Source organism: Bubalus kerabau, chromosome 5 (assembly GCF_029407905.1).
Source record: "Bubalus kerabau isolate K-KA32 ecotype Philippines breed swamp buffalo chromosome 5, PCC_UOA_SB_1v2, whole genome shotgun sequence".
NCBI classification, from domain to species: Eukaryota; Metazoa; Chordata; class Mammalia; order Artiodactyla; family Bovidae; genus Bubalus; species Bubalus kerabau.
The window spans coordinates 14318467-14459815 of NC_073628.1; the positions used below are offsets into that span (position 1 = coordinate 14318467).

At 47.6% G+C, this 141349-nt stretch overlaps 5 protein-coding genes, 1 long non-coding RNA gene and 1 pseudogene across 6 annotated transcripts in view; 2 read left to right on the forward strand and 5 right to left on the reverse strand.

Annotated features, from left to right (window-relative positions):
- Positions 1 to 1558, forward strand: part of LOC129653659 (pregnancy-associated glycoprotein 2) — an 8815-nt gene extending 7257 nt beyond the window's left edge. The window contains exon 9 of the mRNA XM_055583391.1: positions 1410 to 1558. Within this exon, the coding sequence (XP_055439366.1) occupies positions 1410 to 1556 (147 nt within the window). The 3' untranslated portion in view covers positions 1557 to 1558. The remainder of the gene's footprint in view (positions 1 to 1409) is intronic.
- Positions 1559 to 11487: 9929 nt separating this feature from the next.
- LOC129653660 (pregnancy-associated glycoprotein 2-like) lies at positions 11488 to 20215 on the reverse strand. Its single transcript, XM_055583393.1, has 9 exons — positions 20163 to 20215; positions 18935 to 19088; positions 17851 to 17968; positions 17629 to 17747; positions 16222 to 16415; positions 14985 to 15101; positions 13262 to 13403; positions 13082 to 13177; positions 11488 to 11640 (listed from the first exon to the last, which is right to left on the reverse strand). Exons 1-9 carry the CDS (start codon positions 20213 to 20215, stop codon positions 11488 to 11490), a joined length of 1146 nt encoding a protein of 381 aa, XP_055439368.1.
- Positions 20216 to 37353: 17138 nt separating this feature from the next.
- Positions 37354 to 45333, reverse strand: LOC129654164 (pregnancy-associated glycoprotein 2-like; annotated as a pseudogene).
- A 9148-nt stretch (positions 45334 to 54481) lies between these two features.
- Positions 54482 to 63498, reverse strand: LOC129653661 (pregnancy-associated glycoprotein 2-like). Its single transcript, XM_055583394.1, has 9 exons — positions 63413 to 63498; positions 62178 to 62328; positions 61227 to 61344; positions 61010 to 61128; positions 59216 to 59415; positions 58321 to 58437; positions 56669 to 56813; positions 56486 to 56584; positions 54482 to 55037 (listed from the first exon to the last, which is right to left on the reverse strand). Exons 1-9 carry the CDS (start codon positions 63463 to 63465, stop codon positions 54885 to 54887), a joined length of 1155 nt encoding a protein of 384 aa, XP_055439369.1. The 5' UTR covers positions 63466 to 63498; the 3' UTR covers positions 54482 to 54884.
- A 21723-nt stretch (positions 63499 to 85221) lies between these two features.
- On the reverse strand, positions 85222 to 86534 carry LOC129652477 (uncharacterized). The gene is made up of 2 exons (XR_008714556.1): positions 86405 to 86534; positions 85222 to 86084 (listed from the first exon to the last, which is right to left on the reverse strand). It is a non-coding gene; the product is annotated as an uncharacterized LOC129652477 (long non-coding RNA).
- VPS37C (VPS37C subunit of ESCRT-I) lies at positions 86422 to 116806 on the forward strand. The gene is made up of 5 exons (XM_055581138.1): positions 86422 to 86533; positions 109098 to 109195; positions 112570 to 112741; positions 113441 to 113523; positions 114485 to 116806. The coding sequence occupies exons 2-5, from the start codon at positions 109103 to 109105 to the stop codon at positions 115187 to 115189; spliced, it is 1053 nt and encodes a 350-aa protein (XP_055437113.1). The 5' UTR covers positions 86422 to 86533; positions 109098 to 109102; the 3' UTR covers positions 115190 to 116806.
- Positions 116807 to 123252: 6446 nt separating this feature from the next.
- CD5 (CD5 molecule) overlaps positions 123253 to 141349 on the reverse strand; it is a 21454-nt gene continuing 3357 nt past the window's right edge. Inside the window, exons 2-11 of the mRNA XM_055581136.1 lie at positions 133314 to 133352; positions 131536 to 131844; positions 131028 to 131090; positions 130442 to 130774; positions 127899 to 128198; positions 127118 to 127243; positions 126363 to 126416; positions 125190 to 125309; positions 124567 to 124658; positions 123253 to 123702 (exon numbers count right to left, since the gene is read on the reverse strand). Coding sequence (XP_055437111.1) covers positions 124570 to 124658; positions 125190 to 125309; positions 126363 to 126416; positions 127118 to 127243; positions 127899 to 128198; positions 130442 to 130774; positions 131028 to 131090; positions 131536 to 131844; positions 133314 to 133352 — 1433 coding nt within the window. The 3' untranslated portion in view covers positions 123253 to 123702; positions 124567 to 124569. The remainder of the gene's footprint in view (positions 123703 to 124566; positions 124659 to 125189; positions 125310 to 126362; positions 126417 to 127117; positions 127244 to 127898; positions 128199 to 130441; positions 130775 to 131027; positions 131091 to 131535; positions 131845 to 133313; positions 133353 to 141349) is intronic.

The following is a 141349-nucleotide window of genomic DNA, read 5'->3' on the forward strand; positions in this document are numbered from 1 at the left end:
CAGATGCAGAAATACAGAAAGTCAGCTCTAGGGATCCCTAAAATAGGACATGTGACAAGGGGGGTTGGCTGGTGGCAGTCCCTGTGTGTGCTCCCACCATAATGATTAACAGTCTCCCTTTCCTTCTTGAAATTGTCCCAGTTACAATAAATTACATGGCTACATTAGACCTCGGCTGCAACTTCCCCTTGCTAAGTCCCAGTTCCCTCTCTGTGAGTCGGGCTACTCGACCCCTCTATGGGGAGGTTGGATGCTAAGGTGAATCAAGGATGTACAGTGACTGCTCAGCCCTGACACAGAGTGGAGGCTTCACTTCAGCTCCCTGTGGGAGTTCAGAGCAGGCTGTTGGGCTCAAAGAAGGCTTTAAGGAAGAGAGGGAATTGCAGTAATCCTAAAACCCCTGACTCATGGCACCATAGGGAGGCCTGCTTGGGTCTAGGCAAATCCGCCCTGGGTTCCATGCAAATGGCACCCCGCGGTGCTCTGCAAAGAGACCCTGAGGACTTACTAGGGGTGATGAGGGCTATGGACCAACTGGCGGGGATGGAGACCAGAATAACTCACCCAGCCAAGCCTGGAGTGGCCAAAGGCTGAGTGTGGGTCCAAACAGGCTTCTCAGAGGGCCTGAGCAAAGGCTTAAAGGATGTGTTGTGAGCACTGCTTTGAATGTATTTAACATGCATAACCAACAGTGAGCTACTGTATAGCACAGGCAACACTGCTCAACATAAGGTGGCAGCCTGGATGGGAGGGGTGTCTTTGGGACAAGGATACATGTATATGTATGACTGAGTCCTTTACTGTCCACCTGAAACTCAGAATATTGTTAATCAGCTATACTCCAAAAAAATTAAAAGTTAAAAAGAACCAGTTTTGGGGATGCAGGAGAAGAACAGACATTCTCTGCAGAGAAAATAATGAGCAGGGGTCAGAAGGAAAGAAACAGAGTGTGAGGAGAACTAGGAGACACTCTCTTGTTCTTTTCTAAAAATCTGTATTGCAGTATAGCTGATCTTCAGCATTGCCTTAAGTTCTGCTGCAGAGCTAAGTGATTTAGCTGTACATATACAAATATATATATTCTTTTTCATTAGTTAGTCAATAAATATTGAATACAGTACCTTGCTCTAGAAGTAGGACTTTGTTGCTTATCATTCCTCTGTATATTACTTTACATCTGATCATTCCAAACTCCCAATCCTCCCCTCCCCACACTCCTGCCATATTACAACCACATGCCTTGGCCCTTTTTGGTTTGGATGAACCCTCATATCCCCAGCTGCTGAGAAAATCACCTGATACTTACCAAAAGAGGGAAATAAAACCAAGAAGTATGCCAGGTCTGGATATTGAGGAGGGAGTAGCAGTAAGTGCACAGGCTGACTGGTTTGTGTCTCTAACTCCTCCAGATTCAAAACAGCTGCCGCAGCGTCTTTCAAGGAGGCACAGAAAATAGCTCTCTAGACACCTGGATCCTTGGTGATATCTTCCTGAGGCAGTACTTCTCGGTTTTTGATCGAAAAAATAAAAGGATTGGCCTGGCTCCGGCAGTGTAAATGCTTGGACTAGTTCAGGAATCAATCAGGCTGCTCCTAACACAGACTCACTCACACTAGGGCGCTCCTGCCCAGCGATGCTGGTGAATTGTGTTTGGTGCTCTGCAAGCCCTATTCTCAATAAAGAATAAAAAGTTTCACTCTTAATGGTGCTAAAACAAATCGGTGCTTCTTTTTGGGTCTGGGAGGTGCATAATAATCAGGGAGGATCTAGAAGCAAGTCTGAACCACAAGTGAGAGGAGCTCAACTCCAGCTGGTTTCAAGGAAAGGGGAGACTTTTCAGAAGAACACTGGAGATCCTGTACATAGGAACCAGAAAAGATAGAGAGATCTCAGTGACTGGACCCAAGAAATCAGAAGTCATCAGTTCTCTCTTTCTGACCTTCACTCTTTCCCCTCTCTCTTCTTTGATGGTCTTAGCCTAATAACCTTCTTCCTTAAGGCTTCTACACCTAGTGAGGGAGTCCAAAGCTACCTGCCCCAGGGTTTTTATATTCCCAAGGCATCTAACTCATAAGGAAAGAAGCTCAGAGACATCAGGTTCAAGGGAGTGCTCTGAATGGCCCACCTAAGATCACATGTCCAACCCTGGATCAACCATCATGGCAGGGTCATAGGGTCCTATGAGTGGCTTTACATGGTCATCTGGCCCTGACCCAGCAGCAAACATGATTGACAGTTTCCTCCAGAACTTAATAACTGGAGCTGGCAGGAGGCAGCCCTGAGGATAGTGGCTGGGGGATGGTCTAGATCAGGGAAGAGTTTATGATGATGCCAACTCCACTGCCTCCTCATTCAGAGGGATTATGAGGGGTAATGAAAATATTCTATTCATCACATCTTAGATGAACATTGGCAGTGGGGTTCTGCTCTAGGGGGTTCTGGGTGAGGCCCCTCACACTGAGATGGCTCTCCTTTGTTCCCCCACCTCAGTTACCAGCTCTCTGCCACCCATACCTGCTGTGACCTTTCCAGTCCCATTTCCCATGTGACAGCCCCTGTGGATCCCTGAGCCATCCCCCTCCTCCAGGGTCCAGCACATCCCTTCCTTGGCCTCCAGTGCTGTAGGGGGAAGGTGTCACTCATGTAACGGTGGACCAGGGTGCACAGAGTGTTCAGCCTCTCTGAACTTCCTCCAGGGCCAGAGTTACAAACCATTTGGTTGTGAGCTGCCGTGAACTGGCACCTTGAGAGTAGAAGTATCACTTCTTTCTACCTGGAGACCCTAGGTAGAGACCTAAGCTCAGGACAGTAGGGGTGAGATATGCAGGGAGACTCAGGTAATGGAAGAAAATGAAAAGAAGAGATAAAGTAGAAAACATACCCCAAGACAATGCATAGTAGGGGCCTTTACTCAGGCAAGAGAAACATCAGTGAAAGAAGTGTCCCCCTGCCTTTCTTCATTTTTTTATTCAGTACCAATACTTACAGAGGAGCTACTATGGGCTTTCCTGAGGGCTCAGTGGGTAAAGAATCTGCCTGCAATGCAGGAGACATAGGAGATGCAGGTTAGATCCCTGGGTCGGAAAGATCCACTGGAGAAGGAAATGGAAACCTGTGCCAGTATTCTTGCCTAGAAAACCCCATGGACAGAGGAACCTGGTGGCCATAGTCCAAGGGTCAGAAAGTCAGACACAACTAGGCACGCAGGCACGCATTTTGCACCAGGTGCTGTAGTTGACCCCAGGGATAGAGGCATGGGTGATAAAGGCACCAAAAAGTCGTGGAGACAGATAAAGAGACAACCTGCAATGGGGAGGCCCAGACGGAGGAAACAGCAGAGGCATGGCTGGGGGGCCAAGAGGAGTGAGGGGCTTCCTCTTCAGGGAGGCAGAGAAAGGCTGGCATAGGACGAGGTGAAACGCATTGACTTCAAGCTTTTCACCCCACCCTGAATCATACCCCTCAACCTTGCAGTTTCCATCTGTGTGCAGAACGGCCACATGTCCATGGTTACCTGTGCCTGGCCCCTTTGGGATGGCACTGGATTATGATCACCTTGAGGGGAGTGAAAGAGGACCAACAGCAGAGCTGATAAAGGGGAGAAATGTGAGAACAGAATCAGTTATTTTTCTTTAACAGTAAATATCAGCAACTGGGCTCAAAGGTGATGCAAGCGAACAGCTTGTGAAACTCATTGTCCAAGTGTTCTCCAGAGAACCATAAGGAATGATTCTCTAGATGAGAAATCAACAATAAAAGTAGGAATAACAGCTCGAGTTCATTACATATGCTATCTCACTGTCTCCCCAAGGTCCCTTGCAAGGTGTGACTCCCACCCCCTGCACTGTACAAGTGAAAGAAGTCTCCTCGGATCTTCTGGCTCTAGCACTGGTGTCAGATGTCTAGTAGGCCCTCAAGAAATATATGTTGACTTAAAAATAAATAAGTTAGTAGATGCCATGATCTTGGTTTTTTGAATGTTGAGTTTTAAGTCAGCTTTTTCACTCTCCTGTTTCACTTTCATCAAGAGGCTCTTTAGTTCCTCTTCACTTTCTGCCATAAAGGTGATGTCATTTGCATATCTGAGGTTATTGATATTTCTCCTGGCAATCTTGATTCCAGCTTGTGCTTCATCAAGCCTGGCATTTTTCATGATGTACTCTGCATATAAGTTAAATAAGCAGGGTGACATCATACAGCCTTGATGTACTCCTTTCCCAATTTTGAACCAGTCAGTTGTTTGATGTAAGTTTTTTCTTCTTGACCTGCATAGAGGTTTCTCAGGAGTCAGATAAGGTGGTCTGCTATTCCCAAGTCAGATAAGGTGGTCTGTTATTCCCATCTCTTGAAGAATTTTCCACAGTTTATGATAATCCACACAGTCAAAGAATTTAGCGTAGTCAATGTAGCAGATGTCTTTCAGGAATTCCCTTGCTTTTTTCCTATTTGTAGTTGAGTTTGACAGTCCCAGGATAGATCCTCATTGAGCAGGAGCCATCAATACCTTGTTCCTCACCCCCGCCCCCCACTGACCTCAAATCTGAATGACTGTCCTGAGCCATCACCAGTATCCCTTCCCACCAGGACATTTTGCAGGCTCCTGCTTGGGGTGGTGACCAAGGGCGCCACTCTGACCTCCATCCACTGAGGGTAGTTTAATTGCCTCTGGGCCTCACTATCTTCCACTAAATGGAGCTCCCTGTGTTTGAGGTATGTGAGCTGGATTTCATCTAGACAGAAAGAAGTGGAAAGATGTTGAGGGTAAGAATGCAAGCAGCAGGTGCCAGTGCCCAGAGACTCTGCATCCCCGCCCCATGGTGTGGGCCTTAGCAAGGCCCAGGATCAGAACCAGGAAACTGTCTCCTTGGTTCTGGCTGGTGCTTCTCCAGTTTTGTCAGCCCCCACACAGGGCTCTGTGACCAAAAAGTGGGCTTCAGGACACCTGGGAAATGTTGGTCACCCCACCCCCTCCCCCCTCACCCCTTCCTCCCATAGACTCTGCCCTCCCCGCACATGTCTCTCATGGAGCATCAGTTGTTGATGTCAGGTGACAAACCACAGCTCATCCCATGGTTGCTACAACTTTGAACTGGTTACTGAAATTTAAAAATGGGGAGATGTCACACTGATGTGGGTTTCTAGCCTCCCTTGGAGACCAGGCAGGTCTGGTCACACTGGGCCTGCCCTCCTACCTGTAGGAGGTGCCTGAGTTGGGATGGAGCTTTCAGAGGACAGGGTCTCTGACACGTCTGCTTGGCCTGTGTTGGCATCTGGGTTTGAGAGTTCTGTGAGTGTGAAAGATCAGAGAAGACATCAAAAAAGTGGAAGGAAGGAAAGAATGAGTGAAAGAGAAAAGAAAGAAGGAAAGAAAAGAAGAAGTTTCTTCTAATCCAATTCTGAGAATATAAAGAAATATTATGCTGTTAAAAAAAAGGGCAGGAAATTAATGTGATGCAGTATTATTAACTAAAGTTTGGATTTTGTTCAAATCTCAGAAAATTTTATGCTAGCGTCCATTATTTGTTCTCATCCCTTATTCAAGATTCCACATTGTATTTAATTGCATTGAGCAGCTTCAGGTGCATGCAACAAGTTCTGCTAAATTCTCTTTTCATTTTTATTCTATTACAGATATTTTCTAATTTTCCTTGTTATGGCTCTCATTTAAAATTGGATGTTTAATTTCCAAATACAAGGGATTTTTAAAGTATTTTTTATATTAATTTCTCATTTAAATGTTTTCTTCTCTGCAATCACCCTCTGGGTTTTTTCAATCTTCTAACTTCATTGAGGCTTTCAGTGGCTAAGTCAAAGATCTCTCTTGGTAAATGTCACAGTGCACTTGAGAATATGTGGGTTATTCTCAAATATTTTTTGATATTGATCTTTAACATAATTCCACAGTAATAAGAGAATAGACTATATGTTTTCAGTACCTTTAGACCATTAAATTTCTGCAGCTGGTCTTATGTCTCTGGATATGTTCCAGTGTCTGCTAGTTAATACTCTATGGGAACTTGAATAGAATTTGTGTCCTACCATTTTGTGAAAATTGTATAAATCTTAATTATGTCAAATTGGTTCATGATGCTTTTCAGGCCTACTATATTCTTCTACTTCTTTGTATATTCATGCAATAAATTTCTGAGAGTTTGATATTGAAACTTCAACTAAAAATCTTAATCTAGCTACTTCAGTTCAGTTCAGTCACTCAGCTGTATCTAAATCTTTGCAACCCCGTAGACTGCAGCACACCAGTCCTCTCTGTCCATCACAAACTCCTGGAGTTTACTCAAACTCATTTCCATTGAGTCAGTGGTTAGTGATGCCATCCAACCATCTCATTCTCTTTCATCCCATTCTCCTACCCTCAATCTTTCCCAGCCTCAGGGTCTTTTCAAATGAGTCAGTTCTTTGCATCAGGTGGCCGAAGTGTTGGAGCTTCAGCTTCAACATCAGTCCTTCCAATGAATATTCAGGACTGATTTCCTTTAGGATTGACTGGTTGGATCTCCATGCAGTCCAATGGACTCTCAAGAGTCTTCTCCAACACCACAGCTCAAAAGAATCAATTCTTTGGTGCTCAGCTTTCTTTATAGCCTAACTCTCACATTCATACATGACCACTGGAAAAACCAAAGCCTTGACTAAATGAATCTTTGTTGGCAAAGTAATGTCTCTGCTTTTTAATATGCTGTGTATGTTGGTCATAATTTGTCTTCTAAGGAGCAAGCGTCTTTTAATTTCATGGCTGCATTCACCATCTGCAGTGATTTTGGAGCCCAAAAAATAAAGTCTGCCACTGTTTTCCCATCTATTTGCCATGAAGTAATGGGACTGGATGCCATGATCTTAGTTTTCTGAATGTTGAGCTTTAAACCAACTGTTTCACTCTCCTCTTTCACTTTCATCAAGAGGCTCTTTAGTTCCTCTTCACTTTCTGCCATAAGGGTGGCGTCATCTGCATATCTGAGATTATTGAGATTTCTCCCGGCAATCTTGATTCCAGCTTGTGCTTCTTCCAGCCCAGCATTTCTCATGATGTACTCTGCGTGTAAATTAAATAAGCAGGGTGACAATATACAGCCTTTCCGTACTCCTTTTCCTATTTGGAACCAGTCTGTTGTTCCATATCCAGTTCTAACTGTTGCTTCCTGACCTGCATACAGGTTTCTCAAGAGGTAGGTCAGGTGGTCTGCTATTCCCATCTCTTTCAGAATTTTCCACAGTTTGTGGTGATTCCACAGTCAAAGGCTTTGGCATAATCAATAAAGTAGAAATATATGTTTTTCTGGAACTCTCTTGCTTTTTTGATGATTCAATGGATGTTAGCAATTTGATCTCTGGTTCCTCTGCCTTTTCTAAAACCAGCTTGAACATCTGAAAGTTCATGGTTCACATATTGTTGAAGCCTGGCTTGGAGAATTTTGAGCATTACTCTGCTAGTGTGTGAGATGAATGCATTTGTGCAGGAGTTTGAGCATTCTTTGGCATTGTCTGTCTTTGGGATTGGAATGAAAACTGACCTTTTCCAGTCCTATGGCCACTGCTGAGTTTTCCAAACTTGCTGGCATATTGAGTGCAACACTTTCACAGCATCATCTTTTAGAGTTTGAAATAGCTCAACTGAAATTCCATCACCTCCTCTAGCTTTGTTCATAGTGATGCTTCCTAAGGCCCACTTGACTTTGCATTCCAGGATGTCTCTGGGTGAGTGATCATACCATCTTGATTATCTGGGTGGTGAAGATCTTTTTTGTATATTTCTTCTGTGTATTCTTGCCACCTCTTTTTAATATCTTCTGTTTCTGTTAGGTCCATATCATTTCTGTCCTTTATCGAGCCCATCTTTGCATGAAATGTTCCCTTGGTATCTCTAATTTTCCTGAAGAGATCTCTAATCTTTCCCATTCTATTGTTGTCCTCTATTTCTTTGCATTGATCACTCAGGGAGGCTTTCTTATCTCTCCTTGCTGTTCTTTGGAACTCTGCATTCAAATGGGTATATATTTCTTTTTCTTCTTTGCTTTTGCTTCTCTTCTTTTCACAGCTATTTGTAAGGCCTATCTACTTAAAAGAAAAAATTGTGGTGTATAATGGAATGGTCTGTTTTTGCTCTGCATTTTTCAAATCTCTTATGAATGTGTTATCATATTTTCATAACTTAAAAGTTGCATTGAATAGATAAATAAATCTCCATTAAGTCCAGTTCATGATATTTTCCATTAAAAGGATAAACAATGAGTTCTATTCTCTATTTTCCTCCCTTTATCAGCTCTTCAATCAGTCCCCTTTCACTCCCCTCAAGCCAATTATAGTCCAGTGCCATCCCAATGGAGACAGGCACATGAAAGGGTGGACACATGGCTGAACTGCACACAGATGGTAACTGCAGGGTTTAAGGGTGTGTTTCAGGATGGGATGGCAAGATTGACATCCATGACTCCCTTACTACTATTATCCAGCCTTTTCCTGTCTCTCTGCAGAGGAAAACCCTCACTCCTCTGGCCTCCTACCCACACATCTGTTGTTTTCTCCATCTGCCCTCCCCTTATAGAACTGTTTATTTGTCTCCATGACTTGGTGCTGGATTTCTAACCCAGCTCTCTATCCCTGGGGTCCACTACAGCATCTGGTCATAGCATGTACTTAGTAAATTTGTACTGAAGGAAATGATGAGGAAGGGATGGAGACATTCCTTTCACTGATGCTTCTCTTGCCCATACTAAACATTGTGTTTTCCACCTTATTTCTTCCTTCCATTTTCTTCTCTCATCTGGGTCTCTCTCCAGCTCTGACCCCTGCTGTCCCCAGCCTGGATCTCTGCCTAAAGTCTCCAGATGGAAAGAACTGATGCTTCACTCCCAAAGTGCCAAACCATGCAGCTCCAACCAAAGGATTTGTGGCTCTGCCCCTAGAGGAAGCTCAGAAAGAATGAAGGTTTTGTATACCCTAGGTCCCCCATTACATGCTTAACATCCTCTCCAACAGTACTAGAGGTCAAGGGAAGAGGCAATGCTGAGCCCTGGAGGAGGCGGGTGGCTCTCAGGAATCCAAATGGGCCTGTCACCTGGGAAGTGGGACTGGAAAGGACACAGCAGTGGGGGTGCCAGTGAGTTGGTGACTAGGGTGGGGGGGACAGAAGGGAAATATGTCATCCTGAGGAGCCTCACCCAGATCCCCCCTGGAGAAGAAGGCCACTGCCAAAGGTCTTCTGAGAAGGGAAGAATAGAATCTATTTTTGTCACCCCTTACCATCCTTCTGTGCCCACAGGACTGGAAGAGGTCAGTTTTCATCCCAATTCCAAAGAACGGCAGTGCTAGAGAATGTTCAAACTACCTGATAATTGCACTTCTCATGCTAGTAAAGTTATGCTCAAAATCCTTCAAGCTAGGCTTCAGCAGTACTTGGATTGAGAACTTCCAGATGAACAAACTGGGTTTAGAAAAGTCAGAGGAACCAGAGATCAAATTGCCAACTTCCGTTGGATCATAGATAAAGCAAGGGAATTCCAGGAAAACATCTAGTTCTGTTACACTGACCACATGAAAGCCTTTGACTGTGTGGATCATAACAAACTGTGGAAAATTCTTAAAAGAGATAGAAATACCAGATCATCATACCTGTCTCCTGAGAAACCTTTAAGCAGGTCAAGAAGCAACAGTTAGAACCTTACACGAACAACTGACTGGTTTAAAACTGGGAAAGGCATATGACAAGGCTTTATATTGTCTCCTTGCTTATTTAACTTATATGCAGAGCACATTATGTGAAATGCCAGGCTGGATGAGTTACAAGCTGGAATCAAGGTTGCTGGGAGAAATATCAACAACCTTAGATATGCAGATGATACCACTCTAATGGCAGAAAGCAAAGAGGAACCAAAGAGCTCTTGATGAGGAGGAAGGAAGAACATGAAAAAGCTGGTTTAAAACTCAACATTAAAAAAACTAAGATCATTGCTTCTCAGCCTTTTGGTTAAGATCAAGTGAAAAAAACTAAGATCAACGCATCCAGTTCCATCACTTCATGGCAAACAGAAGGGGAAAAAGTAGAAGCAGTATCAGACTTTATTTTCTTGGGCTCCAAAATCACTGTGACAGTGAGTACAGCCATGAAATTGAAAGACACTTGCTCCTTGGAAGGGAGGCTATGAGAAACCTAGACAGCATATTAAAAGGTAAAGACATCACTTTGCCAACAAAAGTCCATATAGTCAAAGCTGTGGTCTTTCCAGTAGTCATGTATAGACCTGAGAGTTGGATCATAAAGAAGGCTGAGTGCTGAAGAATTGATGCTTTTGAATTGCGGTACTGGAAAGACTCTTGAGAGTTCTTTGGATAGCAAGGAAATCAAGCCAGTCAATTCTAAGAGAAATCAGCAATGAATATTCATTGGAAGAATGGATACTGAATCTTAAGCTCCCATACTTTGGCCACCTGATGTGAGGAGCCAACTCGTTGGAAAAGACCCTGACACTGGGAAAGATTGAAAGCCAAAGGAGAAGAGGGCAGCAGAAGATGAGATGGTAGGAGGGCATCATCGATTCAATGGACATTAACTTGGGCAAACTTGAGGAGACAAAGAGGGACAGGGAAGGCCTGGCATGCTATAGTCCATGAGGTCGCAAAGAGTCAGACACTACTTAGCAACTGAACAATAATAACAGACATTCTTCTAAATGAGGAGGGGATGGAGCTGTTGGGGCAGTCATAAACACTTTCATGGTCTAGAACATCCCCCTGACACTTCTTTGATGGTGCCTCACCATGACTCCAGTCACCTGGTTCTGGAGGAAGCTGTCAATCATGTTTGCTGGGGAGCAGGGTCACTTGCTTAAGTAAAGCTAATCATAGTACCACCTGCCCCCATTAGGATGGTTGGTCCAGGGCTAAACTTATGATCTGAGGTAGACCAGTCCTTTATATCTCTTACTGGTAAAGTGATGTTTTCTGAGCTTCTTTCCTTCTGAGCTATATACTTGAGGGATATAAAACCTTGAGACAGGCAACTTCAGAGTCCTTCACTAAATGTAGAAGCCTGAGGGAAGAAGGCTTTCAGGCTTTAAGAGTCAAAGATGCATAAAGGGAAGGAGCAGGGGAGACAAAGAGTGAGACAATGGCTTCTGATTTCTCATAAGAGAAATCAGTGCAGTCACAGAGATCTTTGGCTCTGCTCTGGTTCGTGTGTCCAGATCCCCAGTATCTTTCCAATAAGTCTCCCCTTTTCTTCAAGCCAGCTGGAGTTCTCTCACTTGTGCTTCAGACTTGATTCTAGATCCTTCCCAAATGTGATGCACCTCCCTGACCCAAAGAGAGGCACCTATTCATATGAGCACCATTGAGATGAAATCCTTTATTTCTACAGAGAATAGGGCTTTGCAGGGCAACAAACACAGTTCACCAGCATCCCTGGCCCCACCCAGGGTGCCCTCACATGAGTATGTGTTTGGAGTGGGCCTGATTGATTCCTGAAGAGGCCAGAATTTACACTGCAGGAGCCAGGCCAATCCTGTTGTTTCCTCGATCGAAAACCGAGAAATACAGCCTCAGGAAGACCTCACCCAGGATCCAGGTCTCCGACTCGTTCACACGCTGTGGGCGCACGAGAAAGTTGCTGAAGCAGTAGCCCGACAAACTCTGGGGAAACAAAAATACATAGTAGTCAGCCTGAGCCCTTACCTGCCTCCCTCATCAATATCTTGACAAGTTTCCTGGTTTTACTTCCTTCCTTTGGTAAGAATCAAGTGACTCTCTCAGCAGTGGTGGAAGTAGGGGCTCTTCCAACAACTAGAAGGGCCAAGACATGAGGTTGCCATTAGGGAGGAAAAGGGGCAGACAGGCAGGGATTATAAGATGCAAACATGTAGAGAGGATGGATAAACAACAAAGTCATACTGTATAATACAGGGAACCATATTCAACATCCCATGATTAATAGTAGTGGAAAATAACATGAAAAAAATATATATATACACATTTATAATTGAGTCTCTTTGCTTTATGGCAGGAAAAAACAGATCATTGTAAATCAACTTACTTCAATAAAATTTTTAAAAAGAGAACAAGAATGGCCCGTAATTCCCTGCTGTTCTTTGCTCCCTCTTTTCTCTACAGAAAATGCTGTTTCTTCTCCTTCCCCACAACCCTTTTCCTTAAAACTGTGCTCAAGCCCTCTACAAAGCCTTCCTTGACCCACACTCACCCTCCCTGGTCACTCCAGGCTGGGTTAGTGATTTTCCCTGGTGCCCCCAAGTCTGTAGCCCTCATCACCCTTAATCTGCCCCCAGAACCCCTTTGCCCAGCCCCCAGGGGTGCCATTTGCATGGAATCCAGTTTAGATTTGCATTGACCAAGAAGCGTTCCTCAGGTCTCCGTGAGTCTGGGGTTTTAGAATTAATGAAATTCCCTGTCTTCCTCAAAAGCTTCTTTGAGCACATTAGCCTGCTCTGAACTCCCATAGAGAACTGACATTAAACCTCAAACGTGTGCAAGAGTTGTGCAGTCTCTGTGCACCCTTTACTCATATTAGCACCCACCTGAGGAGTCAGGTATCCCAACTCACAGATGGGGCACTGGAGCTTAGCATGGGGAAGTTGCAGCCAAGGACTAGGGTAACCACATAATTTATGATCCCAACCTGGACACTTTCAAGAAGGGAAGGGAGACTGTTAATCACTAGAGTGGGAGAGAACACTGGGTCTGTCCCCAGCCAACCCTCCTTGTCACTTGGCTATTTCACAGATTGCTAGAGCTGACTTTCCATGTTCGTGCATCTGAGGGCTCTGTTTGAATTAAAGCTGTTTAAGGCAAAGGCCCTTAGTGTTCCCCTCTCCTTGTGACTCCCACCACGCCAGCATGGGGTAGTGACTCCACACTTATTTCAGGAGGATGGATGTCCCAGACTGTCCTTTACTCTCAAGTGGTTGATTTTGTGGGAGGCACTGGCCCAGCCCCGTGGGCTCAGCCACATCTGCAATGATGTGGCTGAGCCTGCAGAGGGCGCCCTCCTCCCAGCAGCAGTTTAAGGGTTCCTGCAAGTCCCAGATTTGAAAACCAGCCCCCAGGGTTATCCCCTCACTTGGATGTAAGCTTGGGCGGGTACTGGATAGTCTATCCCATTGATAGTGAAGACAGCAGGAGGCAGTGTCCTGATGGCTTGGCAGGAAACCACGTGCTGAAACAGAAAGAGGGAGAGAGGTTGGCTCTGCTGATCTTTGTGTGGAGAGCCTGGGAGTGACCCCGTGGAGTGACCCTTCACCTCACGACCGATGGGCCTGGCATGGATGAGTTTCTGGATTTTGCTGACCGGTCCTCTTGGGCCACGCAGAAAGGCGGTCCCCGTATCCAAGAGGGCCTGGCAGCCACGTTTACAAGCAACCACTGTCCCGTTGATGGAGATGCTTAGAGAAAATGGGATAAAACAGGCACCAACATCACTCTGAAATCTCCCCCATGACTGCCCCCTGAACATGACTGCTTGACTGTCTCCTGAACAGCCTTTCAACCCTTGCCCTGACTCTGTTTTCCTTTGCTATGGCCATTTCATCCTCTTCGACTTCCCTTCAGTTATTGAATGCACCAGCTCTTTCATATCTGAGGGCCTTGGCATGTGCTGATCACCCTCCTAGAAGACCATCTATCTCCTTGGTCTAGATGATTTCTTCTGATCTTTTAGTTTCCAGGTTAAACGTCACTTTATCAATGAAGTCTTCCCCCTAACCCAGATCAGGCTTCTGTCTTGCTCAGTCTCGGTAGACTCTTCCCCAAGTTTAGCAGGTGCCGAGGTGGTAATTCACTGTGTGTGAGTCATTTTGGGTGCGTCTGCCTCACTAGATGTGAGGGCAAGTTGTGTCCTCGGTGCCTCCCCCAAGTGCCCAGCACACAAGGGATGCAAGTGTATGCTTGTGAATGAATGAATGAATCCATGAAAAAATGAATGAGGAACATCCAGATACCTATATCTGGTGTCTGACCAATAATAAGAGTGAATATGGAGGTTCCCTGAGGCAACAGGTGCTCAGAGTGTTAGTGGGAGGGAGACCCAGGCTGCCCTGGGAAAGGTTGTCTTCCTGCACCCCCCGTTCATCTGGCTCAGACACTGAGGCCCTCAGCCAGGCAATGCCTGAGCTAGCCCAGAGGGCCACTGAAACATAGCAAAGCATTTATCTGAGGGTATCACACAGATTCCCATCAATTATTGCCCCTTGTTTTCAGGCCACTCCTGAATCCCAGCTTCCTGATTGCTTCTGTCATAGCCCCTGCCCCACTGTGTGCCTTGGAAGAAAAACAGGTAGCTATGGCTAGGAAGGTATCTCTCTGTTTGATTAGCTTTCAAATCTCAAGATTGCAGCCAACCTCTCTCCACTGCTGGGTAGCTTCTCCTTAAGAAGACCAATTTTACCGGTTTATTAAGGCCTTGCCCTGTTTTTAAACAGGCAGTACTTTGTACTGAGAACTTTCTCAGTCCCAGGTAGCCCTGGACAGTTGGTCATCTTATCACAACCATGTTCAGGCTGGTGAAATTCTCCCTGACCCTCTTTTCACTACACTTTAGGTCCTCAAACATGTTCCTCACCTCACAGTGTGGTGAGTGCAGCCCTCCCCCAGCTGCACAGGCCTCTCTGGACCCCATTCTCCTGATTAGAGCCCTGATCAGGCGGCCTGGGGTGATTATCAATCCATGGGTGGTGTGTCTATCTGTGTGCTTCTATGTCTGCATGTGTCTCTTTGTGTCTTGGGTGTGTGTGTGTCTATGTCTGCATATCACTGTTTCTCTATGTGTCCGTGTTTGTGTCAGTATTTGTGTGCCTTTGTGTGTTTATAAGTCTGATGCTGTGTGTGTTTCTATGTGGGTCTTTTTGGATGGAGTCTGTGTCTGTGTGTGTGACTGTGTAGCTGGGGTGCATTCGTGTGTGTCTGCATGTGTCCACGTGCACATGTGGGAGGCTCACTTGGGGTGGCTCTCAGAGGGAGAGGCTTACCTGTCTATGTTTATATGCCAGTTGCCCACTTGGGACACTGGTACCCAGTTGAGTTCTCCCTTATAGTAGGCACGGTTCACCCCTCCAAACATCACCACGCTGCCGTTCTCCTTCTGACTGTGGAGAGAAGGAAGAGAGGATCTTGTTGGAGGAGAGTAACGCCACACGCTATCTGAGGGTTGTGCTTATCCACCCATCAGAGGCACTACTACAGAATCCATTTTACAGATGCAGAAATCGAGGCTCAGAGGGATTAAGTAGTGGACCCAGGTTGGTCACAGCTAATGAGTATCACAGAAGAAGTTCAAAGGTAGGCAGCCAGGCTGGGTTTTGACCACCCAACTTTCTAAGGAGGACCTGGTCCTGTATGGCTACTTAAATGCTCAGAAATACCCTCAGAGGATACCGTACTGGAGGAGCCTGGCTTCCTCCTTGTCTAGCCTGTCATTTTTCAAAAACAGCCGAGGCTCAAGGACAATGAGGGTGAGGGTTCAGTCTCACCCAGGGTTGGCTTCACGAGCCTGTGACCTGTGCTGTTCATGGGGCTCTCCCTGTCTTGAAATCCAAATACTTGTTAAACAAAGGGCCCCACATTTTTATTTTGCACTGGCTCCCACAGACTGTGTAGCTGGTCCTGGGCTCCTGGGGAAGTGTTAGTGCAGAAGGAAACATTCATGCCACCCCTCTCCTTCTTTCCATATCAAGTGTGTTTGTGTGTGTGTGTGTTAGTCACTCAGTCGTGTCTGACTCTTTGCAACCCCGTGGACAATAGCCCACCAGGCTCCTCTGTCCTTGGAATTCTCCAAGCAAAAATCCTGGAGTAGATAGCCATTCCCTTCCCCAGGGAAGCTTCCTGATCTAGGGATCAAACCTGAGTCCCCTGCATTGTAGACACATTCTTTAATATCTGAGTCACCAGGGAAGCCCTTCCATATCAAATCCATCAGCAAATCCTATTGCTTTTTCCTCCAACCTGTTTCCTGACACCTTCCATTGTTCTCCCTCTTCCCCCACCTGCTGGACCAAGTCCCTGCCCCTGAGCCCATGATCATGGTTTTGATCAATAAAACTTTATTTACAAATACCAGTGGTGGGGCCAGGCAAGGCCCTGGGGCCATAGTTACCCTGGGCTAGACTATCTCTCAGAAAACTTCCAGATCATGTGGTCTGTAATTTTTCATGCAACTGGGAGCATCTTACCACTGAATTAGAGAGGTCTGGCCCACCTCAGACTTACCTGCTCAAGTAGAAGGCAAAGACAGGCTCAGAAATGACTCCTTGTTTCCACAGGTTGTCGAAGATTGGGGTGGCCCCTGTGACAGTGCGGCGTGGGTAACCTAGTCCCAGGATGCCATCAAAGGGTACATCTTCAAACCCAAACTCCTTCAGGCTTAGGCCAAATGGCTGGGCCACACTAACAAGGTTCCCGATCTGTAGAGAGGAGAGTGTTCCCACATAAAGGATTGGGAAATGGAGCCGGGACTGGGCTGGGGTGTAGATGTCATTAGCACTGCAGAGAAGAACTGAAGCCTGACTGTACTCTGGACTGATCTCAGATGGTTAGACCAAGCTGGGACAGGAATTCGTGTTCCATTTTTGTGGGGCTGTGGTTTTTAACAACACCTGCTCCTCCTGCAAACACCATCTGAGTGAGTCAAATTGGCCGTCATGCCTTCTGTACAGGTGGGGCAACCAAGAGTCAGGACAGGACCCAATGGTGCCCCCTGAGGACAAAATGAGTAGAGAGCAGAATAGCCTTCTCTTCAGCATCACTATGATGTGATGACAGAAATGAACTGAATTCAAGGCAATGCTTATGAATTCTATATCTGCCCAAAGAGACAGAAGCTCCATGGTATAATATCACTTGCAAGGACCTCCAGAAAATTCTGCCTGGGAAACATGCATTTGGGGATGTGTTTGTGTGTGCATGTGTTTGTTCAGGAAAGACAGAGGAAAAAAGAGAGAGAGGAAAGAGACAGGGTGGGGTGGGTGCAGAAATATTCAAGCACTTTGGGGAAGTCAGGCCATAGTTTTTATTATACTGTCAAAATTCCCCTTGAGTGAGAATCCATTTATCAGTCCCCTCCCACGTGTTTGGCCCCCTGCTTTCCCTGTCTGGATACCTGAAGCTCTGTGCTGACCCAGGGACCCTGGATCAGTTTTATCCTCTTCCCAAATTCCCACACCTGCTTGAGTCCTGATTGGCCAGCCACCACTTAATAGATGTGTGACCCTGGCAAGGCCCTTGCTCTCTGCACCTCAGTTCCTTCACCTGTGTCATGAAGCTAATCATAGTACCTGCTGTGTGTGATTGCTGCAGGGTCACATGAGTTATTACCTTGAAAGTGCCAGCATAGTCTGAGAATATAAATGTGGAGTTTTCTCCCCCCTCTCCCTGCTCCCAGTGAAATGAATCTTGAGCTGCTCACGGGCAAAGGAGCTGTAAGTCCACACCCCAAGCCACTGTCTGGATTAGCTATTCTGAGAGTTTGTGTGTCAGCTGAGGCGCTATCTATCCAGGGACAGGGTCCTGAGGGGCAGACATCCAGTCACTAGGGGACTGCCAGCTGGTCCGGCATCTGTTTTGTAAGCAGTGGTTGCTCCCTGGGCAGTCCCAGCTTAGCTTCTGTTTCCACATTACCCGAACAGTGTCATAGACAAGATATCCCTTTATCGACGTAGAGCTGTAGTTGGTATTGAAGATCTTGTTCGTGGCCTTGAAGGTGGAGGAGTTACAAGGGACGAAGCTATTGTGTTTATCTGCAGACACAAGAGATGAGTGTCCCCCAGGTGCCAAGGATGGAGAAGGGAGTTGGAGGAGAAACACAAGATGGGAGAGGTGGGGAGGGGAGCAGGTACTCACAGCAGCTGGAACTCTGGCAGTATATGGAGGGTACCCACAAGCTAGATGAGCCGGTGTCAAAGAGGACCTGGAACTTCTGAGGGGGTGTTCCAATGTGGATGTTGCCGATGTAGGAAAACTACAGAGGCCAAGGTGGGGTGATTAGGGAACACTTGGCTGCACTGGCCACCCTTGATTCGCAGACTGCTGCCACCCTTGAGGTGTCCTGTGTCCCCTGAAATCACTCTCCAACCACGTCACACAGCCTCTGCTCAGATCACTGCCTGATGTGATTTCTTTTCTTTCTGTTAGGGCTGCATGGCATACTGAATCTTACTGTCTTGACTAAGGATGGAACCTGCCCCTCCTTCAACGGAAGCACAGATACTTAACCACTGGACCAAGAGGGAAGTCATGGCGCCTTCATTTGAGAAGCTCTCCAGTCTCCTCTTCCAAACTGAGCCCCTTCCCTTACAGATGGCCCTCCTCGATCACACCAGGCCACTTCTTCTAAACTCGGACCATGACCTCTCAACAACAGGCAGGTGGCCATTTTATTTGACAGCTATTTACTCCCTGCCTGTCTCTCAGGATGGCCTGTGCATTCATGAAAAAGAGGTCAGACTTTTCTTCAAATCAATAGCAACACTATAGTGTTAGATTCATATGGGCTCACATGCCATAGGGGCTTATTAACTTTTTTACTGGTATCCATGCATCTGTGGATGCTGAAATACGTCTGTCCGGGATTTCACAACTGATTTGCAGTTGCCTTTATCTTTTGATTGGCATGGCTCACCCTTCATCTGTAACTGAGTGGCTCACTTAGTTCAGAAAGAACAATCTCCCTCAAACTAATGATACACCTTTGGCACAGAAATGGATGTTTATCTGCCCCCTAGTCATTGCTGGGCCCAGTCACCACAGACCAAGAGGTGAGGATGAGACTGCCTTCTCCTCTGGGAATGGGTCCCTGTCCCCTCGTGTTTCTGCCTCCTGCAGGAGCTCTAGCCCCAACATCCCCACTGGCATCTCCACTTAAACCCCAGTGCAAAGCCAGAGCACCAGGGGGCGCTGTGGAGCACCATCCTCCCAACACACTCACATCCTTATAGCTCCTCAAGGGATGATGATAAATTATGTTTTGATCATTAGCAGCTTTCTGGGACAGGTTGTAAGGGTGTTCCTCAGAGAAATTTGTCAGCAAATTTCTTTCCCTTAGGGTTTCTCGCGTGGTCTTCATTTGCGTAATAGGGATTCTTTCACCGGCCATGAGGAAAAGAAAACAAAGGAGTAGCAATCAGCTGTCTGTGTTATAAAGACTGTCATACCTGACGTTGGAACGGCACTATGTATCTTCCAAGCATTTTTATGAGTGTCACCTTATTATCAGGATGCCATGCAATGACCATGGCAAAGACCTAGGTCTGAACATAGGTTCTTTGTGTAATCTTGGGTAAGGCATATGACCACTGAAGTCTCAATTTCCCCGTTGGTAAAAAGGTGGAAGAAAAAAAATCCCCACCAACACCATCCCCTACATAGAATAGCTTGGATATTAAAAGAGATGATGGATATAATGCACCTGATATACAGGAAGCCTCAGCAATGGCAGCCATTATCATTGCTGTGGTCATCCCACTGTATCCTTCTCAAGGAAGCTCAGGGAGGGAGGTAGAAGGGATTCATCATCCTCTTTAAACAGGGGAGGAATTTGAAATGCAGGGAGTTGGAGACTTGGCTGAGGTCACACTGCTTGTTAGAGCTAAAAGAGCACAGAAATAGTACTACTGATCTTTCTTCTGGGCTCAAGCAGAAGAGAGGAGGCCAGGAGATGGGGAATAAATTAAGGAGTTTAAGAGAACCCAAGAAGAATGTTTTTAAAAAGGAAAAAATCTAAGAGAGTTTTGCATGCACGGAGACATCCAAAGAGACAGATTAAATAGGGAGATAGAGTTGAAGACAGACACATTCACACAGAAATGAAGAGAGACCAGAGAGGAGACCTAGAACCACATACAGGAGAAACGTTGTTTCTGCAGACCACACCTACCGTTGCACAGGTTGTGCACTGAACAACTTCAAGGAATACAATTTTACATAGGACATGATGTGGCTGGACCCCAAGAGTTGTGTGATCCTACAGGTTTGCCTGGAGAGCCTAGAGCCTCACAGAGTCTGTGGCAAAGTACTTATCAACAAGTGAGAGTTGACTTTAGACTGTCAGGAAGTGATTACGTTCCCTTCTAACCCTGACAGGTGGAAGAATAAGAGGATGAGAATAAAAAAAAAAAAAGAAAAGGGACGACGTCACTTATAGTCCCCTCACTTACATGACCATGCACTCTGAGAGAGCTACCAGCCCGAAGAGTCCAAGCCACTTCATGATTTTGTCCTCCATTGAAGTGCTCAAGACAGATTGAGTTCTGAGCATGCACTGGCGGTGAAGATTACCTAGCTATATATGCTCTAACCTGCTCTAATGTTCTCCTTTAAGCCACCATGAGTCTGATGAGAAATATGAACCTCTAGATAAAATCTTTGCCTCCATTGGTGACTGTGAGGAGTGGACTTGGAAAACTCTCATAATACAGAAAATTCCACTGTAATCTCTTCCTTCGTTCTTGGGTGAAAAACCAAACTGAACTGCACAATCTAAGAGTGGGGAGACTCGTCCCAACTTGTAGGTAAAACACTGCTAATAAAGTGATAAAGGTAAATGTTAAGGGCCATGTTAGACATTTGTGATCTCGTGGGGTCTTCCTAGCCACTTCATGAGATGTGCATTGCTGTCCTCAGTTGGAGAGGAGACTGCTAGGAGGAAAAGAGGTCAAATGGCAGAGTCGGACATGACTGAAATGACTTGCACAACACAACACGGTGTAGTGACATATGAGTGGCTTTAGGTAGTGCGACAGATGACACAGACCAGAGACACCATTGACACCGAACTGCATCGAAGTTCTATAGTTCAGTTCAGTCACTCATTCGTGTCTGACTCTTTGCGGCCCTATGAATTGCAGCACGCCAGTCCTCCCTGTCCATCACCAACTCCCAACTCCCAGAGTTCACTCAAACCCATGTCCATCAAGTCGGTGATGCCATCCAGCCATCTCATCCTCTACCGTCCCCTTCTCCTCCTGTCCCCTATCCCTCCCAGGATCAGGGTCTTTTCCAATGAGTCAACTCTTCACATGAGATGGCCAAAGTATTGGAGTTTCAGCTTTAGCATCAGTCCTTCCAATGAACACCCAGGACTGATCTCCTTTAGGATGGACTGGTTGGATCTCCTTGCAGTCCAAGGAGTCTCAAGAGTCTTCTCCAACACCACAGTTCAAAAGCATCAATTCTTCAGCGCTCAGCTTTCTTCACAGTCCAACTCTCACATCCATACATTACCACTGGAAAAACCATAGCCTTGACTAGATGGACCTTTGCTGGCAAAGTAATATCTCTGCTTTTCAATATGCTATCTAGGTTGGACATAACGTTCCTTCCAAGGAGTAAGAGTCTTTTAATTTCATGGCTGCAATCACCATCTGCAGTGATTTTTGAGCCCAGAAAAATAAAGTCTGACACTGTTCCCACTGTTTCCCCATCTATCTGCCATGAAGTGATGGGACCAGATGCCATAATGTTAGTTTTCTGAATGTTGAGCTTTAAGCCAACTATTTCACTCTCCTCTTTCACTTTCATCAAGAGGCTCTTTAGTTCCTCTTCACTTTCTGCCTTAAGGGTGGTGTCATCTGCATATCTGAGGTTATTGACATTTCTCTCAGCAATCTTGATTCCAGCTTGTGCTTCTTTCAGCCCAGCATTTCTCATGATGTACTCTGCATAGAAGTTAAATAAGCAGGGTGACAATATACAGCCTTGACATACTCCTTTTCCTATTTGGAACCAGTCTATTGTTCCATGTCCAGTTCTAACTGTTGCTTCCTGACCTGCATACAGGTTTCTCAAGAGGCAGGTCAGGTGGTCTGGTATTCCCATCTCTTCCAGAATTTTCAACAGTTTATTGTGGTCCACACAGTCAAAGGCTTTGGCATAGTCAATAAAGCAGAAATAGATGTTTTTCTGGAACTCTCTTGCTTTTTCAATGATCCAGTGGATGTTGGAAGTTCTATAGCAGTATTACAAAAGAGCAGTTTCAATATTGGAAGAAATGTGATGCTCTTTGTGTCTGACTCTTTGCGATCCCATGGACCATAGCCTGCCAGACTCCTCCATCCATGGGATTCTCCAGGCAAGAACACTGGAGTGGGTTGCCATTATCTACTCCAGAGGACCTTCCCAACCCAGGGATCAAACCTGTGGCTCCTGCATTGGCAGGAGTTCTTTACCACTAGCACCACTTGGGAAGCTGTGATGCTGTTAGGGAAATGAAAATTGAGACAGTCTTCTTCAGGCTTCAGAAGTAGGAGAGCGGGCCTCTGATCAAGTCCTGACTTTTCCTGGACTCGGCCTGGACTACATGCCTGCTGCAAGCACACCAACTGTTATCAGTGATGTCAACTAGCACCTTAGATAAGAAGAGGGAGTGAGTCTTGGAATTTCCTGAGCCCCTTGAGGCCTGGCTAGCCCCCAGGGTCTGGAAAATCTTGTAATTCACAAGGTGAAAGAAAAAGCACTGTAAAAATTAAAGCCAAACTAGAGCTGCACTTTTACAGGGAAATTGATGGTGATATCAGTTTGCAGCCTGCGATTATAAGCAGAGGGCCCCAAAACTGCAACCTGTAGTCCTACCCATGATGTCCAAGGACCACCTAGGACTCTTTCCCAATTGGGATTTCAGATTGCCTTCTTCTGGAACTTTCCAGGGCTCTTCAATTCTGGACAAGTTGTCAGCCCAAGTTGGTGATGTACAAGCTGTTCCTTCTCTCTGTTGTTTCTATTTCTTTTCTTTAAGGACTGTTTATTGAAATTAAGTCAAATAATTATTTTTAGAAATTGAAATTCTTTGTAAGGAGTTGTTTATTGTGTTATCAGATTCTTTGAACCTAAAATGAAATAAAACTTTCAGCAAAACATCATTTGCCCCTGTGAGCCAATTCATGAAAAATGCCACTTTTTAATCAAGCTTTTATCTGGTTGGGAAGATTTGCCTTACTTCTTATTAGCTACTGAATGGGGCATATCCACTGGAGTGTGTGAGAATTGGGACTCTAAATTAAAGCTGGCCAAAACTTTAGAAGTTACTGAGCTTTTGTAGGTCATTCCAATTGAGAAAGGACGAGAATAAGCAGTGCTGGTCCCATAAGGTTCATGAAGCCAAATTAAGATTCATTGAAGAGAAATCAAAATTGGAGAAAGAATCAAGCAATTGGCAAGAATTATTGTCCGTGTTACAATGTCAAAAATTTTGATATTTGGCAAATCTAATACAGTTATGTAAAGTTTAAAAATAAAATAAAATTAAAAAAAAAAAAAAAAAAAAAAATTATATTTTAGCTGGCCAAGTCTCCACTTTCCAATTCATACCTGAAATAGCCTGGCCAAGTCTCCACTTTCCAATTTGTAGCTGAAATAGCCATAGTAAAGTTTGCACAAGCTAAATATGTAAAGTGACTCTGTAAGGTAAAGTTCACCTGTCACTAGCTACAGCAGAGGTACACTGCGACCATAATAATCCCTCCAAAATTCAGAGACCTGCCTAGAGTTTAAATTTTGGGACTATAGTGGGCCAAAGGACATAGAGAGATTTAACCTAAGGCTACACAAAAGATAATGGAACTTAAAACTCCTCAACGAAAAGGGAGGATCAAAAATTTATAGGGCTATTTGGTTTCTGGTGACAGCATAATTCACATTTGAACCAAATATTGAGTTCCAATCTACAAAGTAACTAGGAAACAAACTATAAAGTTCAATGGGCTGATGAGCGGTAACAGGATTCTGATGCCACTAAATGTACAATACAGCATGCTTTAGACTTATGGCCAGTACCACCCAATGACACTGAATTGCATTTATCTATAAGTGAACTGTATACTAATCGGAGCTAACAGCAAAAACAGAAAGGCAAAAGAATGGCTGCGGGCTTCAAGAGTAGATTTCTAGAGGCCAGGAGAAACTGCACTATATTTTGAAAAACAGTTATCGACTTGTCACTGGGGCTTTGATTGATATGGAAACAAAGGACTGTAGATATTACTGTAATATTGAGACTCCAAGTGCCAATCATGCAGTAGGTACAAAGTTCACTGAAAACCCACAGGATTAAATATGTTGAGGAGTCCAGCCTAAGAAAATGAAAATGATATATTAAGGACTGTTCCAAACCTGGGAAACATGGGCTTGCAGAATTAGGTGAAAAAAATTGAAATTCCCATTAAAGACCTCCAGCAAGAGGATAATTGGTCCTTAGATAACTGAGTCACCTGTAATTTGGGAAATCTCTTTGCCTCTTGGTTGTTGTTCAGTCGCTAAGTGATGTCCAACTCTTTTTTGACCCCACAGTCTGCAGAACTCCAGGCTCTCCTGTCCTTCACTATCTCCCTTTGTTTGCTCAAACTCACGTCCCGTGAGTCAGTGATGCCATCCAACCATCTCATGCCCTGTAGTCCCTTCTCCTCCTGCCTTCAATCTTTCCCAGAATCAGGGTCTTTTCCAATGAGTTGGCTCTTTGCATCAGGTGGCCAAAGTATTGGAGCTTCAGCTTCAGCGTCAGTCCTTCCAATGAATATTCAGCTTTGATTTCCTTTAGGATTCACTGGATTGATCTCCTTGGCAGTCCAAGGGATTCCCAAGAGCTTTCTCTAGCACCACCAAAAGTAAACATCAATTCTTGGCGCTCAGCCTTCTTTATGGTCCAACTCTCACATCTGTACACAACTACTAGAAAAATCATAGCTTTGACTATACAGACCTTTGTTGGCAAAATGATGTCTCTGCTTTTTAATACATCGCCTATGTTTATCATAGCTTTTCTTCCAAGAAGCAAGCACCTTTTAATTTTGTGGCTGCACTCATTGTCCACAGTCATTTTGGAGCCCAAGAAAATAAAACCTGTCACTGCTTCCACTTCATGGGTCACAGCATTGTCATGGGGACAGGGCTTGCATAACTCAAAGACACTATGAGTCACGCTGGCCAAGGTCACCTATATGGGTCACAGTGAAGAGTTCTGACAAATTGTGGTCCACTGAAGGAAGAAATTGCAAAAACCATTCCAGTATTCTTTCTGCAAGAATCCAATGAACAGTATGAAAAGGCAAAATGATATGACACCATAAGATGAGCCCTCCAAGTCAGAAAGTACCCAGTATGCTCCTGGGGAAGAGTGGAGAGCTCTGACTGGTCCACCTCAGATCAGAGGAGTCTGGCAGGCTACAGTCCATGGAGATACCAAGAGTTGGACACAACTGAGCTACTAACACTTTTATTTTCAAAGAGTTAACAAAATTTCATTGATAAATGTAATCATATCTTGATAGAACATTCTACGGTTACTACTATTACTGCCAATAAGTTAATGGACATATTTGATGTACAGAATCATAATTCTCATTCATGATGGGACTTTTTCTTTACTTAATCCTGTATGCTCAAAAATTATTTTTTCCATTGCTTAACCATTACTTGTTTCTTTGATCACTTTATTTCTATTGACTATCTGGAATTGTTATTTGACTTATAGAATTCATAAGGCTGTTTGTGTTCTTTGTCCTTATTCTTACGCTCTTCAGTCTAAGCAAACCTAAAGTCAATTGTTAGGGAAAATAAAATGAAGGTAGTCTTGCTCAGATTTCAGAAGCATGGGAGCAGGCCTGTGACCACCTTCTGACCTTGCTTAGACCTTGCCTGGAGAACATACCTGCCAAGGTTTATATGTAGCCAACTTGCTGTACAGGTGTTCAGCGTATGTGCGTGGAATGAATGTACATGTAAAGAGAGTGAGGAACTCTCTTCTCTTTCTCTCTCCATGCATGTATCAGGGCCACTCTGAATAGGAATGATGTTGGGTATAATTGAGGACTGTATTTCTGGGAACATAGGTGCAAGTGATATTCAAAAGAGTAGAACTGGAGCCAGGGAAAGCTGAAGAGTCAGTAGTGGAAAATATTAAGAAAAAAAGTCTTATTGGTTTATGTTAAAGACTTAGCACTTAAAATGGACATTTAGCACTTACATGGTGGGGTGCCATCTATGGGGTCATGCAGAGTCTGACACAGCGACTTAGCAGCAGCAGCACTTACACTCTTGTTTGGAGTGATTTATCTGGGACTGATAAATGCAGACCCTTTGGCTAAGGATGGCCAGATAGGAGAAGTAAGAGGGTGCTGAACCATGAAAATCAAACAAATAACCCAGGTCGGGTATGTCTAGCAATGAAGACACATAAGTACTGCTATTTTATCTGCTCCCTCTTAAGCAGAATTACAGGTAGTAAAAGACCAAAAATCAGCATTATGCTACTACTTTATTCTTTTCTGTCCAGTAAACATTGAATTGCAATTTAATTTCATTCTAAATAGAGAATGCACTTTGAATGACTTGAATTGTTCAAATTTACTGTTCCATAAAACATTTCCAGGTGTTATGTTTTGATGATTGACCTCTTTGTCATAAAGTGGGGCTCCCCTGGTGTCTCAGTCAGGAAAGAATCCACCTGCAATGCGGGAGACCTGAATAAAAATCCCTGGGTTGGGAAGATTCCCTGGAGAAGGGAATGGCTACCCATTCCCGTATTCTTGCCTGGAGAATCCCCAAGGACAGAGGAACCATAGAGTTGCAAAGAGTTGGATACGACTGAGTGACTAAGCACAGCACATCATAAAATGACCATATTAATCCCTAGCAAGATACTTTGCTCTGAAATCCATTCTGTCTCATATTTGTATAGCCAATCCAACTTTAAAAAATTAGTGCTAATAAATTGATATACAGAATACTTGAAGAACTCCCATAACTCAACAGTGAAAAGATAACCCAATTAAAATGGGCAAAGGACTTGAGCAGACATCTCTTTAAAGAAGATACACCAATCACCAATAAGCACATGAGGACACTCAACATCAATAGTCATTAGGGAAATGTGAATCAAAATTAAATGAGATAGCACTTCCTTATCCATTAGAAAAACTATTGTTAAAAAAAAAATGTGAATCATTGGCAAAGATGTGGAGGAATTTGAGCCCTTATTTATATTACTGGTAGAAATCTAAAGTGTACAGTTGCTATGGGAAACAGTATGACTATTCCTCAAAAAATTAAGGATAGAATTACCATTTTCCAACTGTGTGTATGTGGCAGTGCATGTGTGTGTGCTCAGTCATGTCCAACTCTTTGTGACCCCAAGTCCTCTAGCCCACCAGGCTCCTTTGTCCATAGACTTTTCCAGGAAAAAATACTGAAGTGGGTTGCCATTTCCTACTCCAGAGGATCTTCCTGACCCAGGGAATGGACGTGTTGTGTCCCTTGAGTCTCCTACTTTGGCAGATGGATCCTTTACCACTACTCTACAGTCACAACTATTTTGAAATAAAAGTTTATTTATCAGTTTGCTTATTCCCATCATTACTAAAACAGATTTCAAATTATTTTTAAGCATTTCTCATAATTAAAATTCACTTTCAAAAAACAAATATGAAACACTTTTGAAGATACTGAAAAGTTTGTGGTATTGTCTTTCAATATCCAAAACAATATTTTGAATCATGATAGTAACATTTGTGTGATGAGCTAAAAAGACTGCTATCAAAAAGTCTACGTTCAAGAAATGCTGAAGCTGGATTAAGAAAAAAAAGGACCGTCATTTGCTACTGGTGATATGTAACTGGTAACAGCCATTATAAGGACCAATATGGAAGTGACTTTTAAAGTTAAAAGTAGAGCTGCCACATGATCTGGCAGTCCTCAGATCAGTTCAGTTCAGTTGCTCAGTTGTGTCTGACTCTTTGCGACCCCATGGACTGCAGCAGACCGGGCCACCCTGTCTATCACCAACACCCAGAGTTTACTCAAGTTCATGTCAATCGAGTCAATGATGCTATCCAACCAGCTCATCCTCTGTCAGCTCCTTCTCCTTCCGCCTTCAATCTTTCCAGCATCAGGGTCTTTTCAAATGAGTCAGTTCTTCACATCAGGTGGCCAGAGTATTGGAGTTTCAGCTTCAGCATCAGTCCTTCCAATGAATATTCAGGACTGGTTTCCTATAGGATGGACTGGTTGGATCTCCTTGCAGTCCAAGGGACTCAAGAGTCTCCTCCAACACCACAGTTCAAAAGCATCAAGTCTTCGCCACTCAGCTTTCTTTAGCGTCCAACTCTCACGTCTATACATGATTACTGGAAAAACCATAGCTTTGGCTAGACGGACCTTTGTTGGTAATGTCTCTTTTTTTTTATATGCTGTCTAGGTTGCTCATAACTTTTCTTCCAAGGAGCAAGCGCCTTTTAATTTCATGGCTGCAGTCATCATCTGCCATGATTTTGGAGCACCCCCAAATAAAGTCTGTCACTGTTTCCATTTTTCCCCATCTATTTGTCACGAAGTGATGGGACTGGATGTCATGATCTTCGTTTTCTGAATGTTGAGTTTTAAGCCAACTTTTTCACTCTCCCCTTTCACTTTCATCAAGAGGATCTTTAGTTCTTCTTTGCTTTCTGCCATAAAGGTGGTGTCATCTGCATATCTGAGGTTATTGATATTTCTCCTGGCAATCTTGATTCCAGCTTGTGCTCCATCCATTCTGACATTTCACATAATATACTCTGCATGTAAGTTAAATAAGCAGAGTGACAATATACAGCCTTGATGTATTCCTTTCATGATCTGGAACCAGTCTGTCGTTCCATGTCCAGTTCTAACTGTTGCTTCTTGACCTGCATGCAGATTTCTCAGGAGGCAGGTCAGGTGGTCTGGTATTCCCATCTCTTTAAGCCTGGCAGTCCTATCCCTAAGAATATATGCAGAGACATCAAAATTTGAATAACTTGTGCTCCCAAAAGTGCACTGAACATCACGTTTCTTTTTTTGTTTGTTTGTTTAGTTTTATTTTGTATTAGAGTATAGTAGCTCAGCTGGTAAAGAATCCACCTACAATGTAGGAGACCCTGGTTCAATTCCTGGGTCAGGAAGTTCCCCTAGGGAAAGGATAAACTACCCACTCCAGTATTCTTGGGGTTCCCTGAAGGCTTAGATGGTAAAGAATCTGCCTGCAATGTGGGAGACCTGGGTTCAATCCCTGGGTTGGGAAGATCCCCTGGAGGAGGGTATGGCAACCCACTCCAGTGTTCTTACCTGGTCAGAGGAGCCTGGCAGACTACAGTCCATGGGCTCGCAAAGAGTCAGACTGGACTGAGCAACTAAGTACATAAGTGTAACCAATTAACCATGTGCGATAGCTTCAGGTGGACAGCTAAGGGACTCTCATACGTATACATGTATCCATTCTCCTCTAAACTCCCCTCCCAGTTTTCAGCAGGGTGTGAGAGCTCTGACTGACTATGTTCTCTGGAGATTACTGGAAGAGAGCCAGTGGAAGAGAGCCCAAGAGGGTGAGTCAGTTAAAACCAGGTGGTCAGCTGCTGGAGAGCCTAGCTCCTGGTGGGCATTCTGCACTGTGAGGGAAAGAGTCCAGAGTTCACTGCAGCACTAATACAGCTCTGCACACTCTCACCTGTGTGGTGATGGCTTCTGTAGATTCCTGCCTGAGTCATGAGTACATTTGAGGAGGCTCTGCCCTGGTTTCTCTTTAACTGTGGCCACATTGTTGCACAGGACCCTGTATCTGCAAGACCCAGAGGTTTGTAAGGTCAGAAATAGCTGGCAGAGGGTTATTACAGGGCCCAGCAAGAAGATGGGTGGCTAATGTCTGAAACACTCCCAGCTCCCTGAAATCTATCAACAAACCCCTTTTCTGGAAAAAGTGAGGGAGGGGCATGGTTAGTTGTTGCAAAAGTCTTGATGTTAGATCCTTTGTTCTTGAGGTTAGGTCATGGTTAGGTAATGATGTTCCCATTGTTCCTGTAAATCCCCACCAAGCAAATGTTATTCTCTATTCTAACAAGAAAGGGCAAGGTCTCAAAGCACAATGATCCCGCTCTGAGATCAAGATCATGGCTGAAGAGGCAAATCTCAGTTGGTGGCCCCTTTTAGGTCAGCATCCCAGACCCACTTGGCCCTCAGGCTCTTCAGGCAGCCCAAATGACAGGGACCAGGTCCCACAGACTGCTCTCTGTGCAGACTGCCACTGCCATTAATTCCCAGAGGCAGTGACGGAGGACAGGTTCTCCACCGCCTAAAGGCCTGGGCCAAGCCCTGTGGGTGTCCTTGGTGAGGGCTCTGGAGCCCTGCAGGACACAGCCCCCAGCCTGTTCTCTGGCCCCCCAGATTACCTGCTGGCCTGAGGGCAGGTGGCCTGGAGGTCCCCGGAGAGCAGGCCAGGATTCCCCTACTACCTCACTGTCTGACTGAGGACCACCACTCCCTGGACCTTTTACTGAATGGGCTCACTGACAGTGGGATGCTTGTGGAAAGGGCCCAGTGTGGCTCTGACCAAAGGCTGAACAGGACCATTAATAGTCCCCTGGTAACCATTGCCTGGTTATGTGGTGAAGGGGATGGTGGTGGCGGCAGGTAATTGTTCGCAGCTATGGCCAACATGCTAAGGACTGTACTTTGGCTGTGCTCTGTTTAAAAATTATATCAGCTCAGCACACATATCCTCATTAAGCAGCAGGCTATGAAAAGGTTTCTAAAGCAACTGCAGGTGTTTTCAAAATGAGGGGCAGAATGGGGCCAGTTCCATATAACAAGTAGAGATTGAACTGTGCAAATTGTCATGGTAACAGCTTCTTGTGCTACCCTAGGAAGATGTGGAAAACTGAGAAGAAACCAAAGGCCTTTAAAACTCTCTTCATAGTGTGTTTTCAGGCTCGAAGGAGCTGGCAAGGAAAGGTTGGCTGGTAAAGCTGAGGAGGGGAGTAATTGGAGCCAGGAAAACAGAAGCATTGGCTCAGTCAGAGTTCTGTGTTATGGTTCAGAAAGAGCAGTCATTTTCCTCACTCAATATTGAGTGCTGGGGAAGTCAGGATTCGTCTCTAATCATCAGATTGCCACCAGGAGACAGAATAATTAAGATTTATTCAGGTTCAGAAGCTTGCAAATACCTCTCATGGCTGCTTGCTCATCCCAATCACACACATGATCCCCAAGGTAGGATTATCATCATGGTACCCATTTTCCAGATGAGGAAACTGAGGTTAAGGGACATGATCAAGGTCACACAACTAAAGACCTTAGGATCCACAGTGCAAACCCAGGACCTCAGTCCCCAAATTTCTGTGTTTCTGCTCTGCTCCCAGCGGGGAGAGCTGGCATTAATTGTTTATGCAGAAGCAAGGCAGGAGAGGCACCACCAGCCAACTCTAGGGCTGCACACCTTACTCTGATCTGAGCATCCTCCTACTTAGAACATGCTGCCTTTTGCTTTCAGTCTTTTGCTTTTCCCCCCGGGTTCACTTTTTACAGGATCTGATATCAGTGGAAAGTATTTGTTTTTCGGCAGAACAGTCCCAGGGTAGATCCTCATTGAGCAAGAGCTGTCAGTAGCTTGCTTTTTGCACCATGGAGGTCAGATCTGGAGGGCTGCCCTGAGCTGAACCCTCACCAGCATCTCATCCCCTCTGGAACATTCTGCAGCTGCCCCTTTGGGAGTGGTGACCAAGGGCACTGGTCTGGCCTCCACCCACTGCGGGTAGTACAGTTGCCTGTGGGCCTCATTATCTTCCATTGAATCCCAAGTGAGGAAAGAGTGATACATTTTCTTCTCTGGGAGGAGGGAACACAGATTAGCATCTATCCCTTTCCTACTTTCCATGTAGTCTGATCTCCTTAGAGTGGCAGGTATCACCGACCCCCCTGAAAAAAGACTTATTGTCTCTCTGCCTGTGTGTGGATGCTGTGTCACTGTCTCCCCCCATCCTAGCCCTGCCCTGTCTCGGGCCTCGGGCATCTGCAGTGGCTCCCATGGTGGCCTTGCTGTCACCTGCCCCCAACTTTCTGACTCTTGTCCTTTGATTGAACCCAGGCAGAACCGCTCCAGTGTGTACATGCCTGGCAAAGACACTGCACTGTCTTCCATGTGCTCTGCATGCCTGGGATCATGCTGTTTTGTATTCTATTCTTTTCTCTCCATGTCCTACTGGAAGGATTTCTGATAACATTAAATGCATTTTTAAGGCAGTTGGCCGCATGTTGGCCTGTCAATGGACACTTAAAGTTGAGTGGGCCTTGGGATGTCCCAGATTTTCCCTTTTGTAAGAGACTCTGAGGACTACTTCCTTGCTTATTCATGTTTGTAGATTCTTCTGACAGCTTGTGTCTCCTGACACGGATGCAGCAGTGTATTCTAGTGGAATCATCTCCTCATTCATCTATTCATTTATTTACCATGTATTTCATGAGGGCCTACTATGTGCCTGTCACCAGTGCTGGAGCCAGAAGATCAGAAGAGACTTTTTTCACCTCTACAGTGGGTCTCCTGCCTTGCCAGGGATCATGGGTAGGCAGTGAGATAGCATATGTGATTAACCAAAGCTATTATTCTTACTCTTATCAGTGGTTTCTCACCAACAGGAACATTACTTATGGTTCCATGAAGACCACTTGGAAAATGAGTTTGATAAACTGTTCACTTGAGTCTCCATTTAGGTCACTTCATATTTACTGTTTAAAAAAAAAAGATTCTGTTCTCATCTTTCCTCACCTTATCAGCTCCACAGCCAGTACTCGTTCACTCCCTTAAAGCTGATTATAATCAAGTGCCATCTCAAAGGGCCAAGCACATGTAACCATGGACATATGGCCAATCTGCACATACTTGATCACTGTGGGGTTTAGGGATGTGTTTCAGGGTGGGGTGGCAAGACTTCCCACTATTCACCAGCCTTTCTCTGGCTCCCTGAAGAGGAAGCCCTTCACTCATCTGGACTGCCACTCACACCTCTGCTGTTTTCTCTCTCTGGCCCTCGCCTTTGTGGGTTGTTTCTTCATCTGCCTTCATGACTTGGTGGTGGGTTCTTAAACCAGCCCTCTATTCCTGGGGTCCATCATAGCACCTGGCACAAAGTAGGTGCTCAGTAAATTTGCACTGAATGGAAAGTTGAGCAAGAAATGAAGGGAGACATGGCTTTCCCTGACGATTGTCTTGCCTGAGCAAAGGCCCATGGTACGCGTTGTGTTGGGGGTGTGTTTTCCACCTTATTTATTCTTCCCTGTATCGGCTCTTGTCTGGGTCTCCTTCTGACTCTGACCCCTGATATCTCATCCTAGGCTTCTGCATAGGGTCTCCAGTTGGGAAGAAGTGATGTTTCCACTCCCAAAGTGCCAAACCATGGCAGCTGGAACCAACTGATTTGTAGCTCTGCCCCAGGAGGAAGCTCAGAAAGGCTGAAGGCTATTTGCACCCTGGATCCCCTGTTACATGCAGCATTGGAGGCCAAGGGAAGGTCTGTAATGGGGCCTGTTGGAGGGGGAGAATCAGGGATCTGCAGGGGCCCAACAGTTGGGAAGTGGGACTGGAAACTATACTGCAGATGTTAGTGGCAGAGTGTTGGTGACTGAGATGTAGGGACAAAAGAGAACCAACCCAGCTTCAGTGGCCTTACCCAGAAGCACCTGTAGCAGAAGGCCACTGCCAAAGTTCCTCTAAGATGGGAAGTATAGAATATATATTTTTAAAATTAATTTATTTTAATTAATTGGAGGTTAATCACTTTACAATATTGTGGTGGTATTTGCCATACATTAACATGAATCAGCCATGGGTGTACATGTGTCCTGCATCCCGAACCCCGCTCCCACCTCCCTCCCCATCCCATCCTATCCCTCTGGGTTGTCCCAGTATACCGGCTTTGAGTGTCCTGCTTCATGCATCAAACTTGGACTGGTCATCTATTTCACATATGGAAATATACATATTTCGATACTGTTCTCTCAAATCATTCCCCTTGCCTTCTCCCACAGAGTCCAAAAGTCTCTTCTTCATATGTGTCTCTTTTGCTGTCTCACATATAGGGTCATCGTTACCATCTTTCTAAATTCCATATATATGCATTACTATACTGTATTTGGTGTTTTTCTTTCTGACTTACTCCACTCTCTATAATAGGCTCCAGTTTCATCCACTTCATTAGAACAGATTTAAATGTGTTCTTTTTAATAGCTGAGTAATATTCCATTGTGTATATGTACCACAACTTTCTTACCATCTGTCTGCCAGTGGACATCTAGGTTGCTTCCATGTCCTAGCTATTGCAAACTGTGCTGCATCAATGAGGAGGTGGTAGAGTGGGCAGGCAGTCATAAACTTTTCATGGTCTAGAGCATCCTCCTGACACTTCCTTTTGTGCTGCCTCTCCTTAGTTCCTGTTATGTGGTTCTGGAAGAAATTGTCAATCATGTTTGCTGTGGGGCCAGGGCCACATGACCAGTAAAAATCATAGGAGCCCATGCCCCTGCCAGGATGATTGGTCCAGGGCTGGAAAGATGATCTGAGTGGGACCAATCAGAGCCCTCCCTGGTAAACTGATGTTTTCTTAGGTTTTTTCCTTCCTAGTTAGATGCCTTAGAGATATAAAACCCTGAGGCAGGCAGCTTCAGAATCCTTCAGTAGGGAAGAGAGAAGAAAGCCATGAGACTAAGAGAATCAAAGATGATTGAAGGAAAAGGGGAAGGGAGAGAAATAATGAGCTGATAGCTTCTGATTCCTTGGGTCCAATCACTGAGATCTTTGGATCTGCTCTTGTTTCTGTGTACCAGAGCCCCAGTGTCCTTCCAATAAGTCTCCCCTTTCCTTGAAACCAGTTGAAGTTGGGCTTCTCTGAGTGTGGTTCATATTGACTGATTCTAGATCCTTCCCAATTTTGCTGCATCTCCCAGACCCAAAGAGAGAAACTCATTTGTGCTAGTACCTTTGAGAGTGAAATTGTTTATTCTTTATCTAGAATAGGGTTTTGCAGAGAACCAAACAGTTCACCAGTATCCCTGGGTGAGTGTTCCCTTGGTATAAGTGAGTGTGTATTTGGAGTGGGCCTGATTGATTCCTGAGGCAGACCCAGCATTTACACTGCAGAAGCCAGGCCAATCCAGTCATTTTCTTGATCAAAACCTGAGAAATACAGCCTCAGGAAGACATCACCCAGGACCCAGGTCTCCAGCTTATCCATGATCTCTGTTCACCTGAAATCTGCTATAGCAACAGTCCTGCCAACTCTGGGGAAAACAGAATACACTCCAGTCAGCCTGAACCTTACCTACCTCTCCCTCCTTATCCAGAGTTAACAGGTTCTCACTTTATTTTTTTTTTTCTCAGTTTTTTTTAAATTTCCCTTCTTTGGTAAAAATCGGGTGCATCTCAGGACGGGTGGGGAAGTGGGGGCTCATGCAAGAACAGGAAGGGCCAAGATGTGTGGTTCTTATGATGGATGGAGTTGGGGAAGAGAAGGATTGGGTATTTGGGATTATCAGATACAAACTAATATAGAGAGGATATATGCTGCTGCTACTGCTGCTAAGTCGCTTCAGTCGTGTCTGACTCTGTGTGACCCCATAGACGGCAGCCCACCAGGCCCCGCTGTCCCTGGGATTCTCCAGGCAAGAACAATGGAGTGGGTTGCCATTTCCTTCTCCAATGCATGCAAGTGAAAAGTGAAAGTGAAGTCGCTCAGTCATGTCCGACTCTTAGCGACCCCATGGACTGCAGCCTACCAGGCTCCTCTGCCCATGGGATTTTCCAGGCAAGAGTACTGGAGTGGGGTGCCATTGCCTTCAGAGAGGATATATAAAGCCCTACTGTATATGCAGGAAATTATATTTAATATCCCATGATAAACTGTAATGGAAAACAATATGAAACACATGCACGCATGTGTGTGTGTGTGTGTGTGTGTGTATAACTGAGTCACTTTGCTGAACAGCAGAATTTAACACAACATTGTTTCCCTGATAGCTCAATTGGTAAAAGAATCCACCTGCAATGCAGGAGACCCTGGTTTGATCCCTGGATTGGGAAGACCTGCTGGAGAAGGGATAGGCTACCCACTCCAGTATTCTTGGGCTTCCCTTGTGGCTCAGGTGGTAAGAATCTACTTGCAATGCAGGAGATCTGGGTTCAATCCCTGGGTTGGAGATCCCCTGGAGAAGGGAACAGCTACCCACTCCAGTATTCTGGCCTGGAGAATTCCATGGACCGTATAGTCCATGGGTCACAAAGAGTCAGACACAACTGAGCGAATTTCACTTTTCACTTTGTAAATCAACTATACTTCAATATATTTTTAAAAAGAAATGAACAATAATGGTCTATAGTTCCCCTCACACTCTGCTGTATCTTGCATTCTGATCTCAGCTCTTTCTTTTCTCTGCAGAGAACGCTTTCACTTCTTCCTGTTCCCTCTACACTTTTCTTTAAGAGTTCCAGCTAAGCCCTCTAAAAATACTTCCTGACTTACCCTCACACTCTCTGGCCACTACAGGCTAGGTTGCCTGACTTACCCTGGTGCCTGTCCCCACCCTCACCCTAAAGCCCTCACCTCATCACCCCTAATCTACCCCGGGCACTTCTCTGCACAGCCCACGGGGATGCCATTGCATGGAATCCAGTGTAGATTTGCCTGGACCCAAGCAGGCCTCCTCATGGCACCATGAGTCTGCGGGGTTAGAATTACTGCAATTCCCTCTCTTCCTCAAAGCCTTCTTTGGCCCATCAGCCTGCTCTGAGCTCCCACAGGGGGCTGACATGAAGCCTCCACCCTGTGCCGGGGCTATGCGATCACTGTGCACCCTTTATTCATCTTAGCATCCAGCCTCCCCACAGAAGGGTCAGTACCCCAACTCACAGAGGGAGAACTGGGGCTTAGCAAAGGTAAGTTGCAGCCCTGGACTAAGGCAACCATTTAATTTATCATCACAACCTGGACATTTTTGAGATGGAATGGGCGACTAGTCATCATTATGGTGGCACAGCACACTGGGACTGTCCCCAGCCATCCTGCTTGTCACTCGGTGTATTTCAGGGACTGCTAGAGCTGACTTTCCATGTTCATGCATCTGAGGGCTCTGGATGAACTGAAGCTTTTTGAGGGCTGAGGCCCTTAGAGTTCCCATCTCTTTGTGCCCCTCACCAGGCCGATATTAGGCTGGTGTTTCTATATTTATTTCAGGATGATGGGTATCCAGACTGTCCTTTACACTCAAGTGGTTGGTTTTGTGGGAAGCAGTGACCCAGACACACGGTCTGAGCAGCATCTGCAACATGGTGACCTGGCCTGTCGGGGACCCCTCCACCCAGCAGTAGCCTAAGGGTTCCTGCAAGTCCTAGATTTGAGAACCAGCCCTCAGGGTTGGCCCCTCACCTTCTGGATGTAGGCTTGAGTGGGTACAGGGTAGTCAATGCCATTGATGGTGAAAGTGAGAGGAAGCAGGGTCATGATGGCTTTACATAGAACCAAGGATGTTAGAGAAAGAGGGGAAAAGGTTGGCCCAGGTGATCCTTGTGAGGAGAGCCCCAGAGTGACCCTACACCTTGTCATCCTGGAAGAGACTGGCTCCGATGAGACTATGGATGTTGGTGACCATACTTCTCGGACCACACAGAGACAAGGTCCCGGTGTCCACAAGGGCCTGATAGCCATGTTTACAAGCAGTAACTATTGCATTCATGGAGATGCTGAGAGAAAATGGACAAAACAGGCAGCAGGGTCACCCTGAATTCTTTCCATGACTGTCCCCTCCCTGACTGTCTGTTGAACAGCCCTTCAGCTCTTGCCCTGACTCTGTTTTCCTTGGCTCTGTTCAAGTCACCTTCGTTGACTTCTTTTCAGTTCTTGAATGCACCAGGATCTTTCGTGCCTCAGGGCCTGGGCACATGCTGGATGCCCTTCAAAGAAGACTCCCACTCTCTTTGTCTAGCTAATTTCTCCTCAACTTTCAGGTCTCAATTTAATTGTTACATTTTCAGGGAAGTCATCCCCCCCAGACTAGATCAGGCTCCTGTCTCACTTGCTCACTATAGAATCTTCCTCATGTCTAGCATGTACTAATGTGGTAATTCACTGGGTGTGTGAGTTGTCTCATGTATGTCCGCCTTACTAGATGTGAGGGCAAGTTGCATCCTGTCTTCCTGAAGTGTCCAGCACACAGCAGATGCACAATGTATGTTTGTGAATGAATGAATCCATCAATGAAAAAATGAATGGAGAACATCTAGATACCTGTATCTGGTGTCTGATCAATAATGGGTCAGCACACACAATGAAGATGGAGGTTCCCTGGGGCAGTAGATGCTCAGAGTGGTAGTTGGGGAGACACAAGCTGTCCCAGGAGAGGGTGTTTCCCAGCACCACCCCCTCATGTGGCTCGGATACTGAGGCCCCGGCCAAGGGATGCCCGAGCTAGCCCAGGGGACTCCTAAGGAGAGGTCAGCTTTTTTTTCTTAGGGTATCACACAGAATCCCATCAAATAATGCCCCTGTTCTCAAGCCACTCCTGGATTCCAGCTTCTTGATTCTCTCTGTCACAGCTCCTGATCCACTGTGTCCCACTGTAGGTAGGTGGCTGTGGGTAGGGCAAATATCTCTTTGTATAAGCTGTCTTTGGGTCTCAAGATTGCAGCTACCCTCTCTTCATTGCTGGGTAGCTTCTCCTTAAGGAAACCAAGAGACCAGTTTTACTGGTTTGTTCAGGACTTTCTCTGTGTTTGAACTGGCTCTTCTGTGTACCAAGAACCCCCTTCTCCCCGGTAGCCCTGGACAGTTGGTCATCTTATCATAATTCTGTTCAGGCTGGTGAAATTCTCCCTGATCCTCTGTTCACCACACTGTAGGGTCCTCTAACCTCACACTAGAGGTTAGTGTGTGTGCTCCCACCTCACACTCAGGGGGGCAGCCCTCCCCCAGCTGCACAGACCTCAGGGCCCTGGTCAAAGACCTCCTCAGGAAGCCCAAGGCAATTACGAACCCATGGGTGGTGTGTGCATCTGTGTGTTTATGGGTCTGACTGCTTGTGTTTGTATGTGTCTTTTTATGTGTGTCTGAGTGTCTGCCAGTCTCTATCTGTGTCTGTGTGTTTGTTTGTGTGGGTATTTGTGTGAGTGTGTGTTTATGTCTCTTTACCTGTGTCTTGTGGGTGGAGCATGTGTCTGTGAGTGTGACTGGGTATCTAGGCATGCATTTGTGTGTATCTGAATGTGTCCACGTGCCGTAGTGGGAGCATCACTTGGGGTGGCCCTCAGAGGGAGCCGCTTACTGGACCACGGCGATCTGCCAGTGGTGGGTTCAAAACACAGGTACCCAGTTAGGGTCCCCTTTGTGGTAGGTGTGGTTCACCCTGCCAAACATCACCAGGCTGCCATTCTCCCCACAGCTGACAAGAGAAGGAAGAGGGGAGTTTTTTGGAGGAGAATAACACCAGGCAATGTCTGAGAGCTGTGCTTATTCACCCATCAAAGGCACTACTACTCTCCCCATTTTACAGATGTGGAAATTGAGGAACTGGAGGATTCAGTACATGACCCAGGTCACTCACCAGCTAATTAGTGGCAGAGAAGAGATTAGAAACCGGGCAGCCTGGCCAGACACTGACCACCCAGCTGTGTGAGAGGATCTGGTTCTTTCCAGTGACCTGAGTACTTAGACATACCATCAGAGGTCACCGAGCTGGAGAGGTCTGGCTTCCCCTTTGTCTAGACTATCATTTTTCCCAAAAGCCCTGGCCCAAGGGCATTATGGGCATGGATTCAAGCTCACTCAGGTTTGGCTTCACGGGCCTGTGCCTATGCTATCCATGGGGCCCATACTCAACAGGGCCCCATGCCTCTACCATCCCTGTCTTGAAATTTTCAATGCTTGTTAAACAAAATGTCCCACAGTTTCATTTTGCACTAGCTCCTGCAAATTTTTTAGCTGGTTCTGGTCTCCTGGTGAAATGTCAGAGAGGAAGGAAATATTCCCAACATCTCTGTCCTTTCTTCCATATCAAATCCATCAGCAAATCCTGTTGCTTTTTCCTCCAACCTGTTACCTGACACCTTCTATTGCTTTCCATCTTCTTTTCTCCTTCCTGATCAAGCCGATCCCTTGGAGCCCATGAGCATGGTTCCAATAAAATTTTACTTATAAAAAACCAGTGGCAGTGTTGAGTGGGCCCTGGTGTCATAGTTACCCTGGGCTAGAATAAAGGAAACTTCTGGGTCGGGTGGTTTATAATTTTTCATGGAACTGAAAGCATCATACAGCTGATTTGTAGCAAGGACTCATCCAGTTCAGACTTTCCTGAGTAGAAGGCAAAGACAGGCTGGGAAATGACTCCTTGTTTCTTCAGGTTGTCAAAGATGGGAGTTGTCCCTCCAACAGAGAGGTTTGGGTAGCCCAAGCCCAGGATGCCATCAAAGGGTGCATCTTTGAACCTGTACTCTTCATAGCTTAGGCTGAGTGGCTGGGTCACACCAACAAGGTACTCGATCTGTGGGAGAGTAGAGTGTTCCCCCATAAAGGTTTAGGAAGTGAGGCTGACACTGGGCTGGGGCGCAGCTGTCATTACCACTGCAGAGAATAACTGAGGCCTAGCCATGCCCTGCACTGACCTCAAATAGTTAGACCAAGCTGGGATAGGAATTTGGGTTCCATTTGTGTGGGACTATGGATTTTAACAACACCTGCTCTCTGAAAAACACCATCTGAGTGAGTCAGAATGGCCTCATGCCTTCTGTATGGGTGCAGCAACCAAGAATCAGGACAGGACCAAACGGTTCCCACCTGAGGACAAAATGTATAGTGAACAGGGTAGTCTTCTCTTTGGCATCACTATGATCTATTAACAGAAATGGACTGAAATCAAGGCAATGCATTGTGAATTCTGCCTCTGCCCAGGAAGACAGAATCCTACAATGTCACTTGCAAGGTTCTTAAGAAAATTCTGTCTGGGAAACATGCTTGTGTGTGTGTGTGTGTGTGTGTGTGTGTGTGTTTGAGAAAGCGAGAGAAAAAGAGAGAGTGAGGGGGACAGAAAATACTAAGGCACTTTGGGGTGGCAGGCCAAGGTTTGTATTAGAGTCTTAAAGGTCCCCTAGTGATAACACATTTGTCAGGCCCCTCGCACATCTGTGCCCCCTGCTTTCCCTGCCTGGATACCTGAAGCCTTAGGCTGCCCCTCAAGGACCTCAAATCAGTTTTATCCTCTCCCCAAATAACCTGCACATACTTGGAGCCCTGACTGGCCAGCCTAGGTCCACCACTTACCAGATATGTGACCTTGGCAAGGCCCTTGTCCTCTGCACCTCAGTTTCATTGTCTGTGGAGCTATGATTAGCTATCATGGAGCTAATCTGCCGGGGTCCAGCCCCAGCTGACCCAGGGTATTCGAAGGGGAGACGGCATCGGCGACTATTTAAATATTCATCAAAGATATAAAGAGTAATAGAATGAGGATAGCTCAGCAGGAAAATTCAGTGGAGAAAAGAGGCTGAGTAGCTTGGTTTACGCGGGAGACCAATAAAACTTCAAGACAAGAAGCTTGCACCACTTACGTAGGCCACAGGCGTCCTTCCGTTCTCCTAAAGGAGAGGAGACACTAAGGCCTCCCCGGTCAGATCTTAGAAGCCCAGGCAAAATTAGTAAGCTTGGTGGGTTCCACACTCCAGATGGAGACTCAGCCAGAGTTTGAGAGAGAGAGAGACATGGGGAGACCAGTATTTCGAGGAACTGATCCCAATTCTTTATTTTCCAGAGTCTGTTTTTATACACTGAGATGTTATACAAAAGTCACGCGGGGACAGCAGTCCTGACTTTTATTAAAGTCAGGTGCTTCACACAAATGTATACAGAAGTCTTAGGGGTGTTACATCATCTTCTGGCCAGGGGGGCCTGCTGACAATTTATGACCCTCTCCTTGTGACAGCGGTCAGTCAACACTTATTTCTCCAGGGATGATTATTCTTAAAGCAGACGTCACTCAAATAAAGTTACATTCCTATAGGGTAAAGGTGTAGTGGGTTTTAGTTAAGGAAAGAATTTACTTGGCCTAAGGTCTAACGTGATTTATATCAAAGGTTAATACTTATTTCTTCTATATATTCATTAATGTGTATAAGGGCAGGGGATGTGGAGACTTAGCAGTAAACATTGGCTCAACAAATGAAAAACCCTTCACCAATACAATTTCTAATCAGCCCACTATACTTATACTAATAATTTTCTAACTTCTCTAAAGAACCTGTTTTTAGAAGGTTTAAAGCATCTCGTGCCTCTCACGGTTGGGAGGCTGTGAGCAATCACATGTGGCCAGACAAGCCTGTCAGGCAGCCTAGAGAACCTTCAGAGGAGTTTGTAAGTTGAAACACTCCTGTCACGCCCAGGAATTATTATTAACTGGAGCTCTAAGTTAACTCCTTCTCTGAAAGAGGTGGTGGGGGACGGCCCCCCGTAAAGTCAGAGGTGTAGGTGAGAGCACAAAGTAGTAAAGTAGGCAGGCTCTGGTTATGGGGGTAGATGCTCGAGGATTTCCAGGGGGACTCCTGAGGCTCGATCCCGCCTTTGCGTATGTCGAGCCTCCTTCCTCATGACCTTTGCCATGGGCAGAGTGCCTCACGCTGGCCCCCAACACTAACCATTGTACATGCTGCATGGATTTGTTGCAGAATTAAACAAGTTATTGTCATGAAAGAGCCTGGAGCTTTCTGAGAATATAAAAGTGGGTGCCCTTTCCCCCATCCCTGTCCCAGCAAAATGAACCTTGACCTGCTCACAGGCAAAGGATCAGCAAGTCCACACTCCCAGACACTCTCTGGATTAGCTGTTCTGGGAGTTTGTGTGTCAGCAGGGGCTCTGTCTCCCCAGGGATCCCTGACAGGCAGTTGGCCAATCACTAGGGAATTTTGAGAAGGATGGGCTCTGCCAGCTGGTCCAGCATCTGTTTAGTAAGCAGTGGTCACTCCATGGCCAGCCCTGACTCAGCTTCTTATTTCTACATTACCTGAGCAATGTCATAACCAAGAAATCTCTTGATTGACCAAGTACTGTAGTTGACACTGAAAGGCTGACCCACGCATATAAAGGTAGCGGACAAGTGAAGGTTGAAGCTACTGCATTCATCTGCAGACACAAAAGAACACTGTCGGCCAGGTGCCAAGGATGCAAAAAGGGTATGGGAGGGGAAATAAAAGATGGTCAAGGGGGCTGGCACTCTCAGCACTCAAGACTTAGGCAGTAGATGCAGGGTACCCACAATTCAGATGAGCCTGTGTTGAATATGACCCGGAACTCCTGAGGGGGTGTTCCAATGTTGGTGTTGCTGATGTAGGCCAACTACAGGGGCATGGGAGGGAGGTTAGGACAGATCTGACTGCCATGTCCACCCCTGATTCCCAGAGTATTTCCTCCCTCTGTGTGTCCCAGTCCCCTGAAATCACTTTCCAACTGTCCCACCTCACAGTCGCTGCTCAGACTGGTGCCTGATTTAATTTTTTATTTTTTTTCTGGGTTGCCTCGCATATGGGATTTTACTTTCCTGACTAAGAATGGAACCCTGCCTTCCTTTATTGGAAGTGTAGAATCTTCACCCCTGGACCACCAGGGAAGTCTTGGTGCCTTCATTTGAGAAGCTCTTCCCCAAGTGGCACTCCAAGGTTTCCCCAGGTGGCACTCCAAGGCTACCCCAGGCTACATTCCCTAAACTCAAGACTCCTATCAAAACCACACAGGTGGCCCTTCCACTTGACAAGTATTTACTCTTTGACTATTGCTCTGGCTGACCTGTGCATTCTTGAAGAAGAGTCAAGACCTTCTTTCAAATCAATAAACAATAACTATGGCGTTAGACTTTTATGGCATCACATGCAATAGGGGCTCAGTAACTTTTTACTGGTATCATTCTTGATCTGTAGAGTCTGAACTTAATCTGCCTGGTTTTCAGACTCGATTTGTAGTTGGCTTTATTTTTTAATCAGGCATTCCTCACCCTTCATATATAACTGAGGGGTTCACTTAGTTCAGAAATTACAGTCTCTCTCAAAATAGTGATACATCTTTGGCACAGATATGGATGCTTACCTGCCACCTGGTCATTGCTGGGCCCAGTCACCACAGACCAAGAGTTGAGGATGAGAGTGTCTTCTCCTCTGGGAATGGAATCCTTGTTCCCCAGTGTTTTTGCCTCCTGCAGGAGCCCCAGCTCCAACAAACCACCCTAAAAGTCCATAAGAATCGCAGTGCTAGGGAAGAATACCATCCTCTCAACACTCACATCCATGTAGTTCCTCAGGGGCTGAGAAGAGGATTTCTGGTCATCAGCAGTATTCTGGGACAGGCTGTAAGTGTGTTTGTTCTTCGGAGAAATTTTTCAGCAACTTTTCCCTGAGGGTTTCTCACATGGTCTTCATCTTTGTTAGAGGGATTCTTTCACCAAGCATTGGGAAAAAGAAACAAGGAAGGGGCAATAATCAGCTGTTCATGTTATGGTATGACTGTAATACCTGGCATTGGAATGGCACTCTATTTTTTAAAGCATTTTTGTGAGTGTCATCTTATCATGAGGCCATGTGAAGACCATGGCAAAGACCTAGGTTTAAATATAGGTTCTGTTGAGGTAATCTTGGATAAGCCATTTGGAATCTCAGTTTCTCCTGTAGGAAAAAGATGGAATGTAATAGTCCCCACCCCCCATATAAAATATTTTGGATATTTAGTGAAGTGGTGAATACAACATACTTGATATAAAAGAAGTCTCAAATATGGTAATGGTAATGGTTGTGGGCATCCCACCATATCTTTCTCAAAGAAACTCAGGCAGGGAGGTAGAAGCAGGATCATTATTCTCTTTTTACGAGGGAGGAATTTCAAATGCAGGGAGTTTGTGACTTGGCTGTGGTCGCGATGCTTGTTAGATGTAAAACAGCCCAGAAGCAGTACTCCTGATCTTTCTCCCAGGATCAAGCCGAAGAGAGTGCTCAGAGAGGAAGCCAGGAGATGTGGAATGAAGTAAGGAAGTTGAGACACTAGAGAAGCAAGGAAGAACTTTTTAAAAAGGAAAAAACCTCTGAGCATTCTGCATGCACAGAGACATCCAAAATGTGGAGGGATGAAAGAGAGATGCAGAAGTGAAGACACAGATACATACACACAGCTGTGAAGAGAGAGCAGAGAGAAGACCTAGAACCAAAAACAAAAGAAATGCTTTTTCACTGGACACAACATACAGTTGCACACGTTGTGCACTGAACAATTCCAAGAAGTTCCATTTTCACAGAAGTCATGATGTAACTGGAACCCCAAGAGATATGCAAACATGTGGCTCTACCCCAAGATCCTTGGGCCCCACAGTGCCCATGTGAAAGGACTTATCAATAAGGGAGAGTTGAACTTAAAGACTGTCAGGAAATGATTACATGTCCTTCTAACCCTGCTGGGTGAAAGAATAAAAGGACAACAAGAAAAGTCCCAGAAGGAGAGATGATGCCAATTAACAGCCCCTTACTTACATGACTATGCAGTCTGAGAAGGCCATCGCCACTTCATGGTTCTTTCCTGGGTCCAAGCACTCAGGGAAGATCAAGTTCTGAGCTTGTAGTGGTGCTGAAGATTACCTAGTTATATATGCTCTAATCTGCTCTAATATTCTCTTTTAAGCCATATGGTCTGATGAGAAATACGTCCTCTTGATAAAATCTTTGCCTCCATCAGCATCTGTGGGGAGTAGACTTGAGAAATTCTCATAATACAGAGAATTCTACTATAGTCATTTCTTTGGGGATTGGCTGAAAGCCAAATTGAACTGTACAACCTGTCTAAGCATGGGGAGACTCTTTCTAACTTGGAGAGAAAACACAGCTAATAATATGATGAAAGTAGATGGTGGGGGCCATGCTAGATATTCCTTATCTCGTGTGGTCTCCCTAGACATGTCACAAGATGTGCATTGCTGTCCTCCATTGGAGAGGAGATGGCTAGGAGGAAAAGACCTCAAAAATTAAAGTGAAGACTTCAAGAGCAGTCTACTGACATTTGAGTGGCTTTAGGTAGTGGGACAGATGGTACAGATCAGGGGCCTCTGTGATGTCAACCTGCATCAAAGATCTAGGCTAGAGCACTATTATAATTGCACATTTTCAATACTGGAAGAAATGTGATGCTGTTAGGGAAGTTAAATTGAGGAGGTAATCTTGTTTAGGTTTCAGAAGTAGAGGAGCTGCCTCTGACAGATCTAACTTTGCCTGAATTGGGCCTGGATTACATGCCTACTTGCAGGTACACAAATTGCTACCAGTATGTCAAGTAGCACCTTATATAAGAGAAGAAATTTCCTGGAATTTTCTGGGCCCCTGGAGGCCTGGCCAGCCTTCCAGGGTCTGGAAAACCTTGACTTACAAGGTAAAACAGCATTGTAAAAGTTGAAGGAAAACCAGAGTTGCATTATTCAACACCACCTGATGATAAAATCAGTTTGTGGGCTGAAATTATAAGCTGGAACCCCAAAAACTGCAATTTGAAATCTCACTCATGGGGTGGACACACTGCTCGGACCCTTTACCTATTGGGACCCCAGATTGCTGTCATTTGAGCCTTCTAAGTGCTATTCAGGTCTGGATCAGGTTTTTGGCCCAGTTTGGTGATGTGCATGCTATTACTTCTCTCTATTGTTTCTATTTCTTTTCTTTTGAAGATTGTATATCAAAACAAGTCAAATAATTTTCTATAACAAGTTAAAACTGTTTATTTGTGTGTAACAACTGGTTTCTTTTGTTACTAGATTCTATCAACCTAAAATGGAAGAAAACTTTTGGGAAATCAGCAGTTGGTGCTGTGATCAAGATTCATGAAACCAAATGCCACTCTTTAAACAGAAAGAGGTTAAGACTAATTAAGTTGTTATTCCCAGATGGGAAATCTTGCTTTAATGCTTGTTAACTACTGAATGGGGTAGATTCACTGAATTGTCTGAGAATCGGGACCTCAAATTAACGCAGGCTGAACCTTTAGAATTTATTGAATATTTGTTAGATCCTGCCAACTGAGACGAAGAAGGCAATGGCACCCCACTCCAGTACTCTTGCCTGGAAAATTCCATGGATGGAGGAGCCTGGTAGGCTGCAGTCCATGGGGTCGCTAGGAGTCGGATATGACTGAGCGACTTCACTTTATTTTTTCACTTTCATGCATTGGAGAAGGAAATGGCAACCCATTCCAGTCTTCTTGCCTGGAGAATCCCAGGGACGGGGGAGCCTGGTGGGTTGCCTTCTATGGGGTCGCACAGAGTCAGACACGACTGAAGCGACTTAGCAGCAGCAGCAGCAGCCAACTGAGAAAGAACAAGAATGTACCTCATTGGTTTGCAGAGGCTGGATTCTCCACTCTGCCTCCCATAAGATGAATGAATCCAAATTAGAATCGCTTGAAGAGAAGTCAAAACTGGAAAAAAAAATTAAGCAAGTTGCAAAGACGATTTTTCATGTTACAATAGCGAAATTATATTTTAGCTAACCAAGTCTCCACTTTTCAGCTGATACCTGAAAAAGCCACTACAAAGTTTGCACAAGCTAAATATCACAAGTGCCTCAGTAAGGTAAACAAAAATAAAGTCCATATGTCAATAGCCAAAGTGGAAGTTGAGGGGAGATACTGGGATGATTGTGATGGGAGATTAATCCCTCCAAAAATCAGGGACCTGTCCAAATGGTAAAGTATTTGGGAATACAATGGGCTAAAGGACATAGAAAGATTCTACCTAAGGTTAAACAAAAAATAATGGAATTTTAAAATCCCAGAAAGAAAAAAGAGGCTCAAAATTTTTTAGGGCTATTTGGTTTCTGGCAAGAGCATATTACACACTTGAGCCAAATATTGAGTCCACTGTGCAAAGTAATCAGAAAAAAAAAAGTATGAATTTCATTGGGCTGACAATCAAGAATAGGCTTTCAATGTTGCTAATAGTGCAATACAGCCTGATTTAGATTTATGGCCAGTACCACCTGGTGACACTGAATTACATTTGTCTATAAGTGAATTGTATGCTAATTGGAGCTTATGGCAATAACTGCAAGGGAAAGAGTGCCTTTGGGCTTCCTTTCCAGAGGACAGGAGAATTTACTATTATGGTGACTCACATGGTGACTCACTATTATGGTGGCACACATCCTAAAAGATGATGCTGTTAAAGTGCTGCACTCAATATGCCAGCAACTTTGGAAAACTCAGTGGTGGCCACAGGACTGGAAAAGGTCAATTTTCTTTCATCACTTTAAGTATGTCTTGCCATTCCCTCCTGGCCTGAAGAGTTTCTATTGAAAGATCAGCTGTTATCCTTATGGGAATCCCCTTGTGTGTTATTTGTTGTTTTTCCCTTGCTGCTTTTAATGTTTGTTCTTTGTGTTTGATCTTTGTTAATTTGATTAATATGTGTCTTGGGGTGTTTCGCCTTGGGTTTATCCTGCTTGGGACTCTCTGGGTTTCTTGGACTTGGGTGACTATTTCCTTCCCCATTTTAGGGAAGTTTTCAACTATTATCTCCTCAAGTCTTTTCTCATGGTCTTTCTTTTTGTCTTCTTCTTCTGGGACTCCTATGATTTGAATGTTGTGGCGTTTAATATTGTCCTGGAGGTCTCTGAGATTGTCCTCATTTCTTTTAATTCATTTTTCTTTTTTCCTCTCTGATTCATTAATTTCTACCATTCTATCTTCTGCTTCATTAATCCTATCTTCTGCCTCCGTTATTCTACTATTTGTTGCCTCCAGAGTGTTTTTTATCTCATTTATTGCATTATTCATTATATATTGACTCTTTTTTATTTCTTCTAGGTCCTTATTAAACCTTTCTTGCATCTTCTCAATCCTTGTCTCCAGGCTATTTATCTGTGATTCCATTTTGATTTCAATGTTTTGGATCATTTTCACTATCATTATTCGGAATTCTTTATCAGGTAGATTCCAATCCCAAAGAAGATAAATGCCAAAGAATGTTCAATCAACCACACAATTGTACTCTTCACAGACTTAGCAAAGTAATGCTCAAAATCCTTCAAGCTAGCCTTCAAAACTACGTGAACCGAGAACTTCCAGATGTACAAGCTGGATTTAGAAAGCCAAAGGAACCTGAGATCAAATTGCCAACATCCACTAAATCGTTGAGAAAGCAAGGGAATTCCAGAAAAACATGTACTTCTGCTTCATTGACTATGCTAAAGCCTTTGCCTGTGTGGAACACAACTGTGGAAAATTCTTAAAGTGATGGGAATATCAAACCACCTTACCTGCCTCCTGAGAAATCTGTATGCAAGTCAAGAAAAAACAGTTAGAACTGGACATGGAAAAGCAGACTGGTTCCAAATTGAAAAAGAAGTACGTTAAGACTGTATATTGTCACCCTGCTTATTTCACTTATATGCAGAATACATCATGTGAAATGCTGGCTGGATGAAGTTCAAGCTGGAATCAAGATTGCTGGGAGAAATATCAATAACCTCAGATATGCAGATGACACCATTATGGCAGAAAGTGAAGAGGAACTAAAAAGCATCTTGATGAAGGAGAAGGAGGAGAGTGAAAAAGCTGGCTTAAACTCAACTTTCAAAAAGCTAAAATGATAGCATCCAGTCCCTTCATTTCATGGTAAATAGATGTGGGGGGGTGGGCAGATGGAAGCAGTGAAAGACTCTATTTTCTTGGGCTCCAAAATCACTGCAGATGGTGACTGTAGCCATGAAATTAAAAGACGTTTGCTCCTTGGAAAAAAAGCTATGATGGACCTAGACAACATATTAAAAAACAGAGACATCACTTAGCTGACAAAGGTCCATATAGTCAAAGCTACAGTTTTTCCGGGAGTCATGTATGGATGTTAGAGTCATGTATGGATGTGAGAGTTTAACCATACAGAAGGCTGAGCACTGAACAATTGATACTCTTGAACTGTGGTGTTGGAGAAGGCTCTTGAGAATCCTCAGACAGCAAGGAGATCAAACCAATCAATCCTAAAGGAAATCAACCCTGAATATTCATTAGAAGGACTGATGCTGAGGCTAAAGCTCCAATACAATGTCCCCCTGATGCAAAGAGCTGACTCATTGGAAAGACCCTGATTCTGGGAAAGATTGAAGGCAGGAGGAGAAGGGGATAACAGAGGATGAGATGGTTGGGTGGCATCAATGACGCAATAGACATGAGTTTAAGCAAACTCCAGGAGATGGTGAAGGACAGGGAAGCCTGGTGTGCTACAGTCTATAGGGTCGCCAAGAGTTGGACATGACTGAGTGACTGAACTATGACAAGCAGTAAAAAAGTCTGCCTTCAACATAGAAGATATATGAGACATGAGTTCGATTCCTGGGTCGGGAAGATTCCCTCAAGGAGAAAATGGCAACCCACTCCCATATTCTTGCCTGAAAAAATCCCATGCACAGAGGAACCTAGAAGGCTACGATCCAAAGGGTGGCAAAGAGTTGGCCACAGCTGAGCACAAGCACACAGAGGAGAATTCACGCTGCCTTTGGGAAACAGTTATTGGCTTGTTACTGGGCTTTGACTGATACGAAACAATTGACTATAGATCACATTGTAATACTGAGACAGGTGACAATCGTGAGATGCGTACAAAGTTTCCCCTAAAGCCACAGGACTGGACAAGCCCAGGAGTCCAGCATAATAAAATGGAAATCATATGATATATTCAGGATCTAGCCAAACCTGGGACACATGGGTTTGCTGCCTTACATGAAGAAAACTTGAAATTCCTACTAAAGGCCTTGAGAAAGAGGATAATTGCCCTGAGATAACTGAGTCACCTGTAATTGGGGAAAGCCCTTTGTCTCTTTAACAGCACAAGAAAAACAGCATGCATGGTGATACTGATGGATCACCTAAATATATAGAATTCATTTGCTGTTGAAAAGCAGTGGCATATAATATGGTCACTATTAAATTGATGAAAAATACTGGGGAAGTTTAAAGTAGCCAGTTTGCTGAGTTATATGCTGTTCTATCAGATCATAAAGCAAGAAAATTTAACGAAATGCCATATGCACAGGTGGTGGGTAACCAATGGATTGGCCACTTGACTTTCCCTATGGGTAAAGAATAACTATGACTTTGTCCCAGTCGTCCTCAGACATGTGGACCAGAAATTCATCCCACACAAGAGACAATGATAGATGGCAGGAAGAGCAGACCTATGGAAGAGGGAGGTTACACACCAAAAAACCGTGTAGGGCTGAGAGCAGTGGAGGCAACATTAGGGCTTTAAAGGGGCAAGGTCATCTCGTTTTCACCTGCGCTTGCTCCAGTGGCCCCTGCCTGAGACACATCAGCCTGAAAGGCAGCATGGGCTCTGTGATGCCCCCTCCTCCCTCCCTGGCCCTCCCAGAAGCTGCACCATCTCCTGGGCCCCTGTCCCATCCAGGTCATCCAGGTAGGAAGTGGCTACCATAGCCCCCTCAGCAGAGAGGCACACACTGACTGCTCGGCTGATGCCACCACCCACACCTGAGGCTGGAGAGAACATGAGGGAAAGGGGAAGGAGGAGTGGGCAGGGGTCAGAAGTCAGCCAGAGCTGAGATGCCAAGATGGGCAGTGATGGTGTGATTACTCACCTAGAGCCAGACATCCTGGAGTATAAAGTCAAATGGGCCTTGCTGCTGCTGCTGCTGCTAAGTCACTTCAGTTGTGTCCGACTCTGTGTGACCCCATGGACGGGAGCCCACCAGGTTCCCCTGTCCCTGGGATTCTCCAGGCAAGACTACTGGAGTGGGGTGCCATTGCCTTCTCCACAAATGGACCTTCAGATCAGTCGCTCAGTCGTGTCCAACTCTTTGCGACCCCATGAATCACAGCACGCCAGGCCTCCCTGTCCATCACCAACTCCCGGAGTTCACTCAGACTCACATCCATCGAGTCAGTGATGCCATCCAGCCATCTCATCCTCTGTCGTCCCCTTCTCCTCTTGCCCCCAATCCCTCCCAGCAAAAGAGTCTTTTCCAATGAGTCAACTCTTCACATGAGGTGGCCAAAGTACTGGAGTTTCAGCTTTAGCATCATTCCTTCCAAAGAAATCCCAGGGCTGATCTCTTTCAGAATGGACTGGTTGGATCTCCTTGCAGTCCAAGGGACTCTCAAGAGTCTTCTGCAACACCACAGTTCAAAAGCATCAATTCTTCAGTGCTCAGCCTTCTTCACAGTCCAATTCTCACATCCATACATGACCACAGGAAAAACCATAGCCTTGACTAGACGAACCTTTGTTGGCAAAGTAATGTCTCTGCTTTTGAATATGCTATCTAGGTTGGTCATAACTTTCCTTCCAAGGAGTAAGTGTCTTTTAATTTCATGGCTGCAGTCACCATCTGCAGTGATTTTGGAGCCCCCCAAAAATAAAGTCTGACACTGTTTCCACTGTTTCCCCATCTATTTCCCCTGATGTGATGGGACTGGATGCCATAATCTTCATTTTCTGAATGTTGAGCTTTAAGCCAACTTTTTCACTCTCCACTTTCACTTTCATCAAGAGGCTTTTTAGTTCCTCTTCACTTTCTGCCATAAGAGTGGTGTCATCTGCATATCTGAGGTTATTGATATTTCTCCCGGCAATCTTGATTCCAGCTTGTGTTTCTTCCACTCCAGCGTTTCTCATGATGTACTCTGCATATAAGTTAAATAAACAGGGTGACAATATACAGCCTTGACAAACTCCTTTTCCTATTTGGAACCAGTCTGTTGTTCCATGTCCAGTTCTAACTGTTGCTTCCTGACCTGCATACAAATTTCTCAAGAGGCAGATCAGGTGGTCTGGTATTCCCATCTCTTTCAGAATTTTCCACAGTTTATTGTGATCCACACAGTCAAAGGCTTTGGCATAGTCAATGGGCCTTAGGAAGCATCAAAACAAACAAAGCTAGTGGAGATGATGGAATTCCAGCTGAGCTACTTCAAATCCTAAAAGATGTTGCTGTGAAAGTGTTGCACTCAATACACCAGCAACTTTGGAAAACTCAGCAGTGGCCACAGGACTGGAAAAGGTGAGTTTTCACGCCAATCCCAAAGAAAGGCAATGTCAAAGAATGTTCAGACTACCACACAATCACACTCATCTCACACGCTAGCAAAGTAATGTTCAAAATTCTCCAAGCTAGGCTTCAATAGTACATGAAACAAGAACTTCCAGATATTCAAGTTGGATTTAGAAAAGGCAGAGGAACCAAAGATCAAACTGCCAACATCCACTAGATCATTGAAAAAGCAACAGAATTCCAGAAAATCTTATGCTTCATTAACTACACTAAAGCCTTTGACTATGTGGACCACAACAATCTGGGAAATTCTTAAAGAGATAGGAATACCAGACCACCTTACCTGCCTCCTAAAAAACCTGTATGCAGGTCCAGAAGCAAGAGTTAGAACTGAACATGGAATAATGGACTGGTTCAATATTGAGAAAGGAGTACATCAAGGCTGTATATTGTCACCCTGCTTATTTAACTTATATGCAGAGTACATCATGAGAAACGCTGGGCTGGAAGAAGCACAAGCTGAAATTAAGATTACTGGAAGAAATATGAATAACCTCAGATATGCAGATGACACCACCTTATGACAGAAAGTGAAGAGGAGCAAAAGAGCCTCTTAATGAAAATGAAAGAGGAAAGTGAAAAATCTGGCTTAAAATTCAACATTCAGAAAGCAAAGATCATGGCATCTGGTCCCATCACTTCATGGCAAATAGATGGGGAAACAATGGAGGCAGTGACAGACTTTATTTTCTTGGGCTCCAAAATCACTGCAGATGGTGACTGCAGCCATGAAATTAAAAGACACTTGCTCTTAGGAAGCTATGACAAACCTAGACAGTGTATTAAAAAGCAGAGACATCACTTTACTGAGAAAGGTGTGTATAGTCAAAGGTATGGTTTTTCCAGTAGTCATGTATGCATGTGAGAGCTGGCCCATAAAGAAGGCTGAGTGCCTAACAACTAACACTTTTAAACTGTGGTGTTGGAGAAGATTCTTGAGAGTCCCTTGGACTGTAAGGAGTTCCAACCAGTCCATTCTAAGGGAAATCAGTCCTGAATATTCGTTGCAAGGACTGATGCTGAAGCTGAAGCTCCAATACTTTGACCACCTGATATGCAGAGCTAACTCAATAGAAAAGACCCTGATGCTGGGAAAGACTAAAGGCAGGAGGAGAAAGGGATGACAGAGAATGAGATGGTTGGATGGCATCACTGACTTGATGGACATAAGTTTGAGCAAACTCCGGGAGTAGGTGGTGGACAGGGAAGCCTGGCGTGCTGCAGTTCATAGGATCACACAGAGTGAGACATGACTTCGTGACTGAACAACAGTAGTCACAGATCTTTGGATCTGCTCTGGTTCCTGCATCCTGGATCCCCAGTGTCCTTCCAATAAATCTCCCCTTTCTTGAAGTCCAGCTGGAGTCAGGCTGCCCTCACTTGTGGTTCAGACTTGATTTTAGGCCCTGTCTGGGTATGATGCACTGCCACCCCCTAATCCAAAGAGAGGCCCCCATTCATATCAGCACCATTGAGATGAAATCTTTATTCTTTCTTTTTTTTAATAACTTTCTTTATTTACTTAGTTTATTTTTGACTGTGCTGGGTACTTGCTGTTCAGGCTTCTGTTTTCTCTAATTGTGGCTAGAAAGAGCTACCCTCTAGCTGCAGTGTGTGGACTTCTCACTGTGGTGGCTTCTCTTGTTGCAGGGCAGGCATTAGAGCAACTTCGGGCCTCAGTAGCTGTGGCATGTGGGTGCAGTGATTGTGGCTCCCAGACTCAGGCTCCCAGAACAGACTCCATGGTTGTGGCACAGGGGCGTAGTTGCTCCACAGCATGTGGGAAATTCTCACATCAGGGATTGAACCCCTGTCTTCCACATTGGCAAGTGGATTCCTTACCACTGAGTCATCAAGGAAATCCCAAACTCCTTCATTCTTTCCTGAGACGAGGGCTTTGCAGAGCACCAAGCACAATTCACCAGCATCCCTGGGCCAGAGTGCCCTACGTGTGAGTGAGTGTGTGTTTGGTGTGAGCCTGACTGATTCCTGTAGCAGCCTGGATTTACACTGCAGGAGCCAGGCCAATCCTGTACTTTTCCAGATCATAAACTGAGAAGTACAGCCTCAGGAAGACGTTACCCAGGACCCAGGTCTCTGCCTCATTCTTATGCTGTTTGCCATTCTGAAAGGTGCTGTAGCAGAGGCCCTGAGAACTCTGGGGGAGAGGGAAATACACACCAGTCAGTCTGAGCCCCTACCTGCCTCCCCCAGTCAAGATCGAGAGCTGGAAGCTTCTCGGATTCGTATCCCTCCTTTGATAAGAATCAAGTGGGTTTCTTAGCAGCTGCAGGAGTCGGGGTTCACCCAAGAACAAGAAAGGCCAAGACCTATGGAGTGAGGGAGGGGAGAATTGGGCGTCTTGGATTATCAAATGCAAACTAATATAGGGAGGGTGGATAATCGGGTCCTGCTGTATAGCACAGGGAACTATATTCAATATCCCATGATAAACTATAATGGAAAAAATATGAAAAATACATATATGTATATGTGTAACCGCCACTTTGCTGTACAGCAGAATTTAACACATTGTAAATGAACAATACTTCAATGAATTTTTAAAAAAGAACAATAATGGCCCAAAGTTCCCTCACATTCTGCTGTTCCTTTCCTTCTGACCTCTGCTCACTCTTTTCTCTGCAGAGAATGCCTTTTCTTCTCCCTGATCCTCCCAACCCTTGTCTTTAAGACTTCACTCAGGCCCTCTAAGAAGTCTTCTTGGACACACCCTCACCCTCCCTGGCCACTCCAGGCTGGGTTGGGTGACTTACCATGATGCTCCCCGAGTCTGTAGCCCTCATCACCCCTAATCTGTCCCCGGTGCCCCTTTGCACAGGCCCCAGGGGTGCCATTTGCATGGAATCCGGTATAGATTTGCCTTAACCCAAGCAGGCTTCCTCGTTCCTCCATGAGGCTGAGGGAGTTCCTCCATGAGCTTCTAAAGAAGCTTTCTTCCTCAAAGCCTTCTTTGAGCCCATCAGCCTGCTCTGAACTCCCACAGGGAGATGACATGAAGCCTCCACTCTGTGCTGGGGCTGAGCAGTCACTATGTAGCCTTTACTCACCTTAATAATCCACCTCCCCACAGAGGGGTCAGTACCCCAACTCACCAAGGGGGTGCTGGGGCTTAGCAAGGGGAAGTTGCACCTGAGGACTAGGATTACCATGTAATATGTCATCCCAACCTGGACACTTTCAAGATGGGGAGGGAACTCTTAACCCCTATGGTGGCACAGCACACTGGGACTGTCCCCAGCCATCCTTCTTGTCACTTGGTATATTTTAGGGATTGCTAGAGCTGACTCTCCATGTTCATGCGTCTGAGGTCTCTGGTTGAACTGAACCTGAGGACCTTAGTGTTTCCTTCTCCTTATGACTCCCACCAGGGCAGCACGGAGTGGTGTCTCCACATTTATTTCAGGAGGATGGATGTCCCAGACTGCCCTTCACTCTCAAGTGGTTGGTTTCGTGGGAGGCACAGGGGCACAGCAGCATCTGCAAAGGTTTGACTTGGCCTGCAGAGGGCATCCTCTTCCCACCAGCAGCCCAAGGGTTCCTGCAAGTCCCAGATTTGAGAACTAGCCCTCAGGATTGGCCCCTCACCTTATGAATGTAGGCTTGAGCAGGCACTGGGTAGTCGATGCCCTTGATGGTGAAGATGAGAGGAGGCAGGGTGCTGGTGATGTTACATGGAACTGTGTACTGTTAGAAAAAGAGGGAGAGAGGTCAGCTCAGCTGATCCTGGTTTGGGGAGCCTGGGAGCGACCCTGTGGCATGACCCTTCACCTGCAGACTTCCAAAGGGCCTGTTGCGGATAAGCCTCCGGATTTCGGTGATGTGTCTACTTGGGCCAAGCAGGAATGTAGTCCCAGTATCCATAATAGCCTGGCAGCCACGTTTACAAGCAATTACCTTCCCGTTCATGGAGATGCTGAAAGAAAGTGGGACAAAGCGGACACCATGGTCACTCTGAAGTCTCCCCCACAACTGCCCCTCCCTGACCATCTCCTGAACAGCCCTTCAGCTCTTGCCCTTCACTGTTTTCCTTTGCTCTGGTCATGTCCCCTACTTTGACTTCCTTTCAGTTCTTGAATGCACCAGTCTCTTTCAGGCCTCAGGGCCTTGGCACCTGTTGGTTGCCCTTCCTAGAAGACTCTCAACCCTTTTGTCTAGCTAATTTCTCTGCATCTTCCAGGTTCCTGATTGTCACTTTGTCAGGAAAGTCTTCACCCTAGACTAGATCAGGCTCCTGTCTTGCTCAGTCTCTGTAGACTCTTCCTCGTGTCTATCATGTACCAAAGTGGTAATTCAATATGTGTGTGACTCATTTCATGTGCGTCTGCCTCATAGATGTGAGGGCAAGTTGTATCCTCAGTGCCTCCCCCAAGTGCCCAGCACACAAGGGATGCAAGTGTACATTTGTTGAGTGAATGAATGAAGAACACTCAGAGACTTATATCTGGTGTCTGACCAGTCAACAATGGGTCAAGCCACACGGTGAAGATGGAGGTTCCCTGGGGCCCCAGATTCTTAGAGTGGTGGTGGGGGAGACACAAGCTGCTTTGGGAGAGGTTGTCTCCCAGCACCAGCCCCTCATCCGGCTCAGACACTGAGGGTCCCAGCCAGGGGATGCTCAAGCTAACCCAGAGGGCTCCAAAGGACAGGAAAGCTTTTGTCTGAGGGTATCACACAGAATTCCACCAATTACTGCCCCTTGTTCTCAGGCCACTCCTGGATCCCAGCTCCCTGATTCTCTCTGAAACAAGCCCTGCCCCACTGTGTGCCCCAGAAAGTAGGTAGGTAGCTACAGATAGAGGGAGTGTCTCTTTGTAAGAGATGCTCTTAGGTCTCAAGACTGCAGCCAACCTCTCTCCACTGCTAGGTAGCTTCTCTCTATGGAGACGAGTTTTCCTTGTTTGTCCAGGACTTTCCCTATTTTTAAACTAGCAGTTCTGTGCTCTAAGAACCTTCTCAATCCCGGGCAGCCCTGGACAGTTGGTCATCTGAACACAACCCTGTTCGGGCTGGTGAAATTCTCCCTGATCCTATTTTCACCACACAGTCAGGTCCTCTAACCATGCTGCCCGCCTCACAGCGTGGTGGGTACAGCCTTTCCCAAGCTGCACAGGCCTCTCTGGACCCTTTCAGAACCCTGGCCAGAGGGCCAGTCAGGAGGCCTAGGGTGATTATGGTCCCTTGGGTGGTGTAAGTCTTTTTGTGTGTGTGCCTGTGTGTCTCTGTGCTTGTGTCTGGCCACGTGTGTGTATATCTGCGTGCCTGTGCATGTTTATATGTGTGCCTGTGAGGGTGTTTCTATGTGTGTCTTTGTGGGTGGACATGTCTGTGTGTGAGACTGTGTTAAATCTGTGTGTGTCTACACATGTCAGTGCACACGTGTGGGAGCACTGCTGGACTGGCCCTCGGAGGGTGAGGCTTACCGGCCCATGGTTATCTGCCAGTAGTGGGTTCGGGACACTGGTACCCAGTTGAGCTTTCCTGTATGGTAGGAGTGGTCCACCCCACCAAACATCAGCACACTGCCATTCTCCCTCCTGCTGTTGAGATAAGTGAGAGAGGGGCTCTTTGGAGGAGAGTAACGCCAGCACTGTCTGAGGGCTGTGCTTCTCCACCATCAGAGACACTACCGTGGTCCCCATTTTACATATGTGGAGATTGAGGAATGGAGGGGTTGAGTACCTGACCCAGGTCTGTCACCATCTAATCAGTGCCACAGAAGTTTGAAGCCTGGCCTGGCTTTGACCACCCAACCTTCTGAAGAGGGCCTGGTCCCCTCCCACAACCTGAATGCTCAGAGATCCCGTCAGAGGACTCCATGCTAGAGGAGTCTGGCATCCCCCTTGCCTTGCCTTTCATTTTTCAAAACTTCCAGGCCCAAAGGCACTAAGGGCATGGGTTCAGGGTCACCCAGGGTTGGCATCACTGGCCTATGACATGCACCGACCATGAGGCCCCACACTCAGCAAGCCCCAAGCTCTATTACCCTCTCTTGAAATTCCTAACACTTGTTGAACAAGGGGTCATGTATTTCCATTTTCAATTGGCTCCAGCAAACTGTGTAGCTGGTCCCGGGCTCCTGGTGCAATGTTAGTGAGAAAGGAAATATTCCCACCATTCCTCTCCTTCTTTCCATATCAAATCCACAGCAAATCCATATGCCCGTCCTCCAACCTGTACCCTGACACCTTCCATTGCTCTCCCCCTTCCCCCTACCCCCTAAACCAAGCCACTGCCCTCAAGTGGTCTATAATTTTTCATGCAAGTAAAAGCATGTTTCAGCTGATTTGGAGAGGGTGTTTGTCATCTCAGACTTACCTGCTCAAGTAGAAGGCGAAGAGAGGGTAAGGAATAAGTCCAAGGTTCTTCAGGTTGTCAAAGAGTGGGGTGGTTCCTTGGATGGCGAGGCTGGGGAAGCCCAGGCCCAGGATGCCATCAAAAGGTGCATTTTGAAAAAAATTTTTGGATAGCTTCTGGCTCATGGCAAAGGTCTGGTTGAAGTGGAGAAGGTTCCCAATCTGTGGGAGCAGAGAGTAACTTTGATGCTTAGTCGTGTCTGACTCTTTGTGACCCTAAAGACTATATGGTCCATGGAATTCTCCAGGCCAGAATCCTGGAGTGGGTAGCCTTTCCCTTCTCTAGGGGATCTCCCAACCCAGGGATCAAACCCAGGTCTCCCACATTGTAGGCAGATTCTTTACCAGCTGAGTCACAAGGGAAGCCCGGGAGAGGAGAGTGTTCCACATAAAGGACCTGAGGCCTGGCTGTGCCCTGCATTGGCCTCAAACAGTTAGACCAAGCTGGGAGAGGGATCCGGGTTCCATTTGTGTGGGCTGTGGATTTTAACAACACCTGCTTCTCCCACAAACACCATCTGAGCGAATCAGATTGGCCTTATGCATTCTGTACAGGTGGGGCAACCGAGATTCAGGCCAGGACTGAATGGTTCCCCCTTGTGGACAAAATGAGTAGAAAGCCGGGTAGTCTTTTCTTCAATATTACTATGATCTGAGGACAGAAACAGACTGAATTCATTGCAGTGCATTGTGGATTCTGCATCTGCCCAGAAGACAGAAGTCCATTATACAATGTCACTGGCAGGGTTCTTCTGAAAATTCTGCCTGGAAAACTAACTTTTGGGGATATACATGCACACGTGTGTGGCGGGATCAGGGAGTGTGGAATACTCAGACATTTTGGGGAAGGCACACCATAGTTTTTATTAGACTCTCAAAGACCCTCGAGAGTGAGAACCCATTTATCAGGCCCCTCCCACATCTGTGACCTCCTGCTTTCTCTGTCTGGATACCTGAAGCCCTGGGCTGCCCCCAGGGTCCCAAGCAGTTTTATCCTCTCCCCAAATACCCCACACCTGCCTGAGTTCTGACTAGCCAGCCCAGCTCACCTGCTTAGCACATGTGTGACCTTGGCAAGGCCTTTGTTCTCTGCACCTGAGTTCCTTCATCTATATCATGAGTTAATCATAGTACCTGCTGTGTAGGGTTGTTTTAGGATTAAACAAGTTTCTTATTGTTCAGTGGCTAAGTCGTGTCTGACTCTTTGTGACCCCAGGAACCACAGGACACAAGGCTTCCATGTCCTTCACTACTGCCCAGAGTTTGCTCAAACTCATGTCCATTGACTCAAAGATGCCATCCAACCTTTTATTCTCTGTCACCCCCTTCTCTTGCCCTCAATCTTTCCCAGCATCAGGGTCTTTTCCAATAAGTTGGCTCTTTGCAGCAGGTGACCAGAGTATGGGACCTTCATTAACACTTTCACTTTAAACAAGTTATTACCATGAAAATGCCTAGCACAGTCTGAGAATATAAAAGTGGGTGTTTTTCCCCCATCTCTCAGCGCACACCATAATGAACCTTCGGCTCTTCACAGGCAAAGAAGCTGCAAATCCACACCCCAAGGCCCTCTCTGCATTAGCCACAAAGAGTTTGTGTGTCAGCAGGGGCGTTGTCTCCCCAAGGACAGAGTCCTTCCAGGCAGATCTACAGCCATTAGGGGACTTTCGGAAGGATAGAACCTCCAGCTTGTCCTGCATCTGTTTTGTAAGCAGCAGTTGTTCCCAGGTCGAGCAGCTTCTGGTTTCCACATTACCTGAATGAGGTCTTGGCCAAGGACTCCTTTTATCCTCCCAGAGGCATAGATGATGTCAACGGACTTGTCCAGGAGCCTGAAGGTGGTGGACTTGTGAGGGTTGAAGAGATTGTGTGTCACTGCAGACACAAGAGATGATTGTGCTTCAGGTGCCAAAGACAGAGACCAGGGTGGGAGGGCAAGCACAGGATGTGGGGGATGGGGAAGGGGTACTCACAGCAGCTCGGACTGTGGCAGTGGATGGAGGGCACCCACAGGTCAGAGGAGCCGGTGTCAAATATGACCCTGAACTCCTGAGGGGGCGTTCCAATGGCGATGGTGCCAATGTAGACTAACTACAGGGGCCGGGAAGGGATGGTTAGTGCTGACCTGGATGCCTGTCCACGCCCTTCCCACCCCTAATTCCTCAAGTACTGCCTCCTGCTAGATTTCCCAGGTCTCCTGAAATCACTTTCCAAGCACCCAGCCTCACAGCCTCTACTCGGACTGGTATCTTCATTTGAGAAGCTCTCCAGTCTCCCCTCTATGTCCAGCGTGAGCCCCTCCTTCTCCTAGGCACCCCAGTCCACTGACTCTAATCTCAGACCCTGTCTGATCAACAGCACTCAGGTGGCCCTTTATTTAGACATGTATTTACCCTCTCTCCATCTCTCAGGATGGCCTGTGCATTCTTGAAGAAGAGACTAGACCTTTGGCAATAACCACACTATTAGATTTGGGGGAGGGGTGGCCTCACATGCCATAGGGACTCAGTAACTTTTTACCAGTATCACTCTTGGATCTGCTGAGACTGAACTTGCTCTGCCTAGGGATTCATACTTGATTTCGAGCTGTCTTTATCTTTTGATTGCCATGGTTCACCCTTCATCTGTAACTGAGTGGCTCACTTAGTTCAGGAAGAACAATCTCCCTCAATCTAATGATACAGCTTTGGCACAGAAATGAATGTTTATCTGCCCTCTGGTCATTGCTGAGCCCAGTCACCACAGACCAAGAGTCTGTGGATGAGACTACCTTCTCCTCTGGGAATGTGTTCTTGTCCCCCTGTGTTTCTGCCTCCTGCAGGAGCCCCAGCCCCAACAACCCTACTGACATCTCCACATGAACCCCAGTGCAAAGCCAGAGCACCAGGGGGCGCTGTGGAGCACCATCCTCCCAACACACTCACATCCTTGTAGTTCCTCAGGGGATGATAAATTATGTTTTGGTCATTAGTGGCATTCTGGGACAGGCTGTAAGGGTGTTCCTCAGAGAAATTTGTCAGCAAATTTCTTTCCCTTAGCGTTTCTCGTATGGCCTTCATTTGCGTAACAGGGATTCTTTCACCGGCCATGAGGAAAAGAAAACAAAGAAGGGGGCAGCAATCAGCTGTCTGTGTTATAAAGACTGTCATACCTGACATTGGAACGGCACAGTGTATCTTCCAAGCATTTTTATGAGTGTCACCTTATTATCAGGATGCCATGCAATGACCATGGCAAAGACCTAGGTCTGAACATAGGTTCTTTGTGTAATCTTGGGTAAGGCATATGACCACTGAAGTCTCAATTTCCCCGTTGGTAAAAAGGTGGAAGAAAAAAAATCCCCACCAACACCATCCCCTACATAGAATGGCTTGGATATTAAGAGAGATGATGGATATAATGCACCTGATATACAGGAAGCCTCAGAAATGGCAGCCATTATCATTGCTGTGGTCATCCCACTGTATCCTTCTCAAGGAAGCTCAGGGAGGGAGGTGGAAGGGATTCATCATCCTCTTTAAACAGGGGAGGAATTTGAAATGCAGGGAGTTGGAGACTTGGCTGAGGTCACACTGCTTGTTAGAGCTAAAAGAGCACAGAAATAGTACTACTGATCTTTCTTCTGGGCTCAAGCAGAAGAGAGGAGGCCAGGAGATGGGGAATAAATTAAGGAGGTTAAGAGAAGCCAAGAAGAATGTTTTTAAAAAGGAAAAAACCTAAGAGAGTTCTGTATGCACAGAGACATCCAAAGAGACAGATAAAATAGAGAGATACAGAGCTGAAGACACAGACACATTCACACAGAAATGAAGAGAGACCGGAGAGGAGACTAGAACCACATACAGGAGAAACGTTGTTTCTGCAGACCACACCTACCGTTGCACAGGTTGTGCACTGAACAACTTCAAGGAATGCAATTTTACATAGGACATGATGTGGCTGCACCCCAGGAGTTGTGTGATCCTACAGGTTTGCCTGGAGAGTCTAGGGCCTCACAGAGTCTGTGGCAAAGTACTTATCAACAAGTGAGAGTTGACTTTAGACTGTCAGGGAGTGATTACATTCCCTTCTAACCATGACAGGTGGAAGAATAAGAGGACGAGAATAAAAAAAAAAAAAAAGCAAAAGGGACGATGTCACTTATAGTCCCCTCACTTACATGACCATGCACTCTGAGAGAGCTACCAGCCCGAGGAGTCCAAGCCACTTCATACTTCTGTCCTCGATTGAAGTGCTCAGGACAGATTGAGTTCTGAGCATGCGCTGGCGGTGAAGATTACCTAGCTATATATGCTCTAACCTGCTCTAATGTTCTCCTTTAAGCCACCATGAGTCTGATGAGAAATATGAACCTCTAGATAAAATCTTTCCCTCCATTGGTGACTGTGAGGAGTGGACTTGGAAAACTCTCATAATACAGAAAATTCCACTGTAATCTCTTCCTTCGTTCTTGGGTGAAAAACCAAACTGAACTGCACAATCAAAGAGTGGGGAGACTCGTCCCAACTTGCAGGTAAAACACTGCTAATAAAGTGATAAAGGTAAACGTTAAGGGCCATGTTAGACATTTGTGATCTCGTGGGGTCTCCTAGCCACCTCATGAGATGTGCATTGCTGTCCTCAGTTGGAGAGGAGACTGCTCGGAGGAAAAGAGGTCAAATGGCAGAGTCGGACACAACTGAAACGACTTGCACAACACCACCCAGTGCAGTGACATATGAGTGGCTTTAGGTAGTGGGACAGATGGCACAGACCAGAGACACCATTGACACCAAACTGCATCGAAGTTCTAGGCAGTTTCAATATTGGAAGAAATGTGATGCTCTTTGAGTCTGACTCTTTGCGATCCCATGGACTGTAGCCTGCCAGACTCCTCCATCCATGGGATTCTCCAGGCAAGAACAGTGGAGTGGGTTGCCATTATCTACTCCAGAGGACCTTCCCAACCCAGGGATCAAACCCGTGGCTCCTGCATTGGCAGGAGTTCTTTACCACTAGCGCCACTTGGGAAGCTGTGATGCTGTTAGGGAAATGAAAATTGAGACAGTCTTCTTCAGGCTTCAAAAGTAGGAGAGCGGGCGTCTGATCAAGTCCTGACTTTTCCTGGACTCGGCCTGGACTACATGCCTGCTGCAAGCACACCAACTGTTATCAGTGATGTCAACTAGCACCTTAGATAAGAAGAGGGAGTGAGTCTTGGAATTTCCTGAGCCCCTTGAGGCCTGGCTAGCCCCCAGGGTCTGGAAAATCTTGTAATTCACAAGGTGAAAGAAAAAGCACTGTAAAAATTAAAGCCAAACTAGAGCTGCACTTTTACAGGGAAATTGATGGTGATATCAGTTTGCAGCCTGCGATTATAAGCAGAGGGCCCCAAAACTGCAACCTGTAGTCCCACCCATGATGTCCAAGGACACCTAGGACCCTTTCCCAATTGAGATTCCAGATTGCCTTCTTCTGGAACTTTCCAGGGCTCTTCAATTCTGGACAGGTTGTCAGCCCAAGTTGGTGATGTACAAGCTGTTACTTCTCTCTGTTGTTTCTATTTCTTTTCTTTAAGGACTGTTTATTGAAATTAAGTCAAATAATTATTTTTAGAAATTGAAATTCTTTGTAAGGAGTTGTTTATTGTGTTATCAGATTCTTTGAACCTAAAATGAAATAAAACTTTCAGCAAAACATCATTTGCCCCTGTGAGCCAATCCATGAAAAATGCCACTCTTTAATCAACCTTTTATTTCTGAATGGGAAGATTTGCCTTACTTCTTATTAGCTACTGAATGGGACATATCCACTGGATTGTATGAGAACTGGGACTCTAAATTAAAGCTGGCCAAAACTTTAGAAGTTACTGAGCTTTTGTAGGTCATTCCAATTGAGAAAGGACGAGAATAAGCAGTGCTGATCCCATAAGGTTTATGAAGCCAAATTAAGATTCATTGAAGAGAAATCAAAACTGGAGAAAGAATTAAGCAATTTGCAAGAACTGTTGTCTGTGTTACAATGTCAAAATTATATTTTAGCTGGCCAAGTCTCCACTTTTGAATTTGTAGCTGAAATAGCTACAAATCTGCATCTGTTTTGTAAGCAGCAGTTGCTCCCAGGGCCAGCAGCTTCTGGTTTCCACATTACCTGAATGAGGTCTTGGCCAAGGACTCCTTTTATCCTCCTGGAGGCATAGATGAAGTCAACGGGCTTGTCCAGGAGCCTGAAGGTGGTGGACTTGTGAGGGTTGAAGAGATTGTGTGTCACTGCAGACACAAGAGATGATTGTGCTTCAGGTGCCAAAGACAGAGACCAGGGTGGGAGGGCAAGCACAGGATGTGGGGGATGGGGAGGGGGTACTCACAGCAGCTCGGACTGTGGCAGTGGATGGAGGGCACCCACAGGTCAGAGGAGCCAGTATCAAATATGACCCTGAACTCCTGAGGGGGCGTTCCAATGGCGATGATGCCGATGTAAATGAACTACAGGGGCCGGGAAGAGACGCTTAGGGCAGACCTGGATGCCTGTCCACCCCCTTTCCACCCCCAATTCCTCGAGTACTGCCTCCTGCTGGATTTCCCAGGTCTCCTGAAATCACTTTCCAAGCACCCAACCTCACAGCCTCTACTCGGACTGGTGTCTTCATTTGAGAAGCTCTCCAGTCTCCCCTCTATGTCCAGCATGAGCCCCTCCTTCTCCTAGGCACCCCAGGCCACTGACTCTAATCTCAGACCATGTCTGATCAACAGCACTCAGGTGGCCCTTTATTTAGACATGTATTTACCCTCTCTCCATCTCTCAGGATGGCCTGTGCATTCTTGAAGAAGAGACTAGACCTTTGGCAATAACCACACTATTAGATTTGGGAGGGGGGCGCCTCACATGCCATAGGGACTCAGTAACTTTTTACCAGTATCACTCTTGGATCTGCTGAGACTGAACTTGCTCTGCCTGGGGATTCATACTTTATCTTTTGATGAGAGATGGCTCTCCCTTCATCTGTAACTGAGTGGCTCACTTAGTTCAGAAAGAACAATCTCCCTCAAACTAATGACATCTTTGGCATAGAAAACGATGTTTATCTGTGACCTGGTCATTGCGTGGCCCAGTCACCACAGACCAAGAGTTGAGGATGAGAGTCCCTTCTCCTCTGGGAATGGGGTCCCTTTTCCCCAGCTGCAACATCCCACCTGGCACCTCCAAATGAACCCCAGTGCTAAGGCCAGAGCACCAGGAACAGCACTGTGGAACACCATCCTCCCAACACACACATCTTTGCAGATTCTCAGGGGATGAAAAGTTTCACTTGGGTCATGAGCAGAATTCTTGGACAGGCTGTAAGCTTCTTCCTCCGGGAAATTTTTCACCAAGCTTCCCCCCCCCTCCCCCCCGAGGGTTTCTTGCATGGTCTTCATCTTCGTTAGAGGGATTCTTTCCACAAGCATGGGGAAAAGGAAGCAATGACAGGGCATTAATCAGCCATATGTGTTATAGTAGGACTGCCATAGCTGGCATTGTTATGGCACTGGGTATTTTTTTAAGCATTTTAATGAGGGTCATCTTATTATTAGAATGCTGTGCAAAGACCTAGGTCTGAATACTGGTTCTGTTGTGTAATCTTGGATAAGCCATAGGACCGTTTGGAGTCTCCGTCTTCCTGTCAGTAAAAAGGTGGAATGTAATAATCAGTATCCCTCATATAGAATGTCTTGGGTATTGAGGGAGATGACGGATATAATGCACTTGATATATAGGAAGTCTCAGCAATGACAGCCATTACCATTGCTGTGGTCATCCCACTGTATCTTTCTCAATGAAGCTCTGGGAGGGAGGTAGAAGGGGATTATCATCCTCTTTAAACAGGGAAGGAATTTGAAATGCAGAGAGTTGGAGACTTGGCTGAGGGCACACTGCTTGTTAGAGCTAAAAGAGCAGAGAAATAGTACTACTGATCTTTCTTCTGGGCTCAAGCAGAAGAGAGGGTGAGAGAGGGTGCCAGGAGACAGGGACTAAACTGGGGAAATTAAGAGGCTAGAGAAGCAAGAGAGAGTCCAAATTGAAAAAGAAAAAAAAAGAAACTGGGACACTTTTGCATGCACCGAGATAGCCAAAGAGATGGAGAGGTAAAAGAGAGAGATACAGTGATGAAGTCACAGACCCATACACACAGAAGCAGAAAGAGAGCTGAGAGAAGATCTAGAAGCAAACGCAGGAGAAATGCAACAGGACCACACCAACAGTTGCACAAGTTGTGCACTGAACAAGTCCAAGGAGTGCCATTTTCACTTAGGTCATGACGTGATTGGCACCCCTAGAGATGTGCAACCCTGCAAGCCTGTTCCAAAACTTTGGGCCCCAAGGTGCCCATGGCAAGGTACTTATCAATAAGTGAAAGTTGAAGTTTAAGGCTGCCAGGGAACGATTACCTTCTCTTCTAACCCTCACAGATGGAAGAAGAGAGGACAACAAGAAAAATCCCAGAAAGACAGATGATGCCACTTACAGTCCCTGTACTTACATGACTACGCACTCTGAGAGGGCCACCAGGCCGAAGAGCCCAAGCCACGTCATGCTTTTTTCCTGGGTTCAAGTACTCACGGAACAGAGGGTTCTGAGCTTGCCGTGGTGACAAGAGCTCCCAGATATATATGCTCTTATCTGCCCCAATTGTCCCCTTGAGGCCACTGATCTGGTAAGATCTGATAACAAATACATACTTCTTGATTAAATGTTTACCTCCATCAGTGTCTTTGGGGAGTGGATTTAGAAAATTGTCAGAATACAGAATTTTACACAGATTGTAGTCTCTTCCATGCTGCTGCTAAGTCGCTCCAGTTGTGTCTGACTCTGTGTGACCCCATAGACAGCAGCCCACCAGGCTCCTCTGTCCCTGGGATTCTTCAGGCAACAACACTGGAGTGGGTTGCCATTTCCTTCTCCAATGCATGAAAGTGAAAAGTTAAAGTGAAGTCGTTCAGTCATGTCCGACTCTTCACGACCCCATGGACTGCAGCCTACCAGGCTCCTCCATCCATGGGATTTTCCAGGCAAGAGTACTGGAATGGGTTGCCATTGCCTTCTCCGATCTCTTCCTTGGGGCTTGGCCAAAAAAACAAACTGAAGTGCACAGACTATCTAAGGGTGGGGAGACTCTTTCCAACTTGGAGAAAAAAACACTGCTATTAACATGATAAAAGTAAATGCTGGGGCCCATGCTAGACATTCATTACCTCATGAGGTCACGAGATGTGCCTGGCCTTCCAAGCAACCTCACGAGATGTGCATGGCTCTCCTAGTTGGGGAGGAGATTGCTAGAAGAAAAAGAGTTCAAATGGCAAAGTGAAGACTTTAGGGGCAGCCCAGTGACATATGTGTGACTTCAGGTATTGGGACAGATAGCATAGATCAGGGGCACCTTTCGTGCCAGTCTGTGTCAAAGGTCTAGACTAGAGCAGTATTACAGTTACAGTTTCAGTATTGGAAGAAATGTGATGCAGGCATACACAAGACACTTTATATCAGCCAGTTCAGTTCAGTTCAGTCGCTCAGTCGTGTCCAACTCTTTGCAACCCCATGAATTGCAGCACGCCAGGCTTTCCTGTCCATCACCAACTCCCGGAGTTCACTCAGACTCACATCCATTGAGTCAGTGATGCCATCCAGCCATCTCATCCTCTGTCGTCCCCTTCTCCTCCTGCCCCCAATCCCTCCCAGCATCAGAGTCTTTTCCAATGAGTCAACTCTTCACATGAGGTGGCCAAAGTACTGGAGTTTCAGCTTTAGCATCATTCCTTCCAAAGAAATCCCAGGACTGATCTCCTTCAGAATGGACTGGTTAGATCTCCTTGGACTCCAAGGGACTCTCAAGAGTCTTCTCCAACACCACAGTTCAAAAGCATCAACTCTTCGGCGATCAGCCTTCTTCACAGTCCAACTCTCACATCCATACATGACCACTGGAAAAACCATAGCCTTGACAGACGGACATTTGTTGGCAAAGTAATGTCTCTGCTTTTGAATATGCTATCTAGGTTGGTCATAACTTTCCTTCCAAGGAGTAAGCGTCTTTTAATTTCATGGCTGCAGTCACCATATTCTGTGATTTTGAAGCCCAGAAAAATAAAGTCTGACACTGTTTCCACTGTTTCCCCATCTATTTCCCATGAAGTGATGGGACCAGATGCCATGATCTTCGTTTTCTGAACATTGAGCTTTAAGCCAACTTTTTCACTCTCCTCTTTCACTTTCATCAAGAGGCTTTTGAGTTCCTCTTCACTTTCTGCCATAAGGGTGGTGTCATCTGCATATCTGAGGTTATTGATATTTCTCCCAGCAATCTTGATTCCAGCTTGTGTTTCTTCCACTCCAGCGTTTCTCATGATGTACTCTGCATATAAGTTAAATAAGCAGGGTGACAATATACAGCCTTGACATACTCTTTTTCCTATTTGGAACCAGTCTGTTGTTTCATGTCCAGTTCTAACTGTTGCTTCCTAACCTGCATATAGGTTTCTCAAGAGGCAGGTCAGGTGGTCTGGTATTCCAATCTCTTTCAGAATTTTCCACAGTTTATTGTGATCCACACAGTCGAAGGCTTTGGCATAGTCAATAAAGCAGAAATAGATGCTTTTCTGGAACTCTCTTGCTTTTTCGATGATCCAGCGAATGTTGGCAATTTGATCTCTGGTTCCTCTGCCTTTTCTAAAACCAGCTTGAGCATCAGGAAGTTCAAGGTTCACTTATTGCTGAAGCCTGGCTTGGAGTATTTTAAGCATTACTTTACTAGCGTGTGAGATGAGTGCAATTGTGCGGTAGTTTGAGCATTCTTTGGCATTGCCTTTCTTTGGGATTGGAATGAAAACTGACCTTTTCCAGTCCTGTGGCCACTGCTGAGTTTTCCAGGTTTGCTGGCATATTGAGTGCAGCACTTTCACAGCATTGTCTTTCAGGATTTGAAATAGCTCAACTGGAATTCCATCACCTCCACTAGCTTTGTTCGTAGTGATGCTTTCTAAGGCCCACTTGACTTCACATTCCAGGATGTCTGGCTCTAGGTGAGTGATCACACCATCGTGATTATCTTGGTCATGAAGATCTTTTTTGTATAGCTCTTCTGTGTATTCTTGCCACCTCTTCTTAATATCTTCTGCTTCTGTTAGGTCCATACCATCTCTGTTCTTTATCGAGCCCATCTTTGCATGAAATGTTCCCTTGGTGTCTCTGATTTTCTTGAAGAGATCTCTAGTGTTTGCCATTCTGTTGTTTTCCTCTATTTCTTTGCATTGATCACTGAGGAAGGCTTTCTTATCTCTTCTTGCTATTCTTTGGAACTCTGCATTCAGATGCTTATATCTTTCCTTTTCTCCTTTGCTTTTCACTTCTCTTCTTTTCCCAGCTATTTGTACGGCCTCCCCAGACAGCCATTTTTCTTTTTTGCATTTCTTTTCCATGGGGATGGTCTTGATCCCTGTCTCCTGTACAATGTCACGAACCTCATTCCATAGTTCATCAGGCACTCTATCTACCAGATCTAGGCCCTTAAATCTATTTCTCACTTCCACTGTATAATCATAAGGGATTTGATTTAGGTCATACCTGAATGGTCTAGTGGTTTTCCCTACTTTCTTCAATTTAAGTCTGAATTTGGTAATAAGGAGTTCATGATCTGAGCCACAGTCAGCTCCTGGTCTTGTTTTTGCTAACTGTATAGAGCTTCTCCATCTTTGGCTGCAAAGAATATAATCAATCTTATTTTGGTGTTGACCATCTGGTGATGTCCATGCGCAGAGTCTTCTCTTGTGTTGTTGGAAGAGAGTGTTTGCTATGACCAGTGCATTTTCTTGGCAAAACTCTATTAGTCTTTGCCCTGCTTCATTCCGTATTCCAAGGCCAAATTTGCCTGTTACTCCAGGTGTTTCTTGACTTCCTACTTTTGCATTCCAGTCCCCTATAATGAAAAGGACATCTTTTTTGGGTGTTAGTTCTAAAAGGTCTTGTAGGTCTTCATAGAACCGTTCAACTTCAGCTTCTTCAGCGTTACTGGTTGGGGCATAGACTTGGATTACTGTGATACTGAATGGTTTGCCTTGGAAACGAACAGAGATCATTCTGTCATTTTTGAGATTGCATCCAAGTACTGCGTTTCAGACTCTCTTGTTGACCATGATGGCTACTCCATTTCTTCTGAGGGATTCTTGCCCGCAGTAGTAGATATAATGGTCATCTGAGTTAAATTCACCCATTCCAGTCCATCTTAGTTCACCGATTCCTAGAATGTCGACGTTCACTCTTGCCATCTCCTGTTTGACCACTTCGAATTTGCCTTGATTCATGGACCTGACATTCCAGGTTCCTATGCAATATTGCTCTTTACAGCATCAGACCTTGCTTCTATCACCAGTCACATCCACAGCTGGGTATTGTTTTTGCTTTGGCTCCATCTCTTCATTCTTTCTGGATCCCTTCATTCTTTCTGGAGTTATTTCTCCACTGATCTCCAGTAGCATATTGGGCACCTATCAACCTGGGGAGTTACTGTTTCTGTGTTCTATCTTTTTGCCTTTTCGTACTGTTCATGGGGTTCTCAAGGCAAGAATACTGAAGTGGTTTGCCATTCCCTTCTCCAGTGGACCACATTCTGTAAGACCTCTCCAATGACCCATCTGTCTTGAGTGGCCCCACATGGCATGGCTTAGTTTCATTGAGTTAGACAAGGCTGCGATCCATGTGATCAGATTGGCTAGTTGTCTGTGATTGTAGTTTCAGTCTGTCTGCCCTCTGATCCCCTTTCTCAGTGCCTACCATCTTACTTGGGCTTCACTTACCTTGGACGTGGGGTCTTTCTTCACAACTGCTCCAGCAGAGCACAGCTGCCACCCCTTACCTTGGACATGGGGTAGCTCCACTCGGCCACTGCCCCTGAAGTCAAGTAAGATACAGGTGGTCCTTATCTTCAGGGAGTTAGCAGTGGAGGGCAGTTCTCACAAACTCCTGGTCCCGGAGGCAAGAGAAATGAATGGAAGGGCTGGGCAGATATCCTGGGCCTGGGCGGCACATGCCCTACCACTGGGGGCAGCCTCTCAGCTCCAAGCAAAGGCTGCCATGCTGGAAAGTGGGCTGATTGCCCCAGTTTTCAGGAGAAATCAGAATCTCAATGTTTACGTAAAATCTGTGATTTTAAATGTTAGCTACTAATTTTCTTTTTTCAAAAAACATAGTGAAAGCTAAACCTTCATCAACTGTGTGCTTGATCCAGCCTGCAGAATGTGTGGGGTTTTATGTCTAGCCTAGAGTGGGAGTCATTTCCCTGGTGGTTCAGTGGTGAAGAATCCACCTGCCAATGCAGGAGACATGGGTTCAATCCCTGGGTCAGGAAGAGCCCCTGGAGGAAGAAACAGCAACCCACTCCAGTAATCTTGCCTGGGAATTCCCATGGAGAGAGGAGCCTGGCAGCTACAGTCCATGGGGTCTCAAAGAGTCAGACATGACTTAGAACTAAACAACAATAACAACAAAGAGGTGGGTGTAGAGACGAGACAGAGAGGGGATTCAATTCATCCTGATCGACTGAATAAGAGGCTCAATGCATATTAACCATGTTAATTTTTCTTCCATTTGTAAAAAAAAAAAATGTACAAGGGTCATATAAACCAACAAGTTTATTAATGTCCATTTGCTGAGCAGCTGATGTAATTCTCCAATAGTGGGTTCATGCCTTGAAACACTTTGTCTGCCAAACCAAATATACAATGAACTAATTTTGAAGCATCTTATCTATCAAAGAAGACAAATAAGACCAATCAGAACTCCAGCTCAGGCTGAGATGAACAGGGCTACCTGTTAAACTGTTATTCCAGCCAAAATAAAGACCTGGAGTTTTATGGTTCCTTCCAGGACTCCCTGGTCCTGGGAGTTCCTGCCCGGTATCTATCGAGGCTTGTCCCTTTCATAAAACAACAGAAGGGTGTTAGTCACCAGGTCAGTGATAGTTGGGATGATTTGTCTTAACCCTCATTTTTTACAAATTGTTAAAATTCAGTTTTCATGATTCAATCGCTACAGAAGGAGTTTGACAGCACCTAGCAAATGACACACACAAATACCATTTACCTCAGCAATTCTGCTACTAGGAAATTATCCCAAAGATTCACTGGCAAGAATACAAAAATCAGGATGCACAAGCCACTCACTGCAAAATTGTTTGTAAAAGCAAAAGATCAGAAACATACCTGAAGTGACCATCCACTGGGGAGTGTGGATTAAGGCACACGGCATCCCAACACCTGGTTATAATGTGGATGGAGAGAGGTGTGGAATGGGTGAGATCTTCAGGGTACACTGCTTAGTTTTTAAAACAGAGGGACCAGAAAACTACCTATAGTTTGTTGCTTTTACATACACATGCATGTCTATTTTCAGTAAGAAAGAGTGGAAAACTAAACCAAAACCAACAAAAATCGTAATTTATGGAGGCAGGACAGAGACAGAAGTGAGATTTTTTTCTTGTTTTATAGTTTGACTTTGCAACCATATAGTATCAAAAATAGATAAATATATCTATCAAAATTGAGAATAAACTAAAACAAATGAACCTAATTGTATCACGCTGGTGACACAGTTGCACAGAACAAAACATTATTTAAGTGGATTTTAAATGCAGGATTTTGACTCTGTGTTCAGAGTAGAGTATGTTCTAAGGGCCAAGAGAGAAACAAAGAAAAGCGCCCTCCCTCCAAAACAAATCCAAAAATCCAAAGAAATGTGAGACTGTATCCAATACCTTATGGCTGGTGATAGTTCTACTGTTATTTTGAAAGTATCATGTTTAAAGCAAATAAGTATTTTGGTTAATTTACAGGTTAAAGCAAATAAGTAATTAATGTTAATGTTGTTCTGAAGCAAGACTTTCCATGGATAGAGAAAAGATGTTTAAGTATAAAACAAAAAAGTGTAAGTGAAAAGCCTACAGTCTTTAAACTTGGAAAAATAAGTTTGTACCCATTAATTCTTTTCCTTTTTCTTTACAGAATATCTGTACTTCTTCAGGCTGACCACTAAAAAGCCTCAAAGCAATGGCAATGTGCTAACAGTGACTATCCTGAGGCATAGCTTGTGGCCTCTAATTACCGTTTCTCACTAGAATATGTAGAAATCTTTGAAGAAATGGTTGACTTCAGGGCTGGACCAAGAAATGCACAAGATAAGCCTGGAAATCCTGAAGGACCAGAAAGTTGAGGACCTTCAAAGACCAGAAGAGGCCAGACAAAGTTTACGAATCCATATGAAAAGATCAAAGGTGGGACAATTTTAGCATCACATCAAATATATAAAAATCCAGTAGTTCCAAATGGTAATAGACAACATCTAATTTGTCACTGTGACAGATCACAGTGGTACCAACTCATTATTTTGACCATTGAGAAAGGGAAATAACCATCAATATTTATGCTATTTTTGTTGCTGTGAAGCATATTTCATGTAATTACACATAGTCGAAGGAATACTCTTTTTAATTGAAGAATTCTAGGAATTAAATTCAGAAGGAGTGGTAGAAACAGCAAATCATTGTTTTGCAATATCCTCATGAAACAACAGATCTAGGCAAAGGTCATCAATGGACAATAAACCATAGGATGAAAAGTCAAGGGGAAGTTTATAAATGGATGTATGAGTTTGACAACATCAGGACCCACAGCATCTCAGTTCAGTTCAGTTGCTCAGTCGTGTCCAACTCTCTGCGACCCCATGAACTGCAGCACGCCAAGCCTCCCTGTCCATCACCAACTCCCAGAGTTCAGCCAAACTCCTGTCCATCGAGTCGGTGATGCCATCCAGCCATCTCATCCTCTGTCGTCCCCTTCTCCTCCTGCCCCCAATCCCTTCCAGCATCAGTCTTTTCCAATGAGTCAACTCTTTGCATGAGGTGGCCAAAGTACTGGAGTTTCAGCTTTAGCATCATTCCTTCCAAAGAACACCCAGGGTTGATCTCCTTTAGAATGGACTGGTTGGATCTCCTTGCAGTCCAAGGGACTCTCAAGAGTCTTCTCCAACACCACAGTTCAAAAGCATCAATTTTTCGGCGCTCAGCCTTCTTCACAGTCCAACTCTCACATCCATACATGACTACTGGAAAAACCATAGCCTTAACTAGATGGACCTTTGTTGGCAAAGTAATGTCTCTACTTTTGAATATGCTATCTAGGTTGGTCATAACTTTCCTTCCAAGGAGTAAGTGTCTTTTAATTTCATGGCTGCAATCACCATCTGCAGTGATTTTGGAGCCCCAAAAAATAAAGTCTGACACTGTTTCCACTATTTCCCCATCTGTTTCCCATAAGCATCTATTGAAGTGGATCAACTAGAAATTATGAGCCTCTTGAAGCGGTACCACAAGAAATATACAGAGCTATGTATGAAATATTCCAATAAAAAATTTTCAACTCATGACTAGATCTAAATACCAGTTTGGGAGGAAATACACAGATACAGGAACAGAGAGGCAATCCTCTAAACCAGCAGTCCCTAACCTTTTTGGCAACAGGGTCTGGTTTCCTGGAAGACAATTTTTCCAAGGACTGGTTGGGGCTGGGGCAGGGGGGCACAGGGTGGCAGCAGGAGGAGGAGGAGATGTGGGGATGGTTTCAGGATGATTCAAGGGCATTACATTTATTGTGCATTTTATTTCTATTATTATTACATTGTGATATATAATGAAATAATTATACAACTCACCATAATGCAAAGTCAGTGGGAGCCCTGAGCTTGTTTTCCTGGAACAAGACTGTCCTATCTAGGGGTGATGAGAGAGGGACAGGAAGCAGCTGTAAATACAGATGAAGCCTCACTCACTGGCCTGTTGCTCACCTCCTGCTGTGCGGCCTGGTTCCTAACAGATCAAGGGCTGAAGGACCAGTACTGGTCTACAGCCAGGGGGTTGTGGGCCCCTGCTCTAAACCCAATACTTGGGACATTCTATAAGGCAAATAACCTCACCTCCTCAAATATTTTAAACAAATAAATGACATAAAAGGAGGGGAGACTCTTACTTAAAGTCTCTAAAGACAACAACCAAATGCAACACATGTACATTCTCTAGATTCTGATTTGAATCAACAAACCGTGAAAAGGCATTTTTTTTTTTTAGAGTATTGGACATGCACAGGATACTAGATGTTACTGTTGTTTGGAACAAAATAGCATTGTGGTTATTTATACTTTGTGAAATGGTAATCTCTTCCTCAAAATACTTCAGCAAAAATGTGTGCATGTGTACTGAGTAGCTCAGGTATGTCTGACTCTTTGCCAACCCATGGACTGTAGCCTGCCAGGCTCCTCTGTCCATGGGATTTTTCAGGCAAGAATACAGAAGTGGGTTGACATTTCCTCCTCCCGGGGATCTTCAGACTCAGGGATCAAAGGCACATCTCCTGTGTCTCCTGCATTTCGGGCAGATTCTCTATGTGCCAAGCCATCAGGAAAGGTCACTGGAGACCAAGGGAATTTAGTGACAAACTAGGGACCGGAACTCGGGTGGTTGGAGCCATGAGTCAGCCTCTGGAGATCTGTGTGAGTGCTGTGCAGAGCTGTCCACCTGTGGAATGAATGGGCTACACTGTGGGCCTCCAGGCCTGAGCAAGGCGAGTAGAGGCTGTCTGACCTCCAGCTGCTCTAGGGGCTGCCTTGGGATTGCTGTCTGGAAGAGAGCTGTTTTTTCCTGCTTACATCCTTCTGGCCTGAGTGGCTGGGGAATTTTGTTTGTCCTTCTGGAGCCTTATCACAGCCAATGTCAAGGGAAATATGAAAGGCTGCAGTGTGACACCAAAGGGTACCCAAGCTAGACACCAAGCCTCGAATGCCTTGGCTGAGCACTTTATTAATAATTACACCAGTTCATGCATCATGCTGTTAAAAAAACGTTTAAGTGTGTGTGTGTGTGTGTGTGTGAGCTTCAGGGGGGACTTAAATGCTAGGGTGAAATGCTTTCCACTGGGGTGAAGTGCACCTTCACTCCAGCTGGTAGTTCATCCTGGTTCATCAGGAATGATTTCTTCAAAACAGAAGTAGTCTTCAAAAACAAATTTATGGCAACCAAAGAGGAAAGGTGGAAGGGGTGAGAGTTTGGTACTAATATATATAAAGTAATACATATAATATTTATATAATATATTTTAATATGTTTATATATTATTATATGTATTATATATTTATATATAATATTTATGTATAAAGTAATATATATATAAAGTATGAAATCTAAAAAGAGCTACTCTATAGCACAGGAAAGTCTAGTCTACTCAATATTCTGTAGTAACTTATATGGGAAAAGAATCTTAAAAAGAATGGATATATATAAATAACTGAATCACTTTGCTGTGTACCTGAAACTAACATAATATTGTAACTCACATATACCCCAATATAAAATAAAAATTAAATTTAAAAAAGATAAGGTTTCTTCTAAGGACTAGAAGGGGCTCTTTTCCCTCATGGGATTCCTGATGTGATGCTGGAGCCAGCAGAGCAAATGTAGAACAACTCAACATTATCTGAAGTTGCCTTTTCCCCGGCTTTGGTGTTCTTTGGCTTCTAGTGGGCACCTTTGACTTTGGAGAATCTCATACAAGAGCCCATAGACACTGGGTGGTCATTAGTTGAAGGCTGAGAGATAGGACCTGGTGGGAGTGTGAAAGCCCAGCTCCCAAGCCTTGGACTGGGGTATGTTAGAGACACAACTTATGTTCCAGAGCTGCCTGTGACAGCAGGCTACACCTCCCCTCTCCAAGGCTTCCATGATATCAAACAAGACTCGGTTTCACCCATTTGCCTGTCCTTCTTCCCCTGTGCCCTCACTGATTTCTCAGGAAGAATTCTGAAATAAATCACTTGGACAGGTAACCTGGCATCATGGGCTACTCTGGGGCAAATGACCTAAGATGATCCCCTTCTTTAGGCAACCCCCCTGAAAGCCCAAGTGATATAGGTTCCCCTTCCAAGTCTTCCTACAGCATCTTGAAGCTGTCTGGGCTATGTGGCTTTGTCCTTGCTTGAGTTTCTGAAGCCCATGCTAGATCACAGATTCCAGAATGCAGGGATCTTATCTTACTCACTTGGAAGTCCATGTGAGAAGATCTTGTCTCTATCCATCAGACTCTAATTGTCAAAGCAAAGTTAACACGGAGATTTGTTAATAGATTATGAGTGTTAGGTTACAGGCTCAACTGCTGTAATCAAAGCCTAAATAACATTGCCTTTAATAGAATACACTTTCATTTCTCTTTCATGCAATAATAGTTCAAGTCACTCCACAGTGATGGGGACCCAATTTTTTCTTACTGCTTTGCTATCTTCCACATGTGATACTCACCTCTGGTCTAACATGGCTTCTCCAGGTCCTGTTATTACATCTGCATTCCAGCTCAAGCTGGAATCAAGATTGCTGGGAGAAATATCAATAACCTCAGATATGCAGATGACACCACCCTTATGGCAGAAAGTGAAGAGGAACTAAAAAGCCTCTTGAGGAGAGTGAAAAAGTTGGCTTAAAGCTCAACATTCAGAAAACGAAGATCATGGCATCTGGTCCCATCACTTCATGGCAAATAGATGGGGAAACAGTGTTAGACTTTATTTTGGGGGGCGCCAAAATCACTGCAGATGGTGACTGCAGCATGAAATTAAAAGACGTTTACTCCTTGGAAGGAAAGTTATGACCAACCTAGACAGCATATTGAAAAGCAGAAACATTACTTTGCCAACAAAGGTCCATCTAGTCAAGGCTATGGTTTTTCCAGTGGTCATGTATGGATGCGAGAGTTGGACTGTGAAGAAAGCTGAGCGCCGAAAAATTGATGCTTTTGAACTGTGGTGTTGTAGAAGACTCTTGAGAGTCCCTTGGACTGCAAGGAGATCCAACCAGTCCATCATTCCTTCCAAGGATCCTGGGAAGTTCCTGGGTGTTCCTTGGAAGGAATGATGCTAAAGCTGAAACTCCAGTACTTCGGCCACCTCATGCAAAGAGTTGACTCATTGGAAAAGACTCTGATGCTGGGAGAGATTGGGGGCAGGAGGAGAAGGGGACGACAGAGGATGAGATGGCTGGATGGCATCACCGACTCGATGGACATGAGTTTGAGTGAACTTCAGGAGATGGTGATGGACAAGGAGGCCCGGCGTGCTGCAATTCATGGGGTCACAAAGAGTCGGACACGACTGAGTGACTGAATTGAACTGAACTGATTCCAGCTAGAAGGACAGAAGGGGAAGCAGGATATCCACCTTTCATTAAAGGCCACAACCAAAAGTTATAAACTCACTTCCACTTATTTGTCGTTGGCTACGATGAAGTCACAGAGGCTAGGAAATGAACTTTTTAGCTGGGTGGCCCTAGACTAGGGGTTTAGTTACCAAATGAAGAAGGAGACAATTAGGAGTGCCTGTTATACGCTCTTGTTTAAGTGAAGAGAAACTAAGTTACACTATGAAGACATAAAACCCCCAAATCTCAAAGTCTCGATATAACTGAGGTTTATTCCTCACTCACATCTGACTTTGTGAACAGGGAGCCCTGCTCATCACACTCTCTCAGGGAGGAAAGTGGGTGGAGGCTCCCTCTGGATGCAGGGGAAGGGAGTGTGTGGCAAATTGGGCTCTGTTTCTTAAAGGGCTCCACTTGGAAGTGACATATCACTTCTATTTAAATTCCACTGGCTGAAGTAACTTCCATGGTCATGGCAAACCTGGGGGTGGTGAGTACGCAGAAGGGCAGGGGAATGTGATCCTACCACAGAACATTCATGATGAGCAACAAGGGCCACCACCCTTCATTCATGGCCCTGTGCTTTGTTTTTCTTTGGTTCTCCCCACCCTGCTCTCAGCCTGTTTGGACCTGTAGATTCGGATTTAGATGAGAGGGATTTATATGGGAGGGCATACACCAGGTTGTTAATAAGTGGGGACACCAAGCCAAAAAAAGAAAGAAAGAAGTCCAAAATCTATTAGAAAGCATATTTGTAATTGCAACTCTGCATTTATATAAGATTAGGTATATATGCAGTTTATAAATAAATTTAACAAAAAGCATAAAGGAAAAAAATTAAATATAAATTCATTGACCAAATTAGGAAAGGAATACATCAAGGCTATACATTGTCAGCCTGCTTATTTAACTTATATGCAGAGTACATCATGAGAAATGCCAGACTGGATGAAGCACAAACTGGAATCAAGATTGTCAGGAGTTATATCAAGAACCTCAGATATACAGATAACACTACCCTTATGGCAGAAAGCGAAGAACTAAAGAGCCTCTTGATAAAAGTGCAAGAAGAAAGTGAAAAAGTTGGCTTAAAACTCAACATTCAAAAAACTAAGATCATGGCATCCAGTCCCACCACTTCATGGCAAAAATGGGAAAACAATGGAAACAGTGAGGGACTTTATTTTTGGGGCCTCCAAAATCACCACAGATGGTGACTGCAGCCATGAAATTAAAAGATGCTTGCTTCTTAGAAGAAAAGCTATGACAAACTTATACAGCATATTAAAAAGCAGAGACATAACTTTGCTGACAAAGGTCTAGTCAAAGCTATGGTTTTTCTAGTTGTCATGTATGGATATGAGAGTTGGACTATAAAGAAAGCTGAGCACCAAAGAATTGATGCTTTTGAACTGTGGTGTTGGAGAAGACTCTTGAGAGTCCCTTGGACTGCAAGGAGATCAAATTAGTCAATCCTAAAGGAAACCAGTCCTGAATATTCATTGGAAGGGCTGATGCTGTAGCTGAAGCTCCAATACTTTGGCCACCTGATGAGAAGAACTGATTCATTGGAAAAGCCCCTGATTCTGGGAAAGATTGAAGGCAGGAGGATAAGGGTACGACAGAGAATGAGATAGTTGGATGGCATCACCAACTCAGTGGACATGAGTTTGAGCAAGCTCCAGGAGTTGGTGATGGACAGGGAAGCCTGGTGTGCTGCAGTCCATGGGGTTGCAGAGTCAGACACGACTGAGCAACTGAACTGAACTTATTGATCAAATCCAACTAATAAATAATAATAAAGCCTTACAATATTAAGCACATAGTTGTGTCAGGTTTAAGTTTGGATGCACATTACAAAAAACCTAAAACATCAAGATCTTTAAGAAGATAAAATTTGATTTTTTTTCTCCCATAAAAAGAAATCTGGATGTGGGACATCCAGAGCTTGCCTAGTTTCCATCTCCAAGGTCACATGATGGGTCAATACAACTGCAGGAGTTCCAGCCATCATATCTGAAGTCCAGACAACAGTTAAGAAGAAGGTGGGGAAGGAAAGAGACTCATCTCCCAGCTGAATCAGCTCTTTGAAGGCAGTCTTCCAAGAAATCCTTCTCACAGGTCTGCTTATATCACAAAGTCACCAGTCATGACTAAGAGCAAAGGAGGGTGGGAAATGCAATCTTGTAGCTACTGCGCACATGGCTATATAACAGAATGCATTCTGTTTTTAAAGATAACCTGAGAATGGCAATTGCATAGTTAGTTACCACCCCCTGCCTCAAGAGACACAAAAGATCCACCCAAAAAGATGGATCAGGCCAAAATGCAAGGCACAGAGTGGGAGTCATTGGGGAGGAGCAAGAATGAGAAACAGCTACATGGATCTGACCTGAGATCTCACAGGACAAAAAGAAAAGACAAAGTCTTCACTGGGGATCTCCTGAGCACTGAACTGGGGATTAAACCTACCACACGGTCAAACTTCTTTTGGAAAACTGCTTTTCCGACTCAGGTTCCAAGTCTTTCTCAATATCTCAGCTTCTTAAGTATCTTGTCTTTGCTACCTCACATTCTGACCTGCCTGTCTCACCTCCCTTACTTCTGTTCACATCATATCTTCATCCAGTCCACCAGCATTTGTTGTTGTTCACTCAGTCATGCCCAACTCTTTGCAACCCCATGGACTGCAGCATGCCAGGCTTCCCTGTCCTTCACCATCTCCTAGAGCTTGTCCATTGAGATGCCATCCAACCATCTTGTCCTCTGTCATCCCCTTCTCCTCCTGCCTTCAGTCTTTCCCAGTATTAGGGTCCACCAGCATAACAAGATTCAGTATTAAGGAGATTCAGTATTGAGAAGCAGATAGAAACAGGATGACTACTTTAATATGTATTCTGTTCCTGATCAAGGTCATCTGAAGGACTGAGATGGCTAGAATATGGATATCTCTTGTTTACTCTAAAATCTCAACCAAGAAGGTGACTTCCTTGAAACTGGGGATAATGTGTTCACTTTGCATCCACTGGTCTAACAGTACAGGTATTCAGTGTATGTATGTGGAGTGAATGAACAAGAGAAGATAGTAAGGAACTGTCTTTGCTTTCTCTTTCTCACTTTTTGCCTGTTCAGGGTCAGTCTGAATAGGAAAATTAGAAATATTCGAGGACTGGTATATGGGGACATGGGTACAAGTGACAGAGGACCAGGGTCATGGGGGTAGGGAGGTTAAAAAGAGCCAGAAATGGGAAATAAGAGGAAACAAGCTAGGAAGAGCAGGCTTTTCTAATGCCATCTGCTTCAGATGACCTGAATTTTGTGCCGTTTGCCCCCTCCCTCCTTTGCCCTAATTCTCTATCTTTACTTATTCAGCACAGCCAGCATTACTCTCCCCACCCCATCCTAAGATGACTTTGCAGTGACCCAGTTGATTCAGAGAGCAGCCTTGTCATTTCCTCTCAACACCCTCAGTGGAATCTCTGTGTCTGTCACAGTCACAGGATAGTGCTGTCAGTCTTTCAGGAGTTTCTAGGATCCGTGTGAAAAGATGTATAGAATAGTGTCTTCCTACCTTAGAGAAGTTTCCATCTAGAGAGAGTGAATGTTCAATTACAGAAAAATGTAGCAAATACTAAAAAAAAAGGGGGGGGCGGAATGTGAGGAGATTGAAGAACATACAAGGGCGGCACTTACCGAGTCTTGGGGGTACCAAAGGGGCTTTCCAAAAGTGGAGTATATGAATGACATTCTAAAGAATGTCAGTGATAGGAAACCCAAAATAACAGTGGCTTACAAAGGTGGTTTACTTCCTTTTGTATAAAAATCCAGGATGGGGAACACATGTATACCTGTGGCGGATTCATTTTGATATTTGGCAAAACTAATACAGTTATGTAAAGTTTAAAAATAAAATAAAATTTAAAAAAAATCCAGATGTGGGCATCCAGCAGTGTCATGGGGCATGGAGCTCCATGGTGTCAGGGCTCAGGCTCCCTCTCTTTTGTTGTGTGGTCAGGCATGACCTCTAGTCTCACGGTTACCTCATGGTTCAAGATGACTACTCTAGCTCAGGCTACTGTGTCCATATTCATGTTCTACCATTGTACCAGTAAGTTAAAGGATTGCAGAATATAAACTCAAGCCATCAGCAGTATTTTCTAAAACAAATACCAAATGAAAAATTACACCACAAAAAATGTTTATAACAAAAGGTTAAGATTCACTGTCTTGACCCTCCCTGCCCCCAGAAACAGTTTCAACCCAGCTCTCTGACAGCTGCTGTCAATGGGAGCCATGCTGACATTATGTTCAAAGTGAAACGTTTTCAAAACCAGCCACAGCATCCCTCAAAAGTGCTACCTGTGTCCCAGAAGGGGCAGTAGCTGAGATGGCCCTCCTCACTGATTCCATCCCTGGCAGCCTATGAGGAACTCTTCATGAAAGTGAAACTGTAGTCGCTCAGTCATGTCTGACTCTTTGTGATCCTATCGATTGTATGTAGCTGCCAGGCTCCTCTGTCCATGGGATTTCCCAGGCAAGCGTACTTGAGCGGGTTGCCATTTACTTCTCGAAGGGATCTTCCAGACCCAGGGATGGAACTCACGCCTCCCACGTTGCAGGCAGGCTCTTTACCATCTGAGCCACGAGGGAATCTATGAGGGACTCTTCAAAGAAAGAGTAAACTCAGCTCAATAGTCAACAGTGATTATCTTAGCCAATCAGATCCACTCTCTCGAGAATTTGAAAAAGAAATCTGAGAGTATCCATTGAAAGGAAAGGTGTAACAAGAAAAAAGAATCAAATGAGGAGAATGAGGCCAAAAGTATTGTTGTTCCTGGCACTGTAGTGCCAGGTCTTAATTCAACATCGAATAAGATTTTCAATTTGGTCGGAAGATTTCCTTGGTCTAAGAAGCTCTCATCCTAGGGCACCACTTTTACAAAGCTGCAATTTTGGACGCTGCTAAGAAGCAGACAGGGAACCACTTCACCTCCAGGTCAGCTTGTCGAGTACAAGCTGCCTAGACAAGACAGCACTAGCAGCAGGGCCTTGCTTCATGGGGCACCAGCCCAGTGATTCTGGGCGAGTTAGGATGTATTGTCTAAGGTTGCCTGTTATTTTTTAAGCACTACCCACACAGAATGGACTAAATGTAACCAAGGACCTTGGCAAGGAACCAGAGAGCAAATTGCCAACCTCTGTTGGATCATCGAAAAAGCAAGAGACTTCCAGAAAAACAACTACTTCTGCTTCATTGACTACGCTAAAGCTTTTGACAGTGTAGATCACAGCAAACTGTGGATAATTCTTAAAGAGATGGGAATACCAGACCACCTTACCTGCCTCCTGAGAAACCTGTACACATGTCAAGAAGCAACAGTTAGAACCAGACTAGGAACAACAGACTGGTTCCAAATTCAGAAAGGAGTACATCAAGGCTGTATATTGTCACCCTGCTTATTTAACTTATATCCAGAGCACATCATGTGACATGCTGGACTGAATGAAGCACAAGCTGGAATCAAGATTGCCAGGAGAAGCATCAATAACCTCAGATATGCAGATGACACCACCCTTATGGCAGAAAGTGAAGAGGAACTAAAGAGCCTCTTGATGAAAGCGAAAGAGGAGAGTGAAAAAGCTGGCTTAAAACTCAACATTCAAAAAACCAAGATCGTGGCATCCTGTCCATTTTCCATCACTTCATGGCAAATAGATAGGGAAACAATAAAAACAGTTAAAAACTTTATTTTCTTGGGCTCCAGAATCACTGCATATGGTGAGTGCAGCCGTGAAATTAAAAGATGCTTTCTCCTTAGAAGACATTTGACAAACCTACACAGCATATTAAAAAGAAGAGACATTACTTTGCTGACAAAGGTCCGTCTAGTCAAAGCTATGATTTTTTTCCAGGAGTCATGTAAGGATGTGAGAATTGGACTATAAATAAAAGCTGAGCACCAAAGAATTGATGCTTTTGGACTGGGATGTTGGAGAAGCCTCTTGAGGGTCCCCTGGACAGCAAGGAGATCAAATCAGTCAATCCTAAAGGAAATCAACCCTGACTATTCATTGGAAGGACTGATGCTGAAGCTGAAGCTCCAATCCTTTGACCACCTGATGAAAAGAACTGACTCCTTAGAAAAGCTCCGATGCTGGGCAAGACTGAACGCAGGAGGAGAAGGGGACGACAGAAGATGAGATAGTTGAATGGCATCACCGACTCGATGGACATGAATTTGAGTGAGCTCCGGGATTTGATGATGGACAGGGAGGCCTGGCGTGCTTCAGTCCACGGGGTCGCAAAGAGTGGGACACGACCAAGAGACTGAAATAAACAAATGAGGGCCTTGGGAAACAGGTTACTTTTCAGGAAGCTACTCAGTTGTTTTGAGGAGCCAGCCAGTCAGTTCCAGTTTGACAGCCACTGCTGTTTGCTTGGGGACACTTAGGACACTGATCACTTCAGTCCTGGCGTGGGGGTTCCCAAGTCTGAGCTCAGACAGTCGAGGGAGTCCCCTTGGTGCTGGAATTCCATTCGTTTCCCTTCGGGTCTCCTTTGGGCCACTTTGAGCCTCACCCTGAAGGTCAGGTACTGTTTGGAAGAAAAAAAAAGAGACCATCTCTCTCCGGTCACAGCATCCGCGGAAACCTGCGCAGGCGCACTCGCCCAGGGCCCTCCAATGGATGGTGTCCCTTCTGGGGGCGGGTCTATGGCCTGTGGGCGCGGGGCCAGCCTCCCCGCTCACGGGAGGGATCTCGTGGGCCCTCCCGTGGGTGTGGTCCCCCGGGTGGCGGCGAGTGTTCCCGGGGGTGCTGGGGGCCGGGGGGCGGGGGGGGGGGGTACGCTATCGTGGTGACTCAGAGGCCTGCGGCGCGCCCAACGTGCTGCGGGAAGAGTGACGTGGGACTCACCTCCCAGCGCCCGGACGTTGAAGGGGTCACTTCCGGCGGGAGGGGGCGGGCCTCGTCAATTCCGGAAATGTGGGCTTAGGCTGCGATTTAACCCCCCGACGGCTGTGGCGCCTGCGGAGGCGGCTTGGGGTACGTGAGTCGGACCTGGGGAGGGGCGAGGATGGGAATGGGGGCGGCGCTGGCCGTCGCTCCCGGCGCGTCCCCGGGCGTGCCCACTTCACCTGGCAAAGGCTGGTGATTGGGCGCGAGGGACGCGTGACTCCCGCCGGGACCGGCGTTCCTGCCCGGTGCAGTGGAACCGCGGGAAGGAGGCAGTACTCGAGCTCCCCGCCCAGGTCCGGTGTCCAGCCTCGCTTCACCCATCACTGTCCGCTTTTCTCCCTCCACCCCGTACTTAAGCTCTTGCCGGTCACACTTCTGGTGACATTAGAATCAGGTTGCCCATCTCACAGGTGGGGAAAGAGGTATGAGTGCGGTGACTTGCCAGCGGCTGTCTGGCTCCAGAGTGGAGTCCAAATGACGCTCTGGTCTGTAACCCTTTGGGTTGTGCCCTTTCTCCAGGGCAGTGAGCATCGACCTTTGCAGCTTGGATCTGTTCTTATCCTGTATTCTTGTCCCAGCATCACTGACCAATCCCTAGTTCTGGGCCGGCAGGGTACAAAGGTCATTGGTGCTTGTGTATCTCCAAGGTGTCCCTGGTTCCTCCTGGGTTCCAAGAGGGTGGTTGAGTGGGTGTGTGTTTGACTCTGCACCTCAGGGTTTCAGCAAGTCAGTGCTTTCTCTGCTGCCCAGTATCTGGGTCACTCACCCTGAGAATGACCCATCTTAACTCTGAAAACTTCACAGACTTCGGCAGTGTCCTAGTGATACTACTGTTTGTGACTGAGGCCTTTCCCACCCTCTTCATTGGCTGCCTGCCTCTTACTCAGGAGTCCCATCTCCTACTGGTGCACCCAAGATGCTTTCACTTGACTGTCAGGTCTCTGACTGTTGTTGGTCCTAGAGCTGCAGGTGGTGGTGACAGAGGGACTTGGGAAGGAAAGACTTTCGATGGTTGTTGTTCAAAGCCGTGACCCTGCGCAGCCTGAACTCTGGTTCTGGATGGGAGAGAGGACTTGCAGTGAAGTTCTGGACCCTGGAGTGAGAAAGTTAGCATTCTTGGCAGTCATAGTGCCTAGAAAAGCTTTTCCCCCTAGATCATGCCACACATCTGGCCTGATGCCTTTGTAGTTTCCATTAGATTGAAATTTTTCTTAGTAGATTTCATTTGGACAGCTTCTATGGCTCTTTTGTTTTATTTCAAGGTAGCAATAGCTCTGATTTTTTACCTTGCTGCCCTGTGCTTTTGGCAGTGTTCTAGGGGCTTTGTGAACATATAAGGATTCTGGAGAAGGCAATGGCACCCCACTCCAGTACTCTTGCCTGGAAAATCCCATGGACGGAGGAGCCTGGTAGGCTGCAGTCCATGAGGTCGCTAAGAGTCGGACCCGACTGAGCGACTTCACTTTAACTTTTCACTTTCATGCATTGGAGAAGGAAATGGCAACCCACTCCAGTGTTCTTGCCTTGAGAATCCCAGGGACGGGGGAGCCTGGTGGGCTGCCGTCTATGGGTCGCACAGGGTCGGACACAACCGAAGTGACTTAGCAGTAGCAGTTAGCAAGGATTCTGGAAACAGTTCAAGGTAGGTGGTGAACCCATTTTGCGGATGAAGTGAGGGAGACCTAGAGATGTTAGATGGAGTGCTGCAGCCATTAAGTGGCCACATTGGGAGTTTTAACCCGTGAGCCTTATTTCCAAGCTAATGTATTTGCTGGCTGTTAAGCATCTGTAATGCTTGTCAAAGATATGGATATTCTTTGAACATCTGGACACCTCCAGATATTCTTGCTTAGGTTCTCTAGGGCATGTTCTGTTCTGTGCTTAGTCACTCAGTCATGAGCAGCTTTTTGCAATCCCATGGACTGTAGCCCACTAGGCTCCTCTGTCTATGGAGATTCTCCAGGCAAGAATAATGGAGTGGATTGCCATGCCCTCCTCCAGGGGATTTTTCCGACCCAGGGATCAAACCCAGGTCTCCCGTATTGCAGGTGGATTCTTTACCGACTGAGCCACCAGGGAAGCCCAGAAGGACATAGGAATTTGTATTTTTAACGCTTGAACTCGGTGATTCTTACTGTAAGGCAAGTTTGGAAGCACTGCTTTACAAAAAAGGAGTTTGTAGATTTGTTGAGCTTGGAAGTGAAATTTTTCCTAAGGGGTCTTATTGTCTTTTTGCTTATTGCTATGTAATTTGCTAATCTGCTGTGAAAAGGGCATCAGAGTAACCAGCTGTATGAATCATCTCTTGGACACTGTTGTCCAGTCCTGGTAGGGTTTTTCCAGACTGACCTAATCAGGTCAGCAAAGACCTTGTTTTAATCTGATTGGATCTCTGTCCGGAAATTGTTTAGTTTCTCCTTAGAGTTTGGGGTTTTCAGAAGGCTCCAGTTTATTTCTGCATAGTTGTGCCATGACAGAGAGATCTCTGTAAAGGCAACAGTGTCTCTGAGGTTTGGGGACTATAAAGGAGGTTTATTTAGTACGTGTTTGCTCCATTACATTTCTCTTCCTTTTCATTGGTTTATGTGAAAGGCTTGAGCAAACGCCAAACAGCTTGATTGTTGTGATTTAGCTGTGGCTTACAAGTGCAGTCCTTGGAGTTTAGGGTGGGGAGAAGAGGGCAGACTGAACCAAGAAAATGAAACAAATGACTCAGGTCAGGTATGCCTAGCATTGAAGACATGTAAGTCTTGCTAATTCGTCTGCTCCTTCCTGTGTGGAATTACAAGTAGTAAAAGAGGAAAGTCAGCATTATGCTATTATTTTGTTCTTCTTCCGTCTAGTGAACATTGATTTCTAAGTTAATTTTGTTGTAAACGGAGGATGTAGTTTGTGTGATTTGAATTGTTATAATTCACTTAAAACATTTAGGAGTGTTAGGTTCTTTTGATGAGCTGACCTCCTTTATCATGAAATGACCCTTTTAATCCCTGGTAATATTCTTTGTTCTGAAATCTACTTTGTGTTGTATTAATATAGCCAATCCAAATTAAAAACAATTAGTGCTAATGGATTGATATCAGAATATTTGAAGAACTTCTACAGCTCAACAATGAAAAAACAACCAGGTTAAATTTGACAAAGGTCTTGAATAGACATTTCTCCAAGGATGATATACCGATGGCCAATAAGCACATGAAGATACTCAATATCACTAGTCATTAGGGAAATTCGAATCAAATGACAAGGAGCTACCACTTCTCACTCATTAGAATAACAGTTGTTAAAGAAAAAAGAAAACCATCTGAAGTATTGGCAACTGTTAGTGGCTCAGTCATGTCTGACTCTTTGCAACTCCATGGACTGTAGCCTGCCAGGCTCCTCCGTCCATGTAATTTTCCAGGCAAGAATATTGGAGTGGGTTGCCATTTCCTTCTCCGGGGGATCTTCCAACCCAGGGATTGAACCTGGGTCTCCTGCATTGCAGGCAGACTCTTTACCATCTGAGCCACCAAGGAAGCCCAGTGGCTCAGATGGATCCCTTTCTTGTATTGCTGGTGGAAATGTGTAAAGTGTACAGCTGCTGTGGAAAACAGTATGGCAGTTCCTCAAAAAATTAAAGATAGAATTACCATGTGATCTAGCAATTCCAATTCTGAGTATATACCCTAAAGAAATGTAAACAGACTCAGGTATCTCTACACCAGTGTTTCCAGCAGCATCATTCACGATAACCAAAAGGTAGAAGCAACTCAAGGGTCCACTGACAGATGAATGGGTAAATGAATGTGATACCTGCACACAACAGAACGTCATTCAGCTTTAAGAATGAAGGAAAGTTTTGACAACATGGATGAAAGTTGAAGCAATAATGCTAAGTGAAACAAGTCAGTCACTAAAGGGTAAATGAACCTCCTAACAATGCAGAAGATTCCGGTTCAACCCTGGGTCAGGAAGAGCCCCTGGAAAAGGAAATGTCAACCTACTGTAGTATTCTTGCCTGGGAGATCCCATAGACAGGAGTCTGGCGGACTACAGTCCATGGGGTTGCAAAGAGATGGTAGTGACTGAACAACAACCTCATATATAAGGTACCTGGAGTAGTAAATTCATAGAATCAGAAAGAAGAGTGATGGTTGTCAAGGGCACAGGAGAGGGAGGAATGGGAGTTAATGTTTAAGAAGTACAAGTTTCAGTCTGAGATAATAGAAAAGTTCTGGAGGTAGATGGTGGTGAAATACAACAGTGTGATGTATTTAATGTTACAAAACTGTACACATTAAATGTTTTAAATGGAAAATGTTATGTATATTTTACCACAATTAAATAAATGGATAGGTATTTTAAAAATTAGTGTTTGTGTGGTGTATCTCTTTACATCCTTTTGCTTTTGAATTGTTTGTGTCTTTACATTTAAAGTGAATTTCTTGTAGGCAGCATATAGATGAGCTTTGCAGTTTGTAAATTCAGCCTTATAATTTCTGCCTTTTAATTGGGATATTTAGGCCATTTACTTTTAATGTGATTATTACTGTAGTTAAGTTTAACTCTGAAAGTCTTTGTACTGCACCATCTTGCTTCAGATCATGCATTTTAATTTAACCTGAGCGTGTCAACTGGGATGTTTTCCATACAATTCCCTCTGACAGGTGTGCTCTGAGTCCAGGATGAAGTGTGAGTCTACCCATCTGGAGAACATCGTGTCAGAGTCTCCTCAGTGGGGTGCAGTCAATCACCTGAGGGACAGGCCTTAGGTGTGAGGCACATGGGATGCTGGGTGCTGGGGCCTGGCGGATTCTCTTTTCACTGTGTAGTGCTGTGCATGGGGATCTGCTGGCATCTGGGGCCCAGGGTACAACTCTGTGCCAGGTTTACCTCTGATGGGTTAACTCTGGTTGGATTTAACTCTATCATCTTGCTGTTTGTTTTCAATCTGTCCTATGTTTTTTCTTCTTATATCCCCCCTTTTTTTTTCTGAGTAATTTGGGATCGAGTAGTTTTTTTTTAATTCCATTTTTTATTGCCTTTGTCAGTTTATTAGGTTTTTTTTTTTACGTAGTTGCTTTAAGATTCATGATATGTGTCATAACTTGTCATAGTCTACAAGCAAGTGATCTTATATTATTTTACATGTAGTATAAAAACCTTACCATAGTATATTCTCATTTCCTCCCTCGTGGCCTTTATACTCTTGTTGTCATACATGTCACTAAGTCAATTATATTTTTCTCAGCATTTTAAGATGTGGTTCTGGTGTCTTTTGGCTTGCATTGTTTCATATGAGTAATCTGTTGTCATTTTTATTTTATGAAGTTCACCTGTTCATTCTCTTTTACTTCTGGCTACTTTTATGACTAATTTTAAATGATTGAATTATTATGTGCCTTGGTTAGTTTTGGGCTTTCCTTGTGGCTCAGCTGGTAAAGAATCCACCTGCAATGTGGGAGACCTGGGTTTGATCCCTGGGTTCAGAAGATCCCCTGGAGAAGGGAAAGGCTACCCACTCCAGTATTCTGGCCTGGAGAATTTCATGGACTGTTTAGTCCATGAGGTCACAAAGAATCGGACATGACTAAGTGACTTTCACTTTCACTTTTGGGGTCGTTTTCATATTTCTTGTGCTTGAGTTAATTGAGTTTTTGTATCTGTGAATTTAAAGCTTTCATCACATTTGGAAATTTTTCAACTAGTCATTCTTTAGGGATTTTCTCTATTCTCTCTCCCCTTTTTGGAAAATGCCGTCACATGTATTTTAGTATTCTTAAAGTTGTTCCACAGCTGTCTGATGCTGAATTTACTTTTTCCCCAGTTTGTGTGTGTATGTGTGTGGTTGGTTTTGCATAGTTTCTGTTTCTTCAAGTTCATTGATCTTTTCTTCTGTAGTGTCTAATCTGCTGTTATTTCCGTATGGCATGTTTTTTATATCAGACATTTGTAGTTTCCATTTCTAGAAGTTTGATTTGGGTCTTTTATTTTTTTGTCGCTGCTTAACATGCTTAATCTTCTTTTGCATTTTGAGTATATGGAAGATAATTACAGGAACCATTTAATGTCCTTGTGTGCTAGTTATATTATCTATATTTTTGAATCTGTTTCTACTGATTGGTTTTCCCCTCATTATAGGTTATATTTTCTTCTTGGTATATTTGAAAATTTTTGTTTCGATGTTGAATGTTGGGAATTTTGCCCTGTTGGGTTCTGGTTACTTTTGTATTTTTATAAATAGTCTTGGAATTGTTTGAGGACAGTTAAGTTACTTGAAAATGGTGTGATCTTTTGAAGGCTTACTGTTCACCAGTGATAGCTGAGACCAGCCTTTATACCAGCATTAATTATCACACTACCAAGCAACGCCATGTTCAGTGCCCTACTGATGTTCTATGAGTTACGAGGTAATTCCACTCTGGTGGGTTGGGGCACAAATTAGTCTTGGCTCAATGTGAAGCTCAAAGATTGTTCGCTCTAATCCTGACCAGTACTGTCAACACTCAGCAGAAACCTGGAGGGGGATCTCCTGCAGATTTCCACAGATCTCTCTGTGTGTATCTCTCTCCTGTGAACTCTGACTACCTAGAGTCCCAGCTGTCTCTTCCCAACTTGGGGAGACTGTTGGACATTTCCTGGATATCCCCTCCCTGTGCCATGGCCTGGAAACTGTCTATAGAGTTGGGACAAGAAGAACTAACCTCATTTGCTCTGACCCTCTGAGGAATCCATCCTCTGTTGCCTCACATCCAGTGTCTGGAAACTGTTGTTACATTTACTTTGTCTGGTTTGGAGTTGTTTGAAGCAGCAGAGTAAGTCTGGACCCTGCTCCTCTAAGTCTGCCAAAAACAGAAGGTCCCCCTGTTGTCAGCACTCACTGGAGACCTCGTGCATGCATAGGCCTTGACCTTGGTGCGTGCAGGCAGACGTGAATGAGACATATGCTGGGCTCTTGGGAATCTCCCAGTCTTGCTGGAGAATCATGCTGATTCCTACATAGACATTGCTGCATGGTGTGTTGGGCTTCTCTGGTAGCTCAGTAAAAAATCCACCTGCAGTGTAGGAGATCTGGGTTCAATCCCTGGGTTGAGAAGATCCCCTGGCAAAGGGAATGGCTACCCAGTCCAGTATTCTTGCCTGGAGAATTCCATGGATAGAGGAGCCTGGAAGGTCCATGGGCTTGCAAAGAGTTGGACACCTGAGTGACTAATACTTTCACTTCACTTCATGTAAAGAGCACCATGGGAGGGCAGGATGATGTCTTTGGGGAAAGAGCAAGGAATACTTCGTAGATAGCTGACAATAAGGGATCACCAGGCATTTTCAAGCTGGAGAAGGCATAAGGAAGAAATTCCAGGCTAGGTGGACAGAACAGTAAGAGCAAAGACAGAGCAGCAAAACTTGGGGTTCCTAGAGGACAGGGTCCCCATCTTATTGATCTTTTTAGATGCGGAATATTTGCCAGGTGATCAGAAGCTTTTAGTTTGTTCTGGGAATAGGTAGAACAGAGAGTCAAGTGGAGTCCACAGCCCATGGAGGCGTGGAGGGAGATATAGCTGGGAGAGGAGGCTCAGGCTCTGCTGGTGCAGGGCCTTGAATGCCAAGCTGAAGAGCACAAGATTTTGAGCGTGATACCAAACACTGGGTGTTTTAAAAACCAGTTTTCAGCAGCCCTGATTGACTGTGTTCTCTGTATTTTCCTGGGGGATGTGGAAGAGTGCTGGAGAAGGCTGAGTCTGCTAAAACCAGTCAGGAAGCTGCCAGAGACCTTGGTTCCTGTGGCTCCTGTGCACTAGGAGGGAGGGGAGTCTAGAGCTCACTGTGGTGCTGATACAGCTCAGCCCTGTCTCACCTGTGTGGTGATGGCCTCTGTAGATTGCTGCCTGAGTCATGAGTAGAGTTGAGGAGGCTCAGGCCTGGTTTCTCTTTTTCCGTGACTACACTATTGCCCCGCCCCAGCCCCGACAACGCACCTACCTGCCTCTGCTGGACCCAGAAATTTGTAGGGTCAGACATGGCTGGCAGAGGGAGGGTCTGGATCTGGCCTCACTCTATACCAGCCTAGGATGGCCCCACGTCAGCTTGGAGAATGAGGCCCCTCATCTTGGAGGTAAAACAGACCCACTAGCATGACCCTGTACAGATTCCTATTATTTGCCCTGAGTGTGTCTTTGGCTTAACCTTCATCTTGATCCTTGGGTTGGTTGAACCTGTTTGCTCAGCCTGGTCTGCAGATGAGAAAGTGTGGGGTGGGGTGGAAGACTGCCAGCCGCAGAGCGAGATCCTTTCTGAGTCATCTCAGCAGTTGGGATGGAATAAAAAGAAATGAAAGTTTGATGTGAAGTAGCTTAGGATGTTTTTATTTTCACATCAGAGCCACAGGGCAGACAAGCAGGAGGCTTCTCTTAAGTGGTTGGGCTGTGTTTTACTGTCGGGAAGTTTCCAGAATGGACTACTTATTAGATGGCCTATTTTTTTGGCCATCGTATTTACTGAAGCTGAATGCTATTGATCTGAGTTCCATCCAGCCATCTGAGTTCTGTCATTCTGTTGACTGATGTGATCTCTGGAGAAATCTGAGGTTTTCTTTCCTTAGCGTCCATGTGAGAAGGGCTTGAGTTAAAACATCAGAATGGGCTGAGTGTGGGAACTCAGCCATGGTAATAAGAATCATGACCCTTTATTGAACCTGGCCTGAGAACAGAGCGTTAGTTTTCCCTGGGACCAACTCATTTGTCCTTGTAAAACTCCTGTGTTACAGGTGAGACTGAGGTCTAGGGGGATGAAGTAAGCCGCCTCTGCCCCTCCTTACTGCTTCTCCCCAAGACCGCTGCAGCTTTCCCATGTGCTCTGTGAGAACCACATACCGTTTACTGTGCAGAGCCCGCCCTTGCTCACTCCCTCTGTGCCCTGCTGGAGGACGGGGGATAAGGCAAGTGGTGGAGGGGATGGTGGGGATCAACAGGAGTGAGGGGTCGGGCTGGGGTTTTCCAACTGCCTTCCTAGAAGGTGTCTTGGGGACCCCCATGATGTCAATGGGAAGACTGAGCTGGGAGAGTGCGGCTCTTCCCTTACCCCTTCGCCCAGAGCATGGCCTCTGTGACGTGTCCTGAGCACTGGGGGGTTAATAAAGTTTCGGAAGACATCAGGAATGGGCTCAGGAGGCACATGGGGAAAGAGGATGGAGGTGCAGGTCCTGACAGCATGTCAGGCTATGCTTAGACTCTTCCCAGCCAAGGTGTTAGAGAGATAAACAGAAGAGGGAAGGGGAAAGCAAATATATGGTGAGCTTCAGGGAAGGTTGGATGGAGTTAGAAGCAGTGTTTAAAAAACATTAATCCTTAGGTGCCTGACAATTTGGAGGTAGGAAGTCCCATTTTGGAGTTTGTGAAAGGGTAGCGATGGACGCACCTAAAAGACATTTGAACAACGACTAGATCAAACCTGGTGGTGGGCCTCAGAGGTGAAGGAACTAGCCTGGAGGGGAGAAGTGAGGATGGAAGGCTGCTGGAAGTGGAAATCAGGAGGGGAATCTAGTTTGGGGAGAAAAAAAGTGATAAGGGTGCCTTCCTGCACTTGGCACAGTAAATGGCTCATCATCCCTGGGTCTTCTCACTTGGAACCTGTCTCTGGGGAAAGAGGCATCAGATGGAGTTATTCAGGGACCTGAGGAGCATCCAGTCATGTAAATATTAATGTACTGATGATAATGCGCTCCAAAAGCCTTGTCCTGAGAGACCATACATCCCCCATAGATGTATGAGTCCCCTAATGTGTGTGGACCTTTGTTCAGATTGGTCTGGAGTCTGTTTCAGAAAGCCATATCCTTTGCTGCCTTCTGGAACCTGTTCTTTCAGAGTTCTCCCACATGGGCCTAGCTGGGAGCCTGGCAGGGTTGTCGGGCAGCACTTTACAACAATTCAGTTCAGTTCAGTCGTTCCGTCATGTCCGACTCTGCGACCCTATGAATTGCAGCACGCCAGGCCTCCCTATCCATCACCAACTCCCGGAGTTCACTCAAACTCACATCCATCGAGTCGGTGATGCCATCCAGCCATCTCATCCTCTGTCGTCCCCTTCTCCTCCTGCCCCCAATCCCTCCCAGCATCAGAGTCTTTTCCAATGAGTCAACTCTTCGCATGAGGTGACCAAAGTACTGGAGTTTCAGCTTTAGCATCAGTCCTTCCAAAGAACACCCAGGACTGATCTCCTTTGGAATGGACTGGTTGGATCTCCTTGCAGTCCAAGGGACTCTCAAGAGTCTTCTCCAACTTCACAGTTCAAAAGCATCAATTCTTCAGCGCTCAGCTTTCTTCACAGCCCAACTCTCACATCCATACATGACCACAGGAAAAACCATAGCCTTGACTAGACGGACCTTTGTTGGCAAAGTAATGTCTCTGTTTTGAATATGCTATCTAGGTTGGTCATAAGTTTCCTTCCAAGGAGTAAGTGTCTTTTAGTTTCATGGCTGCAATCACCATCTGCAGTGATTTTGGATCCCCCAAAAATAAAGTCTGACACTGTTTCCCCATCTTTTGAAAAAGTGTGAGAGTGCATGAATTAATGCTACCTAGCACTGGCTTGGTGGTTTTCCTAGCACCTCCAGAAGTTTTCGTGTTTATTTCTTGCTAAACTCTTACAACCATCCCATGAAGTTGGTAGAGTTACTCCCGTGTTACCAGTAAGAAACAGAATTAGGAGGCTGAATAATTTGCCCAAGGTTACATAACTAGTAAAAGGTCAAGTTGTTGAGTTAGTTGCTCAGTCATGTCTGACTCTTTGCAACTCCATGCACTGTGTCCTGCCAGGCTCCTCTCCCAGTCCATGGAATTCTCCAGACAAGAATACTGAAGTAGGTAGCCATTCCAGTCTTCTCCAGAGTATCTTCCCAACCCAGGGATCAAACCTGGGTCTCCTGCATTGCACGCAGATTCTTTACTGTCTAAAGCCCAGTAAAAGGTCAACCTGGGATTTAAATCCAGAATATTGGACTCTCAAGCCTTAAACTCTTTCCACTGCCTTTCACACTGTTTTAACTATTTAGCACTGGGAAGTATGGAGGGATCTCCGACCCCAATCCCAACTCCAGAAATTCCTTAGAAATAAAGGAAACAAAAGAAGTCTTCCTTCTGGAAGACTTCCGGTACATACCACCTTTTCAGATTGTCAAGGCAGGTCAGTTCGACGGTGTTTGGGGGCAAGTGAGAAGTGCATGATGGGTGGTTTGCTTTTGTCAAGTCCTGTGGGAAGTTAGGTGACCGAATGTCTGCTTACTTGATTTAACAGTTGAAATCGTCCTGGGAAAAGAAAATTTAATCAGGTCAGAACATATTTCCTCATTAGCAGTAGGCTTAGGAAGGTTTCTAAGGCAGCCACAGGTGTTTTTGTCACAAGGGGAGAAATGGGGCCATTTTCAAATAACATGCGGAGATTGAACTATGCAGGTTGCCTTGGTAACAGCTTCTTGTGCTGCCCTAGGGAGATGTGAAAAAGGGACAAGAAAAGCCAAGGCTTTTACAACTCGCCTTGCAGTGTGATTTCAGGCTTGAAGTAGTTGGCAAGGAAAGGTTGGCTGGTAAGGGTGAGGAGGGGAGTAATCAGAGCCAGTGCTTAAGCTCCTGGTGGAGCCAGGAAAACAGACGCACTGGCTCAGTCAGAGTTATGTATTATGGTTCAGAAATAGCAGTTATTTCCTTAACTCAGTATTGAACCCTGGAGACTCAGGAGTCACCTCAAATCATCGGATTGTCCCCCAGGAGGCAGAATAATTAATATTTATTCTGGACTCAGGAGATGACAAAGCCCTCTCAGGGCTGCTTGCTCATGCCAGGCACACATGCAGCCCCCAAGGTGGGATTATCATCATGCTGCCCATTTTACAGATGAGGAAACTGAGGTTAAGGGACGTGTTTGAGGTCACACAGCTAAGGAGCTGAGGAGCCAGAGCACAAACCTAGGACCTCAGTCCCCAGGTTCTGTTTCTGTTCTGCACCCAGCAGGAAGAGACGTAGCACTAATTGTTTATGCAGAAGCAAGGGGTGAGGGGCACCGCCAGCCATCTCTAGGGCTGCACACCTTACTCTGATCTGAGCGCCCTCCTGTTTAGAAAATGCTGAGTTATGCTTTCAGATTTAACTCCCCGTCCCCCGCCCTCTCCTCCGCCTGGCGAGTTTATCCTTGCACAGGATCTAATATCAGTTGAAAGTATTTGTTGTTGAGCTGAACAGTCCCAAGATAGGTCCTCACTGAACGGGAGCCATCAATACCTTTCTGTTTTCCCGCTTGAGGTCAGATCTGGAGGGCTGCCGAGCTGAGGCCTGGCAGGAGTCCCATCAGGACATTCTGCAGCCACCGTCTCAGGGAGTAGTGACCAAGGGCAGCGCTTTGGCCTCCATCCACCGGGGGTTCTGTAGTCACTTCGGGGCCTCATTATCTTCCACTCGATCGTGTTTCCCGTGTTCAAGGTACATGAGCTCGATTTCATTAAGATAGAGAGTAGTGGAAAGAAGATGAGGGCAAGACTGCAAGCAGCAGAACCAGTGGCCGGAGAGTTCGTGACCCCTCCCCACGCTGTGAGGTTTGGCAAGGCCAGGGTCGCACCTGGACACTGCCTCCTCGTCTCTGGCGGGCGCTGCTCCAGCTTGGTCAGCCCCTACACCAAGGCAGAAGCTGGGCTCCAGGACACCCGAGAAATGTCTGTCTCCTCACCCCTCTCACACGTGCCTTCCTTCTGCAGACTCTGTCCTCCCCGCATGTGTCTCTCATGGAAGGTGTGATGTCGATGTCAGGTGGCAAACCACAGCACACCCCGCGGTCGTTACAACTTTGAACTGGTTACTGAAATTTAAAAATGGGGAGATGTCACAGCTTGTGGGTTTCTAGCCTCCCTTGGAGACCAGGCAGGTCTGGTCACGCTGGGCCTGCCCTCCAGGAGGTGCCCAAGCTGGGATGGAGCTTTCAGGGGAGACAGTCTCTGACACACCTGCCTGGCTTGTGTAGGCATCTGGGTTTGTGAGCTATGTGGGGGTGAAAGCCCAGAGGAGAAAAAAGAAAGACAGGAAGGAAGGAAAGGAAAAGAAAAGAGAAAGTTTCTCTCTCAGTGAGCAATCAGTGATACATTGTCTCTTCTCAGTGAAGGGAACACAGATCAGCTCCTGTTCCTTTCCCAGCTCAGTCCCAGTCTGACCTCTGCCTCAGTCCCAATCTGATCTCCTTAGGGTGGGAGGTAGCACCCCCCACAGAGCTGTTGTCTCTGTGCCTGTGGACGCTCTGTGAGTGGCTCCTATGGCGGCCTTGCTGTCGCCTGCCCCTGACCCTCTGACTCCTGTTCTAACATCAGTCTCCTCTATAGGGAGGCCTCCTGGGCTCCCAGCACCCCAATCCCTCAGAGCTGACCCCCTACCAACTCCTCACTCCACTCTCACCTGTGTTCACTATGCTTCCTGTTGAGATGTTTGTTTTTAAAAAACCGAACTGAGTTCCTAGAGAGCATCAGTTTTAACATAAGTCTGTGTCTGGTTCGTAATCAGAAGTCAGTAAACATTTATTCCCCTCCCTCTGCTCCCACTTACCCTTCCTGCTTTCATCTGGAGCCCTGCTCTGTCCTTGCCTTATATTAACTCTTCCTTAAATGTTCATTCAGTGAAGCAGGAATAAATGAATGAAGGCTGAAGATAGAAAAAGCCCCACCTCATCACCCCGTGTCCCATGTGACTTGCCCACCAGCCAACTCCCTGCCGCCGGCTGTTTTGCTTAGCATTCCCTGCGCTGTATGTCAGCCTCTGCTGGGCCCTGGGGATACAGCGACCGACAAGAACTCTCCTTGCCATCAAGGGGCTTGCCTCTCCTCGCCTCACCTCTTCTCTCTTGGCCCCTCCCATGGGCAGTCTGCAGGCACTGCCCAAGAAGTGCCCAGTCTCCTTCTGGGCACTGTGGTAAGTGGGAGGGGGTCCAGTCCAGGGCCACAGTGCCGAGGACTGAGGTCACTGGAGTTGTTAGGCCTCCAGAGGCAAAAGCATATGGCCTATGTATCCCCAAGAGCTTCTCTGTAACCCTTCCCCGACCCCATCCTCCACTTGATGGCTTCCCTGGGTTGTGGCCACTTTGAGAACCACTGGTCTGGATTCCTCTGCCACTTTGGATGAACTGGAGGCAGAACACTGATGGCAGCAGATGGGTACCCCCAGACTTTGGGGGTACCTGCTTTGTGGGCCTGGGCAGAATACTGTCTGTTCTCCACCCCCATCCCCAACCCCTTCTACAAATTATGAGAAACGCTTGTTGCTCTCAGCCTCCACGGGTGTCTTGGGATCAGTCAGTGTCTGTGGACTTCTGAAGCAAAGGCATCAGAAATTAACTTGCAGGGGTGGGTGATGCCTCAGTAAATCTTGTGAGGTGGAACTTGCCCACTCCTCAGGTCAGCGGGCATCTTTGTGAGCCACCTCTACCCGGGAGACAGGGACTGGGAAGAGACAGGGACTGGGAAGAGCCAAGGTGATCAGCAGCTTGCCTGGGCTTGTAATCTCTGCAGCTCAGATAATGTTATAACTAAACACTACCCTCATCTCTCCTCTGTGTCATTTGTGAAGTCAGAATACCAGGATAGGATGGGACTCTGGCCTCTGGTAACAGTTTGTAGGAACTTGGGCAATACAGCCGTTTACAGGACCTTGCGCAGTACCCTGTTTGTCTCTGGCTTTCATCTCTGAAATAGGGGTAATCATACCCTGAGTTCACTTTACTTACTAGACAGTTTATATAAATTAATGGGAGAGTTTGCAAAGGGCTTTGATTTCAGAAGAAGGGAGCCATGGAACCATTAGGCTCCCTTTGACAAGGAAGGAAAATTGAGTGGAACACATTTGGTCGTGGGATCCTGAGCAGACCTCTTCCAGAGGAGATGGGGACCTGTGGCTCTTACACGGGCCAGCAGTGCCTTGTGGGGCAGTGTGAGCAGAGGCGACTGGGGGGCAGAGCCTGGTGCAAGGAGCAGCCAGCCAGGTCAGGGCTTCTAGGTCTGGCGTCCCCTCTCTTGTCTCCAAAGGGCTTCCCTGGTGGCTCAGACTGTAAAGAATCCACCTGCAGTACAGGAGACCTGGGTTCGATCCCTGGATCGGGAAGATCCCCTGGAGGAGGAAATGGTTACCCACTCCAGTATTCTTGCTTGGAGAATTCCATGGACAGAGAAGCCTGATGGGCTATAGTGCATCAGGTCGCAAGGTTACATGCCATTCTACCTCAGTTTCACCACCTGTGAAATGGGCATGATAGAATTGAGAGGGATGTTGAGGGATTCCCTGGTGGCTCAGGGATTCCCTGGTGGCTCAGAGGTTAAAGCTTCTGCCTGCAATGCAGGAGACTTGGGTTCGATCCCTGGGTCAGGAAGATCCCCTGGAGAAGGAAATGGCAACCCACTCCAGTATTCTTGCCTGGAGAATCCCATGGACGGAGGAGCTTGGTGGGCTACAGTCCAACAGGGTCACAAAGAGTCGGACACAACTGAGTGACTTCACTTTCACTTTCACTTTGAGTTAGAAACCAGAGAAGGTGGATTAAGAAGAAAAGCACTGTAGCCCACATCCCACTGTGGCCAAGTACATTTCACCTGAAAACTTGCTACATGAAAGAGATCTAATTCTGGTAGTGTGGAGAACATCAGAATTGCAGGCTGACCTCAAGGGTTTATTCTCATGACCTGCATGAAATGGAGCTGTTTCATACCTGAAGTTCTTGAGGCATTTCAAAAATGCATGCTTTGAAGTCTACAATGAAAGGGAATTGACACAAGAGAGGCTTTGTATGACCGTGGGACTGAGATGGTCTTTCTCCTGTCTTTGAGAGTAGCCATTTCCCTATCCTGAATATTCTTTGGAAGGACTGTTGCTGAAACTCCACCTGATGTGAAGAACTGACTCATAGGAAAAGACCCTGATATGCTGGAAAGGATTGAAGGCAAAAGGAAAAGGGGATGGCAGAGGCTGAGATGGTTGAATAGCATCACCGACTCAGTGGACTTGAATTTGAGCAAACGCCAGGAGGTAGTGGAAGACAGAGGAGCCTGGCATGCTGCGGTCCATGGGGTTGAAAAGAGTCGGACACGACTTAGCAACTGAACAATAGCAACAACGACAAATCTTTCCCAATCAGGGAATGGCAGAGAGTCATCACAAGAGGGTGGATGAATGCCAGGTTGAGCACATACCAGCATGTTCCCCACACAGAATGGAATCCTTTTCCCCAGCCAGCGGGCCTGATCCAGGGAGAGACGGTTTAATTAGGAGAGCTGTGTGTTTCAATTCCTTGCCCACTTTGGGGGTGAGTTCTCACTGCCTAAAAGACATGTGATTGTCCAGGTCACCAGGTAGATAGATGTGTCAGGGGTTTTTGCCACGGGAATTTAAAGCCATCAAACAGAGCCAGATGTGGGACTTCAGATGGCAGAGGAAGGTCCTCGTTTGGACGGCGGTTGGAGGGGGAGGCGACTCTGGGGGCCCGTGTGTAGTGGCAAAGGCAGACACACCCTGGAATCCCCTGGGGTGCTCACTTGATTTTTTTTCTAAATCGACCACCATTTTTTTTTTTTTTTTTTTTAGTTTTATATGCTTTTTATTTTTTAAAAAAAATTTAATTGGAGGATTATTGCTTTACAATATTGTGTTGGTTTCTGCCATACATCAACATGAATCAGCCATAGATATTCATATATCAAGATGAATAACCCCTCCCTCTTGAACCTCCCTCCCATTTTCCACCTGACCCCATCCCATCCCTCTAGGTCATCACAGGCCACCTGATTTGAGCTCCCTGCATCATCCAGCAAATTTCCCCTGGCTATCTGTTTTACATACAGTAATTTATATGTTTTCATGCTACTCTTTCAGTTCATCCCACCCTCTCCTTCCCTCCACTGTATCCACAAATCTGTTCTCTATGTCTGCATCTCCATTGCTACCCTGCTAGTAGGTTCCATCTTTCTAGATTCCACATATTTCCATTAATATATGATACTGGTTTTTCTGACTTACTTCACTCCGTGTAACATGCTCTAGGTTCATCCACAGGACTGACTCAAATGTGTTCTTTTATATGACTGAGTAATATTCAGTAATATATATGTACCATAATGTCTTTATCCATGCATCTGTCAGTGGATATCTAGGTTGCTTGCATGTCCTAGCTATTGTAAATAGTGCTGCAACAAACGTTGGGGTACATACGGCTCTTTCACTTATGGTTTTCTCAGGGTATATGCCCAGTAGTGGAGTTGTTGGATCATATGGGCTTCCAGGTAGCGCTAGTGGTAAAGAACCTGCCTGCCAGTGCAGGAGACAGAAGAGACGCGAGTTTGATTCTTGGGTTGGGAAGATCCCCTGGAGGAGGAAATGGCAACCCACCGCCATATTCTTGCCTAGAGAATCCCATGGACAGAGGAGCCTGGCGGACTACAGTCCATAGGGTCACAAAGAGTCCAGTATCACTGAAGTGACTTAGCATAGCACAGCACAGCATGGTAATTCTATTCCTAGGATTTTTTTTTTCTTTATTTAACACAAGAAACTCTCCTTTCTTGCTCAATATCTGCAGTGACTTATTACCAAACTTTGATGACAAGTTACATCCTTGCTGCTGTCCCTCTTCCTAGTGGAAGCAGCAGTCTCATACAGGTTTTAGCAACATCAGGCCCCCTTTGTGTGACCTTGGACTTTCAAGCCCTGGGGGAAGACTTGGCCGCTTTGCTGTCACAGACTCACCCACGATCACCCACATACACTACAAATTCACAAAGGATGGACATGCACACCTGATGCACAGAGGCGTCCGTACTACCCTTTGGGCAGCCCCAGTAGAAAAAGAGATGAGAATGTTGTAAAATAACTTGAAAGTTTTAGAAAGATTTGGTTTTAGTGACTTTCTTCTAATCAAAACATTTCCATTTTGGGGAGAAGGGTAGCAGAGGGAAAGTGGCTGGTGAAACCCATCAGGGAAGCCAGGCCTCTCGGGGGGCTACAGGGGGTCCAGCATCAGCGCCTCTTGCTCGTGATGAGCCCCCAGGACCCCCTCAGCCCCCCACCCCCCAACACCCGGCCTGCATACAGGGTGAGTCTCCTGGCCTGCTTGAAGCCTGGCGGCGTGGCAGGTGTACCCGTTGAATGGATCTGCCTGCGGAGGCCGCAGCACTGGGGCTGTCCTCTCCAGACTACACCCACGTTCTGCTGGTTGGTCTGGATGCTGCAGTGGCCTCACTCGGTGATGCTCAATGCACACCCAGAGTTAAATCCCGGAGGGAAAGAACCCTGTTCTCACATGCCAGACCCCCTTCCATGCCTGCATGAGCCAGGCCATCAGCACCCAGAGGGCAGTGCATGTGGAGGCTTGGTAGACACTCGGCAGAAAAAGCACAGGGAGATTGAGCCCCCTGAAAACGTCATTAAAATTAAATTAGTCGTTTATGCTAAGTGAGGGAAGTCAAGGCAGGGGAAAGCCAGATGCTCTATGATTTCACTAAAAAACAAATGAACAAGCACAGCCTAACAAAAACAGAGTCATAGATACAGAGAACAAACAGGCAGGGGTGCGGTGGGGTGAGGGAGAACCAAGGGGTACAAACTTGCAGCTGCAAAATAAAGGAGTCATGCGGGGGTCAGGTGTACAGTGCGGGGAGTACAGTCAATAACTAATATCTTTGTAGGGTGACTGAGCGTAACCAGACTTGTCCTGGTGGTCATTTTGGAATGTATGGAAGCAAATCACTGTGTTATATACCAGGAACTAGCAAGATTGTAGGTCAATCACACTTCAAAGAACAAATATACAAATAAACTTAGAAAAAGAGATCAGGTTCATGGTTACTCGAGACGGGGATGGGGAGTGGGGGAGAGGAATTGGAGGAGGACCATCAAAAGGTACAAACTTCCATTATAGGGTAGATAATCAATAGGGATGATAAAGATATCAAGATAAATATAATTGATAACAGTTTATAAATTTTACTTATAAAAATGCAATTTATAGAGACAACGTAAGTGTAATTAACACCATGTTACATTTGAAAGTCATTAAGAAGGAAAGTCCTGAGAGTTCTCATCACACACACACATACACGTTTTTTCCTATTTCTTTAATTTTGTTACCTGTAGGAAATGATGGATGTTCCCTAAAATTATGGTCATCATCTCATGATATGAGTCAAATCATTATGTTCTATACCTTAAACTTATACAGTGCTATATGTGAGTTCTATCTCAGTAAAACTGGAAAGAAGGGAAGGAAGGAAGGGAGAGAAAGGAAGGAAGGGGGGAAGAAAGAAAGAATGAATAAATCGTGGAGATGCTGAAGCTCTGGGTCTAGGGAACTTGGGACTCTGGCTTTCAGCAGGGACCCCCGGCAATGCTGCTGCAGATGGTGAGAGGAGTCTTGGACTGATTCAGGCACTGCCCCCTCTAGGCCTGGTGACCCTGGACACCTCTCTGAGCCTCATCTCTGAGGTTGGATAATAGCGAGACTCACTGTGTAATGAGGTTATGGGCGTCCTGGTGACAACAAAAACGTATGTAGTGCTACAGTGTGCCAGGCACTGCTGTTTTACAGCTGGAGAAACGGGCACAGCGAGATTAAATAACACACCTAGTAAGTGGCAGAAATGAGCTTCAAACCTAGGCAGTCTGGCTCCTGAGTCTATGCACCTAACATCTAAGGCCAGTGGTTCTCAAAGTGTGTTCCAGGGGATCTCTGAGAACCCTGTCAGGCTGTCCATGAGGTCAGAGTGGTTTTTGTAACCTAGGGCATTATTTTCCTTTTTCCTTTCTTTCTTGAATGAGTACACAGGGAAGTTTTCAGAGGGTTCATGACACAACATCCTTCTGACGGCAAGTGTGTGTATGCTTTCGTGTTCTTGTGTTTTAAGAATCCTTCACTTTTAATTTTGATATTTATCAATAGCTAAGATCCACATAAACGAGAACTCTTTGAGGTCTCCATAGTGTTAGGAGTGACAGGTGTCCTGAGACCGAAAAGTGTGCCATCGGCTCTTGAAGCTGTGCTGCCTTGAATGTGGTCTCACCGTGTGTGGCTGGGGCACCTCCCATGGTAAGTGGTCGGGGGAGAGTGGGGGCCCATCCCAGGGAATGGGTGCGTGGTGAGCGTGTCTGGACCTGCTGGGGCCCTCTCAGGTGGCACAGCAGAAACTGCACTGTTTGTCTGCAGCCAGCCAGCTGCCCACACTGGAGCATCCATCCCCAGTCTGAGGGTGTCTCTGTGCCCAGCCCTAACTTTGGAAAGGAACAGACATCCTCGTGTGGCAGGTCCCTCCCCTCGTGGTGGAGCCAGGCCAGCTGCCACTGAGGCCCGCAAGTCTGGGCTGTGTTGGAGGCTTTAGTAACCAATAAGTAACTTCCACAGCATTGGAGCCTTCTGTCAGCATTTGTTTTAGGCCAGGTCTCACGCCGAGCCAGCGCTTTGCCTGTGTTGACCATTGCACTGACCCATTTTACAGACGAAGAACCTGAGGCCAAGGGTGAGTTCACTGAGCCACTTCCCACAATGGCAAGTGGCAGACCTGGGACTCAGACGAGATCAGTCTGACGGAGCCCAGGCCCCTGACATTCCAGGTCTGCAGAATGTTGCTCCGTGGCCCTTGCTCGTCTCGCTCATGGCGTACTCAGTAGGTTTGTAGAATAATAAATGCAGGGGGGAAGCCTCCCCAGTGGTCTTCCCTGGTGGCTCAGTGGTAAGGAATCTGCCTGCCAATGCAGGAGACATGGGAGATATGGGTTTGATCCCTGGGTCAGGAAGATCCCCTAGAGAAAGAAATGGCAACCCACTCCAGTATTCTTCCCTGGGAAATCCCATGGACAGAAGAACCTGGCAGACTGCAGCGCATGGGGTCACGAAAGAATCAGACTTAGTGACTAAACAGCAACAAGGGGGGGCCTCCCCAGTTCTGCTCCTTCCCCAGACCCTCACTGTCAACCTTTAGACCAAGCTTGTTGGGAGTCTCAGAGTGAGGTGTAGACAGAGTGCAGAATTCTGACTCTGCCCCTTGTAACCTTTCTGATTGCCACCCACCAGTGGGACAGTTGCCCCCACCTCACAGGAGCAGGAAAGGCGGTGCGTTGTAAAACTCGCACCACGGTGCGCAGTCCCTAGTGGCCTCCATTGCACATGACCAGCAGCGAGCCGTCGTCTTTCTCAGAATCTGGCCTTTGACCAGCTGCGTCCACATCTCCAGGAGATTTCTGGGCCCCACTCTGGCCTACAACGCAGGGCTCTGAGGGTGCAGCTGTGGCTCCTGCGTTCTCAGCAAGCATCCCCCCACCCCGGGGGGTTCAGGTGCTCAGCAAAGCTTGACATCCTTATCGTGGAGGTTGGGGGCAATATTCAGTCCTCAGTAGGTAACAGAAAGTGGGGGTGGCCCTATAGAGGTCTGTCGGTCAGGTGACCATTTAATCGGTTGTCTAAACCAGGACACTTCGGAAAATGAAAGGGGGCACCTTTAATAGCTACACTGGCGCAGGAAGGCTGAACCTGGCCTTCCTGGCAGAGGTGTCACGTGGTCTCCGTTGATGGGTTTCTCCTTCGTCTTTCTGCTGCCCTGGATGCTCCTAGTCCAGATGAGGAAGCAAGCCTGGAGGTCACCTCTGGCCACACAGCCATAACCCTGGGCCTGGACTCCACGGTGCCCCCTCAGCCCAGTCGTCATTCCCGCCGAGCCATAGCACAGGGGGGCGATGGGGACTCTGGGTTTCTGTAGCATCGGGATCCTAGGAAAACTGGCAGAGCCTTTGTAGTGAAAAATCTGGGCTATAAAACACGTGTCTGAAAATGATGAGAATAGAGGATGCTGTCAGCGGAAGGGAAGTGAGCCCTGAGTGTGTTAGTGCTTCCTCTTCTCCCTGGAGCTCCGTCCTCCTGGGGCCTGGCTGTGACCTCGTGTCACACAGTCATCAATCCATATCCCCCTGGGCAGAGTGATGGGGAGAGGGCCGCGGAAACCAGCTCTTCCATCGAAGCAGGCGTCCTGTTCGGGTCGGTCGATTTCCTTTCCTTCTGATACCCGCAGGGGCCAGTTTGGTGGCAATTTCTGGTTCTTCTCTGATGAGGACATGCATGTGACAGTTCGTTTTTGTGGCACATGAGGGTTCATTTTGTGGCACGTGGAGCTGCAGAGAATGTTTGTGGCAAACCCAAGGTGATTCTTGTGCTAAACATGACAGGCAGGGAGGCACCCGAAGCCGGCAAGACATTTCTGTTCAAACAGAAATAGACACCTCCTAGAGTGTGTGCTGGCATCAGGGCTCGCAGGCAGCCTTGGGCCAAGTTTAGCCTCTGTTCCTGCCTGTCTGCCTCCCTCCTCCTGCCTTTCCTGTCTGCTTCTTGGAGAGCTTCATCTAGCACCTCCAGGAATCGTGGTTTTGCCTCTGGCCGCCCGGTTCCTCTGCGTATCCTGCGGTTCATGGTTTGAGTGAAGGAGCAGCTTCTTGGTTTCCCTGGAAACGGGGGATGAGCAGGGTAGCTGGACTGTGCCCTCCCTGGGCCTCCCTGTGGACTGGCAGCATCGCTGGGAAACTCCAGTTGGTCTTTTGTTAAACATGGGTGAACATGGGCTCGGGGGTCCCTTCCACCTGAGCCGCCCCTCTCTCACTTCAGTGTCCTTCTGTGATCCCAGGAAAGATGGAAACGCTGAAAGACAAGACCCTGGAGGAGCTGGAGGAAATGCAGAACGACCCAGAGGCCATCGACCGACTGGCCCAGGACTCCCCGGAGGTAGGGGAGGCTATCATGGGGCCAGAGATGGCGGATGGGACTGGGGCCCTCAGGGATGCTGGCTTGTTGGGAGTTTGGGCCAGGTCTCTTTCCCTTTTCTGTGGCCTTCTCCCTGATTTGGGCCCAGCCAGAGGAGCCCCTGGGGTCTCAGTCTGGTTCCTGGGCCCTCTGGGAGTTCTGGGGAGGGGGGAAGGGCAGGGCCAGGGATCCCAGGGCCCCCAGCCAACTCTGGCTCCCAGTGTCTTCAGGGACTCGCTTGCCCCTGGAGCCCCTACCCTGTTGCTCCAGCCTGGGTTTGGAGGCATTTCTAAAAGCACTGGGTCTGTCGTGTAGCCACTTTTCGCCTACAACCTTGTTTGGCCCTGCATCTCTAGGAGAGCCATTCTGGGACTGGGATTAGCTCATCTCCTGTTTAATCCCTTTCAATCATAACACACACCTAATCACCTACAGCTCCTAGTCACCACCCTCATGGGAATAAGCCACCTTCTGAAAGTACAGAGCTTTACATTTTATAAAGGGCGCTCCCTGCCCTTCCCATCACCTTGACCCTGCAAGGTCAAAGAGGTCAGTTGACCAGATGTGGCTGCAGAGCTGGCCGTGTGCCTGGCCATGCCTTGAGTGGCCGCAGTCCGCACGCCGCCGCCTCCTGCCTCTGATGGTTGGGAGACACAGACATTTCAGCGAGATCATTGATCGGCCTTTGGCGTGTGCTTCTGTCTTTGCTGATGAACCGTGCAATTTGTCTCTTCTGTATATTCACAGTGTCTGACCCCAGAAAAGGGAAGCCTAGCCATCCAACTTCTCCTGCCTCTGCCTCTGCAGACCTCTTCCCTCTGCATGAGGGGCTGTGCAGCCAGACCTGCTCCTGGCTCCTTCCTTGCCGGTGCTCCGGCTGCCCCACCACCCCTCTGCCTGCAAGAGCAGCCTTCGCCAGGGCTGGAGGGCACGGGGTGCAGGGCAGGGTGTGAGGGGAAGCCTGGGGCCCAGATGTGGTGCGTCCAGCCACCCAGAGCGAGACTGGTCTTGGTTAAACTCCAAGGCTGCCTCCTAGAGAGAGTGAGGCTGTGAGCTCAGCCAGGGCCCAGGTCTAAGCTAACTCAATGCCGGCCTTCATCCCCTGTCTTCACATGTTAAACACCAAGTGCTTTTCCAGTCTGCCGCGAGCACAGTGTGACAGGAACGCCAAGGCCTGTTCTCAAGGACACAGAACTTCGTAGAAACAGGCCAAATTACATAATTAGAATTCATTGACCTCCAAGCCGGGCAGGCCCATGGGAGGTGTGGCGAAGCACAGAATCACAGAAAATGTCAGCAGAAACAACCTCGTGGGCAAAAGGCAAGTTGAGTTTGTGACATGCAGCTGTGCCTGACTAATTGATTTGAATTCTCGGAAGGGAAGAACACTCACGGGATCGCGGGGAAGTGAAGAATGAGATCTGTAGACTCATGAGACCCCGTGGACAGGGTTCCTCCCGTGGGCTGTGAGACATGAACATCGCTCTGGGATTCAAGGAGGGATAGGAGCTCACTGAGTTTGGGTTGTGGACATTGCTTGGAGAAAAGAGCAGGGGACCGACTCCCTGTGGAACAGTGTGTGTTCTGGGGTCTTCTGGGTGGGGTGCTTGAACTGTCTTATTGACCTCTTATAATGGGGTCAAGGGCTTCATTGTGAACTCCTGATGGAAAAAGATTTGGGGGAGGCTCTGGTGAGAGGGGCCAGAAACAGGTAGGACCAGGTTTAGGGGAAAGTGTCCAGCATAGATTTACTGGCTAAAACCCAGGGAAAAGGCAGTGGTGATATAAAGAGGACACGTCCACTGGGGATCTGGGGCCCCTTAAGGGGCAGCTGAACAGGGCACTTCAGGCACCCCTCTGGGTCTGCCACATAAGAGAAGGAAAGCTTTCACGGCTGATGAAAATGAGATTGGAACCCCACAGTGCTGGTGTCCTGAGTCAGAGCCCTTGCTGAGCGCTCCAGAGGGTATTTGTCAGCCAGGTATTGACAGCCAGGTGAGGGAGCAGACCCGGGAGGCCGTGGCCAGGCCCCACAATTTCTGGTAGCCATGGCAGTCCTCTTTCCAGTCTGGAGCTCAAAGGGCAGGCTCCCAGCCCACCCCAGAGCACAGGGCTCCAGGCGCCCCGAAACCCCTTCCTCTAGGACGCCCACGGCTTCCTGCGTCTGCTCGGGGTCAAGCCAGTCAGGCGGGGCTCGCCATGTGCGCACCATGGTGGAGAAGCTGCTCAGTGGTTCCTGATGGAAGCCAGTCTTGCCAAGCTGCGCCCTGAACCCAGCTGGGGCTCAGAGTGGCGTGTAGTCACCCTGGTGACATGCTGGTGTGTAGTCCCCGCTCCTACAGGGGTGTGGGTCTGTTTCTCCACCCTCCTCTCCCTGATAAATGGATGGGGCTTCAGGTCAGAGTGGGTCTGGAAAGGGTTTCTGAGGCTGCCACCTCACGGGCTGGCGACCACAAAGGACCTCGCTGAGGGGAAGAGCGCCACTCAGCCTGGGGACGTGGTCTCAGCCAGGCTTGTGCAGGGGCTCACCTGAGGACTCCCCTACAGTTCTCCAGGGGGCCCCCTGTTAGCTCATCTGCGTAGCTTCTCTGCAGGACACACACGTGGAGGAGTCAGGACAGGTCTGTCTGGAATCGGTGTCTCAGGCTGGCCCTGGCTTTCCCACTCCTCAGACTAACTTTATTTGGGGGCCTCCTTGTGTGTCCAGCCTGTGTTCTGGTCTTTTGTTAGTGCATCTCAGAGGAAGTCTCTTGCCTCTGAATCCTGGGGATGAGTGGTTGGTTCTTTTGGTCCCTTCCTTCCTAGGAAGCCTCTGACTCCCCCTGCCCCCTCCCTGGAGCTCCACACAGCCCACGGCAGGCTCCTCCAGCTCGTCACATGTCCCTCTGTGCCAGCTCCCCATGTGCCTCTGCCACAGAGGCTGTTTGGTTAAGGTTTTGTGAGGTATCTGGGTCAGAGTGCTTTGCTCAGAGTTCGAACCCAGGTCCATCTGACTCTGGGCTTCCCAGGGGGCACTAGTGGTAAAGAATCCGCCTGCCAGTACAGGAGACTTAAGAGACATAGGTTCGATCCTTGGGTTGGGAAGATCCCCTAGAGAAGGGCCTGGCAACCCACTCCCTTGGAGTAGCCTGGAGAATCCCATGAACAGAGGAGCCTGGCCAGCTACAGTCCACAGTGTCACACAGAGTGGGACGCCACTGAAGTGACTTAGTATGCACTTAACATGCCATCTGACTCTAACTAGGGGCTGAGTGTTGCCTGGCTTCCCCTCGGTAAGCAACAGGTCCCAGGAGCCCCTGGCCCAGCCCACCGGGAGCTGAGTGGCAGGTCTCATGGTCAGGTGTCTTGTCCTATAGGTCCAGGATCTGCAGCTGGAGCGGGAGATGGCGCTGGCCACCAACCGCAGCCTGGCCGAACGGAACCTGGAGTTTCAGGGTCCACTGGAGATCAGCCGCTCAAACCTCTCAGACAAGTACCAGGAGCTCCGGAAGCTGGTGGAACGGTGCCAGGAGCAGAAGGCGAAGCTGGGTAGGTGGCCAGCCCCGGGAATGTGCACCAGGGGTGCCTCTCTTCACTCAGGGTCCCTGTTCCCCATGGGGCTAGGGGAGCTGCTGGAATCTCCTAGAAAAACAGATTCCCTCCCCCTCCCCAGAACAGGAAGAGGCCAGCAGTTACTGCAGGTTACCACATCCCCAGCCTGGCTAAGTGCTTTAGCAGCCATCTAAGGGTAGGTCCTGTCATTGTTCTCATATCGTAGATGAGAGGAGTGAGACTCAGAGAGACGCCAGAGCTTGGCCAGGGCTCCGTGGCTACACAGAGGTGGAGCTGGGATTTGAATCTGGAGAGCCTGGTCTGGGCTTTCGTGTCCCAGCCTGCCGTCTGAGGAGGTGAGGGGCATCTGGTCCTCAAGGTGGAGGACTTGACGCTCAGACAGAGGAAGTAACCCCCTGGGCAGATTAGGCTGGGTGGGCAGAGCCTGAGGCCTCTTGCTTTCCTGGCCAGCATGGGGAGCCTGGGAGCCAGGGAGCCAGGGTCTGTTCACTGAGCTCCTGTCAGCTCAGGAAGCTGACTAGAGGGAACCGGCAGAAGGGAGTTCTGCTGAGACCCCAGGGCAGAGGCAGGGCCCCTGGCACATAGGACTCTCCAGAACCCTTGCCAAAACCTCAGCCTCTATCACAGCATCAAGAAGCACTTTTGAAATATCAACCTTTCTGCCCTCCCTTCCAGAGAAGTTCTCCTCAGCACTGCAGCTAGGGACCTTGTTGGACCTTCTGCAGATCGAAAGCATGAAGATTGAAGAAGAGTCCGAGGTGAGGCAGCTGTTGACACCCGGTCTTCCTTGCAGAGTTGGCCCCTGCAGCAGATGAACACTGACCAGGTGGACACTGGCTCCATGGCCACTAGCACAGCCCAGCCAGGGGCTGTGGGTCCTGGCAGCGCCTTCCACCCAGAGCCGGTCTGCACACAGAGAGTGAAGAGAGGCCAGAGGGCAGCAGAAGAGACCAGGCAGCCCCAGGAGAGGGGAGAAGCCGGGAGTCCCGCTCCTCGGGAGCAGGAGCTCTTGTCCTGAGTACCCGCATCTGCAGGGCACAGGACCGGGCTCTAGTAGATGGCAGAGGTGAATGGTCCCTCCACCTGTAGTCCCCGTGGAGGCCCTTTTGGATGCAGGGAACGGGAACCCAGTCTCACTAGTTGAAGTGGAAATGGACTATGGATGGCACAGCCCTGGGGCAGCTGCAGGCCTGGAGGGGGAAGGCAGTGAGCAGGTACCTTCGAGGGCTGAAGCCAGGCCCCCAACCCCTCCCCTCTCCTGGCGGCTCTCTCTTGCTTCCCTCTGGGCCCGTCTTCACTCTCTATGGGCAGACTGGCTCTCTCCACATCTCTTTGCCCTCTGCCAAGCCCCTCAGCCCCTGCCTGGGCTGGGTTGTGCTAGTGACCAGGGAGCCAGTGTTCACCTGGTCAATCGACACCCAGTTTAGCATCTGGCATGAGCCTGGCATGATGGCGGGGTGGGGAACAGCAGTGGCGTGACAGGTGGTCCCCACCCTCCGGGAGCTGACATCTTGGTGGGGGAGACAGGATAAATTAAACCCGTGCTTGTGTAATAATATATCACCAGTGAGAAGAGCCATAGAGAGAAATTCCCAAAGCAAGGGACAAAGAAGGCCTGGCTGGGGTGGGGATGGGGGCTGCAGCTGACCTCTGACCCAGCGGTATTCAGGTGGCCTCCATCCCGGCAGACCCGATGCCACTGGAGCTTGTGTCTTCCAGGCCATGGCTGAGAAGTTCCTGGAGGGCGAGGTGCCCCTGGACACGTTCCTGGAGAATTTCTCCTCCATGAGAACACTGTCCCATCTGCGCCGGGTTCGCGTGGAGAAGCTCCAGGATGTGATGAGAAAGCCCAGGGCCTCCCTGGAGCCGGCCGGGGACGCCCCTCCTCCGCGCCCTCCCCCGCCACTGCGCCCCGGCCCCCAGACAACGCCCCCGCCAGCCGAAGACGCTCAGCCCCAGCCGCCGCAGCCCTCAGTGGTCCCTCCCTACCCTTTGCCCTACAGCCCCTCTCCAGGCATGCCCGTGGGCCCCACCGCCCATGGAGCGCTCCCGCCAGCTCCGTTCCCCGTGGTGTCCCAGCCCTCCTTTTCCTACAGTGGGCCTTTGGGGCCCCCGTACCCCGCAGCCCAGCCAGGAGCCAGGGCCCCTTCAAGCTACTCCTGGTCCCCGCAGAGGAGCATGCCACCCCGGCCGGGCTATCCTGTGGCCCCCACTGGTGCCTCTGGGCCCGGGTACCCTGTGGTGGGGGCCCGGGCCCCCAGTCCTGGTTATCCTCAGCAGCCCCCCTACCTCTCAACAGGAGGAAAACCTCCATACCCCACACAGCCCCAGCCCTCAGGCCCCCTCCAGCCCCCCTACCCCCCCGGGCCTGCTCCTCCCTATGGGTTCCCCCCGCCTCAGGGTCCCACCTGGCCTGGCTATTAGGCATAGTCCTGGCCCTCGGCCCTTCCCTACTCCCACCTGTACCACAGCCTTCAGCCCACCCCTTGCTGAGATTCGAGGCTAAATTGGAAGTGGAGTTGGCTCCACGTGGACTCGTATCGTGCCCGGGAGCCTGAGGGGACCCAACTGGGAGCGCACCGGCTGACCAGGCACTGTGACTGGCTTGGCCGCACCAGGCGGTCCCAGGGCCTGCGGGCCTCCCAGGGGAAAGGAGGACCTGGCTTCTGTGGCTGGCTGTAGCTCTCCTGGTGCTCGCCAGGCAGGAAGTTCAGTCCTCCCCGTGTGCCCGCACCTGTGGACATCTCGTGACTGCACAGACTCACGGATGCCTGAACCCAGTGCGGAGTTATCTCAGCAAGGGGCTGGCCGGCCCCTGCTCACCCCCTCCTCTTCTCTGGGATTTAGCAAGTGCAACCACGGTGCCCACTCTAATAGAGGCAGCTCTCTGTGTCTCTTGGTGCGTTCAAGGATGGCCCACCGCACGTTCCATGGCAGAGTTGGATCAGGGGGAGAGAACAGAGTTAGGCAAAACAATGAGTGATTTTCACATCACATAAAGCCATAACAGGACTCTGACAGACGGATGTCAGGTCAGCTTGTACTGTGTGCTGCCGTTTGAACAGCAGCAGCAGTACCCGTGCAGGGAGCAGGCCGAGGATTGTGGAGGCGGATCCCAGACCTTGCTGGCCCTGGTTGGAGAATCTAGGGGCTGCCTTGGACCCTCTGGCTGCAGGAGAGGGGGCAGTTCTGGTCCAAGAGACTGTGATCACATCAGGGGCTCATTTAGGAGCAGAAGGCCAGGTTGCCTCCCTGGCCACCTCTCTTGTCTGGGATCTCCCTGCTTCTGGTTGACTTCTGTGGCTCAGCCCCCTCCTGTCCACTCCTTTAGTGCCTTGAATCTCATCCACGGCAGCCCCCTCCCTTCCTTTGACTCTCTCCTGTAACTCTTCACGACCCCCTAAAGCCCTCCTAAGACAGACATCAAAAGATGCCCTAACAGTTACTTCCCCTGTGGTGCTTTGTAAAACACCATCACTATGTCAGAGTCATTTCTTTGCATCTCTCTTATCTTCAGAATGTAAAGGGCAGGGACTATGACTCTGAGCCACACAGAGGCCCCACCACGCTGGGGCTTTCAGCACCCAGTTCGGTAATAAAAAATGACAATAGACCAAAGGGAGTTGTGATGAATGAAACATTACCTTGGTTGTTACCAGATGTGAACCAGGTCTCCCGGGCAGACTCTGGAGCTGCTATCTGTTAGGAAGTCATATGTGCCTTGAATTGTCCATTACCCGAGTACCCAGCACCTGGTGGGCCTGGGGTGCTGGGGGCCAAAGATGAAACTTGACCTTCTGGTGCCTGCCCCTCCCGCCGCACCCCGCCCCGCCCGGCCTGCATGCCATCAGAGGGTACGTGCGATGAGATGCTCAGTCAGCCCTGTCGGTCCCTGACCAGTTGTGCTTGCTTCTCATAAGTTATTTATACAGAGAAATCACTAATGGACTCTACTGGTTCTAGTACTTCTGTACTGGATGAGCGATCGCTGGTATGTTTGTATAATTAATTGCCATAATAAACTTTGATGAGTTACGAGTAGTGCTGTGTTAGTGTTAGTCGCTCAGTCGTGTCCGACTGTTTGCAACCCTATGGACTGTAGCCCGCCAGACTCTTCTCTCCATGAAGCTGCAGTGAATTTGAGAAGTGGCTGCCTGTGGGGGACATCAGTTTTGTCAACTGAAAGGAAAATGTAAGACTTTTGGATTTCAGTTTTGCTTGGAGATCTTACGGCAGATTATAGCCTGAGGAACGAACCCTCAGTACCTCTGGAAAGCTGCTCCAAAGAGGTAGGGGGAGAAGCCAGTATATATATTTTGACTACGGAATAGGTGCTAGCAAGCACCTCTAGGTGTCACCCTACAGTTGTTCTAGCTGTTCTGCATGTCTCCGTTTCTCTCTTTAGCAGTCTAAAACCACTGTGGGCATGCAGACCCCTGGATGGCCAGTCTTCATGTGAGGGTCCCTGGACTAGCTAGTTTTTAAAAGTAACAAGTGGATTTCCCTGTGGGGCTGCTGGATATCATGAGGATTTGCCTTCACCAGTTCTTTTCATTTCTCAGTTGCCTGAGAAGGTCATGAATAGCTGGTGAGAGCTCTGTCCCTTATCTTTGGAGCTTAAAGGCCTTGTATGGTATCTTCACTTTTGTCCGGACAAACCCCATTAAACTGCCAATTTGGTGAAAGATGTCAGGCCAACTGCCTACCTAATCACCCCGTCCAAACCTCAGTGTCTCTCAATTGGACGATTTCCTCAGTGTCTTTCAGCTGAGCCCTTTCTTTGTATCTTTCAACTGAGAAATCAGGTACCTTTTTATCTGCTACCAAATTGAACTCAGGATTGTCAGCCAAGATGAGAGCTCTGAGGCTCAGGAGAGAGTCACCCAGTATTCTGGACTAGTGAGAAGGCAGACAGGTTCAAGGGGCCCTTGTTGGTACCAGGGCTCCAGATCCTTGGAGAATATCAGGTGAAGGAGACAAGTCTGCTGTGGGTCCCTTTGTGGTCACCCAAACTGTCAACTGACAGAAAAATGCACAGTGTAAGAGCTGTGGGTTTGTTTTATTGAAGGACCTTACTATAGAGTGACTATTACTCAGGAAACAGCCTCTCAGTAGCTCAGAGAAGCCAGTATAGGTATGGTTTTGGCTTGGGAATGTATGCAGTCAGGCACATATCTTGGTTAAAAAGAAAAAATGTGACTGTTAGTTGTGAAAGAAAAAATGTGACTGTTAGTTGTGATGATCAGATAGCTCAGTTAATGATTTTAGTGTTTTTCTATGCACAAAAAGTGAAAGTGAAAGTCGCTCAGTCATGTCCAACTCTTTGCAACCGCATGGACTGTACCATCCATGGAATTCTTCAGGCCAGAATACTGGGGTGGGTGTAGCCTTTCCCTTTTCCAAGGTATCTTGCCAACTCAGGGATCAAACCCAGGTCTCCTGCATTGCAGGGGGACTCTTTTTTTTTTTTTTTTTTTAATTGGAGGCTAGTTACTTTACAATATTGTAGTGGTTTTGTCATACATTGACATGAATCAGCCATGGGTGTGCATGTTCCCCATCCTGAACCCCCCTCCCTCCTCCCTCCCCATCCCATCCCTCTGTGTCAGCCCAGTGCACCAGCCCTGAGCACCCTGTCTCATGCATCGAACCTGGACTGGCGATCTGTTTCACATATGATAATGTACATGTTTCAGTGCTATTCTCTCAAATCATCCCACCCTCACCTTCTCCCACAGAGTCCAAAAGACTTGTATACATCTGTGTCTCTTTTGCTGTCTCGCATATAGGGTTATCGTTACCATCTTTCTAAATTCCATATATATGTGTTAGTATACTGTATTGGTGTTTTTCTTTCTGGCTTCACTCTGTATAATAGGCTCCAGTTTCATCCACCTCATTAGAACTGATTCAAATGTATTCTTTTTAATGGCTGAGTAATATTTCATTGTGTATATGTACCACAGCTTTCTTATCCATTCGTCTGCTGATGGACATCTTGCAGGGGGATTCTTTACCAGCTGAGCCACCAGGGAAGCCCAAGAATACTGGAGTGGGTAGCCTTTCCCTTCTCCAGCAGATCTTCCTGACCCAGGAATCAAACTGGGGTCTCCTGTATTGCAGGCAGATTCTTTACCAACTGAGCTAAGGTGCAAGCATCTGGGTTCATTAAAAATTTTTTCTGGGATTTCCCTGGTGGTCCAGTGGTTAACAGTCTGCCTGCCAATGCTGGGGACACAGGTTAGATCCCGGGTCCAGGAATTAAGATCCCACATGCCTCAGGGCAACTAAGCCCACTTACCACAATTACCAAGCCCTCACACCCTAGAGTCCAAGCTGCACAAGAGAGGCCACTGCAATGAGAAGCATGGATACTGCAACTAAAGAGGAGCCCCCACTCGCCAAAAATAGAGAAAGCCTGCACCAGCGATGAAGAGCCCATGTGCCACAACGAAGACCCAGTGCAGCCAAAAATGAATGGACAAACAAAACTATGATTTGAAAAGAAAAGAACCTTAGCCTGTTTTCCAAAGTATGGAGTACCTTATCCTGTTTTTCATCCTGAATGCCTTTCAGGGCGCACTGGCTAATGACTTAATCCGTGTAGAACTGGGCAGTGTTCTTTGTTTTGCGATTTCTTCCACAGCCTTCAGGGTCATGCTCTGCTGAAAGGCCTGTTTGATTCACGTTCACAGAGCCCCATCTTTCTGCATATCGTCACCTCTATTCCTTCACCCCCGGGGGGCTTGGCTCTTAGAGTATTTCCCTCTCCGGCTTTTGCTCTCTGGCTTTCTTTCCATCTGAGGCATTTTCAGATGGAGCCTGCACGCTTGCGGTGTCCTGGGTGCAGAGCTTGGGCGGTGCAAGGCCACAGATGCCCACTAGATGGCGAGCGAGCTTTATCGGCGCACAGGAGGGGCCCGTTACTGCCCCCTGCTGAGCTGACCAGGACAGTCAGCCTGTCCGCCTGTCCAGGATCTCCAGCCGGGGTCTGAGTCTTCGCATCCCATTTCTAAACGGGGATGGAGGGGCAGCAGGCTGCTAAACTGGCTGTGGAGCCAAGCTATCTTCTGCCACCACCCAGCCTGCCTCCCTCTCCAGCTCCCCCTGAGCTCAGCTTGGTCATCGTGAGCCCTGGAAACACATCTTCTGCCTTTCAGCTAGAAGAGCAGCTTTGGTAGAGTCAGGAGACCAGGCTTCTGATGGACCCTTGAATCATCCCTTCTGCTTTTCCTTCCTTGAAAGGTGTCCTCATCCAGACAGGCTGCCTTTGGGTGATGCCCAGAGATGCTGAGAATCACCAGTCTTGAGTACTCAATTGGGCCTCACCTTGTATTAACCTTGGCTGTGCATTATCTCATGGGCACCTCTCAGCAGCCCTTTGGCCCCCAAGTTTAAACAAAGGGAGGAGACTGCAGGGTGGGTGGACCAGGTCATTCACCTAGGGGCATCAGGATGAGATTTGCACCCAGCTCTGATCTGGCTGCTGAGATACCTTTGTGATTCCAGAAGTCATCAGGCCTCCTCGAGACACCACAGTCCTTAGAAAAGCTTGGGGAATCTAAGCTGCAAATCCACCTACGCTCTGGTCAGAGGGTTACGGTCCCTTCGCCCCTCCCGAACTCTGACCTTGCTTTGCAAGTGTTTTGGGGGCTGGTGATGTCGGAGCACCAGGGAGAGCTAGGAGACCCCTGGGCTGTGTAGGAAGCTAAGAATCTCACAGGGTGGTGGGGGGCACAATCAAGTCAGAGCTTTGGGTTGTTCCCAAAGTGGCGGCCAGGGGCACCCAGGGACTGGAGAGAGGAAGCACCACTTTCTAAGTGGCTTGATGGAGAGTGAGGCTGGTCACTTGGGGCGGGCTGTCCCCGCTGCTCTTCACTCTGGCTCTCAGGCCCTCCCCCCACGCCCACCCCCGCCCTGCATCCGCCACATGAAATCACTGGGCGTCCTCTGCCAGACCGCAGTGGGCCTTTCACTGTGTGTGGTCTGCTCGGGGCCAGAACCTAAGTGTCAAGTTCAGAGCCTCACAGAGATTGCTCGCTCAATGAGAAGGACGCTTAGCTCTGTAAGCTGCCATGAGGCCATCTGAAATGTCCTTTTAAGGTAGTCCCATTCAGCACTCCCAGACCCTAGAGGCATGATAGGTTTGGAGCTAGACCCGGTTCTTGGTTGTCAGAGTGAGCTTTTTTGGGGGGTCCCCAGTGTCCTAGACATAACATGAGGAGAATGTGCTAGGAGAATGAGGAGAATCTGGTTGCCCATGAGAGTCAGGTGGATGACATGCTTCAGGGGGGTGGGCTGGGGTAGGGGGGTTACATAGGCGGATGTCACCCTCTCTGGCTGATGTAGACGGGTGAAGGATAGGGGGTGGGGCTGCGGTGTGGACCCAGGGTGGGCCCAGGTCGCAGCAGGGCATCCTCCAAGTCTGAGGGAGACCCCGTGAGCTTCTCATCACAGGAGCAGCACTGACCAGCAGCCTGTGGGCTGTGTCTGCCCACCACGGCTGGAAGCGGACAGAGGCACCTCCGAGGCCCAGATAGCTCCCACTCAGTTTGCTTAACCAAATGTTTCTTCTGGAGATGTATCACCCGACCCCCTTTCTGCTTAAAGGCAGTTTTTTGGGGGGAAGTGTGTTTTTAAAGTAGGCCGAGGTAGCTATGAGGCCACCGAATGGTGGCCAAGCTAGAGATGCAAGAGCTTTTGCCCAGAAAAGGGGCTGGTAAGAGACATTTGGTGCCCTAGGCCCTTTGCACCGCAGTTCCCTTTGGAGAATTCTCCCTTCTGAGGAGGGTCTCCAGGACAGGAGTCTCTGCCAGGTGACTCCTAGCCCCCAGGTGACTGGGTGTCCCTGTTTCTGGATTCCCGGCATGGTCAGGGGTAGGGCCATGCCCTGGGCTCTCCCATGATGGAGTCCTCAGTAGGGAGCGGGTGGGAGGCCTGGTTGGAGGGTGTTGGTAAGGACAGGGGGCTGGCCTGGCTCTTTGGCATGCTTGTACCCCTCCAGCTCCCTCATTATGTGAGCACACCCCTCACCCCTGCCATGTCCTTCTAGAAACTTCCTTTTGCTCTTCCAGAGTTGGCTTTTGTGAATTGAACCATTGATATCTGTTGCTCCCAGAGGACACAGGGCCAAATAATGTGGAGAAAGGGCCCAGCCCCTAAATGTCTTCTCAGGTCACTGTCTGATTCCCAGGGGGCAGTGAGACCTGAGCCAGCCTCTCCCTGCACTAGACCCTTAAGTTCCTGGTCAGATATTCTCCTCTGGCGCGTCGTTAAGAAAACCTGGGCACTGCAGGGTTAAATATGTCTAGGCTCTCTGGGCCCATATAGTCAAAGCTATGGTTTTTCCAATAGTTATGTTCAGATGTGCGAATTGGATCATTAAGAAGGCTGAGCACTGAAGAATTGATGCTTTCAAATTATGGTGCTGGAGAAGACTTTTGAGAGTCCCTTGGACTTCAAGGAGATCAAACCAATCATATCCTAAAGGAAATCAACCCTGAATATTCATTGGAAGGACTGATGCTGAAGCTGAAGCTCCAGTAATTTGGCCACCTGACACAAAGAGCCAACTCATTGGAAAAACCCTGATGCTGGGAAAGATTGGAGGCCGGAGGAGAAGGGACTACAGGGGATGAGATGGTTGGAAGGCATCATCGACTCAATGGACATGAGTTTCAGCAAGCTCGGGGAGATAGTGAAGGAAGGGAAGCCTGGTGTGCTGCAGTCCGTGGGGTCACAAAGAGTTGGATACGACTGAGCAACTGAACAACAAAGGCTCTCTGCAGGATGCTGCTGCTGCTGCTAAGTCGCTTCAGTCGTGTCCAACTCTGTGCGGCCACATAGATGGCAGCCCACCAGGCTTCCCCATCCCTGGGATTTTCCAGGCAGGAACACTGGAGTGGGTTGCCATTGCCTTCTCCAATGCATGAAAGTGAAAAGTGAAAGTGAAGTTGCTCAGTCGTGTCCGACTCTTAGCGACCCCATGGACTGTAGCCCACCAGGCTCCTCCGTCCATGGGATTTTCCAGGCAAGAGTACTAGGGGACCATTTCAGTTAAGGCAATTATTTAGCCCAAGGAAATGTTCAGTTGTGGTCTCTGACTCTCAGGTTAGGAGGTTACCTAACTGGCAGAAACTATTTTGCACTTTTAATAGCTGTGTGAACCCAAACCCCACATTGGCTAGAATTTACTAGGTGCCCGCTCTATGCAGGGCCCTGAGGTGGCACTGGTGCCCTTCAGGCTTGACAGCCAGTGTCCCTGCTCTCTGTCAAGCGAGGGCCCAGATGGAGGGTTGGTGATGAGGCTATGGGTGCTGGCTGGCAGCTGCTGTGCCATGCTAGGTGGTCCTGTGTCAGGAATGAAGCCCTCCAACCACGAAGCTGCAGGGCCCCCTGCCCCCAGTAGGTGCCCCTTCCCACTGGCACCCCCAGAGGGATCCACAGAGGTAGATTGAGCAGGCTGAGCAGGCTTTTCCAGGAAGCAGAAAAAAGCATTATTTACAAAAAAACATATTAAAAATACATGAGAGAAATCAGCCCTCCCTCCCACCGCCCCCCTGCAGGTGCAGGCTTCCCGTGGGTCCTCGTGGGGTCAGAGTCTGAAGAGAGAGCCGATGTCCACAGACGAGGGAGGGGGCTGCCCGGGTATGGACCCCGTGTGTCTCTTCTTGGGAGAGGCTGCTTGCTTCCGGGCTCTGCCCTTTCACAGCTTCCACCCATGGAGGGGCCAGCTGAGCCATGCTGGGGTCTTCATGCTGGTGAAGATGTGAAGAGATGTCAGAGTGGACCTGCCTCTGCAGGGCAGTGGGATGTGTTGGGAGGTCCCATCCGTGGTCCTGCCGGGCAGGAAGTGGGACGTGGCATCCAAGTGGTGACTGCAGAGGATTCTCGGGATAAAAAGTCTGGCTCTTAATATTTGTTCCCGGGTCACAGATCTGTGGGGTGAGAAGAAAGTGCGTTGGTGGAGGACACTTCATGCTCTGGGAATGGTTCAAGGAGTTGGGGGACAGGCCCAGAACCCCCAACCCAATATCAGGGACAGTGGCTTTGCCCTCCTTCTGGGGTAAGTCAATCAGGACATTTTCAGAGGTGCTTTTTTAAAACCTCAGGTATATATTTATTTACAATATTATATTTGCTTCAGGTGTACAACATCGTGATTCAGCAAGTTTATAGATTTTAAGGAAATCAACCCTGAATAGTCATTGGAAGGACTGGATGCTGAAGCTGAAGCTCAAATACTTTGGCCACCTGATGCAAAAAGCCAACTCATTGGAAAAGATCCTCATGCTGGGAAAGATTGAAGGCAAGAGGAGAAGGGGGAGACAGAGGATGAGATGGTTGGATGGCATCACCAACTCGATGGACATGAGTTTGAGCAAGCTCCATGAGTTGGTGATGGACAGGGAAGCCTGGCATGCTATAGCCCATGGGGTCACAAAGAGTCGGACACAACTTAGCGACTAAAGAGCAACATGATCATTATAAAATATTGGCTCTCTTCCCTGTGCTATACAATACATCCTTGTAGCTTATTTCTTTTATGGATAGTAGTTTGTACTTCTTAACATTCCTCTACCCTCAGGGGTTCTTATACGTGGTCTTCCCAGATGGAGTTTAAGGTTCATGACCCCGCTGGCTCAGATGGTCAAATCAGCTCCCACCACCTAAATTGCTGATGCTTATTCATTTCCTTTACAATAGCCCTGGTGCTCAGTGCCCGTCCCCCGACCCCGTTCCTGGATAGGCAGGGTGAGCAGACCCAGGGGACTTGCGCTTATCCCCAGGGCTCTGCTCACCTCTTACAGCCTCTGAGCCCCATGTAGCTCGTAGTCACTGTCAGAGGAGTTATCAGGCTGGGTGGAGATACGGTGCAGGGCCCCTTCCAGAGCTGTGGAAAGAAAGGACGCTGCGTGAGCAGGCTTAACCCTCAGGACACACAAAGAGAGCCCCTCAGAGCCGAGTGCCTTTCAGCTCTTAGAAGATCACAGAGGCTTCCTGAGCTGGTGGCTCAACAGCTCTACAAGCGTTGTGATCAAATCGGCCAGTGTCCACTAATGATGCTGAGCGCCAGGCTCCCTGCGGCTTAATTGTCAGTGCCAGTCGGGGAGCACTCAATACAGGGCTCTGCAGGCCGCTGGTGGATGGCTCTGTTCTGCCTCGAAGAATCCGAGGGGCCTCATTTATTGAGAAACATGTCCTTTGGGTCACAGCAGAGCTGGTGTTTAATGACATCCCGGCACGTTCTTCTCTCCAGCTGAGGGGCCAGTTAAGGCTGTATCCCTTCCGTTACCTGCCGTGACCAGCCGTCAAAGGGGCAGTTTGATCCTCCGCCCTGCTCAGCCTCCTTCTCCCTCTGGGCAACCACGTGGCCCTCTGCTCGGCCCTGGCGTCATTCCTAGGAGTGCCAGCCAGTGCTTACCTGGATAAGCTGAAATCTGGGAGTTCCTGGGAGGCTGACTGTATTCGTTCTCCACGTGGGAGGCCGTGGCGTTCTCAACCTGGGACCGGACAGTCACCGTGTGGTTGCGATGGAAAGACACTGAGTAGATGCAGGAGACGGTGTCGTTAGATGTACTGTTCTGTTCTCCTCCTCCCCAGCTGGGGCCCAGAACACCAGTTTCCTGTTCCCATTGTGTAATGTGGGGATGGGAAAGGGGACAAGGACCCCCAGAAATCCTTCAGCACATACTTTTTTTCCCTTTCTTCCTGGGGATGCTCATTCTAGCAGGGCTCAGACTTTCATTTTTATTATTTTTTTACAAAATTTTTGGCCACACCCCATGGCATCTGGGACCTTAGTTCCCCAACCAGGGATGGAACACACGTCAGAAAGCGGAGTCTTAACCACTGGACCAACAGGGGTGTCCCAGGGCTCAGACTTTCAGAGCAGCTTTGGGTTGGTTGGCAAGCTGATTGGTGGGCAGGCCTTCAGTCGGTCAGTCCTCAATCATTGATCAAGCAGGGAATTGGAACATGAGTGATAGGGCAAATATGGTCCCTGCCCTCCTGGAGTTGAGGGTCTTTATCTTGTAAGAAAGATTTGACAACACAGTTGAAGGATTTGGCCCTCGACGTGTGAAAGGGGAGGATGTGTGGTGGAAACAGGAGGAAAGCTGTGGTTCTACCCACAGAAGTGCTCTGACTGTGGCCAGAAAGAAAGACGATGGGGGCCGGGGTGGGGGTTGGGCTGGCTGCATCCTAACGTCTTAAAACTGGCCTTGTAAAGTCTGCCCGTGATAAAGACACTCCATGAAAAATCTAGCTTGGGCCACCCTTCTTTACATATGCCCTTTCTGGAAAGATGAACCACCCAAAAATGCCCGTGAAGGTTCTCTGACAGGTCGTGAAGTAAAGAACTGTGTCTAGCTTTGCTTAATTCACTGATTCCCAAGTCTCTTTGATCGTGGCTTCCTCTTTTCTGAGTGCCACCTGCTAGCGCCCGCGGCCACAGGCATGCCTTAGACGACAACAGTGGAGTCGGAGGCCACAGGCAGCCTCTGGCTCCATCCGCAGTCAGCAGTGACCCACGACCCTGCTCCACCAGCCTCCTTCCTGAGGCCCAGGGAGGAGCCTGCCTCCGGGGCATACTTACTGTTCTGGTTCATTCCCGTTGGGCCAATCCACTGGCGCTGCTTCTTCTGGCGGACTGGGTGACAGACAGATGGCAAAAGGCACATCAGGATGGGGGTGGGGGGAATTGAGGGGGAGTAGGGGAGGGGGAGAGGGAAGGAGGGAGGAGGCAGCAGGTGCGTGCTGAGGCTGATTTTCCAGGAGAAACAGCGCAAGGTGTGTAGAACTAGAATTCAGGCCTGGGAGGGCCGCCGGGACCCAGCCAACACTGCCCACCTCTGGGCTTTCTCCCACCCGCCTCTCTAATCTCACAGCCTCGTCTTTGAACGATTTTTTCACAAGGTCTGCAAGGCCAAGATGACACCTACTGCATTTACCAGGTCTGCCCTCGCCCATTCGTTGGATGGGGAAACATACAGAGCTCAGACAGGAAGTGGCTCCATCATCTGCAAAGTGGTGGCGCCAACCTGGTACACCTGTCTTCTGAGGTCAGACCCTCTGGACCCATCACAGTCTAAAGAATACCCACACCCTCCCTTGGGCCTGGAGTGGGGCCCCTCTTTGGGTCCCAGATGTGGGCGAATCAGTGATTTTCCTGCTTGTTGCTTGGAGTAGAGAAGGGCCAGTGGGCAGGAGAGGGAGGGGCAGGGCTGGGAGGTGAAGCAGAGGTGAACCCAGCCAGCTCTCCAGAGGCGGGGACCCTCCCCTCCAGGGCCAACGTGCAGCCCTCCGCGGCAGGGGCTTCAGAGGGAGGCGGCTCAGGGCACCGTCACCTACATTTCTTCACGACCTTCTTGTAGGCCAGGGGGCCACACACGACCAGCAGCACTGCCAGAAGCACGAGGGCTAGGATAATGCTCATCACGGCACCCGCGCCCAGGCCCGCTCGGCTGGAGTTCTGGCCTACAGGAGGCAGAGGGAGGTCAGTCCTGGCCCGGAGCGGGGTAGGGGCATCAAAACGGTCTATTTGAGGGAAGCTCCTGGCTGGCTGGCTGGCGTCCCCTAGGAATTGGCCAGCGTGTGTGGGAAGCAGTTTTCTGTCTGTCTGTCCATCCATCTCTGAAATCCTCTGCTCCCTGTTCATTTAGCCACCATTTACTATCTCACAATCGATCATCTGGCTCTCATTCACCGCTTCTGCTATCAACCTTCCACCATTTTCCAGTTACTTATGAGTGATTGCCTTGCCTTCATCTACCAATAGCTGTCCACCCATCCATTTCTCTCTTTAACGTATTAGTCCGTTACCATTAATATAGGAAAGATGTACCCCATCCCTTGCTTTCCTAACTTCCATCTGAAAGAGCAGAAGACAGAATAAGAATCCTATTTTTCACTAGCCTCCTGACAATTATGGCCAGTCTCCTCCTGATGGTTCCTGCTCATTTCTCTCTGAGCACGCTGTCCCCTCTCCCCCTATTTGTCATCTCTCCATCCTGTCCTAGGGCTCTCTCTCTTTAGTCCCTGGACTGTTCTTCGGAAATAATGCTCATTGACTGAGTCTTAGAACAAAAATCCAGAACCACCCTCTACCCACCACGGACCATGGCCAACTCACATGTGACAAACACCCTCTTGCAGTGAGACTTTTTCTCCTCAAGCTTGTGGCACCGGGACAGTATCCCCGGGGGACAGTAGAAGCCCCCCAAGGTCTTCTCGCTGGGGTCCAGCCCCCGGTAGGAGCTGACGTTGCCGCACTGCTGCTCCCGGCACACCTCCTCCCACCGTGCCGTGCCCTTGGCCCAGGAATCGTCACATAGCGTGTCCCACTTCTGGCCCTTCCCACTGCGCACTTCCACGGAACCTTCGCACACGTCGCTGCCCCCAACCAGGCGGCTCTGCACCTTGGGCTGGAAATCTGGGGGGAAAGCAATGGGAGGTGAGTTGGTGGGCTCAGCCGGAGCTCCCTGGGCCCCGAGCCTACGTGCCGGGCCACTGGGACCCTGTGACACTGGCCAAGTGTGGGCCCTGGCAGGGCCTAGGTCTCCGGGGGGCTTGGGTACCACGTGGGAGTGCCTTCCTTCCTGCCTTTCCCTTCTTCTGGCATCCTCTCTGGCATTTTCTCCATCAAGTTCTGTCCCTGGCACCTCTGGGCAGCTGAAACAGCTTGGGCACTTTCAGTGAAAAGGCCGGCACAGGGGCAGTGCCCATCGGCAGCCGCCAACTGCTGTCGTCCCCCACCCAGGGGGCAGTAAGAGAAGTGAGAAGTGAGAAATACGCTCCACCCAAGTCTGCTTCCCTTTTTGAAACATCCTCTCATTCTCTGGCTGCTCCCTGGGAGGTTGAAGGGCTTTTCAGAGAGGGGAAACTGAGGCCTGGGGATGAGAAATACCATCTGCTTTGAGTCCTGGAGATTCACTGCTGGGAACCATACCCAGGAATCCTGCTGCCCAGGCCTTGAGCCTGGAGGGACTGACTCTCATAAAAGGGCCTGATGCAACAGAGAATCATCGATTTCTGCTTGTCCGCTTGGCCTAGGGGCCCATGTGTGTTCAGGTCAGAGCACTTTGTGATCTTACCAGCTGTGGCCAGTTGCTATAGCAACAGCCATCTTCAAAGCTCTAGCAAATCTTCTACTCAGAAAAAAAAAAAAAAATCAAAGGCAAGCCTTCTGGGTATGGCTTTGCAGGTTGTAGCCTGCAAGAGGGCTCAGAGTGGTGGGTGAGCCTGGGAGCCAGCCAGGTTTTTTTCCCTCCTCAGGCTGAGAGATCCTTGGGGACTACTTCTGCCTGGAGGGGGCAGCATTTTACTAATTCACACCATGAATCCAGTGTTTTGGGGATATTCCTGCTTGCAGGATGGGCCCAGTGTTCCAGAGCAATGCTTCCCAGGTTAATGCACATGAACCCCAGAGACTGCTGAAATGCAAATCTTGATTAGTAGATGGAAGGTGGGGCCTGAGAGTTTGCATTTCTAACCAGTCAGATGAAGCTGCTAGTCCAGGACCACATTTGGAGTATAAGCGTGCTTATGTGCACACATACATGCTCAGTCACTCAGTTGTATCCGACTCTTTGAGACTCTATAGACAGTATTCTGCCAGGCTCCTCTGTCCATGGGATTTCCTAGGCAAGAATACCGGAGTGGGTTGCCATTTCCTCCTTCAGGGGATCTTTCCAAACCAGGGATCGAACTCACATATCCTGCATTGGCAGGCAGATTCTTTCCCACTGAGCTACCTGGGAAGCCCTCCACACTTGGAGTAGCTGAGGCTTATACTACAGACTCTGGAGTGATGCTACGTGAATGGAAACCCCAGCTAGTGTTCTGTGATACTGAGTAAGAAATTTAACCTCTCAGAGCCTCAACTTTCCCATCTGTAAAGTAGGGATAACAATAGCACCCACCTCCTAAGCCTGTTGTGAAAAGGATGGAATGCCCCGAATGGTCCCCAGTGTGATACAAGTGCTCAGTAAGTGTGACTTCTTAAAGTTTGGACTTTACTAGAACATTTGTGATAGGAGCTACTACCTGCTGAGGTCTGCTGTGCTTACCCTTAATTTGACCTTTGGTCTTTTATCCTGTTTCTCTACTGATCCTGGTTTTGGGATCCCCCAGCCCGGCCTCTGGGCTCCTCCCTTAGCCACACTGGCATCGTTTGTTTCTTCAGGGTGGCAGTGTATGACTCAGCAGCCTCTGCAGGAAGCCCCTGGGGGCTCCGCTCTGCCCTCTCCCTACCTCCTATGAGTTACCATTGCTCCAGCCTCATCTGTCTCTGAGGCGCGTAAACTTCCTCCTGCAAGGCTGGTCTCCTCCAAGTGCTCTATCCTTCTTGGGCCCTTGACACAAGCCACGATCCATCAAAACCACCAGAAGACCCTGCCTCTTTCCAAAAGTCCTGCTCTTCCCCAAGTGGCAGCCGAGCCAGCAGCACATTTGGGCCTGTTCTGCGTTACTTTGTGGAGATTCCCACGGCGTTGCGTGTGCCACCTCTCCACCCCATGACCGCCCTACCTCTCAGAGGCCAACGATCAGCTCTCCGTTTCCCTTGTGCTCTCCATAGCACTAGTGCCCTGCGCTGCATGCTGGGGTTTCAGGAACATGAGATAAGTGACATGACCATGTGGGGACACCTGTGGGTCTCAGTCTGCTCCCACTCACCAGAACAGATGAGGCCAAGAGCTTGGCCACCCCCCCGGGGGTGCACTTTTCGGAAGCATTGCTCCAGGGAGGTGCATTTTGGGTTCTGGATCTCCCAGCGGATTGGCAAGGGCCTTTGGCCTCCTGGCTTTGGTGTCTGGGCTTCCTCGGTCTCTGGCAGGGGCTTCAGGAAGGAGCCACACTGGAGGGCTGCACAGATGAGTTGCCCCAGGTCCTTGATCTCATTCTGGGGCTCGATGCCGATGGTGCCGCCCAGGCCACCGCTGTAGAACTCCACCACGCCAGCACACTGCAGGCCCCCGGGCTCTGCCACCAGCTGAAACCTGGGAGGTGCTAGGGGAGAGAAGGTAAGGGACAGGGACCTCACCACTGATGACCAGCACGCAGACCTTCCTTGTTCTTTGGTTCTGACACACAGAGGACCAAGTGACTAGGCAATGACCCTAGGAGGTGGTGAGGTCCCAAATATTGCATGGAACATACGCTACAATTTTTCTTGCTTACTTGAGACTCAAACGTAAACATCCTGTGTTTTTATTTGCTAAAATCCAACATCCAACCCCCAGAGCCCTCAGAATCCTTTTACCTGTGGGCTCCGGAGTGGTTGTGGGCGGGGAGGTCGTGGGAGGAGCTGTTGTCCTCGGTGGCTCTGCAAAAAGATGCTCTGATTAGGAAGAGGCCAGGGCCCCTGGAAGAGGAGGGGGTATGGGGAGAGCTGGGGGCAACCGGCAGTATTAAGAAAGAACTGGAAGTCATGATGTAAGTACCACAGGCCCCATCAAACCCACTTGACCCATACGTTGTATCTAAGCCTCCTGCGAGTGCCAGCCCATTTTACAGTTGGGAAAATAGAAGTTAAGAGTAGACAATGAAGTTAGCCATTGGCAGAGCCAGTTCCTCTACCTTTTCCATCCCCAGACAGGGGCCAGCACCCTCTCTGCTCTCCCCTTCCAGTTCCCCACCAGTGCATGTTTCTGAGAGGGTGGTTATAAGTTGGTGACCCCTTCCATCTGCTTGCTCAGGCTCCAGGTCACAGGCATGGGCAGGGAAGCTGCCCAGACCTAGGGAACCTACTGGGCTGGCTAGTCACCCACCTAAGCAGATCAGGGCCAGAGGGTCCACCTGGCGTCCCCTGTTGAGGCTGCAGTTGGAGAAGGATCCCAGCTGTCCACGGCAGATTATCAATTTCTGGAATTGCCCCTCTTTGAAGTGATGCGAGGAAGAGAGTAACAAAGGGTTCCGGCACTGCAGCTCCCGGCACAGCTTCGAGAACTGCCAGGGATCCTGGTAGAGTGAAAGCTGGCCCCAGCTCTGGCTGTGCACCGCGTACCACTCTGTCCCGTTGCTGACCTCCAGACGGCCCTGACACCGTGAGCCAGAGCCGCTCAGTCTCACGGCGAACCCTAGAAGTCAAAGAGATGTCAAGTGGGAGGTCAGGCTGGACAGGGTCCTCCACGGGAGCCCTCCTGTATCCTCCCCACCCGGGACCCCAAGTCAGCCAGGCTCCCTCTACCCATGGGGTCCTCCCACCAGCTTTGCTCCTCCTGTGAGTTTCATCCTCAGGGTCCCTTCGGGGACTTTCCAGAAACTCATGCTGGTTCTGCTCTGGTTCCAGGTGGTCCCTTAAAAATCAGGTCCAGGAGGATGGGGTTCGAGACCCCAGGGGAACTTGGAGCAGTGAGCAAGGAGTTCTCAGCACCCACTGCCCAGCAGACTCGCTTCCCACCCCCTGCCTTGAAATTCTTTCGATAGACCCCAGATAGGGCCCAGTGCCTGATTTTTTTCTCTCTATCCAACTTTTAAAATCAATTTTATTGAGGCATGATCTATCTACAGGGACATGCACGCATTTTAAGGGCACTTGTTCAATGAAATTTGACAAATGTATACACACTTGCAGCCCCCACTGTGCTCTAGTCAAAGAACTTTCCCATCACCCAGAAGTCCCTTGTGCCCCTTCACAGCCGATTTCCCTGAATCCAGCCTCAGGCCTCCAGTGATCTGCTTTCTGTCACTAGAGATGAGTTCTGCCTGCTCTCAAATGTGATATAAGTAGAATCATGTGGCAGGTCCCATCTGGCTAGCATTTGGAGTTAGCATGTCATTGCAGGCTTCCAGGTCCCAGTCCAGGGCCTGCCAAGGACCCCGCAGCCCCTTCTGACTGCCTGTAGCTTCAAGAGACCCTCTTGCTACATTTATCTCCAAATACATTCAGCCTGATATTATCTCAGGACACGTGAAAAAGAGAGGTCTGTGGTGACGGGAACCTGGGGACTGCTAGATTTGAAAATGCTTAACAGAGTTCCTCATTGCAGGACTTCTCAGACCCTTTACCAGGCTATTGTCCCCTGTCAGGCTCTAAGGTGGGATGTAGTGTGACCTATGCTTTGTCCAACGAGTTCCATGGAACCCTGTTTGGGAAACACTCACCTCTAGGATTAAAGCCCAAGACATTTAACACACATCACAATCTGGGGCAGCCTCTCTGCAGCCTCTGCTGCAAATGTCTCTGGCCAGGGAGCATCTGGCAGGACTGGGTAGGAAATAGGACTTTGCAAGATGCATTTATGGGCCAGTATAGTTTCTGTACCCGATGAGTGGACTGTAATAATAGTTAGCATGAGAACTAGCATTTGCATGGTACTTTATGGCTGTCTAGGGCAGCTCTCTGCAAAAGGGCCTCTTTAGGGTGCGTGAGTGTGTGTGTGCGTGCCCACACGCGTCTGCATGTGTGTGTGTTGGGAGGGGGCGTATTCTCTCTCTCTCCCTGTAAGGTGAGATTCACTCTAATGAAAAGATGGTAGGTCCCCCTACAGCCTGGTGGAGTCGCAGCCCTGCTCCATGCCCCCCTCTCCGCGTGGCTCTTCCTTACCTCGCGCCTCCACCTTGAGCCCTCCGAGGCAGGAAGTGGCTGCGGAAAGGAGAGAGGAGGGTCAGGAAGTGAGGTCTCTCCCCTGCTCCCGTCTCCCCACCTCACCTCTGCCCGCAGCCTGATCAATGGCCTATTCTGCCCCATGCCGCCGTCATGGGGTTCAGGGACCGGGGTTTTCACACTGCAGGTTGTAACCCTTAGGTGGGTCATGAAATCAGTGTTGTGTGTTGCAAGCATCAGTTTTCTTTCTTACTTTAAAACTTGACTTTTTCAATGAACATGTGAAATTGATTTTCTTTTAGTGCAGTTCTAGGACTATAAACACACACATAGATCTGCATGATCACTGTCACCGTCACTGTGTACAGTTCTGCACACCCCTCAAGGATTTCCTCATGCTGTTCCTCTGTAGTAATATGCAGCATTGCAACCATCAACTTTTTAAAAATTGTGTAGCAATGCAACCATCAACTTAAAATATATTTTTCAAACTTTTGACAGCACCCCATCTTAGTTCCCTAACCAGGGATGGAACCCATGCCTCCTGCATTGGAAGGTGGAGTCTTAACCACTGGACCCACCAGAGAAGTCCCTACAACCCTCAGTTTTTTAAAAAATGAAATGGATGAGAATAGAGAATGTCAGAATGCATCATGTTTTGTGAAGATAAGGCTCAGTTTTTGTGCGCTGGGTGTCAATATAAAAATATCCTGAGTGTCACTTTCAATCAAAAAAAAAAAAAAAATCAAACATCTTAGTTCTAGAGAGCTGAGAAACTAGCCAACATGGGAACCTAGAACATTTTGCTACTTTCTAGAATTCCCAAGGCAGGATAGAAATGAAACAATTTCTCTTCAACAGCTCCCAATTTAGGAGGAGGAAATCTGAGCTCAAAGAGGCAGTGGGACTTGCCCAAGATCAAGCAGTCAGTTGGTAAAGGAACCCAGCGGACACGTGTTTAGGGAGAACTGGTCTACCCCTTGGCAGGCTCCTGCCTGGGCCCCTTCAATAGGAATGTGGGCCCCTAGGAAGTCCCACTTCCTCCCAGCCTCGTCTGGAAGGAGCAAGTGGTCCTCCACTTGTGGAGCAAGTGGTCAAAGCAGGTAATCATCACCCTCTTGGCAGAGCAGCTCATGGCTGACTCAAGTGTAGCTGGGAGAGGTTTGATATGGGTGGGTATGAGTGGGGTGGCAAGCTTGTACAGCCTCCAAGCCCACACTCCACATTTACTGCTGGGCTTCATCAGCCGTGGAACAATCGGTTTGGTTTCTGTCTGCCCCCAGGGCTCGCTTCTCAACTGGGAACTGGGGACACTATTGGGCCAGGGTGAGTACTTTATACAGTAAAGGGCTGTGTTTAAGTTTCTTTTGAGAGATTGTTGCTGGCTGTAAAAAAGCCTAGTTTTGCCTGAGTGTTCTGAAGCTGATGGTAGAATTTTAAAGGAAGTCACGCCCCACCAGCCTGCCCTCTCTCCCAACCAACCAAGATTCCTTGTAATGACTTGGCAGCCTGTTGTAAGTTTCATCCATCCTGGCAAGAGCTCACCATAGTTGTCCTGAGAGTCCTGGGCCTCAGAAGGGGAAGGTATTTCTCATGCAGAAACTGTGTCAGGCCCAGAGCTCTGCTCTCGGCTGGGAGAGGCTTGACCAGCTCTCGATCATCCAATCTGCTGCAATGGGCAGGATGGCCTCAGGAGGACATGGTGAAGACGCTTGGCTCACTTGGTGACGAGGAGGCAGGAGGCCCTTTGTTCTGCCCTCACCTTTCACCCCTGACCTCTTACCTCTCTCGGTGCCAATTCCCAGTGGGAATGGGGCTGTCTACTTTTAGGGAGTCATTTCTTTGGCTAAACCCTGAGGGTTGAGGCAGCTTGAAGTGGCGCTAATGAGAAGAGGGGAACCTAAAGATCCACCCTTTGGTGCTCAGTGCTGCAGGAAAGTTTCTCAGGCATTGAGGCCCTTCGCTGGGTCTGAGTAAGAGCTCTGCCACATCCTTGGCCCCTCTGAGCCTCAGTTTCCTTGTCTATGGCATGGGAACAAGAAAGGGACCAGTTTTATAGCAATGTTATGAGGATGAGCTGAAGCAATCTATGTAAAAGCCTTGGCCCAGGGCCTTCCTGGCCAGCATTCTCCATCCGGCATTCCGTGCTCAGAGCTGGTGTTGCCGGTTGTGGAGCTGGCTGGGCCTGTGGCACAGGTGGGTGGACTGCAGGCCTGCTTGGGAGTTTTCCCAGGGGGAGGGGTCTGGGTCTGGATGCTCAGAGAGCTGGATCACAGGGCTTGCTGCCCCCCTTTCCCACCTGAGAACTTCATATTCCCAAAGTCACCACAGCCAACCCTTGTTAACAGCAGCCACCAATTATCGAACACCTACTGTATACTCAGCCCTCGGGAGCGTAGTTCCTTACAGATATGGTTGTTTATCTTCCAGATGGCCCCACAATGTGAGCTGAATATATGTTCGATACAGACGTCTGTTCAGGGTGACACCGCTAGGGCCTGGATTCGAACCACAAGTCTGCCTTCCAAACCCATCTCTCTGCTTTCTGCCACCTATCTGGGCCTCCAGAGGGCCAAGTCCTCAGAACGGACAAACAAGCAGAAATGAACATGAGTTAGACCCTGACCCTGGTGCTGGAGCCTCCAGACCCCAAAGCCCCTGAGGGCAGGGACTGGGCCTGACCACCCTTGCCAATCTCACATGGAACAGCCAGAGAACATTCTCAGGAAAGACTGCACAACCTGAGAACCAAGGAGAGTTCTAAAAAAGAAAACACCTGGTGGAGACAAGGCATCTATGTGATCCAGGGCCTCACCTTCCTACTGTGAGCCTGACTGGCCTGCGGTGAGCAGCAGTTCTTGTCACCGTCACTGTGGCCATCATTGTCACCACCATCACCAATGCCATCACCACCTCCACCCTCACAACGCAGTCACCGTCGCCATCACCATAATCACCACCCCGTCGCCGTCACCACCACCTCCACCATCACCATAAACGCTTCTCTAGTTCGTCCTTTCTCCCAGACACTTTTATACGTGAACTCTCTCAAACCTCACCGCAGCTCTGCAAAGCTGACACTATTATTTTGACCTTCTCATTTTATAGATGAGATTAAATAACCTGTTAAGCAACTGATGAGCACTGGGGCCAGGCCTCCAAGCCAGGCCACCTGGCACAGTGTCTGTGCTTTTGACCGCTGGGCTGAGCTGCCTCCCTTCCCTTCAGTGGAAACCTGTGCTGGCCTGCTCTGTGTTTCACCGATTCCTGCATATTCCTGGCATGCAAACCTGATGAAAAGGAGTGAATTTGAAATCCCCTTCAGCCAGTGAAACATCCTATGGGAAGACTTTCCCTGAACTTGATGTGTGATCCTGGCAAATCACTCAACCTCTCTGGGCTTGGTCTCTTCGTTTGTAAAGTGAAGACCTTAGATTCCACCCTCCCTCACCTTCCTCTCAGTTCAAACTTCCAGGATCTATAATTTCTGGTTCCTGATGTATCTCAGCCACAGGCAGGCAGGCGTGGGCAGGTGAGATGCACGACTGACTGGGAGGCTTCCTGGGCGCTGCTTCTTCCTGTGTGTCCAGGGATCTGCCAGCTTTTGATTTGTCCACAACTTATTTTTATTCTTTTAGCTGCTTCTCACAGGGGCTGGACCAGCATCCTCCTTCCCTGAACCCTGCAGACTGTGCTCAGGGTCCCTCAGACCCCCTTCCTGGCTACACCTTAGCCTGGAGGTCCAGGCTAAGCATGCAACCAGAGGTCCAAGGCTTTGCTGCTGCAGAACCTGCCAACAGAAGCCTGGGGACCCTACAGACCATGAAGGACTCTAGTCATGAAAGTATCGCGCCATTCCCCAATCCATTATCTACCACCACAATCTGAGCAGCCAGGACTAGGGTCCTTCCTTCCCATGCCAACCTCTCCTCAGAGCCCCCACTATTTCAGGCTTAGATTGGCCAAGCCAGGGAAAGCTCGGGGCTGAAAAAGCCAGAGAGGCAATAGGAAGTCTTCTTCATGCTCCCCGAGCTCCTCTCCTCATCTCTACCTTTGCAGAGATTGAGCTGTTCAGACCCTGCTGCCCTAAGGAGGTCTTGGGTGGGGAGTAAATGAACTTCTGAAAGAGAGTTGCAACTCTGAGACATTTACGCACTCATCCCCTCCCTTGCCTCTCCTCTTCCACACTTCCCCTCCCCCTACCCCATTCTGGATGGTTCTCTCTTCGGCTCCCTCTACTGCAACACTTTGAGCTGCATCAGGCCACAGATGAGTTTTATTTGCTCAGCAGAGTTTTAAAAAATTGGGGAGGGGAGCCCGTTATTTTTAAAAGTTTCTTTTTGTTTTCTTTTTCCTCTTCTTATTTATTTTTCGGCCTCATACATAGCATGCAGGATCTTAGTTCCCTGACCAGGAATCAAACTTGTGTCCCCTGCAGTGGAAGTACAGTCTTAACCCCTGGACCACCAGGGAAGTCCCTTGCTTTTCTTTTTTATAAAAAATCCCAAGATCGAGATATTTTTGAAAAATAAGTTTTCTGTGGCTCAGGCGATAAAGAATCTCCCTGTAATGCAGAAGACCCGGGTTCAATCCCTGTATCGGGAATATCCCCTGAAGAAGGGAATGGCTACTCCGTTATTCTTGCCTGTATTCACTCCAGTATTCTTGCCTGGAGAATTCCATGGACAGAGGGGCTTGATAGGTTACATACAGTCCATGGGGTCGCAGAGTCAGACACAACTGATTGACTAACTCTGTTTCTGGTCATGCGGGGCTGCGCTGCCGTGAGCCCTAGGGCAGTCAGTTCAGTTCCAGGATTGCCAGCGTCCTTGGGGCACCCTACTGTCCCCCTGCATCTGGAGAGCCTCAGCAGCAAACATATGATGGTTTCTGCAGCAAAACATGAATTATCACACCAAGTGGGATGCGTGAAGATTATAAATAGTCTCCTATTCGTTCAGGTCAGGATTTGCAGTGTATGTGCTTGCTGGAAATTTACAAATACTTTTTGGAATCACAGATGCAAGCTGGTGGGCCTGTATTATTGCTCCCACTTTACAGCAGAGCCTGAACTTGGCTCAGGCGGCTGGCTTCAGAGACTGTACCCTTTATGCCGGCCTCAGACCCACTCGTGGGCCCTCCTGGACCCGCGAGCACCTCTGCTCACAATCCCTACGTACTGAGAAATGGAGGCAAGAGCGAGGCCCGCCTTGGGGAGCCCTGCCTTGCGAGGGTCCAGTGGGCACGGGGATCCCAGGGAGGCGCTGGGACTTCACTGATGATAAAAACAGGGACAGCCACCTCTTACCCCGTGTAGACCCGCGGACAATGGTTTTAAATGGGAGACCTCATTTCTTCCCTACATCCTCAATCATGGGGTCTGTCATCACTCTATTTTCCAGATAAGGAAACTGACAGACCAATTTAGTGTGGTTAGGAAGTCAGATGTTCCCTTTTTTCCATTAACAGTGATTCCCTTAATGGTCCCTAACATTCTCATCAATTTACAGCACAGTATGTCCACTGCCTTTGGGCCTTTCTGTATTTTCCTTCCCTCGGCCTCTGATGAGAGGTTAGGTCAGGAGGCCAGGAATCCTGATTTTCTGAGACGACACTTGTCAGTGGAGCCCTGTTAACCTGAATCTGTATCAGGGCTTCAGGGAAACAAAGATCACAAAGGGCCAAAATTCTGTTTCTCTGGCGCAGCACCAGATGAAGGGTTGGTTTTTGATTAGGAGCCTTTTTGTGTGCAAAATGCTCAGAGAATCATACGGGGTTCATGCCAGGAGAAGCTGGGGGGCTGGGGCCCACAGAAGGAACAGCAGATTCGGGTCTCTAATCTCAACCACCCAGAGCCTGCGCCAACAAGCAACAGCGAGCAGCTCCTGGGCAAAATGGCCTTCGTATCTGAACTGCGATTCCATGCTCTCCCTGATGGCCTTGTTTGTCTGATTGAATTTGCATGAGTTTCACACTTGCCGTATGTGGTTCCGTTGTCATACGGACCAGCCCTCCTTTCTTTTCAGAGCCTCACTTACTCCAAAACCTGCACAAGGGCTCGTCCTTTCCATCCACAGCCCTGTGAAGAAGGAACGGGTGCCATCTCTACTTTCAGATCAAGAAACTGATGTTCAGAGAGGCTGAGCAACTAGCCCAAGGTCACACAGCCCGCTGGTGGTAGGGTCAGGACAGAAATCCCATCACCATCACTTGATAGGGCCCTATGGGCTCTACCACTGGGAGACCCCAGAGCCTGCTGGCACCGTGGTACCGATGGGGAAACTGAGGCCAGAGAGGAGGGCTTCACCCCACAGGGGCATCTGTGGGATCCTTGTTGCCTCTGCCGACCGTCACCAATTTCCTTTTCTGTTCCGACCACACATCTCCCGGTTGTGCCCCCAGGGAGAAGGGAGTACCAGGGATCCTGTGGGAACGTGAGGGTCAAGCTCCCCAGGGGTGCACAGCAATGACAGGGCAGGAGTGGTGACACGGTAGTTAGAGGAAGTAACACTGGGCCACGGCCCCCACCCTATCTGCAATTCAAAGCCAAAACGCAGTCCTTTCTGACACATTTGGTGGGAAGGTATTTATGTTTTTAGTGCACAAATGAAGTTGCACTGCAGAAATGGGAATGTGTTTGATTACAGCGTGTTGCCCAGATCTCCTTGGTGTGTTGTGAGCACACAGCACATACACAACAGTACCTTCCACCGCCTGGAAAATTCTGAGTTCCCAAACGCATCCAGCCAGAGGTTCAAGATAACGGCTTGTGGATCTGGAGAGGTCCCGTTTCTCTCCAGGGTGCTCAGCACTCTTTTTCCTCAGCTTGGCCCAAGGTGCCTCGAGTTTGTTGGAGAAAATGCCCCGTCCTCACGGAGACCTTCATGGCTGCCCTGCCTCGAGCCTACATGTGACTGCCACCTTCCTTCCTAGGCACACATGGCGCGGTGGAATCACTCACTTCCTATGTATATTTGCTCAAATGTGATCTTCTTATGAGACCTGGGTACAGCACAGCCCCCAGAGCCCCTAACCCCCAACCCCAAATCACTCCTGACCTCCTAACACCCATATAATCCTTGACTTGCTTGTCTCTTGTCTGTCTCCCCATCACACCTCTGTCTACTATGTCAGCTCCAGCTGGACAGGAATTTTGAGTGTTCACTGCTGTGTCCCTGGCACTTAGAATAACAGGTACTCGATAAATACTTGCTGTCTGACTGAATGAATGAACCAGATTTAAGGATAACAATTATCCTTTGAGATGGGCGCAGTGGCTATCCCCATTTTATAGATGAGAAGGCTGAGTCTCAGAGGCATGTTTCTGTCATTTGTGAGTGATCTCAAAGACATCAAACCCAGTTCTGCATTGCTTCAAAGCCCCACAGGCCTTTGCATGTGTGCACGCACAACACAGGCACACAGATGGCAGGCATGCACACACACACACACACATGCTCACAAGGTACCCACATGCATGCACATAGAATAGGCATTCAATCAGTTTTGTAGGAAGGCGAAGTCCCTCCATGGTCCCCTGATTGCTGCAGGGAAACCCCTCTGAGCTGTTGGCACAGGACAGGGTGACCGGAGGGGTCAGTGGGGGCCCTGAGCTCCCAGGTCTTCTGCTCCCCGCTGGCGGTGGGGAACTCGGGGTTTCTGGGGGCCTGATTCTTTGCACTCAGAGCCAGCAATGGCCTCAGCTCTGCACCCTGAGACTTCAGATCGGGCGGTAGGCTCACAGTGGGCATCCCCTCTCCCCTCCTCCACTGTGGACATCCAGCCCCTCTAGGCCTGTCCTGCTCGTTGCCTTCACCCTCCACATGCCCTCTGCCTGGGTCACTCCTCCCACTTTTCCCTGCCTGACTGGATCCTTCCATCATTCGGGTCTCAGATGAGGTCATCTATTCAGAGAGCAGGCCCTCGGGCTGGGGGCCCCGTCAAACGTGAACTTGGTCCCAGAGGCTCAGTGGTTACAGTTTCCTTCATCACGCTAATGACAAAATTTAGAAATTTGTAAAATTTCGGGTGCTTCC

What these genes read in the sequence shown, in the direction of transcription:
- LOC129653660 (XM_055583393.1), bottom strand. Translation starts at nt 20,215, where the DNA reads ATGAAGTGGCTTGGACTCTTCGGGCTGGTAGCTCTCTCAGAGTGCATG. An exon ending in CTGCCAGAGTTCCAGCTGCT is followed by an intron (nt 17,748 to 17,850) that starts GTGAGTACCTGC and finishes TTGTGTCTGCAG; the next exon opens with ATAAACACAATAGCTTCGTC. An exon ending in CCGCCCAAGCTTACATCCAA is followed by an intron (nt 11,641 to 13,081) that starts GTGAGGGGATAA and finishes TTGTTTCCCCAG; the next exon opens with AGTTTGTCGGGCTACTGCTT.
- LOC129653661 (XM_055583394.1), bottom strand. Translation starts at nt 63,465, where the DNA reads ATGAAGTGGCTTGGACTCCTCGGGCTGGTAGCTCTCTCAGAGTGCATG. An exon ending in CTGCCACAGTCCGAGCTGCT is followed by an intron (nt 61,129 to 61,226) that starts GTGAGTACCCCT and finishes TTGTGTCTGCAG; the next exon opens with TGACACACAATCTCTTCAAC. An exon ending in GGCCCTTTGGAAGTCTGCAG is followed by an intron (nt 56,585 to 56,668) that starts GTGAAGGGTCAT and finishes TTTTTCTAACAG; the next exon opens with TACACAGTTCCATGTAACAT.
- VPS37C (XM_055581138.1), top strand. Translation starts at nt 109,103, where the DNA reads ATGGAAACGCTGAAAGACAAGACCCTGGAGGAGCTGGAGGAAATGCAG. An exon ending in TGGCCCAGGACTCCCCGGAG is followed by an intron (nt 109,196 to 112,569) that starts GTAGGGGAGGCT and finishes CTTGTCCTATAG; the next exon opens with GTCCAGGATCTGCAGCTGGA. An exon ending in AGATTGAAGAAGAGTCCGAG is followed by an intron (nt 113,524 to 114,484) that starts GTGAGGCAGCTG and finishes TGTGTCTTCCAG; the next exon opens with GCCATGGCTGAGAAGTTCCT.